General features: G+C 36.9%; 10 protein-coding genes and 1 long non-coding RNA gene across 15 annotated transcripts; 8 read left to right on the plus strand and 3 right to left on the minus strand.

Annotated features, from left to right (window-relative positions):
* Positions 1-1,785: 1,785 nt before the first annotated feature.
* Positions 1,786-5,857, minus strand: LOC133865415 (glutathione S-transferase TCHQD). 2 transcript variants are annotated; one of them, XM_062301820.1, is made up of 3 exons: positions 5,657-5,857; positions 3,642-3,970; positions 1,786-2,435 (listed from the first exon to the last, which is right to left on the minus strand). In XM_062301820.1, the coding sequence occupies exons 2-3, from the start codon at positions 3,848-3,850 to the stop codon at positions 1,841-1,843; spliced, it is 804 nt and encodes a 267-aa protein (XP_062157804.1). In that variant the 5' UTR covers positions 3,851-3,970; positions 5,657-5,857; the 3' UTR covers positions 1,786-1,840. The 2 variants fall into 2 exon arrangements, with proteins under 2 accessions (XP_062157804.1, XP_062157805.1); XM_062301821.1 differs by lacking the exon at positions 5,657-5,857 and having other exon boundaries at positions 3,642-3,716; positions 3,809-3,885.
* Positions 5,858-18,716: 12,859 nt separating this feature from the next.
* On the plus strand, positions 18,717-23,059 carry LOC133866036 (protein kinase STUNTED). The gene is made up of 10 exons (XM_062302600.1): positions 18,717-19,081; positions 19,221-19,318; positions 19,634-19,883; positions 19,970-20,707; positions 20,827-21,075; positions 21,173-21,336; positions 21,432-21,511; positions 21,671-21,818; positions 21,902-22,051; positions 22,584-23,059. Exons 1-10 carry the CDS (start codon positions 18,907-18,909, stop codon positions 22,821-22,823), a joined length of 2,292 nt encoding a protein of 763 aa, XP_062158584.1. The 5' UTR covers positions 18,717-18,906; the 3' UTR covers positions 22,824-23,059.
* A 6,037-nt stretch (positions 23,060-29,096) lies between these two features.
* LOC133865317 (uncharacterized) lies at positions 29,097-38,848 on the plus strand. The gene is made up of 10 exons (XM_062301704.1): positions 29,097-34,334; positions 35,426-35,627; positions 35,785-35,935; positions 36,065-36,164; positions 36,367-36,441; positions 36,622-36,712; positions 36,870-37,140; positions 37,237-37,279; positions 37,354-37,457; positions 38,211-38,848. Exons 1-10 carry the CDS (start codon positions 29,306-29,308, stop codon positions 38,622-38,624), a joined length of 6,480 nt encoding a protein of 2,159 aa, XP_062157688.1. The 5' UTR covers positions 29,097-29,305; the 3' UTR covers positions 38,625-38,848.
* An 827-nt stretch (positions 38,849-39,675) lies between these two features.
* Positions 39,676-40,836, plus strand: LOC133866923 (NAD(P)H-quinone oxidoreductase subunit M, chloroplastic). Its single transcript, XM_062303586.1, has 2 exons — positions 39,676-40,208; positions 40,472-40,836. The coding sequence occupies exons 1-2, from the start codon at positions 39,753-39,755 to the stop codon at positions 40,646-40,648; spliced, it is 633 nt and encodes a 210-aa protein (XP_062159570.1). The 5' UTR covers positions 39,676-39,752; the 3' UTR covers positions 40,649-40,836.
* A 9,109-nt stretch (positions 40,837-49,945) lies between these two features.
* Positions 49,946-66,004, plus strand: LOC133866773 (UDP-sugar pyrophosphorylase). The gene is made up of 17 exons (XM_062303403.1): positions 49,946-50,276; positions 50,370-50,474; positions 51,288-51,404; positions 51,552-51,692; positions 52,322-52,421; positions 54,484-54,611; positions 54,710-54,781; positions 54,926-54,990; positions 55,841-55,901; positions 56,009-56,126; positions 59,131-59,255; positions 60,373-60,449; positions 61,579-61,684; positions 61,912-61,971; positions 63,593-63,673; positions 64,933-65,172; positions 65,690-66,004. The coding sequence occupies exons 1-17, from the start codon at positions 50,157-50,159 to the stop codon at positions 65,855-65,857; spliced, it is 1,884 nt and encodes a 627-aa protein (XP_062159387.1). The 5' UTR covers positions 49,946-50,156; the 3' UTR covers positions 65,858-66,004.
* Positions 66,005-79,211: 13,207 nt separating this feature from the next.
* Positions 79,212-79,926, plus strand: LOC133866546 (probable calcium-binding protein CML44). The gene has a single exon (XM_062303105.1). The coding sequence runs from the start codon at positions 79,327-79,329 to the stop codon at positions 79,828-79,830; it is 504 nt and encodes a 167-aa protein (XP_062159089.1). The 5' UTR covers positions 79,212-79,326; the 3' UTR covers positions 79,831-79,926.
* An 8,056-nt stretch (positions 79,927-87,982) lies between these two features.
* Positions 87,983-94,069, plus strand: LOC133866573 (probable methyltransferase PMT10). 2 transcript variants are annotated; one of them, XM_062303132.1, is made up of 10 exons: positions 87,983-88,869; positions 89,769-89,903; positions 89,983-90,253; positions 90,541-90,651; positions 90,897-91,056; positions 91,792-92,049; positions 92,182-92,304; positions 92,850-92,927; positions 93,031-93,227; positions 93,746-94,069. In XM_062303132.1, exons 1-10 carry the CDS (start codon positions 88,189-88,191, stop codon positions 93,811-93,813), a joined length of 2,082 nt encoding a protein of 693 aa, XP_062159116.1. In that variant the 5' UTR covers positions 87,983-88,188; the 3' UTR covers positions 93,814-94,069. The 2 variants fall into 2 exon arrangements, with proteins under 2 accessions (XP_062159116.1, XP_062159117.1); XM_062303133.1 differs by having other exon boundaries at positions 93,749-94,069.
* A 632-nt stretch (positions 94,070-94,701) lies between these two features.
* LOC133867401 (BTB/POZ domain-containing protein At4g08455) lies at positions 94,702-96,597 on the minus strand. Its single transcript, XM_062304152.1, has 2 exons — positions 96,190-96,597; positions 94,702-95,326 (listed from the first exon to the last, which is right to left on the minus strand). Exons 1-2 carry the CDS (start codon positions 96,544-96,546, stop codon positions 94,859-94,861), a joined length of 825 nt encoding a protein of 274 aa, XP_062160136.1. The 5' UTR covers positions 96,547-96,597; the 3' UTR covers positions 94,702-94,858.
* Positions 96,598-98,795: 2,198 nt separating this feature from the next.
* On the plus strand, positions 98,796-106,877 carry LOC133866395 (PHD finger protein EHD3). 3 transcript variants are annotated; one of them, XM_062302904.1, is made up of 8 exons: positions 98,796-98,991; positions 99,436-99,736; positions 101,985-102,203; positions 102,294-102,620; positions 104,195-104,284; positions 104,447-104,491; positions 105,517-106,445; positions 106,583-106,877. In XM_062302904.1, exons 2-7 carry the CDS (start codon positions 99,494-99,496, stop codon positions 106,438-106,440), a joined length of 1,848 nt encoding a protein of 615 aa, XP_062158888.1. In that variant the 5' UTR covers positions 98,796-98,991; positions 99,436-99,493; the 3' UTR covers positions 106,441-106,445; positions 106,583-106,877. The 3 variants fall into 3 exon arrangements, 2 of the variants coding, with proteins under 2 accessions (XP_062158888.1, XP_062158887.1); XR_009899870.1 differs by having other exon boundaries at positions 98,797-98,991; positions 105,517-106,491; XM_062302903.1 differs by having other exon boundaries at positions 98,798-98,991; positions 105,517-106,877.
* Positions 106,878-108,179: 1,302 nt separating this feature from the next.
* Positions 108,180-114,182, minus strand: LOC133866551 (uncharacterized). Its single transcript, XM_062303110.1, has 5 exons — positions 113,862-114,182; positions 110,516-110,654; positions 110,122-110,153; positions 109,067-109,153; positions 108,180-108,656 (listed from the first exon to the last, which is right to left on the minus strand). The coding sequence occupies exons 1-5, from the start codon at positions 114,102-114,104 to the stop codon at positions 108,537-108,539; spliced, it is 621 nt and encodes a 206-aa protein (XP_062159094.1). The 5' UTR covers positions 114,105-114,182; the 3' UTR covers positions 108,180-108,536.
* A 15,532-nt stretch (positions 114,183-129,714) lies between these two features.
* LOC133865945 (uncharacterized) lies at positions 129,715-133,770 on the plus strand. The gene is made up of 3 exons (XR_009899844.1): positions 129,715-130,576; positions 132,844-132,935; positions 133,309-133,770. It is a non-coding gene; the product is annotated as an uncharacterized LOC133865945 (long non-coding RNA).
* The last annotated feature ends 9,528 nt before the right edge of the window (positions 133,771-143,298 follow it).

A 143,298-nucleotide genomic window follows, 5' to 3' on the forward strand; every position in this document is an offset into this window, starting at 1 on the left:
TTCCTACAAAGATTCGATTGGCCAGATTATTCCATTACAATGGTGATGAGGTGTGCATCTGCTCCTTATGTAATTTAAAGCCAAAAACTTCCCATAACCTGTTTTTGGGATGTGATGTAGCAAGGATAATTTGGAGGCATTCTGACTGGCCCATTAAACTCTGCTGCATTTGAATCCCTAGAAATATATGGCTATTCCACAGGGAGGTTTGGAGATTTCAACTTTTTGCTATTATAGTCACTGATGTGCTATGGTTTGCTAGAAATCAAGTAGTGCATAATTCCTAGAAGATTGACAATGCAAATATTTTGAAGCAGATTAGCTTTACTGTCCAAAATCATATGAATGCCTGGGACAGCATATCCCCATCGGCTGATTTATGGAATCCTCCTCCTGATGGTTCCCTAAAAGCTAATTTCGATGTGGCAGTTAGATCAAAATTCTATGTGACTTTGGTAGTGGTCAATGATAAAAAAAAAAAAAAAAAAAGAAAAAAAAAAAAAAAAGAGAAAAAAGACGAGTGATAGTTGTGTGTACATCTAAGCTTAATACAACAGAAGTGAATGAAGGGGAAGCCTATGTTGCTCTACTTGGTACCAAATTAGCCTTGTCTCTTGCTTCAAAGCCCTTATACTTGGAAAGGGATTCAATCATTATTGTGCTTGCTATTACTGCCCAGATATTATTTCAGACTGGAGAATTGAACCTAATATCAGGAATACAATCAGCCAGCTAAACTCCTTTCCTACCTGGAAAGTTTCTAAAATTAACAGAAAGGCTAATCTTGCGGCCAAATGGGCTGCCTCACATAACTCCTTTGGTTTTGTTCCTAGATCTTCTATTTTGTACTCTATTTTAAAAAATAGAGATCTAGGAATAAAATAAAATAAAATAATGCGAACTATACTCCCTGCTCCTTTTCTTCCAAAATAATGAATCTAATGAATACAAAAAATAATTTGTGGTAACTTGTAGAGGGCTTTGAGGGATACTTCTTCATAACTTTTAAGTTCTAGCCTCCAATATGGGGTTAACAACCCTGTTCCTTTCCGCACTTATCTGCTAATGACCGGCTAAAGGTTTAACTAAAAAAGTAAAAAAGAAAAAGAAATGCTAGACATCCCAACACTTTTTTCCAGAATTTGATTCCAACTCGATGTGTCAGAATCCTATGAGATTATGGCACACTTCCCAAAATGATAGATCTCATGAGATTGTGACATATCAGGTTGGAATCAAATTCTGAAAAAAAGTGTTTGGATGTCTAGCATTCCTCATAAAGAAATGGAAAGAGACAAAAGAAATAAAATTTATGAGTGTTTTCTCGTTCTTGATCTTGATGGGTGTTTTCCCCTATATACATCTGTGTACTTGAGTTGTGCCCTTTGCCCTTTTAGTAAATTTGTTTTACTTGCTCAAAATTCTGGGGATGCTAGGGGCACCCTGCTTCTTTAGTGCTTATGGTGTCCAAAATCCTCATAAACTCTAATAGGGCATGATTCCCATGCTTATAGAATCCACAATTCTCATAAACTCTTACCATACATGTTTCCTGTATGTTGATGAATTTCATCCACAGACTTCAATGAGAAATGACTGCAGATTCGTGAGGTGGAAATTATAAAGTCAATAATAGTATCTGTAAATAATTTCCAGTCCTGAGTTAGGCATTAGAACGACATTAGCAAGATTTAAAACTCAATGCATCCCTTGTTTCGTTTCCAACCAAGCCACCAGCCAATCCCCCACCCCCACAAAGAAGGAAAAAAAAAAAAAACACAAGAATTACTCAAACTCTGAATTTGTTCATTCTGTCAAACTCTGATCTGTATATAATTTATCAATATCTTTTTAGCATGCTTCTGATACGAACAAAGCACCAAGTTTTTATTAGTGTTTTGTACCTCTTCCAGCCATCGAAGTACTTACCAATAACCTTTTTATAACTAGGCCTCCGCTTCACCAAAAACCAGTACTCAGCAATGTTTGGCCTGCTGCTTATATACTCATCTTCCAAATTCAAGAGCACTAAGCGAGCCAGCACTGGAATGAGTATCACATCTGCCATGCTAAATTCTTCCCCTGCTAAATACGCTGTTTCGTTCAGCTGTGTTTCCACTTCATCAAGAAGTCTAATTAAATGCTCCTTGTTCCGTCGCAAAACATCCTGGTTTTTCAACTTGTCTTCTGTCTCATATGCTTCTCTTAGCTTCTGATGGTAAGCTGTAGCTAGATCAGGATATTCAGCCATCCGAGCAATCACCACCCGCCTTATGAATTTGGACACACAGAACCGGTACTTCTCTGGGATGTGGGAAAGTGTGAAGAACTTAGGGTTCCAGTCTTGTATCTTCTGCATCCAATCAACAACTTCTCTGCCACTAGAGGGGATGTTGTCACCACCTGACGAGACAATAGCAATTCTTTCTATATACCTGAAATTTTTTATTTCACTTTATTATCTTCCCTCGACTTCAAAAAAAATAAAATTGGACATAATTTCAGGTATACATTCTACACACTCCAAATAAGAAAAAAAAAAATGAGAGGTAAGGGAAAGGAGAGAGGGAGCCATTTAAAAGTAATAGCAGAGAGGTTGATAATCTAAATTCAAAGCTAAACCCTAACACAACAAACCTAAATTCAAAGCTAAATCCTAGCACAAGTTTGTCCTACTTTCTAGAAGGAATTTACTGAAAAAGGGAATTTTAATATGGAAAGAAATTTATCTACAAAAAATTTACTGTTTCCATTCAGACATGATTCTTCTTTCCTTTTTTTCTTTTTATTTTGGATAAGGATCTTCTCATGTTAGCCTATAACATGACAAACTCATAATTGTTTGATATCATCCAAGTAAAAGCATATATATGGTTAAAGTTTTTCCAACAAAGCTTATTACTTAAAATTATAGAAAAATGTAGTCATTTCATGTCAAGAGATTTCCCCACCAGCATTGACATCATCATAGCTGTGAAGGTGGTCAATCTGGAGGCCAACCACGATGGACAACGACTATTGGATTATTGCACATCATCAAAAACTGAAGAAGACATGCACTGAGCACAAGTAGTCGTGGAACCACCATCCTAATGGTATAGAGTCAATGAGCCAACCCAAAACCTCAAATAGAATAAAGCAAGCCACAATCCGGAGGTTGGGGTGGAGAGAAAGTATAGCAAGAAAGAGTTTGAGAGTAAAAGCAAATTCCAGGGCCTGAGAATGTACGAGAGAAGCTTTACCATATTTCAGAGAGATTGGGAATGTGATGATTTTGGTTTGCCAACAAGAGAGAGAGAGAGAGAGAGAGAGAGAGAGAGAGGAGAGATGATAAACCTGAAAACCAAATTGCTAGGTTCTAAAAGATGATGTGTTAACTACTTTTCAGCGATAATTTTCTCTTTTGGCTAGTTTTGTTGACAGATTTGCTAAATTTTAATTTTGTCTGATGAAATTAAACAAACATAATTTCATCCTGTTATAGACTTAACATGAGAGGATCCAGACCCATGTCCATTCATCTACAAGTATGTATTCTCTTGATCAAATTCAAAGGTTAGTTTTTAATGTTTCCAAACACATCCTGTATTTTCTTCCATATTAAGAGTGAAAGTAAACGATGAGTGAAGGATTATACGTACTGGATTATCTCAATAGTGCTGAAAATGATGTGAGCACCATTCTTGAAAACAGGGAGTTTTCCACTTGGATTCATCCTGAAGAATGAGGAATCCATGTTCTTGCCTGTTATAGGATTGACATGGTATGAAGTGTAATCGATAATTTTCTCTTCCAGGGCAAGTCTCACCTTTTGGCTATCCAAAGAGTATGGGTGATGATACAGCTGCATGATTTTACTAACATCAGCTCTTACTAGGTTACATGCACTGTAAATAGCTGAGCTCTTTCACATCGACCTCGGATATGTACACAGGAATTAAAGAAGAGAGAATTGTGTAAGGGTCTGCAACTGAATGATAACAGAAAGATCAATTAGCATTTTATTTTCTCCAAGCAAATGAATAGAAGATTAAATTTGAAAAACTCACAATCCCACAACTATATATACACATATACGTGTACAGATGTATGTATTTAGTCAATGAGAAGTTGATATTGGAATACAAAACGTAGTAACAAGGGGCAAATTTCCAGAGTAGCAATGGAGACAATGACAAAAAACTACACCAAGAGAAGGATTTTTATTAATGCTTTAGTAATGACATCATATCACTATCACCCCTAAGAAATTTAACAACTTACACTGTAACATTCTCAAGTAGCAGAAATTTAATAAGCAGACTACTGAGAAAGTTTCCATTATTTGAGAAAAGTAAAGAGTGCTTTTATAAATTAGTTCTACTCGTTGTATCTTTCTTTTAAAGCAGACCAAAAGAAATCATAGTGCAAAGAATTCAACAACTTAGCACCATAACATTCTCAAGTATTATAAGAATTCAACAACTAAGAAGACTACTGCTACAGTTTCCATTATTTAGACAAGAGTGCTTTTATAATAAAGTTGTGCTCATTGTATCTTTGAAGCAGACCTTCAATATTATATTCTTTTAACAAATGAATTGCTAAAAACAGAAGAAGAAAACCAAAAAAGAAAAAGAGAGAAAAGGAAAAAAGGGACGAGAGAGTGAAGGTCAGGGTATGTGGGAGGAGGAAGTAGAACAAGTACAGCAGATCATCTTCATCATAAGTATACAACTTTAATAATGTCATGAGATATGCCTCTATTAACGAACCAGACAATGGGATCATGAATGCTTAGAATATATTAAAACTTATACAAACAAACTTTTAGCGGAGTATCAGTGATGATCAAAGCAAGCAAATCAAGGACAAAAATTCCTGCAAGCTGCTTTTCTGTGCTTTAAGCGACTAGCTCAGTAGCCCTACATGGCAAGAGAAAATCCATGGTTCTGGCCACGGGGAAATAATTAATTTCGCGACTAATATCAATCCTAGAAAATTAACAATAAAAAGTGAAGTGAACATCACTATCTCTGCATTCAGCCGGTTCTTGTCAATCTTATTGAGCATAATATATCCTAGCTTAGATGTTTTTCTTCTATCTCTATGTGATATGGAAGAGGGGCAGGAATGACTAATCAGTAATTGCTTGTCTACAAAAACTTAAATCGATAGTTCAAGAATAAAGAAAAATGCATCTGCCCAATTGCAATATAAGAATCATTATTTTCTTTTTTTGGCCAAGCAAGCCATAGGAGTAACAATCAGTTTATACAGATACTTCATCAACTCCAGAGCGGTGGTGAATTTCTGACTGTTACAAGCTTCAGCTAAACCAAATTGAGAAAGACAATATTATATGGCATCAATTCAATTTGAAGAAGCAAATTCACAAAATATCAGCAGTTCAGAAATACACACTAATACCGACCATAAATCCAACAATTGCAGTTCAAACTTCTGCAAATTTCACAATTAAATCCTCAAACAAGCAGGAACTTAATCAAAAAAAGAAAAATCTACCCGGAAATAAAAACCAACAGTTACAGTCAAATTCACGACACAAGAAGAGTCAAGACAAAAAAAAACTTCTGAAACCCAGCAAGTAAAGCAACCAAATTTTTACATCAACAACTAAGAAAATCTATCACTTGAATGAGAGTAAAAGACTGACCCAGAACACTTGGAAACTCCTACAAGGAGATGAGATAAGCAGATTGGGTTAGCGACTTAGCGGTTTGGAGGACTCAAAAAGTTTAAAGGGTATTGAAGAATTGAAAAAGGTGTCAGAGAGAGAGTGACAGAGCATAAAAGTGGGAAAAGAGTGAGAAAAACCAGAAGAACCCAGCTTGGACTATGCGTGTCCAGACAGAAACTCAGAAAGTGCGCCGTGTATTTGAGAAGAAGCGTAGGACTACTCGCTTGGGTACGAGGAGTGAGAAGTACTCGCTGAGATTGAGTGGACACGTGCACGTGTTGAGCGAAATATTTTCCGTCTGCTCTGCATGCTAATTGCTACGTCACCCAGCTGTAAATTAACCAGTTTCACAGTTACGCTATTTAACAAATCTTGCCATATTAGGGAACCAAAAGATCCTGCTCAACCCCCGACACAACCCCGACTCTTTGAGAATAAGCTTGTAATTCCACGTACACAATCATCATATAATAAAATTTCATATTCCAAGGTCTGGTTGTTAAACTTAGAAGAATTAGGCTATAAACTATATTTTATCCTATCATTATTATCTTATGTTGACATGTGCTGGGAAATTGTCATTCTAGCTCAAACCGCCCGTCACAAAGTTTAGGTTTTGATAGTTTACCTGATTTGAATAAACCTGATTTTACAATGTTCGAAATTCAAAATATTCATAACAGATCACAAGTGGGCCCAAAAGTCCCACTAGGTCCTACTTGCAGTCAATAGAATCTAATTCAACTGAGGCTTAGCCTATTTCTGATCTTATATCCGAAGCTATAAGAACCCGAGATATCAGGGTGTATCTCGGGCATTCAGCCAATGTTCTATGAAGCTGCTCCCAATCCGAACATGGGTATGCACATTCTGGATTTATCGAAAGGCACACGTTCGGTAACGTGTAGTAACCCACAAACTATGATTAGAGAGACGTTCCTCCTCATTTCAAGGGATAAAGAGTCTCAATCCTACAGTATAAATACAAATCAACCTCCAGATATTTTCTAACTGAAATTATTGTTATCGAGGCATTTATATAGGTTATTCAAATAACTGATTTAAGCATCGGAGTAGAATCGGCTGGCACCCACAACAAGCACCCTCACCAGCTTTCTTATTTTGTAGGAGGAGGCTGCCTCTACTTTCTGAAGCTTGTGTCACCTAACCGAAAACTGTTTCAACAACGTGACTCTCATTTTATTGATATGACATTGTTAATTGACTTTGAACTTTTTTTTAAAAATAAAAATAAAATAAATAAATAAAACTGATTCATTAACTAATTGACACACCCATCACCCTAAAAGAAACTAATGCTAGCTATCAATTGCAAAGTGATCAGGCAAATCTGCCATTAAGCAAAAATCGAGTACCCATTTCAGCAAAATTTCAAAGGCGAGAGGTACGAACCCAATTTCTCCCAGCCTCCACCTAAAAGAAGACCTCAAGCCATGCCTAATACCTTGCTTTTCCTACCTTTCTTAACGGTCCAAATGAAAATATTCAACGGTATATTAATAAAGAGAAAGGTCTAGAAAAAGATAACATGAAGAATGAGTAGCTAGGGGGCGACTAGGCTTTTGGCATAGTGGTAAATAGGAAAAGGGCAATAACTTTTGTACAAAATGATAGATTAACGAATACGATGCTTGGCACATGTACCATCTTAGCTTAATAGCTCTATTATGACTAGTACATCCACTTTTTCTAATATGCTCGAACTAGGGATGACCCCGATATAATTGGTGATGGTTTTGTCCCATTATAATTGGAAGAGGGCAAGAGGGCTATGATTACTTACTTTTAGAGCTCAAATCACACATATCTTTGTAACCTTTGAAATTCAATCCAAAACTCGTTCGAATAGAACGCTTCTTTTTTCTTGTTTCGCCGAATTGGAATTCTTTTAAATTATTTGTTTTAATTTGAAAAAATTTAGGTAAGTAATCGCAAGAGACTATTTATCAAATTCACCTGACCGGATAACCAGTTAAACAACTTAATTTTTATTTGATCAAGTGAATCCAATAAGTGATCTCTCATAATTACTTGTCTCTCAAATCAGCTCAAATGATTTGAGATGATTATAATCCCACTTCGTTAACATTAAAAAATGAGAAAAAATATGGCAATCAATCATTCCATACTATAAAGCCCTACCTTTGTTCAACACTAGCATCTATGGGCAGGTGACACATGTATTTAATTATGACATTGGCATACCACTGTTGGGAGTGTCAATTTGTGTTCGTGTGTTGGGTTCGAGTCGTATTAAAGCATAAGTATGAGATTATATAGGTCAATCTTAGTCAAATTATTTAATTAAATGGGTCAAACCCCTCAACCTTGACCCATTAATTTCATGTCGGGTTAGAGAGTCATGTTAAAAATTGACAACCATAAATGTCACTTGTCGGGTTCGTATCTTATTGAGGCATGAGTTATAAGGCTATATATATTGGTCAATACTAACCCAACTTATTTAATTAAACATGTCAAATATCTCAACTTTAACCTGTTAATTTCATATTTAGTTCATATCAAGTTTACGAGTAATGTCAAAAATTGATAGCACTAACCGTCGATCGTTCATGTTAAAATAATCTATTTAACATGAGTTGTGCGTTGAGTTTGGGCATAGATTTCTTGATTTTGTCCACTGAATGGTGGGTGTATTGGCAACCTATTTTAGGGCCTTAACTTGGGCCTGATAGAATTTTAAAGGTCCTGTTATGAAAGAAGGGAATGGAGACGCTAGGAAATATAGAGGAGTACGTGGTAGAGAATTGCGTAGGAAGAAAAATAAAAACATTCCTCATAATTTTAAGGGCATTCTATTGATTATATTTTTTAAGAAAATATAGTTATCATTTTCAATTAAATAGTAAATATTTTTCTATATCAATATTTATCACTTTATTATTTCTTATTTCTTATGTAAATAATGAGATAAATAGTGATATATATGATAAATGATGAAGTGATAGTAATGTGATAAATTTTGATATAACAAAACCTTTACTATTTAATTTGCAAACAATAATACAGCAAAAATAAAAATAAAAAAAAATTGAAAACAATAGGTTGTGGTTTTAGGAAATCTATTAATACACAAGGAATTCTAAAGAATCTCAATTCGTGGGTAAATAAGTCATAGAATCGCTTTTTTTAAAAAAAAAAAAAAAAAAATGGGTCATATATTTTTTTTCTCTTTTTACCCCCAAAAAGAATCTTTACATGTAATTGCAAAGATAACAAAGCACTCACTCCCCCCCCCCCCCCCCCCCCCCTCTCTCTCTCTCTCTCTCCTTGTGGTCTGTGTGGGTTGGTATTGGCTGCAATCTATTGATGGAATCGGGGCGGAACTACCGTTAGGGTTGGAGGATTGAAGTCCCTCTAAAATTATTAAAAAGTCCTAAATTTATTAATAATTCTCTTAAATTTTATATATTTTTTATTAGTTTGACGCGTCAAAATTAATTTTTTACCCTTAAAGATCTTTATTTTTATTGTTTCATCTCCCCCATTTCAAATTCCAGTTCTGCCCCTGGATGGAACCGTTGCAGCCGGCCCCACTCTCGTATGAGAGAGGATTCCAATTAGGCTTGACAATTCAGGTTACCGTGTCAACTCATTTGGTTGGCGTGTCAACCCATTGGGTTAGCGTATCAACCCGTTTAATTAATTTGGTAAAAAATGTGTCATTAACGCGTCATAAATATGTCATAAACGGGTTGACGAGTCATAAACGTGTCATAAACACTAAACAGGTTGGCAGGTCATAAACGAGTCATTAACGGGTCATAAACAGGTTGATGGGTCATGAACGGGTTATAGCCTAAACCTAAACCCTATATATTCGTGTCGGATTTGTGGGTCGTGTCAAAATTGTCAAGTCTAATTCCAATAGGGTTTATCTTGAAAACTACTCGAGCACGCGAGTCCTATCGAAATCTTCTCTTAATTGCATTCCTAAATTAGCTGCAATATCCACAAACAACTGCAGAAAATTCCAATATGTGTGTCTATTTTTTCTTTCTTTTTTGAGCGTCTGTGCATTTAGATATACATGTGAATCCTAAAATTCACATGCAATGAGTAAGATAGATACCAACTGCGGCTTGCGCAATAAATTTGTGATGGATATATCTATTCTATAGTGACCCATAACTAAACAAGTCATGGTCACATTCACTAGGACCTCCCCTTATCTAATGTTTTGAAAATGAAAACACATCCTTCCAACCAATTGGGCCATATCATGTGCATTTATCTTTATGGTGAGTCTAATATCTACTTCTACAATAGACAACCATAAATGCAAATGCTTGAATTGCCGGGACATGCTGTTCAAACTCAATTTGAGGGGTACAAGGATCCACTTTGAAATGGAGATGTACTATTTCATAGTTTCATTTAGATTTTATAGTATTTAAGGGTGTATATTTTTTTTTTTTTTTTTTAAATTCTTATGTTATTTTTAATTTTTTTAAATGATGTGGTTTATGTAGACCGTTAAATATTATAAAATCTGAATCGGACTATAAAATAGATAAATGGAGAGGATCCTACAGTATTTAGATTTGATCCTCAAATAATTAAAACTCTACTTCTTCGTAATTAATAGTCTCAAGCATTTTCTTAGACTATTAATTATAAGAAATTTTTAAAAAAATAGATTAATAGATTTAATTGCCATTTGAATACTACTAGGTTTTTATTTTGTTTTTTGTTTTCCTTTTAAAAGGTATTAACATAACTGACATAATTAAATTATTAGTTAGTTTTTCTTTTCAAATGATACCCTCTCTCCTCCCCATCTTGGTCCATCCTTTATATTTTTTCTTTCATTGCCTTTCTCACATGTTATAAGTTGAGTCCGGCCTCTTTACAAAGGAAGTTAAGATAAGAACAATTAATCAAACCATGTTAAACTTTCCCTATTGCCGAAGGATTTAGAAGTTTTTCTAAGAGATAATTGCACCATTGGTCTCTAGGATTTACCTAAATTACGAATCACTCTTTGTGATACTATAATTATAAATCACTCACTGAACCATTTTCCGTCCACTAAGTAAACAAAGTTCGTTAGTAGATTATAATATAAATGATATTTAAAGGTTGTCTCACTATTTTTATAACGTGGCAAACTAATTGATTATGTTAATTTAGTAGACAAAAAACAAGTTTAGGGAGTGATTCGTAATTATAGTTTATCACAAAGACCCTCCATAAACTTTTTGTACCACAGAGAGTGATTCGTAATTTAGGCCAACCCCAAGGACCAGTGTTATTTTGAATTTATTTCACATTTGTGAAAGGTAAATAAAAAACTTAAAAAGATATCTATACAGTTTTATTTTCACATAAGTAGTACTGTAAATTTGAAAAATCCCTTGGTTTGTGAAAGTTAAAGAGAAAGAGAGTCCATTTGATAAGAGAAATGATCCCTACACTCATTTCTCACAACAGCCTCACAACAAGCTGACGTGGCTGGTAATATTTTATTATTTTTTTACAAAAAGAAAACAAAAAAAAACAATAAAATATTACCAACCACGTCAGCTTGTTGTGGGGCTGTTGTGAGAAATGAGTGTAGGGATCATTTCTCATTTGATAAAGATGGACTGTAAAATTCAACTTTTGCAGCATCCAATGAGATATTGACACATCATTTAAACACACACTAAACATTAGACATGAAAACACCAGATCTTATACCAAAAAACAAAACCAATGGATAAAATAACACTTTTTGAGTTTTCTTCATTGCAAGTTGCAAAGACCCCACCATTTCCATCGGATCTGCCGAAGAAAACTGAGGAAAAATGACGATTTACTGTCTAGAAATCGTCTTTCTTTAATTTGTTTCAAAAGATTGTGTTTTTATATTTATTGTATTTTTTTGGTTTTTAGTGATTTGTTCACTTATAATTGATTGCTGTAAAATGAGGGTTTACAGCCCATCATTATTGAAAGTATTCTCAAAGAGAAATTTGATGTAATAATAACTATAATTATTAATAAATTTGTATATAAATGAATTGTTAATTATAAGAGAGTACATTGTAGTTCAAAATTATAAACAACTTACTAACAAAAATGAAAGACATCAATTACATATCTTGCCTTTTGTCTTTTTTGTCTTTTTTCTTCTTTTTTTTTTTAAAAAAAAAATTATTATTATAATTAAAAAAAAAAAGTTATTAATCAAATTTGAATGGTGGTTGGCAAAATGGGTTATCGTGCATGATTTGGGTTGACCCGCCAACCTATTTAGGTCAACTCGAACCTGACACGATTAGCTAAATGGGTTGGCCGGCGAGTCAACCCATTTAGCTAATCGTATCATAAACGGGTCAATCTTTCAACTCGTTTAGCCTAAATCATAACTCTATAACTTTGTGTCGTGTTCATATCAAATTCGCAGATCGTGTCAAAAATTGTTAACCTTAATTAACGTACCCACGGCGTTTACACAATTATTGATTGGAATTAAAAATGTAGAGCTTATAATAAGCATATCTTATCAACCCCATATAAGCAATGTGGGACTTGCTCCAACGTGGGCTGTCCTCTTTTCACGTGAAAACTCCCGCTATTTCTTCAATCATCAGGATTTCGGGGAGGAAGGCACGAGTTTGTAGGCCATTTGACTTACAAAACTCAATAAAAATATATCTCTTATCTAAGCTGCACTCAATTAAATTACCCATTTGACTTAGCAAACTCAACAAATATTCTATACTCATTTAAATGCATTTTGAAGTATTCAATGCACCAAGCGGATGTTCCCACCATATCTTTAGGTGGGGATTATTAGGATTCTCTCTATTTCACTTAATTATTTAATGATTTAAATTAAATTTTATGAATATAATTATAAAAATTTAAAATAATGTGACCCTATATATATATGTTATTAAATCCAACAAAATAAATTATTTATAAAATGATTTTCCTATTCCTTTGAGTGGTAGGTTAAAATCTAAAGTTGGTTTATAAAAATAATAATAATAATAATAATCTATAACTTAAGGTAAGTTATAAGTTGAAAATAATATATTTTTAGTGTGGTAGTAATTTTGGTGACTTGTGATTAATGGAAAGTCAGCCCACCAACTGACAAGTTACGTTTCGTTTTCTGTCAGTTAAAAATGTTAGGTATATAGTTGAATGACTTAAGGGCGGGAAAGATGGGGGATTTGCTATTGCATTGTTTTCATTTGGTTAATGTGTCGTTTTGTTCTTCCAAATCCCTTTCTAACGCCGATTGTTGGGGGCTCATAGTTCTAAGCAAGAATTATTGTTTTCATTTGGTTAATGTGTCGTTTTGTTCTTCCAAATCCCTTTCCAACGGCGATCGTTGGGGGCTCAAAATTCTAAGCAAGAATTATGGCACGTAACCATCGAAACAAATGGTCATAGTAGGAGGAGGGTGGTATTGGGCAGAGATAAAGTGTCAGTTTTGTTGTTTGGTATGTACTCATGAGTGATGACAAGATCGAAGCTTTGAACAATATTTTATACCTCCTAACCATCGCTATTGACTACCAAATACCAATAGATTTTCGATGACAAGAGCCATTGCCACATATTGGCTTTTGGCCCTTTTGGGGACAAAATCAAATTATTTGATTTGTCCGTGGGCATTATGTTAGAGGGGCCCAATAATTCTATACATAATCAAATTCTATTAACTCATTTTAAAAATAAATAAATTCAACATCCTCAAGGTTCGTCCCCCGCCCAAAATAATTGCTTATAAGATTTGGATATCTAATAATTTGTTGCTGAGATTGTTGTCAATTTGTTGTTTGAATTACTAGTAATTCAAATAGCAAATAAGAGACATTATTTATGGAACTTACTTGCTGTTAATGATATCACTAGAAAATCAACCAGCCAAGCAGATGATGTGAACAGTGTCGTGACATGAATAGTATTTCATATCCATATTGAAACGGATCAATTGATGACGATGAGTTATACTGAGTTAATTTTGTAACCGTTGCAACTTTTTTCAGGAAAGCCAATATATGCTGAGTTAACTTTGTAACCGTTGTAATCTTTAATTTCCCATTTTGTAATTTCATATTAACTCAGCATAACTCATCGTTGTCAATTGATTGATTTTACTACAGAAATGATATGTTGTAGCACTATGCATGGCACGACACTGTCCACATCATCTACTTGACCAACTGATATTGTATAGATATCTTTAACACCCACTTATGGGAGGATAACACATCATAAGCTTGTCACGTAAAAAACCCAAACCGAGGGCGAAGACATTAGCAATTTGGTCAATTTTACTACAAATATGATATGTTGTAACACTATTCATGGCACGGCATTGTTCACATTACTATTCATAATACTGTTCAAATCATTTGCTTGGCTGGCTGATGTTGACTTGTTGTAAATATATCATTAGCACAGTAAAACTACTCATCCCAAAAAGTAGGTAGGCTGCCTAAGATTTGTTTCGAAATTTAGACCCTACGAAAACTTTCTACATTTACCGTTTGAATTAGACAACAAAATTATTCAAAATTTATGTCCCATAAATTGTTCTCCAAGGAAAGAAATGCATATATGCTAAACTTTTATACGTTGCCTCATAGGTGGTGGTGACTACTTATGTCTTATTGGTTGTGTTGCCCTTAATGTTCTCCATGCCTTATTATATATTGCAATTTTGTATTGGATAAAGTTGTTTTAAAAAAAATTTGTGGAAGGAAAATTTTCAAGCCTAGTCTATTAAAGTAATATTTGTTCTTAAAATATGTAATTTTTACGTATATTTTTAATATACTGAGTTAGAGAACATTCAACACAACCTATATATTAACTTGACACATATTTTTAAACCATGCATTTAATTTTCACATATATTTAAAATATTTATAAAAATACATGTATAATTTAATTGGCAGAAAAATAATAGGACGAGATCGAGGGACCTTCGTGGAAATCAAACACTTTTTTGATCGGAATATCCGTGACGAAAAGGGAAGTTAATCGATAGTGGGGAAGAATTCGTGGACCAAATACGGTGGTACAAGGGGCCGCCGGCAAGGGCCACCACCATAAGAAAGTAAGAACCCCACCATGCATTAACTAGTCTACTTTATAATAATCAGAACCATAGAATTAGTAATTTTTATTCGTATTGGCCCCCCAACAATATCTGAGATCAAGATTGGTACGTAACTTTGTCTCTTAGCTCTGATCGTGCTTGGACCACTCGTACATACAAAGTTCTCTAAATTTACCTCTTATTCTTTATAAAATAATTTTTCTCTTAAATTTGACAAAAAAAATGGTCAAATATTCATTATACCCGTATCATTTATATAAAAATATAATTATGCCTTTAGATTAAGAAAGAAAGAAAAAAAAAACTTCCTCCATGGACCATGGCTATCGAGACCCACGGCCTAGCTCACACTCTGGGTTTTCAGTGTTTCCAAGTTCCTCTCAATGTGAAAGCTAGTGACCGGGCGCATTTCAGCTTCAAACAAGAGTAGCTTAGAAACTAGAAAGCAAAGATCTATGAGACTAGGAGGACACCCCCCCCACCCCCCCCCCCAAAAAAAAAAAAAAAAAAAAAACAGAGAAATATAAAGAATGAAGTAAGTTTCTTTGGGCACGTGCCCACGTGAAAGAAACCATGTTAATTTGGATCCACCGACAGTGCGCATTGGCCTTCATAATTCATTGATTAAAGTAGAGGATTACAAACACAAAAAAACAAAACTAAATAGGAAAATGGGAGAAATATCAGAAGGGGCCGGACAATGGTCAGCATATAGAAGGGGTAGGTGCTGATCGATGCCCATCTTGTACACATGCAATTCACGGATCGATCGGGACCAATTAATTAATGGTCCATCCTCTGGCACCTTGTTGTTCCATCTATTTAGACTCACCCTTGCTAGGATAGTGACTGTCCATCTCAGTGTGACCATGCATGGCAAATTAATACATAAAACCAATTATGTGAAAGCTTATGCCGTTTCACTTTCAAAAAGTTTCTAGATCCTCCAATAGTAGCGCTGCGCATTGGCTCACCTCGTGCACCAAAACGAGGATCACTTCCTAATAACTGGGTTTCAATCTACTTTCCACCACTTAAATTCTTATTTAGACTTTATGTATGTAGATGAGATGTGTTATACATCATTTTTTTAGTCTTTTTTTTTTTTTTTTAATTTTTTGTTGATGTGGTATTGTCAATATATTTTTAAATCAATTTTAATTAAAAAAAAAAAAAAAAATCAACTTTAGAAAAATCCTTGCTTTCATACACTTTAATAAATTAAGTTGAATAAATTTTTTTTAATCCAATTTAAGAGAAAATTTTGTTCGTTAATAATGCCAAGAATGTATACAATGTGTCATGTTATTATATATGTATGATAGATCTGTATCTTTAAATTTGATTAAAACGTACAATCATGTCTTGAATAGTTATATTTTCTATATGAATTATCGTAATTAAAATGAGTTAAGGTGACATGTAAACTATTTTTTATAGGCAAATTGCACAAAATTGCAACGAAAACGGCACCAATTAATAACTACGCCCTATGTACGACACACAAAAATCCTTTTTGTATTTGCTTCCCCTAATTTTAAATTAAATTTTAGTTTGTGGATATTTTCCTGCGTGGCCGTCACTAATGGGGGCGGCTAACCCGTGGGGCTCACAAGTACGAAGTTTGCCACGTGTACGAGATGTGATTGAGAATCACGTGATTGCAGTTTACCAAACGACCATGGCAGGAGGAGCGTGGGCACGTTAAGGTAGCTCTAGTGTTCGGTCGTCACGGGCATATTTAATTAATTTGCTTCACCACCGACCAAACTGTTCTGGCGCCTGAGTACCCAAGGAAAAATCTACCCACTCCAGTGACTCCACCCATACCTCTTTTCCAAATTTCTTTTTTAATTGAGATTTAATTTTTGTATTACACCGTTATAAAAACTGCACAACAACCTCTCACATGAGGGTGGGCTCCAGTGTATGGGATCCACCTTCATGTGAGGGATTGTTGTGCAATTGTTGTATTGATGTTGTAAATCTAATATTTTTCATGTTTTAATAAGATTTTTCAGTTATTTTTAATGGGAAAGATTAAGTTTTATTAACTAAACAGAAGTCAGATACACATAGAGAGAGTGACGTATGGACGGAATTATGAATTTAACTTGATGGCCGAACTACATTGAACTTTTTTTAGGGGTCCAAGTAAAAAAAAAAAAAAAGTTTTTAACAAATTTGAAAGTTCAAAAAATTTTGTGGCCCTTTAAGCCCTTCCGTGTCCGTTACTGAAGTGATGAATCCTAACAAACTTTCTGTACAATTGATATAGAACTAAAGAAAAATGATCGATGTTATTGTAGTTTTTGGTACGGATTGAGATAAAGATATAGCATTTAGGCTAAATAAAAATAGTATTTAGGCTCGAGGGGCTTCCGCCGCTGAGTGGAATAGTGTAAAAGTGTAAAGTATTGGTATGAATAAAAGTTTTAATGTATCATGTTGGTTTTGGATTATAAAAGTGTGACACTAACATATTAATAATCTCACATCATATGGGTATTATGATTAGACTTGGATCTCACTCAAAAAAAAAAAAAAAAAAAGAAGATTAGACTTGGATCATCACTTAATTTATGTATCTTCCTCCTATTAATGGTTTGTTTACTCAAATTGATATCCATCCACTTTGCCTGCCCATTATTGTTAGCCACGAGTAATCACATGACCACATAGCTTTTTGGGGATGGTTGATGTTTAAATAGTGACCCAAGAGGAATGGTATGATTTGCATAATGGCCAATAAGTGCTAAAAAATAATAACTTGTATAGTCGTCTATTAAAAATACACATCAAAACTAAAAACGCATTTGAAAATTAGTATATTATGAACATGTATCAATTTTTATTTTTTTTTTTTTTTAAAAAAATAACTTTATCCTTTAATTAACTATTGAATGATTAAAGCGAGTACAATTTGCATAGCTGAATTTCATTTGTACACGTTGCTTTTTGTGTGTCCTAGTCATTAAACAAAATTTGCTAGTCATCATGTGATATCAGCATTTTTGTATTGATGATTAGGTAATAGCGTAGAGATTGCAAGATTAGATTGAAAAAGAATTAATTAGTTTATAGATTAGCATCCTAATCCATAGTTAATAGACCATAGTTAATAGATATCACGCATTAGACATTTGTTACCAAATTAATAGCAACAAATAAAATGCGTGGGAGAGCGACCGAGAGCGAAGGCCGGGAAAAACCCGGAAAAGACACTCACAATCACCAAAACTCCAAACACCGCCACTGCAAAATTATAGGCTAAACCCATCGCTTCCCGGCGGTCCCTCCCCTGGCCCACGTGAGATCTCAGTCTCCTTATTATGATCAAGTGGTTGATTTTAATAAAATAATAATAAAAACAAAATTTAGTTTTATGATCCGAACCTATCTTACTAACTCTACAACTTACCCGCAAGCCATGGCCTATGGTTGACAATTCTTTTACAAGTTTTAAGAATTCGATACGAACTTAACAAGAAATTAATGAATTAAAATTGAAGAGTCTGATCTGATTAATAAAATTAATCGAGTTATAATTAAGTTATATAATTTTATATTTATATCTCGATAGGATCAGAATTCGACACGTGAAATTTAAGCAGGACAATCTTTTATACGATTTACGAATCCGACATAAAATTAACAAGTTAAATTAAAGAGTTAACGTGTTTAATTAAATAAATCGAATTAAAATTAACTTATATAGCCTTATACAAATACTTTAACACGATTTCAAACTTACAAGCAAACACAAATTGCAACTCCAACGTCCAATGCAGGTGCAGAACACTAATCGCTTGCCCAGGAAGCTAATAAGGCAGTAATAAATAATAATAATAAAAAGCAACGGTTATAATACCGTAATCAGAAAGCGACTTATTGTGGGAATAGTACAACGGAGTGTATTATAAACATTCCTCTCCTCTCTCTGTTTCTCGTCTGGTCTGCGAGCTTGAAAAGCAAACCAAGTTGACGGTTAGTAAAAACCAAACTCAATCGCTAAAACTCGGAGGGTATATAACTATATATGTTAAAGACGACGATCACCGGCAACAAAACGACGACGTGGTTGGGATTTGACCAGGAAAACGACAGCGTTTAGAAAATGCTGCAAACGGGTGTGCCCGGGGAAGCCGAGGCCTTGGGCGACTCCGGTGGCCAGACGGTGGTCGTGGGGGTGAAGCTGGACTCGCCGAGCAGAGAGCTGCTGACGTGGGCTCTGGTCAAGGTGTCTCAGCCCGGTGACCTTGTTGTGGCTCTCCACGTTCTTGGAAATGACGGTAATTGAAAATTGAAGAACCTTCAGTTTCAATGTTTGTTTTTCGAATTCTTCTTTTTGTTTTTGTTTTGGGTTTCTGGGTTTTGATGGGTTGGAGTGTGGCACTGAGTGTTTGTGTTTGGAATGGATGATTTGTGTAGAAATTGTGGATCAAGATGGGAAGTCGTCGCTGCTTTCGCTTGTCAAGGCGTTTGACTCTGTTCTTGCTGTCTACGAAGGTTTCTGCAACCTGAAGCAGGTTGGGTTATTTTCAAAGTTTTGAGCTTTAAGTTCCATAATTTCTTATGGGTAATTTTTTTTTTATTCGTAGAAGTTTGCTATTTGATTGCTTTGTTTTTGGTTGGTGAGAGAACTGAGGTAAAACAGAGAATGAAAAGCAGAGTTGTGTGTGTTTTTCGTTTTGTTGTTCTGTTTCCAAGAGAATGTGAAAGATTAATTGAACTGTCTAATAGTTGGACTAAGAATAAAAATATTGTTGATTTTCAGCATTTTCTTAGCTACCAAAAAGATTATATTATTGATGAGTAGGGAGGGTTTGGTGGAAATGTTGCAGGTGGATCTCAAGCTTAAGGTTTGCAGAGGTACATCAGTTCGGAAAATTTTGGTTCGGGAAGCAAAAGCTTACTCAGCTTCAAAGATTATAGTCGGAACTGCTCGGAACCACCATAAAATCCGGTCTTCGACCTCGGTGGCTAAGTACTGTGCTAAAAAACTGTCCAAGGATTGCTGGGTTCTTGCTGTTAATAATGGGAAAGTTGTGTTCAAGAGAGAAGGTTCTCCAACAACTATCGGTCACTTAAAAGGTCTCTGATTTTCTATCGATTTGTTGTTTGTGAATGAAGTTTCTCATGGTTATAGTACATTTTTCTTATTTATGTTCTTAATGCAGGAACCGAAGATCATCGCCGAAATGGTTTACTTAGCATGATTCATGGGAAATTTAGTAAGAACACAAAAGTACTAAACGAGGGCAATGCCAGCCTGAGCTTAAAGGAGAGATTTGAGGAGGGGATTTGCCAAGATTTGGAGCAGGGCTTAGCTAAAGCTGTTGTGGATTGTAGAGAGAGTGCTACAAAGCAGAAGTGCTCAATTTGTGCACCCAACTGTGAGTTGCTGGATAATTCTTGTGAGCAATCTGCAGAAGAGTCCTCTGGTGATGGAGGTGAAGATAATAAGTCTTTGGCTATAGTGCCAGTACAGAAGGAAGAGGCAGCGTCTGGTTCAATTTCTCTGTTGATCAAAGAAATACCGGAATTAAAACCCGGTTGGCCACTACTCCATCGTACTGTTCTGTCGGATAGAAAAGTTTCTGAGAGGTCTTTGGTGCGGCAGATCTCTGTGGTTCAGTGGGCATTGCGGTTGCCTAGTAGGCATTATTCATGTACTACTATTTCAGATCACAAACAAATTAGATATGATCAGGGTGAAGACCAGTCATCAAACTTAGACGCTGAAAGTGGCGCAATTGTTCCGGTCGCTACTGAGACATTGGCTGCTCCACCTTCTCCTGAACACTGTCCCAGAAGGGTACCGAAAGAATTGGAGGGTCTTCATGAGAAGTACTCGTCAACTTGCAGATTATTCATGTACCAGGAACTCCTTTCAGCAACATCGAATTTCTTGCCTGGTTTGTTTTGGTCCACAATTCATATTTGAAATGACTTAGCTGGGAATTGGGATCCCTTTCATGTTAATATGGTTTACTTAAATGAGTTTTTTTTTTTTTTTTTCCCCCTTTAATTCCAGAAAATTTGATTGGGAAAGGAGGCAGCAGTCAGGTTTATAGAGGCTGCCTTCCAGACGGCAAGGAACTTGCTGTGAAGATCTTAAAGCCATCTGAAGAGGTTTTGAAAGAGTTTGTCTTGGAAATAGAGATTATTACGACCTTATCTCATAAGAACATCATTTCTCTTCTGGGGTTCTGTTTTGAGGATGGCAATCTTCTCTTGGTTTATGATTTCTTATCAAGAGGAAGCCTTGAAGAGAACCTTCATGGTATACAATAATTGCTGTAAAATATATTGATTTGTATGCTACTTAATCTCTGATCGGTTTCTAATTTACTTTATATGTTTTTGATTCCTTGTATCAGGGCATAGGAAAGACCCGCTTGCATTCAGTTGGAGTGAGAGATATAAAGTGGCAGTGGGTGTAGCTGAGGCCTTAGAATATCTGCATAGTGGCTGTGCTCGACCAGTGATCCACAGGGATGTTAAATCGTCAAATATACTATTATCTGATGATTTTGAGCCGCAGGTGATGCATATTTATATCTCATTTTTGTTGAACTTTTATTTTTCTTTATTTATTTTGAATTGTGGGTCCTCATGTTATCTATCTGGTGCCTTCAGCTCTGTGATTTTGGACTTGCAAAATGGGCACCAACCTCTTCATCACATATAACCTGCACTGATGTTGCAGGCACCTTTGGGTTTGTAACTACTACTCCAATAGTTTTAGCGTCCATGTCCTATCTGCATAGTTGTCATTCCTAAAAAGGAAAAAGAAAAAGAAAAAACAATGATAGTTGTTTCCCAAGATACATAGAAAGTTTTTACTAACTATTTTATAACAATATTTTTTGCTGCAGTTACTTGGCTCCTGAATACTTCATGTATGGCAAAGTAAATGACAAGATTGACGTCTATGCATTTGGTGTTGTACTCCTTGAGCTTCTTTCAGGAAGAAAACCTATAAGCAATGACTATCCAAAAGGCCAAGAAAGCCTAGTCATGTGGGTATGTCCTCTTTACTCATGGGGCTTACCTATCTTGATGTTTTTTCTTAGAAAAGGATTGAATTGCTCAATTTTCTTGTCCAGGCTAAGCCAATTCTAAATGGTGGGAAGGTGTCCCAATTATTAGATCCAAGCTTGGGCAATAAGTACAATCAGGACCAGATGGAGAGGATGGTTTTAGCAGCAACTCTTTGCATCAGGCGTTCCCCACGAGCACGGCCTCAAATGAGCCTTGTGAGTCATCTCTGTTTCTTCTTCATAGCTTTCTAGCGATTAGGCTTATAAATTAGACCTTGTTGCGCATCATCATTGTAGATAAAAGACGTAATTCTAGAAAACCTCCACTTACATTTTGTCGGGGATGTGGTTTTCTGGACTCTGGGTCACTTCCTATGACTTTCTTATCCCTCATCATGCATGTGCTATTCCTATTATAATGGTTCAACTCCTTTAGTATATTCTTTTGGATTATATGTGTCTAAATATTGTATTAGTTAGGACTATCAATTTTTGACACAATTTGCGAATCCGATATGAACCCAACACGAAATTAGCAAGTTATGGTTGAATGATCTAACCCGTTTCATTAAATGAATTAGGTTAGAGTTGACACATATAATCTTATACGCATATGCCTTGGCACGACTCAAACCCGACACGTTAACACGAATTGTTACTCTTAGTCCTAGTCCTTTCTATAATGATTAGTTTTCCCATGTAACAAACAAATTGCTAACAAATATATATCTTTTCTTGTTGGCCACAGGTTTCGAAGCTTCTTCATGGGGACTGTGAGATTACCAAGTGGGCAAAGCTACAAGTTAATGTTTTGGAGGAATACGACATGCTGGATGGCGAAGGTTGTCCACGTTCTAATCTGCAGTCGCATCTTAACCTGGCACTGCTCGAGGTGGATGACTCACTCTCCATAAGCAGCATTGAGCAAAGTGTGTCATTGGAGGACTACTTAAAAGGCAGGTGGAGCCGCTCATCGAGCTTTGACTGACCGCGTTTCTGTAATTCTTTTTGTATATTCTTTTGCCTTTTTCCCCTCCTTGCCATTGGCTTTTGTTTGTCTTCTCTGCTTTTCTTATGGAAGGGTTTTGGATGAGAGGTTGTTTGCGAGTGTGCCCTCCTCCTTCCCTTAGCAGTCGGCAAAGGCAAACTAGTCCCTATTTGTTGGGCTAGTTTATATATCATTGAAAAAATAAGGAAAAAAGAGTGTCGTTTTTATTCATAGATCTCAATTAGATCGAGAGTGGAATACGTTGTAATCTTGAAAGATGGATTCTTGGAAGATTGTCTCCCAAATTGTGCACAAGCAAACATTGTTCGTTTTGGCTGCTAATAAGAGCAATCCTCCTTTCATGCTTGATTTATTCATGATTAGAATACATATTTACATTTGTTGCGTGATCGTTTGATGCATGATAACTATTATGCATTTCATTTCTATTACTTAGCAAAGTGCTATTCATAAAACTATATGTTACGATTTAAGTATTTTATATGGCTCAAGTGTAATCCTAATTTTTCGGGAATTATCAATCTCCAAGTCCAAGTGGGGGCCATGGTCAAGATAAGCTCGACCGGATCTGTTGGGATGGGAGTGAGTCGACCGGTTGAGCATGGCTCGGATACGGATGATCATACTCGAAAGGTGAGCAAGTCACTTTGACAAGAACGTGCTACCGATCGTTGAGATTATTGGAGGCTCGGCACTAGCTGACGGTAGTGCCAGGAATATCATTGAGACACGCAATGTAAAGTATGCCAGGGCATGTACACCTGCCCTGGCAAGTATGGGGGGTTCACTAAGTAAGATCTCTAGCATTTATTAACCTGAATACTTAGTGGGGTCAAATCAGGTCAAAAACTAGATTAGGCGTCAGTATTGTGTATCTAATCCTAGCCATGCACACCATACCAGGTGTCTGAACATAATGCCTAATCATTATTCACATTGTACCGGATTATTGTTCACCCATACTAGATGGTCAGCAATCTTGGAGATTTGGGAACCTCCTACACACCAACTAATTCGAATAAGGGGTATAAATAGATGGTAAAAAACAGGCATCACTTAACTCTAATTACAATTACTCACTCTCATAAAGCTCCTTCTGACTTAGCCATTGGAGAAGGTTCCGCCATCCAACCCTTGGCGTGCCTTTGTTGTTTTGCAGGTCCCATATCCGGGCCTTAGAATAACCAATCAGGAGCTGACACATTACCATCTGGAAACTGTACCAACACTAATAATGTTTATATATATTTTTTTACTCCCTCTCCTTACAAGCTGGTTTTTAATGATTAAATTCTATTTAAAATTTGTATCATTTGGTACCAAAGCAGTACTATGTATGTGCAGTGTAAGTCATTGAATATTGATAGATAAGTGGACTTATCACAGAGAAAAAAAGAAAAAAGAAAAAGTTATCATCTGATCATTGTCGATAAAGTAGGCTGCATGATCATGGCAAGACTCGTTGTTTATTATTACGATAGATGTCAAGTGAAGGTACAGTGATGTATGCAGCTGAAGCATCCTAATAAACTAGTAGGCTTGCAACTTGTTCTTACATGACCTGGTCAATTCGATTAGGCATTCGTCGTTCATTTTATTGTTCAACTCTTTAACAACATGAAAAGACCAAAAACCTCTGTCATTTGGTATTCTCTTTAGTTATGAATTGGGCTTCAATGATGGTATGTTACGATTTTAAGTATTCAACATGATTTAAGTAAAATTTTAATCATATGTATATAAATTATTGGCAACCTCTTTTGCAAGCCGATATTCAGTCATAAATTTGATTGGTTTGTATTACTGTACAAGTCTTGGTCATCTCTCAACTAGCTACAATTATTGTTGAAGCACGTTCTCAGTTTGCTTTTTCCTCCAAAGCCACTTTGTTCTAGATTCCTTCCCACTTACCATCAATCTTATTGGATCCGGGTCGTAATTTTTTATTTATCCCTAGCCCACGAATCCTCCTATAATTTCCCAAAAAATATTGAAAGTTGCTAAAAAGTCATCGGTGTCTCCAACCCGACGAAGAAATTGGCTGCCACTCAATAGTGAGGTGTCCTAGTCAACAGGTCTCACTTACCCCCTGGGCCCCCATCGCCACCGACACCCCATGTTCACTAGGGACTATTTATATCTCGTAATCAATGTATCAATGTAATGTAGGCAATTATGCCAAAACTTAAAAAATAAAAAAATAATAATAATAATAATAAAAAATGGTAGTGATGGCATCGAGGGTGGAGATTTATTGCCCCCTTCTACACTCTACACACCCGTACAGAGGGCAATGAGGCCTGGCTCCACCCTCACAATCTTTTGGGGTGGGGGGGTTGGGGGGAGCCACCCACTAAATCTACCCTTGCAAAGGTGCAGGGCTGGAGCCACCCTTATCGCTGGGGCCGGCTTTACTTTTTGGTGAGTGTTGATGGCTGATTTTTTTTACTCTTAAGTCCATGCGTCACAACCTCAGAGTTTTTACCTTTGGTAATTGGTACTCTTCTCTTTTAGAGTTACTTTTTTCAAATATATTTTTGTATCCGGCCTTAATAAAAGAGTAATGTGATATATTACATTTTATCCCAAGATGCTCGTCGATGTGATAGTCTCAACTAACCTTTTAATTTTTATTTTTTTTTAACAATAGTTGATCTGATGTTTAGTTGGGTCCACTACGTGTGAAATAATTATAAAAAAAAAAAAAAAATGTAGTTTATAGCATTATTCAAACAAATATAACATTCTAATTAGCAAAAGTATGCTAGCAAGTCAAAGTATTTGCATAAATTTCCCCCATGCGCAGAATCCATTAGAAATTTTTTTGAAGGCGACAATCCTCCCAGCCAAGAGTTCTTTGAAAACCTTATAAAAAAGTCCCTTTAAGATGTTTGAACTCTAGCAGCAACTAGAGACCATGCCTATTCACAAAAACACCACATAGTGTTTCTTCACTTTCATCAAAGATATGCAATGATCAAGATTGAGTTGATGAGATTTTGATTCGATTATTAAGGTTATCCAAATTATTAAGGTTAACCAATGTACTGTTTTACATTGGTTAAGTTTGATAACAATAAGGTACAAGGATGATTTAGCATACCATCTATGTGCCTAACCAAGAAAATTTTGATGAGATGCACAGGCCATCAACTTTATGTACTCTAAAAGCGCTTCTGAACTATCCTATTTATAAGCAAATTTGGAAACACAATCCAAAATTAGTGTAGCTAAAATAGGGATGATTGTTTCTGATTTTGGGAAGATTTTCCCTTGCTAATCACGCTGGTTGTAACGAGGAAGGTTTTGCATTCCTTGACAAGCACAGCTGGTCTTGCATATCACGCACGCCAGTTGTTCGATCGTTTTCCTTAATGGGCTGGTGCAAGTCTCTTGATTGCTGTTCACTTTCCTTAACACTCACCCTTCAGTTGGAGTGGATACCCAACTTGTGAAGGAGATAAATGAAATTGTGCCAAAGCAAGTGCTTTGGTGAACAAGACCGCTGGTTGCTCACTTGTGGGCACAAGGAATTTCCCAATCATGCCACTATGCAGGGCGGAGCCGGCCTCCACAACTCCGGGGCCAAATTAAAAAAAATAATAATTTAGGGGTAAAATTTATTTATTAATAATTTTTTTTTTTGCAAGAACCCAAGCCCACTAAGCACCTTAGTGGCTCCGTCACTGCCACTATGACACTTTTCTTGAATGAGGTGACAATCAAGTAATGGGCCTTTCAAGCTTACAATCCAATCTTATTGGCCTTGTTTGGTAAAAGAAATAAAATCCTCTCCTCCTCTTCACTTTTTTCAAACACAATCAATTTCAAAACATTATAACTTTATATCACATTAATAATTTTTTATTATTATTTAAATAAAAAAAATTCACTACAATACAATTTTATTTTATTTTATTTTTTTTTTCACTTTTTCCATATAAATTCTTTTTACTTTATATCACATCTATCACTTTCAACTCCCACTCCCAACTCTCACCCCCCTTACCAAACAAGGCCATTGTTTGGAAGGAGAAAAAGGGTTTTCCAAGCTTCAAAATGAAGATAACAATCAATATAGCCACCCCAACAGCCAGAACTATAAAAATACGCAATTAGAGAGGATCCAGTTAGTTATGTGAAATTACAAAAATACTCATACTTATAACTGACCATCTCCTCTCCAATTCCTCTCATAAGAAGAAAGAAGCAGCATCTCTTGAAAGTACATTCATAGCGGAAGCAATCATAATTTTGCCTTGAACCATCCATGGCAAGTCATCATCTTGGTGTTTTGGCTGATTAACTTAATTAAACAGCAATGTGAATTAATTTCTAATTTTTAAGTGGTAATACTTCAACAGGAGGAGGAGGAATATGATGTCTTTCTTTTGACTAGCATTCTATTATTCGTTTCTTGACTGATTCCAAAACCCTTGGAATAGAAACTAATTGCCCTCTTCAAACAATGGCACAAGATGGCAAAAAATATTCGAAGAGGAACGTACCGTTGTTTGAGTTAGATGGCGGCCAACAAATGTGTTTGTGGTATCAATTATCAGATCAACCAAACATAACTTGATCTGACTCACCCTAGTTAAATAGAAAGAAGAAAATAAACCCTCAAACTCTATACAGTTTTACCAAAACTAAAACCGGTTTTATTATTATTATTTTTAATTTATTTTAAAAATATATAACATATATTATAAACGTATCGGTTATCTAGTTATTAACCGCTTTCTTCAATCTTTAAAATCGCTAACTGCAACCAACCAAGGCGGTTATGCGGTTTCAGTTATGCGCTTAGCAGTAAGTGTGTACAAGCATGTGATTATTAACTACCTAATAACTGATAACTGCTTTTGTAGGCAGTTTGAAAAACCGCTAACTATTTAGGACAATGTAGTTAGTGGTTTTAGAGGTAGGCGGATGCGGTTAATATTTATTTTCCTAAAAAAAAAAAAAAAAAAAAAATCACATCTAGATATATGATACTTTCTGCTTAGGCATCCTAAGGGTGCGTTTGTGATTGCAATTTCGTAGATAATAAGTGCGATTTTAAACCAAATCGCAGAACATAAATCGTTTTGGAAATTGCGTTTTTAAAAATTGCGATTTGAAAACGTAGAAAATCTGCTTTTTCAAATCGCAGGTAAGATGGTGCTTTTTTGAAAACGCAGAATTTTAAAGGCTAATTTGCGATTTTAAAGGTTAAACTGTGATTTTGTCAAACGCTTAACTGCGTTCTTAAAAATCATTTTTTTCAAATCGCACTTTTTAAAATCGCAAACCCAAACGGACCCTAAAGCACATATATATAGTTCAGAAGAGAGTTGATATTCATTTTCCTCCTTTAGCTTCTCAATGACAAATATGTCATGTAATCGCATAAGGTCTCATTTCTGAAAATTTATTCAAAGCAGTTTGCTATGACCTTAATGGAAGGTCATGTCGTTGGAGAGCAAAATGTTGAAGCCTTCTAATTATTTTAAAAAAAGGCCCAAAATAATTTAAATAAGCCTTAAAAGAGGCCCAAGGAGGCCCAAAAGGCTTATTACCAAAGAATAGTTATTCGGTGTGGTTATGAGTTTTAATAATCGCTAATGAAACATTATTTTTAAACTGCAAAGTGCTTTAAGCAGAGCGGTTGCGGTTATGAAAATGTGATAACTGCTTAAGGTGGTTGCAGTTATAGGAAATACCCGCTATCCGTAACTACTTGTACACCCCCTACTTAGCGATTAGCAAAAGAATAGAGCTCGAGCAATGACTTTTCACTTAAAATCGGCTCGTTTACAAAATATCATATGTTGGTAAATTAACTAACTAGTTAGTACTTAGTATTTTTATTTTTTTTATTTTTTTTTATAGAATAAAGCTCATTTTGTTAATACTTATTACTTAATAACCTATATACGTAACATAATCATTACTTACAAAATATATATCTATATATATATACACACACACAAACTCATATTTATAAAATTTATTTTTATTAATATATGTACTTGTTTACAAATATTAATCGAGTTGAGTTGAATTTTAAACAAATTTATATTGTTTAATAATTAAACATAATTAAACAAATATATATTATTTAATAAAAGAACCAAGAGCTCGAGTAAAAAATTTACAGGAGCCAAAGCGGCGCATGTTGAGTAGTAGCTTTGTTTACGGCCATAGATAGAAGTATAGGACGAGGAAATAAGTACCAAATGTACCGAGGTGTACAAGGGCGGTTCAGTTAACTGCGCGATATTTCGATCTAGGAATTCCACCACGACACGCAAGCAAACAGGAAAAGGAGGCCGAAAGGGAAGAAGAAAGAAGGGAAGAGAAGGAAGAGAAATAAAACAAAGAAAACAAAGCAAGGAAGAAACTCTCACACAACACAAGGGCAAAGGACTTTGGCACACAACAAGAAGTCAACAGTTGCAGATCCATTCTCCGCTTCCATGGACCTCCCTCGTTTCCTCCCCCACCACCACCACCACTCATCCAGGTACGCTTCTCTCCCCCCCCCTCCTCCTCCTCCTCCTCCTCCTTCCGCTCCTCGCCCTCGCTTCCCTGACAACTCAATTTTTCATAGCCCCCACAACCACCACCTTCCTCAGCCTCAGCCACAGCCACAACATATCCCAACTCTTCCACCTTCCTTCCAATCATCCCTCCCTCCCCATCCTCCTCCACCACCTCCACCACCACAACAACACCACCACCACTACAATCCAACCCAATCCCAGTTCCCTGTCTCCTACGCCCACCCACTTCAGGATTTCGCTCAATCCCACCGAATAGAAGATCGCCCTCGTCACCGATTGCCCGAACCGGACCACTCCCGCCGGGTTGACACTTGGGACCCATCAAGGGTTTTGCCCGATGCCCACCGCCCCGCCGCCAGACCTTACCACCCGCCTCTTGATTTCGATCTCGATCGAATCGATGGGCATCAGCATCAGCGCCTGTTTGATCGGCCGGTCAGTAAGTTTAGGCACGATTCACAGGGTACTTCTAGGGTTAGAGTGGAATTCAGTGGTGGGTTTGATCCAAAACAAAAAGATGACAACTTGGTTTGGGGTCACGGCGATGAGAATTATCATCGCCGTGGTAATTTTCTATCTGATTCCGATTCCGTACGTCGGGATTTTTTTGGGTTTGTGTCTACCTCTAGGGATGTTGAATCGAAGTTGGTTGGTTATGATCACCGACATGGCTCGGTGCGTGATAATGAGGCATATAGGAGTTTTAGAATTGGTGGAGGCCATGATGGACAGGCCTCGAGAGACATAGGTGATCTGTTGTATGAAATGGGAAGCAATGAGACTGGTGATTGTGATGGGGTTCGGATTGGTTCCGCCAAGCGCGAGTATTATGGTTTGGAAGTGGGGAGATATGATCATAATAGAGGGAACAGAGAGGGTAGTCATGAATATAATCGCACTCCACGGAAACAAGTACAGAAGAAGAGTGCTTTTCTGAGAATTCAGATGGCCAAACCTAATAACAGGAATAGAGAGAGTGAGCAGTTACATTATTCTGGTTATTTTGATAAAGGCAACTTTGGTTCTTTCAGGGGTAAAGATCAATCCGTATATCTGGATCATGGGATGGAAGAAGAGGAAGAGGATGAGAGAGAGGGGAGCCCGGTAGAGCTTGATGTTTCTTTTAAATCTAACTCACTGGTGGCCAAGGCGATTGTGGTACCTTCTGGTTCAGCCGTTGTTTCTGATATGAATTTGATTCCTAGGAATGAGAAAATTAGGAAAGTATCTGATGGTGATTGTTCAAATTCCCAACTGAATAAACTCAGTGAGGGTACTGTAAATTTGGATAGCTCCACTTGGGTTGCTAATAAGGCATCCAATTCTGAAAAGGACTTGAAACATCAGGAAGAGAAAGTAATGACTTCTGATTTTGGGAATGTTTGTGATGGTAGTTCTCAGTCTTGTTCCCGTAGGACCAGTGTGTCAGTAGGAAACAGTAAAGTTGAAAGGTCTCCTAAGGTTTTGGTTTCGGATAAAGATGGTACTAATGTTGGTTCTGGCAAAACAACAGCTCCTAAGTTTGTGAAGAAGAAGAAAATTGTGAAGAAAGTAGTGAAGAAAGTCATGAACCCGCAATCTCGTTTGTCAAGTACACAGCAAACAAAAAAGTGCGATGAAACTGCAAAAGCAGATTGCTCCACTCATAGTCCACCTGCTGCCCCCAACTCTGGGAAGGGTGTACCACTTTTAGAACAGATAGTCACTTCTGATGGCATGACTTCAAGGCACAATGTTGCGTTGAAGCCTTGTTTAGATAAGGTAAATGGGTTGCCTGAAAATGACATAGCAGATAGATCTCCAGTAACTGCAGTATCACATGATTGTGGAATTAATGTTGAATCTGGTAGAGTATGTGTGACTAAGATCAAGAGAAATTGGAAGAATTCAACTTCTGTTTTGGGTTCTTTAAGTTGTGAAGAAAATAGAATCAATGAGAGTCCTGTAAATGCGGATAATTCAGTCCATAGCTTGCATAGCATCTCAAATTCTGACAATGATTTTAAACCTCGAAATGAAATTACTTTTTATGAGATTGGTCATGTGAAAGATGTCAGCAAACAGTTAAATCATAATGTACTCTCGATATCACTTGAGAATGAAGCAGAAAAAGAAGCCACAGAGACCGTGCTTTCTTTAGAAGATAATGTTAATTCTCGCTTGTTAAGTTCAGAGGAAACCAAAATTCATGAGGATATTTCAAATACATATAGTTCACCCCATGATGCAAACAACAAATTGGGTTTTGAAAATTGTACAGATAAGTCACAAGAGAATATTACTGCTTCTGACATTGGCATCATGGACACCATTAAAAAACAGCCTTGTATAGATCAGTTCTCTACATCACTTGAGAATAGTATTCCGGAAGGAATTCACCCAGCACTGATAGGAAGCAGTGCAATTGTCAGTTTGTCAAGTTCAGAGAAAACCAAAATTCAGAAGGATCTTGTTTATGCCGAATGCTCCAACCATGGCAGAGATACCTGGAATTCTGACAATGGTTGTTGTTCTAGTTTGGAAGAAAAATATACTGTGTGCAACAGTGGGACCATTAATTATACTGGCAAGCATCCATCTACAGGTAGGGTCGCTATATCGCTTGAGAATTATGCAAAAGAAAGATATCCAAATGATATGGTTACAGTCGGAGCTAGTGAGGGTAACACGCATAAGATTAAGAAGAGGAGAAAAAGGAGGACTCAGTTAGATTTCTCAAATTCAACGAACATACATACAGATCCTGTAAATGATGTAGTTAGCCCTGCAAATGCTTTGGATGCAACCTTAGGCTTTTCTTTAAAGGATCTAAGTCCTGCAGAAGCCCCAGTTTCTGGGGTTGGAAGTTTGGATATTGGCTTACTACCTGGTACGGATGGTATCAGTGTGCTGCATGCAAACAGTTTGGCAGATGGGTTTTCTGAGGTTAAGCTTACAATGAACAGTGATGTTAATAGTTATCTTGATGGGAATTCGCCCAGATATAAAAAGAACAGAGAAGTTTCTGCTACTGATTCGCCATCGTCTAGGCCAACTGTATCTGAGACCAATGAGAGACCCACAGACACCTCCATTTCTTGTGCAGAAGTATCCTTAACTAAAAATGATGATCAAACGCAACCAGAAGAAGTTGCAGTGTCTAGCATACATAATTTGCCTTGTCCACATGGGATCACTGTGTTGCTTGATAATACTTTGGGGGCAAGATCTTCTGAGGCTGTGGGTGAAACCAGGGATGTCTATACAGATGATGGTTTGAAACTTCTGCAACTAGGTGTTGAATCTTTTTCAAATGCTGAGGATCCAAATGCACAGTCTCCTTGTCCATCAGGTTTGGGAAGTGAGCAGAAAGAAAATAGTACTCCGCTTATGGTTGTTGATATTAATCAAAATGACACTATGGATATAGAAACTAGTGATGGAGAAAAAATGGATGCACAAGCTGCAGAAGATCAAGTTTTAATTCATGGTGAGACTCCTCTGCACAAAATTACATCAGAGCCTCTGTTCCCAGACTTGGATCAAAGATTTTCCAGTACAGATATTGAATCAGATTATGTTCTTGTGAAGGATGATTTGCCTTCAGTCTCAAACAATCCGTCCTTCTCTGATGATGGTGCTGGGTTTTCTTCTCCTAACACCAATGATGAAGTTATGGAATCTATGTCTAGAACACTTCTGGGTGTGGGTTCTCCAGAAACCTTGTCCGAAGTCCCAAGCATAATCATGTTGAATGGCAAAGCATCACCCAGCCAAATTTCCAATGATAAGGTTTGTGGGGATGACCAAAAGCTAAATCAGAAGTTTGTTGAAGATGGTTCTGGTGTATGTGCGCATACTCCATTTCCACAGTATACCAAGCGAGATCGTGCAACTGAAAGTGACCACTCAGTCATGGGGAAGACGGTACTGTTGCCATCACAAGATTCCAAAATTACATCTTGCAGACCAAATCTCATGAGTGCAGAATTAATAGTGAAGAGGAGACAGACGGGTCCTTCCATTCCTAGGGCTTTTCCAAGTCGTTCATCTTTTGTTTTGACAAATTCAAATAAGACAGGCTCTTCTGCCCGTATTGCAAAGCCCCGAACTTGGCATCGAACTGGCCCTGCTCCTCCTCTGCCCGTTAATAAGCCTTTCACAAATAACATTCCTCCCAAAAGGCAGTTGGTGGAAAATAACATGAAGTATCAGAGTACGTCTTACATTCGTAAAGGCAACAGTCTTGTAAGAAATCCTGCTCCAGCTGCTGCTCAACAACACAGCTCTCATGGTTTGAGTTCATCTGTTTATCGGGGGCACTCTTCAGGCACAGATGAATCGAAGAAGAGCACAGGCTTTGACAGTAGGGCTGATGTTACTGATCCACAGAATCTTTTGAGATTAGGAATGCATACTCCCCTTGAGAGGCCCAGGACACCCCCATTACCCAGTGGCACCAAAATATCTACTGGAACTGATATCTCTTCAGGGGATAATACATCTTCCCCATTGGCAGAGAGTCCCTTTAGTGGTTGCTGTGAAACTACATCAGATCCTATGAAATTTACAGAATTTAACAATGTGCCAGAGAGTGCTGAAGATCCTCTGAAGATTTCTGAAAATCTAAGTGGTACATCAAACAATTTGGAAAGCAAAGCTGAACTAAGTGATGGGAATGCGGCATCAATTAACATGAAGAGGATAATATACATAAAGCGCAAATCAAATCAGCTGGTTGCAACTTCAAACCCTTGTGATCTGTCTGTACACAATGGCAATAACATTCAAGCAACCTCTGACGGCTACTATAAGAGAAGAAAAAATCAGCTTATCAGGGCTTCATTGGAAAATCAGATAAAAAAGTCAGTTTCCATGCCTGATGATCTTTTAAACTCGGGGGGCCAACGGGTTCCTAAGGTTGTTTCCAGCAGAAAATTTAGTAAGAGAAGATTACATAAGGGTATGTTTGAAGAACTTATTCATCAGATGTTGTCTATTTTATCCTTATAAACAGCAATGTTCTAAACCAACCACTTAGTCTGTTTACACCCACACACGGGCACATATATCCGAAGTTAATTTTTGGCTGTAGAGGATCATTCACGTAGAGTTAATGTTTTTAATTGCTGGATGAAATTGTAGATAAAATTCTGAAATATATTTTGTGAGTGAAGAACAGAGTTGTTTTGTTCAATCATATATTCTAACTCGTGTTAATCTGTTAAGCACTGAAGTGTATGTTTTCCTCCCTCCATATTGCCCTATTCCTCTCATATGTGAAGCGAGCAGTTGGAGTTTTGTTTGGTATTAGCCATCTCTTCTAATTAACTTGTTAATTCAGCTAAACAAATCTATGTCGTGCTGAGCAATTCATTTTATGAAATTTATCATCCTAGATGAAGAGATAAATCTTTTTATAAAAAGTGGGAGATAAATCTTTTATACATATCATGTCTTATATATTCTTGTATTATCTATTGTATGGACTTATTTTTGTTCCGGAATGCCATTTTTATTATCTATTTAAAATGACCAGTGCCAAATGTTTGCTCTTTTTACATCATTTAGTTCACTCCAAATATCTTATTTTTGTTTGAAGGTTTTATTTTTTGGTAAGTAATCCAATCTAAGTGCAGAAGGGGGCAATCCAAGTATTCGAGAAGTATACAAGGGAAACACCCAATTAAGAAAAAGCATACTATTTTTGTTTTTGTTTAAATGTTTGCCAAATGTTTATCATCTTATTTTTATATCGACCATTTATTATCCATTAACTCCAGATTTTACTAATAAAAAAGTCTATTAAATCCAGATATCATTTCTTTATTGGTGTCAAATTCGGTACAATTGTTATTCGAAGCTGTAGTTTTGTATGGTGGTACTCTTTTTTGCAAGTTCCCTACATGTTACTCATGGCCACCAGTCCTAAGTGTGTTAAATTTTTAACTTGCTACCAAAGGAGGAATTTGGAAATATTGGTGCAGTAAGATTAGTTTGTCTTTTGCACGATCAGTTGTTTCAGAGAAGCTCAAGTTCGATTTTCATTTGCAGTTGTAGCAAAGACATGTAAACCTGTAAAATCCTCTCTGGTGTGGACGCTTTGTGGCATGCAGTCCTTGAAAAATGATTGTGATACTTCGGATCATCAGCAGGTCCTGCCGTACCGATTTCCATGGAAAAGAGCAACATACGGGAGAAGCTTCATGCATAATCAAATTTCCAGTTCCAATAATAGTTCTTTATCTATGATCAGGTACGTTATTCTTATCAAAAAAGAAAGAAAGATAAGGTACATTAACATGTGGTACTGTTTTTTTCTTAATATTTATATCTGGTTCCAGTTTTTTCTGTTCTTTTTTTTTTTTCAAGCCTGTTTATGTTTTCCTAAGCAAATATATGACTTCTTTCAGTCGGAAATTGCTTCTGTTGAGACAAAGGGACACTGTCTATACAAGATCAATCAATGGATTTTCACTCCGAAAATTCAAGGTTTTAAGTGTTGGGGGGTCTAGTCTTAAATGGTCAAAATCCATTGAAAAGAACTCAAAGAAAGCTAATGAGGTTAGTTTGGCTGCAGTCCATGCAGACAGAATTAAGTTTCCCTATGAAGTTCTCGTAAGTAATGGTTGATTTCCATGCAAAAGAGCTTTCTGCTGTTTTCTTAATTATCTTTTTATGTCTTTTCTATAGGAAGCTACACTAGCAGTTGCTGCAGTTGAGAAAAAGAAAAGAGAACAGAATGGTGCTGCATGCGGTAGTTCTCAGACAAAGAATAGAAATCATTCTTCGCGTAAGTCTCTTCATAGTATAGACTTGGCCTACATAGGCCATTTATTAATCCTGGTGTGCAGATGCATTTACGGTTTTTGAAATGTATGATGTATTTGTTGTATTGGATATGATCATTATGTTATTTTAGGATGGAAAATTTAAATGATTATTCATCATTATGTGTAATTAATTGGCATTTGGTGTATCCAATGATTTTGTAGGAGATCGTATATTCCGCGTTGGCTCAGTTCGCTACAAGATGGATTCTACAAAGCGGACACTTCAGAGGATTTCAGGTGGCCTATTCTTGATTTCTTTGGTGATGATAACCTTTGGTTTAAGTTTTCTATTTTGTATTTTTTTTTTTTTAAATCTTTTTTTCTCTTACAAATTCACTGTGTTATTTCTTCTATTGCAAGCTGTCATGTTTTAGTCACTAAATTACTCTTTCCAATTTTTACTTGTGTTTTTTGTAGATGATGAATCAACATGCTCTACTTCGCCTCAACCGGAAAAGGATGCCAAGAAATCTTACATTCCAAGGAGATTAGTGATTGGCAATGATGAGTATGTTGCCGCCTTTTTTTTTTGCCTTAGATATATAGATTACTGCAAGTAAATGTGAATGTCCACAACTAATGTTGTAGGCACAAAAAAATGTCAATTGTAGTGTCTTATCTTGAATTCATTTGTGATTGGGACAAATATGTTTCAACGTTGGCAGATATGTTCGGATTGGCAACGGAAACCAGCTTATTAGAGATCCAAAGAAACGAACTCGCATTTTGGCAAGTGAGAAAGTTAGATGGAGTTTGCATACTGCCAGACTTAGGTTGGCTAAAAAACGGACATACTGTCAGTTTTTTACGAGATTTGGGAAATGCAATAAAGATGATGGGAAATGTCCCTACATCCATGATCCTTCCAAGATTGCTGTCTGCACAAAGTTTCTGAATGGTTTATGTTTCAATCCCAACTGCAAATTGACTCATAAGGTTAATCACATATTCAGTTAATGAACTTGATGTGGTCTAACACAATAGTTCTATACTTGTTTGTTGACAGTATATCTTGATGTATTTCTCATGCAGGTCATTCCAGAAAGAATGCCGGATTGTTCTTACTTTTTGCAAGGTGCTTTTTGGCTCAAGTGAGCTTTTGTCCAAAGTATTTGAAGGCGTGCTGAATTCTGACTGATTTCCTTGCAGGTTTATGCACCAACAGAAATTGTCCTTATAGACATGTAAACGTGAATCCAAAGGCCTCTACTTGTGAAGGATTTCTAAGGGGCTATTGCGCCAATGGCAACGAGGTATCACCTTATCGCGTAACTCTTTATTCTTTTTGGTTATCTAGAGTGATTTTATTTTTCCCCTTTTTTTTTTGATAAGTAAGAGATTTTTTATTAAAAAAGAGTAAGGCGCCCCTAGGTATACAGGAAGTATACAAATGAACAACCCCGTCAGCTCACGAAACAGAACCCAATAAGACCTACAAGGAACTAAACACCCAACAACACCCAAAACCCTCATGAAACCCAAATCCCAAATACAGTAAAATCCCCCAACAGAACCCATATGAATGTTGAACTTTCATGCTTACTTAAAATGGTTTCACTTAAAGGATCAAGAACATTCATTTAGACATACCATATGATAAAACCTTCTTAAACCAGATCTTTTATTGCTGCCAAGGTCAGGTTATAAATCTAAAATTTCAATGATTTGGTAGAATCATGCTGTATCTGGTCCAAGCTGACTCCAGCCAATTGAGCTCTTAGGGATGAGCCATATACTTTTCTTTATGACCTTGCTCATAGTTTTTATTTTGGCATGACCTAATCTACAGCACCACCTTCCCTTAGATGTTTATTCTGGGATGCTGTATAATGCTTCATTTACCCTCTTATTAGTCTTGTCACCACAGTGAATTCTTAGATTTCTGTTTAGTGCTTGATAACCCCCCCCCCCCCCCTCTCTCTCTCTCTCTCTCTCTCTCTCTACATGCACACAACCCCACACTAACTTTCAAATAAGTAAAATGGAATATATCGCTGCTCTCACAGTGTCGGAAGAAGCACAGTTATGTCTGCCCCATTTTTAAAGCAACAGGAACCTGTCCTCAAGGGTCCAAGTGCAAGCTTCATCACCCAAAAAGCCGAAGTAAGGGAAAGAAAAGGAAACGATCGGGAGAACAGAAGAATGCTCGAGGCCGTTATTTCGGTTCTATTCATATCAATGTTTCTGAGCCTCGAACAGCAGTACAAGAAAAACACACTACACAAAACAATGATGAGATTTTCTTGGAAGGAAAATCTGCTGATTACATCAACCTTGATGTTAGTGATGAAGAAGTTGGTGAAAGTAATGACCGAACAAGGGAGCAAACATTTTGTGACAGTGATCCGTTGGATGAACAATTGGATGATCTTGATGAGCTAATAAAACCAGTTCGTATAATGATCAATTTGACGACTTAATTATCTTCAGAGTTGATAGCCAAAGTGAAAGCTTACAACGTATACTGTGGGGGAATGCAATGTATTGGTAAACGAGGTATAGCAGGTTTTTTTTTTTTTTTTTCTTTGTATTTGTTCGTTTTTTTCTGCCATTGCAGAATCATTTTGTATGCCTCTAGTGTATGTGTATTCTTTGTACGTTTACAAAGCATTATAATAGTAAAATGAATTGAGAATTATACCTATGGTGTCTCGTTTCATTGTTGGTTTGTTATGATTTTGACGCCAATGTTCTTTTTAGCCTCAATTGCTTCACGGCCACGCTGATGATATATATATATATATCAGAGAGAGAGAGAGAGAGAGAGAGAGAGAGAGTCCCAAGCTAATGGGGTCTCATCGAGCCGAACGGGGAAAAAAGAAAGAAAGAAAAGAACTAACAAAGAAAATTGTTCTCTCTTTGGTTGTGCTTATGGGCCCTCAGACTCAAGGTATTACTCAGGAAAGTTGCCGTGAAAGTATTCATTGGATCGGGATGAAAATTCTCAAATTACGGAATTTAGGTCATTTTTAGGCATCAAAACGTTTGTAAAATGATACATATTAAAAATGTGGCATATTAATCAAGTATATTTTCATCAGGTTCTTGCTCTATATGTCATAAAAAAGTTTTAAGTCAAAAATTATCTTTTAATTTTATGAAGAAAAAGCGTAACATGCCTCCATTTTGAAATGTGACATTTTTCAAGCATTTCGATGCTTAAAAATGACTTTAAATTCTGTAATTTGAGAATCTACAATTTTTTAAAATTGTAGGGCATCCTAATTTGTATTGCAATCAAAGTGCATATAATCAACGGCAGAGATGCTTGACGCAAACTCATTGAATGCACATGCCAACACCGGAGCAGTCCATTTGATGGCAGCCAAATTTTTTTTCTTTGTACCTACCTTGGCCACAAACTCACTCCCACTCCAATAAAAAACAAGGTATCTTACTATCTTATCCACAAAATAAATGGACCTAAACCTATTGGCACAAAGACAATTTCTCAAAAGTGTGGCTACTGGAAAGCAAATAACAAGGAAAACTAGAAAGAAAACGACTAAGAAATTTGTACACCAGAAGCGATAATACAACATTCAGTCATGGCAGCAATTTCCTCTTACATGGCTTGTACAAAATTCTCCATGTTGGGTTGGATTGGAGCGAGAAGAGAAGTGAGAAACAGGAGGGCATTCTCCATCTCAGCTCAGCAGCAAGCTGAAGTCAAAGATCAACCAGAAGAAGTGAAGGTACAGCAAGAAAAAGAACAACAGCAGGAGAAAACGAAGCCACAAGGAACACAACCTAGGCCTGTGGAACCACAAGTGAACGTAAAGAGCAAGAATATGAGCAGAGAATATGGCGGGCAGTGGCTGTGCAGTGTCACAAGGCACGTTAGGATTCACGCAGCCTACATTGATCCTGAAACCTGGGAGTTCGATCAAACTCAGATGGACAAGCTTACTCTTCTTCTTGATCCCTCAAATGAGTTTCTCTGGACTCCCGAGACTTGCAATAAGGTTTACTCTTACTTCCAAGAGCTTGTGGATCACTACGAGGTACGTAATTAAATGTCAATCTCTCGAACCCTGCTGATCGCAGCCATCAATTATATATCATGCCCTTCTAGTCCACACAGTTGCAACTGACGATCATTGCTTAGCCAGAGTTTTACATTTGCCTGTGCCTTCTTATAAACTGCTGTTTTAATTTACCAAAACACAAGTTTTGAAACCGCAGATTCAAACGGGCCTAAAATCCTGATTAGGGTTGCAAATGTTAAAACATTGAGTAAATGATTAAATTTATTTATTTCTATCAGGGTGCCCCTCTGACCGAGTACACGCTTCGCCTAATTGGTTCGGACATAGAGCACTACATAAGGAAGCTGCTCTATGATGGGGAAATCAAATACAACATGAACGCAAACGTCCTCAACTTCAGCATGGGGAAGCCACGCATTCTGTTTAACGAAGGCCAACCTTCAGATGCACAATGATTACATTTTAATTAGCAAAATGGCTGGGGAAAACTTGAGCCATGCAGTCTCTTACGTTTGTGACAAGATATCATTAAAAAACTAGCATTCCTCACAACATCCATTTTGAAAATTATACAAAGCCCATGATAATCTCAGTGTACAACATAAATATATTGGAAATCTTTGTTTCATGTGCCGTCAACAAATAGTGAGTAATGTTATTCTTCATACCCATTTTACTCCGGCTGAACGTGTTCTAAGCGGCTTCTTATATCAGCTATGGTTAACAAAAAAAAAAAAAAAAAACACTTAAAATACGCTACGTCAGTCCGTGTGATAAATAGATGTGAAGAATAACATTACTCAAAAATATATAATAGCCTATTTGATAATGTCTTTTTCGATATAAAAAATAGGTAATTCTATCTGTTGATGATATTTTTGAACCGGTGACGTGGCATGATCAGAGGCGTCCTTTCTTCCCTGTGCCGGCCTGCAAAACAGGAAAGATCCGCCAGGGGTTGGCCCGCGGAGCCTCCTCCGACGATCAAGTCAGTCCAGTATTTATGTGAAGAGGGAAGACAGAGAGAGAGCTCTCAGAATGATGAAAATTACCCTTTTTATACCCCTATGTGCTATATGTCTCTTTTACCCCTGTCAAGCGCAGGGCTCCATGTAGACGTTTTATATCTTCTCTGACTTGATTTGACTGGCCGACTGGCCTAATAAATATTAAAGGCTGCTCATGACCGAAGCTCAAGATCCAAAGACCAAACCGAAGTCCGAAGTCCGGGATTCCAATATAAAGGCAAATCTGGCCCCACATTGATAGGGGACGAATATTCCCTAACAATTACCCCTCAATTCTCCTATCTTTTCTCCTATCTTTGGTGTAAAGGTACGGAGAATTTACCTAATGAAATCTCTGTTATTTGACTGGCTCATTGACCACTCCTCATCCAACTTGCATAATGCCCTCCTTTAATCCCATGAAAACTTGAGCGTTTCTTTGACTGCCGTTCCACGCGGCTCCAAGCCATTTATGGCAAGTAATCAGGAATTTATTTTCATCATAAATTCACCATTAGTTAGGCTCACCTAACACCCCGTAAATCATGTGTGCATTGATTGTCATTATCTTCCTATTTACTCGTCACTTCCTTTGCAAGAAGGTCATTGGTCTCCAGATTGCTCATTTGAGTAGATCCTCCTTTCTTTTTATCCCTTTTCCGGAGATTGGACTTTCCAGATCTTCTTGCAATGCCCTTCATTCCTGGCGCGGTCCTCATGACCGAACATATTTACAAATTCATCATGGATGGCCCTAGAGTATTTACTCTTCGCGGCGGTTCTTCTGAATGTGCGATCTCCGGCTTTAGACACACAAGGGTGTGTGATCCCCGGCTTTACGCCAACCTGTTCCTGTCCAGCCTATAGGAACTGTGCAGCACCCAAATTTTGCCCCAACGGGTCGTGGGAGCCCAGCTGTTCAAGCCACGCTTGGAATTTGCGCAGATGATCCTTTCAAGATTTTTCAGGCAATTCCTCTTTGCTGTGTTAGGATTACTTGTAATCAAATGACTACCCTGTATAGCATCCTTTCCGGGTCGTCTACTTTCTTCGTTTTCATGTACGTGTGTACTTTAAGTAAATCTAATAAAATATTCTTTTTGTCGAAAGTTACGCCCTTATGACGTGAATTCCAAATTAATCTCTAATAATTTCCTCGGATTACCACCGAAATGGATGTCTCATAAATCGTAAAATTACGCCCGCACAACATCATGCCAAGCATTAGCATTATGCTTCCCCGGACAATGATTCCGATGGCATTTTAACATATCCACCGTTCCCAATAGTCGGAAACCTTTCGTCGGACCATTAATTTCTTTTGGTGGATGGATGCCCGTTAACCGGCACGCCTGAAGTTCGGGGACTGCTAGAGGCGCAGTTGCCCTTTCCATTTCTTCAAAGAAGAGGTAATCACCCCAATTTCCCTATTCGACTTCTGGGTCGTTAGACTGGAAATTTCTCGTCCTTGATATAACCCCAAGCATAGATAGCTCCCGATGACGGACGAGCTGCCATAATTAATTCTGTCTTTAATATCGGCAAATTAACTAGTGTCATCTCTTGCTGTCATCACCCCCCCTGTCCAAGATACCGGACATTTCTCATCACCCCCTTGGTCCTCTACCAGGAGGGGAGATCCTTTGTCCAAAATTGGACTTTTCTCATCACCCCCTCTGGTCCTCTACCAGGAGGGGAGATCCTTTGTCCGAGATCGGACTTTCCTCCTCACCCCCCTGGTCCTCTACGAAGAGGGGTGGTCCATTGTCCGAGATCGGACTTTTTTTTTTTTTTTTTTGTCACCCCCCTGTCCTCTACCGAGAGGGGTGGTCCATTGTCCAAGATCGGACTTTTTACGAGGTTATTACTCCTCTCCCGATTTTTTAACGAGGTTATTACTCCTCTCCCTTTAATCTAGTCCGGAAGTTATCGAAAATGTCATCAGAAATGTTAACGGGATTTTATGTATTAAACATTCGATAACCAATCCTCCAAGCTCTTACCCCCCCAAAGCACTCCGGTCTGAGGATAGTCAGCCGGAGTGATTTGTCCTGGGAGCACAGAGTCTATGAAAATGAATCAAGGCCGAAAAGCCAAATGTCGAATTTCTTGTTCGGTGTCCTGATTTTCTCAAGGCCTTATCCTCGTCTTCTTCTCTGTTTTTAACGAGGTCACCTCCTCGGGTTCGTTGTTTTTTCCCGAGGCCCTTATTCCTCTCTTGATTTTTTACCGAGGTTATGCTCCTCAATGTGATTTTTTACCGAGGTTATGCTCCTCATTGTCTTCATTGTGATTTTTTACCGAGGTTATGCTCCTCATTGTCTTCAATCCCTCTGCCCGGAGGCAGGGGTCCACCCGTTGCTCCCCTCGAGGGGGCGGGCTCCCTTTAATCCCTCTGCCCGGAGGCAGGGGTCCACCTGTTACTCCCCTCGAGGGGGCGGGATCCCTTCAATCCCTCTGCCCGGAGGCAGGGGTCCACCCGTTACTCCCCTCGAGGGGGCGGGCTCCCTTCAATCCGTTTGCATAATAAGAACAAAAGCTCCTGCAAAAGTGCTGTAGAAAGAGATCAATAAATCCAACGGGAGACTATCAAGATGGGATCAATTCCCGTCTCTGTATCATGAGTTCCAATATTTGTCAAGAGTCAGCAAATACAAACGTGTATATCTAGCATTTACTCTTAAAATCATGAGATTATCAAAGGCCTCATAAATTATGCCTCCTAGGGGCACAATAGCTAATTAATTATTAGTCTTCGTTTTCCACCGGAGAGACCTTCCCAGGTCTGACACTCCGAAATTTATATATATATATATATATATATATATATATATATATATATATATATATATATATATATATATATATATATTCATATATTCCTGCCATCAATATTTAATATCCAGAATTTGATAAAATAGAATAAAAAGAGAAAAGGGAACTTATCTCAGCCCCTCCGGTCTTTGAAGAGCGTGCAAAGTCTCCCCTGCATTTGGATCTTTAAGACTGAACTTTGATAGGCCGCCCTCTTACCACAAAAGGTGTCCGGGGTGATGTGCGACCTCATAACTAATTTTTTTTATTTTTTTTATTTTTTTTATTTTTTTTATTTTTTTTTTTAGGCTATCCTGTGGATCCCGTACCTATCGAGAGTTCGGGTTCTCGCCAACCCTTCATCATCTCAAAGATGACCCTGAAATTGTCCTTGGACACGACCACGGAACTAGCCTCGGATAAGTTCTTTCAAGAATCCCTCATCACCCTCTACCACAAATCCCATTGTCCTGGGTCCACTCACCTGCACATTGTACGACCATTCCATTTGAGAACATACTAGGAAAGCAACGGTTACCCTTGCGTGTGCTGAAAATCCGGGGACCACAGTGTGGGAGATTGTTGGGCCATGCGAGTGTAGGAATGCAATCGCCCGGACAACTTTAAAAGCAACGCTAGACCAGGTTTCCCAATTAAATGGAGTCCTCCCAGACCCTCTGTTTCCATGCAAAAGAGTATACAAGTCTCCCATGGGCAAACAATCATAAACAAGAAGTCCCTCCTCCCTGTCGTAATGATGGGCCAGATTTGCATGAATCATTCTCTCAACCTCGTCGACCCTTTCCCTGAATTCCTTATCCGAAACAATCACGTCCTTCGATCTCTTCACCATCACAGTCATCCCTGATTCCAAAGTGGCCTTATACGAGGTCCCGAAAACCCCCTTCCCGAGTATCTCCAGAAAAATTATTGTTAGCGAGAATCAAATGTCCCAGGTTCTGCAAATTCAGGTTCCGGAGGAGAGCGAGGTTAGCGAAGTCGGGGGGTATGGGTCCGGGGAGGTGCAGCTCGGTGACCCATCTCCACCGATTGAACCCTCGGAAGGACCCGGCAGATGTCCGGGCACATTCAGCTCCCACATGGGGAGGTCGACGATCATAATGGGCAATCTGAGTTCCGCACGCATCGCATTGCAGTTCCTCGGACCTCCGACTGCCTCTCAACAGCTTTTGTCACAGTTGTTGACGTCGTCGACTTTAGGGGAGGTGTATTATGATTAAACGAATATTTGTCCCCTATCAATGTGGGGCCAGATTTGCCTTCCAAGTAGGATTTCGGACACTGGAAAGAATTAGTCCCCGGACAATGATTTTGGTCGCAGGAAGCCTTCAACATTTATGAAACCAGTCAAATCAAGTCAGGAAAGATATGAGACGTCTACATGGAGCCCTGTGCTTGACAGGGGTATAAAAATGGAGTATAGAAATTATAAGGGGGGATTTATTCTCTGAACTCTCTCTCTCTCTCTCTCTCTCTCTCTCTCTCCTCTCCTTACAAACACTGGACTGACTTGATCGTGGGAGGAGGCTCCGCCGGCACCCCCGGCGGGTCTTTGTTGTTTGCAGGTCAAGGCATGGAGGAAGGGGCGTCTCTGATGATGCCACGTCACCGGCTCAAAAATATCATCAACTGCCACGTCACCGGCTCAAAAATATCATCAACACTATCAATAAGTGAGTATATTGTGGAGAGATCACACTTGGTCAATTGGTTGCTTGCAATTCGATCAGTTTGTTGTTCGCATTTCTTTGGCTACGCTAGGTTTTAGGTTGAGGGGTTCTTGGTATATTAATTATAGAATCTCAAAATGGCTTTCTTAGATTTCAATATAGGGTTTTCAAAAATCATGATTTTGGAACAGTTTTTAGGTGTTTGATCGATTAGACCCTTTGAAAAGGGTATTTTTAGCCTTTAATCTCTACAGCAGAAATAAATTAAACAAATAAACTTGCCCGGAGCATGCCGGCGGAGGATAAGTCCAATGTCTAAGTCAATAGTGTTTGAGAATAAAGGACTTAAGGGAATGCAAAAGTTTAAGTGTTGAAAAAAAATCAAAGGATTTGTTACCAATCTCCTCCTCACATATATATATGATTGCTTGAATGTCTAGATGGCCATGTCATGCTATCTCATTCTTGAATTAGGTGATTCAATTGTCAAATCCGTCATACATGGCAATATAATCATAACTAAGTACAATAGGTTTATGTACCTATTGTCGGTTGGCTTTCGTCTAATTGGAATTCTTGTCGAAAGAGAACTCGAGCCCGTATGTAATCGCCCGATTCCGTAACAATCTTCTCCTTTTTTTTTTTCTTTTTTCTTTTTTTTCTTTTTTTCCTTTTTTTGGTTCGTTTATCTCATATAAAGTTGTAATTTGTAAGAATATAATATGCTTGCTGATAAGGTGGTTCCAAGCATATGCTTCTACGTGGCCAAGCATATGCTTAACTAAACTTGTACAACACTCACTTTTTTTCTTTTTACTTTTTGGGATTATTAGGTGGTTCAACAGTCACAACTCACGAGTCACGACCAAAGAAAAAGAAAAATAAAAACAAAAACAAAAAAGGGGGTTAAAAGGTGATGTGTCAGATAATTATCACTAAGAGAATCAGGGCCTTGTTTGAAATCCCCATTCCCCTTCCCTCCCCTTCCCTTCACTTCTCCCAAAAAATATCAATTTCAAAATATTCTTACTTTTTTCACTTTTTATATCACATCAACATTTTTTTTATTACTTTTTAAATAAAAAACTCACTATAATACAAATTTTTCTCACTTTTTCATACAAATTATTTCAACTTTATATCACATCAATCATATTTTTTAATCATTAAAAAAAAATTCCAAAGGAAAGGGAAAGGGAAAGGGGATTTCAAACGGGGCCCAGAACTTTACCACCCATCAGATCGCCGTTTTAACGTCACTGTCACTGTCACTGTCACTGTCACAGTAGTGTCACCTGAAGGTCTTTGCAAAATCATAGCTTATACGAAAATTCGTTTGCCAACAAATTTTAAAAGGGTATTTTTTTTAAAAAAAAAAATTTATACAAAGGAGGAGTGGTTTTTGAGTTTTTTATATTTTGAATTATTTATTAATATTTTATTTTAATATAAAAAAGTAAAATTTACCCTAAAAAGCATTTAACTTAATATTTTGAGTTCTTTCGGTGCTGCGAAATGGTTCAGAGTGACCCATTTCTCTTAATGAAATGTTCCACCTTATGAATTTTGCCTGGATAGAAAACATGCTAAGGAAGCTACTTCTGGAAATTTGAGGATTGAGAAGTCATTTCTTCTGGGAAAAGTGGCTATCCCTTTTTTGGAAAACATTCTTATAGAAAGATGGAATGGAATGAGAATGTTTCCAGCTTAGATTCCAATCTTTCTTCCTTGCTTTTTGATTCATTTCTTCAATGTACTGCACTAAATCAAGCACTCATAGAATGACGCAGTTATAAGGTAGGACCCTGCAAAAATTGCTAATCATTTTGGAGGAAAGCCAAGTTATTTAAATTAAGCAGAAAACGTTTGGAAAAAGTGATGAAGATGATCCTCGTTAGACCAACTATCCTGCCAAAAAAAAAACTCATTTAAGTCACTTGAACCTATCAAACATCTTATGCCTCATGCAGCCAACTAAAGGCTTGTATGATTCTCTTCCATATGCGACATCCGCAAGGGTTATTATCTGAGTTATGACCAGCTTAGGAGGACCCATATTTCCCAATTATTGTGTCTCAAGTTTCCCCTTCTTTCCTAGATTCCCTCGTACCTTTCTTATTAGGGTTACGTAACATGAACTAGCCTCCTCTTTCTCTCTAGTGCTTTTCATGCAAACCTCACAACAATAGTAAACATCAAAGTTTATCCCACCTTTTTCCTTGCTGAGACCTAACTTCCTCTTGTTTGATTAGGTAGCAAAAGCAAGCGTGTTATTAGATTCAGCACCCAACTCATGTAAGTTTGATCCCAAAAAAGTTATGGTAGGTTGCAGGAATCCTTTGTCAAGTAATTAGGGTAGGCTGCATGAATTCTTTATCAACAAATTGTAATCAGCTATCTTTTTCCACCATTCTACCCTATTTAAAGTATAATTTTTGTCAGTTCTTTGTTTATTATATCTTTCTTCATTAGTTCCATGTTGATCTTAGTTTTCTCCGGAGCATGCCGGCGGAGGATAAGTCCAATGTCTAAGTCAATAGTGTTTGAGAATAAAGGACTTAAGGGAATGCAAAAGTTTAAGTGTTAGAAAAAAAATCAAAGGATTTGTTACCAATCTCCTCCTCACATATATATGATTGCTTGAATGTCTAGATGGCCATGTCATGCTATCTCATTCTTGAATTAGGTGATTCAATTGTCAAATCCGTCATACATGGCAATCTAATCATAACTAAGTACAATAGGTTTCTGTACCTATTGTGTGTGGGCTTTCGTCTAATTGGGATTCTTGTTGAAAGAGAACTCAAGCCCGTATGTAATGGCCCGATTCCGTAACAGTCTTCTCCTTTTTTTTTTCTTTTTTTTTTTTTTTTTCCTTTTTTTGGTTCGTTTATCTCATATAAAGTTGTAATTTGTAAGAATATAATATGCTTGCTGATAAGGTGGTTCCAAGCATATGCTTCTACGTGGCCAAGCATATGCTTAACTAAACTTGTACAACACTCACTTTTTTTCTTTTTACTTTTTGGGATCATTAGGTGGTTCAACAGTCACGACTCACGACCAAAGAAAAAGAAAAATAAAAACAAAAACAAAAAGGTGGGTTAAAAGGTAATGTGTCAGATAATTATCACTAAGAGAATCAGAACTTTACCACCCATCAGATCGCCGTTTCAACGTCACTGTCACTGTCACCGTCACTGTCACAGTAGTGTCACCTGAAGGTCTTTGCAAAATCATAGCTTATACGAAAATTCGTTTGCCAACAAATTTTAAAAGGGTATTTTTTTAAAAAAAAAAAATTTATACAAAGGAGGAGTGGTTTTTGAGTTTTTTATATTTTGAATTATTTATTAATATTTTATTTTAATATAAAAAAGTAAAATTTACCCTAAAAAGCATTTAACTTAATATTTTGAGTTCTTTCGGTGCTGCGAGGTGTTTGTTATATGTTTAATTTATATGTTGCGGTTTAGTTGCTTGTATTTTTTTTTCTTTTTTTTTCCTTTTTATTGTTGTTTGTAGCTATGTTTGGCAGCCACTTTTTCCTCTCCTCTCCTTATTTTACTTCAAAATTTTTTTACTTTTTTCACTTTTTATATCACATTAAAGGTTTTTTATTATTATTTAAATAAAAAGTATCTTTATATGTATATGAGTGAGCTTGTATATGTAAATATTTGTGTGTATATTAATTTATATATATACTATAAGATATACATATGAAATTGAGATTAAATTATTTAAGAATTGAGTTAATTTATTTAATTATTCAAATCTTAAATCTTAACCATAATTAAATAAATAATAATTAGTATTAATTTTATTAAAAAAATTATTAAACAATCATTACATTTACTTTATATATAGAATGACTAAATTAATTGAATAGCTCGTAAACAAGTTCGAGTTAGTTCAAAAAATAAATGAATAGAGCTTTAATAGATTCTCTAGTTCGGTGATAAGATCGAGCTCGACTCGTGTTCCAAAAAAATTAAACGTACTGAGCTTAAACATTCAATATTCGGTTCAGCTTGACTCGATTCGACTCGATTACAGCCATCTCGTAGTTCTTTTTTGTATACTTATATTAGTTATATAAATAAAAAAATTAAAAAGAAAATAATTGAACTGTTGTTAATATTATGAAATAATTATAAAATAAAAATATGATATACAATGTTATTATTCAGTACATAAATAAATAAAAGAGCCAAACCAGAGGCCATGTCAGGCATTCCAATCGGTTACCGACTATTTAAAAACTCTCTCTATCTTGGCTCAGATCCGCACAACCATAACGAGGCTCCGTCTATGTCTACGTAAACTACATCTATTTACTCTCCTTTTTCTATTACTACCGCCACCACCATTTCTTTCTTATAAGCTTCACGCTCTCAACGGTCGCACTGCAAGATCTCTGCAACTTCTCGGCTTTTCCCGAATCGACGATGGCTTCCACGGCCCTCGAGTCCACCACCGACATCCTCTCCAAACTCGGCATCCATGCCGATTTCGCCGCCTCCGCGCCTAATTTGCAGAAGAACCTCCGCCTTCTCTCCGCGGAACAGGTGCGTATACGTGTGTGTATGAATTGTGTACGTTGTTGAGTGTGATTCTGGTGATTTGGTTGGTTTTGATTGAGAATGGTGGCGACGTGGCAGATTGAGCTGGCGAGGTTGCTGTTGGAGATGGGGCAGAGTCACTTGTTCGAGCATTGGGCTGAGCCTGGCGTCGATGACGAGGAAAAGAAAGGTTTTTTTGAGCAGGTGCGGGGTTTTTTCTGGGTTGCTTATGGTATTAGAATTTTGGATTGGATGGAGATTTCGTTTTTTATTTATTTATTTATTTGGAATTCGTTTTGAATTTTTTGTTTTTGTTTTTGTTTTTGTTTTGTTCTGTTTCTGTTTGGTGGATCTGATTTTATAAATGTGCGATTGTTTTTGGAATTGATGCTGAATATTTTCGAGGGGAATTGGAGGAGGTCGTGGTTTGGTTTCTTTTATGTCCTAATGGATTTGAAGTGAATTTCATTTATTCCATGAATCCACGACACGTGAAACAATGTTATTTAAGAGGAAGTTTGCAAATTTATCTAGCTTTGAAGAACGAGAATTGGCTTGGATTGAACAATAAAATGAATAAAGGAAATGTTGCGTTTGACTGTAACCGAGAGTAAAAACTAGAAACAGTTAGGTAAAGTGGAAGGCTGAAAAGATGGGTATATTAAGTAATGTTACATCAACACAGCCGTTCTTAGTGCACGTGCTTAGTAGATTTCTCATAATGGGATTGTGCGCATACATCAATTTTTTGCTGCAAATCCATAGATTTTATAGTGCGATTCACCTATTAGGTCCAAGGCACTCCATTTGTTTTTTTAGGATTAACCGCTTGTTGGACATAAGTCACATTAGTTGAAATGGCATAGGTGAGCATGTTTTGCTTTAAACTTAAAAAGCTAGTAATTGAAGAGCCATAGGTTTTTGTTATGGTCTTAACAATAGCTCTTTAGATGCTTAATTATTTTAAACTATCCATTTGTTTTTCCATTTCTTCTTCTGATTGCAATTTTAATCCAGGTGGCTCGGCTTAATTCAAGCTATCCTGGGGGCTTGACATCTTATATTAAAACTGCCAGGGAACTTTTAGCAGATTCAAAAGCAGGAAGGAACCCATTTGATGGCTTCACACCTTCTGTAAGTTAATGCATATCTCATGCTTACAAACTTATGACCTGAATTTATCTTACATTTCATGAGGCCTTCAATGTAAAAAGCCTACCAGTCTCTGTTTTTCAACAGAATATTAGAACTTGATCGATACATGAGCAAATAATTTTTCAGGTTCCAAAAGGAGAGGTTTTGACTTTTGGTGACAACAACTTTATCAATTTCGAGGAGACAGGCGTAAGGGAAGCCCAAAAAGCAGCATTTGTTCTTGTTGCAGGAGGGCTTGGGGAACGCCTGGGATACAACGGAATAAAGGTCAATAATTCTTGATTATATGTGATTTTGATTCTTTGGTGGATCATAATGTTATTAAATTTCGTCAATCTAGACAACCAACATAATTTTGTTACAATTTGGCCTAGCCATCTAATTTTGTTTTTTTGTTTTTTGTTTTTTGTTTTTGTTATTCTTTTTCTAGCCTTGATTTGTCCTCTTTTTTTTTTTTTTCAATCTATTTCTTTTTTCTTCTAATATCTTCAATTAGAATCTCTCACCAGTTTATCCCTTTGTGTAAATTGTAGTAGGTCTATGATGTTACATGATTTTCTCTCTTTTTGTCCCCAATTTCAAGCAATTTAAAGCTTCCTACAAATGCTTTTGTATCTTATTGAATCCTCATTGGAGTGGACATGTTTCTTGACACAATACTCCCTTGAAATCAGTCATGGTTGGCATAGCTTTCTTTTTATTTATTTTCAAATTTTGTTGCTAATGTGTAATTGATCCCAACCTGGATTAGCAGATGCATGTGACCTTAAATGAAACTTAGGTTTTGTAGTTAATAATTTAATGTGACAGACATGTAAGTGGGGCTGATGACTTATTTGCCCTTTTTTTTTTCTCAAAATTGGTTTCAATAACCCAATTGTCTTCACAACTTACAGGTGGCTCTTCCAGCTGAGACCACTTCAGGGACATGTTTCTTACAGTATTACATCGAGTCTATTCTGGCTCTTCAAGAAGCTAGCTGTAGACTCACACAAGGTTTGTTATCACCCAATGCTCTTATTGTCATGTAGTATCTAGAGACAGCTTAGGATGTTATCTTGGTAATTTACTGACAGTTTTTCGTGATATGTCATGGACCATGTTTTATCATTCATTAAAAAAAATATTCATTAATCTTCACTGCAAAAAGATTTATTCTGAATTCTTATGTTGGTGTATTCTAAAACCCTATTTGATAAAAAGTTAAGGTGCCACTAGGAAGAGAACAGGATCTTGTACCATCTTCTTGCATGCCTTGATATTGTAAAAAGATTTTCCTTTCCCTCCTAGTTCACTTCCTCTTCTAGAGAATTCTGTTGACTGCAAGGACTTAATAGCTGCGTTATGTGAGACCAAAGAACTTGAGACTTTGAAAAACAGATGCAAATGGAAGAAGCAGATGAACAATCACTTGGCAGCTGAAAATTTGAGGTTGATTTTTACACCACGAAATGGTTCAGAGTGACCCATTTCTCTTAATGAAATGTTCCACCTTATGAATTTTGCCTGGATAGAAAACATGCTAAGGAAGCTACTTCTGGAAATTTGAGGATTGAGAAGTCATTTCTTCTGGGAAAAGTGGCTATCCCTTTTTTGGAAAACATTCTTATAGAAAGATGGAATGGAATGAGAATGTTTCCAGCTTAGATTCCAATCTTTCTTCCTTGCTTTTTGATTCATTTCTTCAATGTACTGCACTAAATCAAGCACTCATAGAATGACGCAGTTATAAGGTAGGACCCTGCAAAAATTGCTAATCATTTTGGAGGAAAGCCAAGTTATTTAAATTAAGCAGAAAACGTTTGGAAAAAGTGATGAAGATGATCCTCGTTAGACCAACTATCCTGCCAAAAAAAAAACTCATTTAAGTCACTTGAACCTATCAAACATCTTATGCCTCATGCAGCCAACTAAAGGCTTGTATGATTCTCTTCCATATGCGACATCCGCAAGGGTTATTATCTGAGTTATGACCAGCTTAGGAGGACCCATATTTCCCAATTATTGTGTCTCAAGTTTCCCCTTCTTTCCTAGATTCCCTCGTACCTTTCTTATTAGGGTTACGTAACATGAACTAGCCTCCTCTTTCTCTCTAGTGCTTTTCATGCAAACCTCACAACAATAGTAAACATCAAAGTTTATCCCACCTTTTTCCTTGCTGAGACCTAACTTCCTCTTGTTTGATTAGGTAGCAAAAGCAAGCGTGTTATTAGATTCAGCACCCAACTCATGTAAGTTTGATCCCAAAAAAGTTATGGTAGGTTGCAGGAATCCTTTGTCAAGTAATTAGGGTAGGCTGCATGAATTCTTTATCAACAAATTGTAATCAGCTATCTTTTTCCACCATTCTACCCTATTTAAAGTATAATTTTTGTCAGTTCTTTGTTTATTATATCTTTCTTCATTAGTTCCATGTTGATCTTAGTTTTCTCCGTAGTTTTCTCCGTCATCCCTTTCTCTCAATTTGAATCAAATCACTTTTTCTTTTTCTTTTTTTTTTCTCATTGGTGCATTCATTAACCTCCTTTGCACTTAGCAAACCTCCTTGGGCAACTCATTGGCCCCGTTTAGTAATCCCCTTCCCCTCCCCTCCCCTTCCCTTATGTGAGAATTTTTTTGTTAAGTGAAAGTAAAAAGTGATTGATGTGATGTTTAGTATAAAGAATTTATATGGAAAAGTGGAAAAAATTAATATTGTAGTGAGTTTTTTTATTTAAATAATAATAAAAAATTGTTGATGTGATATAAAAAATAAAAAAAGTTAAGAATATTTTGAGTTGATGTTTTTTGAAAGATGTGAAAATAAGGAGAAGGGGGAGGAGAGGGAGTTATTAAACGGGGCCATTCTAACTTTATCCTTAATAGGTGCTTTCTTCAACTCTGAATAGATATCTTCAATCCTGATTTTCTTTCCTGGTATTCCCTCTCATCTATCTTAATGTTTCAAGTCATTGAGCCTCAATTAATGAAAACTATAAACGGGCACAATAATTTTACCAAACTACTTTGTTAGTTTTCCTTTTTGTTTAAAGAAATAGGGTTGCTTTTATTTTTGTAGGTGATTGTCAAGCACAAATTCCTTTCGTTATAATGACATCAGATGACACGCATGCACGTACTATACAGCTGTTAGAATCAAATTCTTATTTTGGGATGGAACCTACGCAAGTAAAACTTCTAAAGCAGGTATTTGACTACTCAGAAGTTGTGAAATGGCTTATTGGAGAAAGCTCAAAAGTTGTGAAATGGCTTCAGAGAAATGCTAACTTTAACATTTATTACAGGAAAAAGTTGCATGTTTGGCTGATAATGATGCCAGGCTTGCAATTGACCCCCATAACAAATACATAATTCAGGTAGCCATTGCATCGAGTGTACTTGATAATTTAGTTGTTGACATCAAATCAAAATCTGTTCATATTTTCAAGGTCTTTGTAATCTCTTTCACCGTGGAACTTCATTGCATATCTGTTCACTTGACCCTTTTCTTTTTGTGATAGACAAAACCTCATGGCCATGGTGACGTGCATGCACTTCTTTTTTCTAGTGGCCTTCTGAAAGATTGGTAATTCTCAAAATCTGACTTAATTCCTGGAATTTCTCTTGTGCTAATGAGTTCATCATTATGTTTCATTATGTTTCAAGGGGATTGAGAAGGGTTTTCTGGATTTCTTGACTTTAGTTGATGAGGGGCAGCACTCTGTCTCTGCTCCTAAAAAAGAAAGGGAAAAGAGAAGTCAAGAATCTAGAATGCTCGATCAATTTCGATGCTAGGGGTGTGGGTTCTAGCCGAGTTAGAGGCAAGAGGTTGGGGGTTTAATGTAGCATTTCTTCTGTCTTTTGGGTTTTTTCGAGTGTTCTTTCTTTATTTTTCTGTTTTTCTTTTGTTTTGGTGTCCTTCTTGTATACTCCATGTATGCTTAGGGGCGCATTTACACTTTTTTAATGCTATTTCCTTTATTACCTATAAAAAAAAATGTTTCACTTTATAATTGCTATTGCTGATCTCAGTCTGCTTGTTTGTTTACAACTATGAGCTCTTAATGTGTGTGAGTCCTTTCACACACATCTCATACTGGTTGAAGCACTTGAAAACCTTTGGCCTTCTAGCAGATAGAAAGCCACTGCATAATACTAATACTAAAGCTAATGGCTGTTCTCTTGGTGAGGTAAAAGATAATAACAATTCACTCCATATAGTTCTGTTTATTTAGTAAGCCCCTATCTGAAGTATAATCGATTGTTTATAATCTTTTGATCAAAAAATTGATTGTAGCTTTTCCCCTTTTTAAAGCTACCTTTGGAAATTTGTAGTAGTGGATACAGTTATAATGTCAAATGAAATGCTTTTATTTCAAATTTAACTTGGCAAAATGGACTTCTGTGATTTTGATAGTGCATCATGATTATTCCAGGCATGCTGCTGGTATGAGATGGGTTCTGTTCTTCCAAGATACAAATGGACTTCTATTCAATGTTAGTTGCTTCAATGTTTCATTGTTTTATCTATGTCTTATTATTTGTAGAGCTGTGCTCGGTTGCAAAATCAACATGCTCATCATTGTTTACTTGTTTGGGTGAAGGCAATTCCATCAGCTCTGGGTGTAAGTGCTACCAGACAATACCATGTTAACTCTCTTGCTGTTCCACGTAAAGCAAAAGAAGCAATTGGAGGAATTACCAAACTTACTCATACTGATGGTATTTCTCTATTTAATGCACACTTATTTTCATTGCTTGGGGTTCGCAATTGTCAACTTGCTTCATGGCTGTTGTTACCTGGAAGTTATTTGCCTGGAGCTTTGACTGAAACTTTTGTCCATTCTGCTGTTCATTTACTACAGTGACTGAGTTTTGAATGTTGTTGCACTCAATAATTCAGATGAATAACTTTGGACTTATATTGAAAAATCATTACTATTGACTTACTTCTGAAGGTTGATTGGCTTAATGCTTGCTGTTACATTGGTAACAATCGTTAAATAATATGCAGGATTTTCAACTCAGACAGAGAATTAATATAACTTGCCTAAAAGTACTTATCAAAAAAAAAATATATAACTTGCCTAAAAGTACATCATATGAATCAATAAGAAGCTTCTATTTATGTTCTTGGAAAAATATATACCAGTAAAATTCTATCATTTGCTGGTATGACGTTTGTACTGTTTTCATAGTACGTAAATGAGAGGGTGTGTAAGCCTGGATTAGTGATTTCTACTGTTTCACATGTACCATTCAAACCCTAACATAGCCAAATTGAATCATTAGTAGAGCCTGTTTTTATCTGAATATATATTTATAATTTTCTTAGCATTCTTCAAATGCAACTAAAATTTATGATCATAAAAAGTGGTATTTTCCAGAATCATGGTAACTTCCCTGTCCAACTTGCATTCCCTTTTGGCCTAAACACTCCCAATTTTGTCATTTGAGCCATCAATTCAGATACTTGTGATAGTTCCTAGTAAGATGTTGCAATAAACATACAAAAAGAAAGAACATGCCTGTCAATACCCCTTTTTTATCATCTCATTGATTATCATGACACCAAGAAACTATCACTTGATGTGAATTAAATTTCATTTCTCTGATGCACATTATAGCTGCTGACACAGTAATCAACATTTTATCTGATTCACAAGACTTCAAAATCATATGTCCCAGTTAGGAGATTTAAGCTGACTTGAGTCACCGATATGTTGGCGACAGATCCTTGATGAATATGTTAAAATCATTCAATCTGCCTACATTTTAGATTTTTTATTATGATCCATCACATGGCAATAAGAAATTTAATGGGGATTTCAAGACCAAATGTTTGAGATGCATATTATTCTATTATGACAGCTAAACACCATTTTAGAATCTCCCCCTCGTGCTACTGAGAACCAAGTGCTATGAGTTGAAGAATTATGCATGAGGCATCTTTGCACTTGTCAAATTAACATTTATATCATCAATTTGTTTCTCATTGTTAGGGCCTTATTCAGTGATCAAAACTTGGGCTGTAAAACTTTTCAACACCTAAGTCTTTTGGTGTAAAAAAGTTAAGTCTTTCTATGTAAATTGCAAATCCGTTACATGAACCGTCACGAGACCGTCCTTAAAGAATTTGTGAATAAAGACTTCAAGGTTCAACCCCAGAGCTCCGTTACTAGGTGTGTCACTTGGTCGTGCTTACACTGGTTGTTCCAGTGGGTTCTAGAGAGCTCCATTATTAGAGCCGTCACCTAGACCGTCCTTTCGCTGCTGGGTTTTTCAGAAGAGTTAGCGATGAAACCCTAGCATCCGTCCTTAAGCTTATTGGGCCGTCCTTACGCCGCGAGGATTTCCACACTTCGCTAAAGACATTTTTGTGTGTTTTCTCTCTATCCAATCGAGGTTAAGGATGCCCACTTTCTAGGGTTAAGCAAGCATATCAAGAAAACATTTTAGACTCCTTTGGGAGGTTGCTTTGCTTCACCATTGTTGAGCCAAGAGAGGTTGTTTGTGGAAATCCATTGTAGCTTTCCCTCTCTTGAAGTGTTGTAAATCAAACTACATCCATTACACATCATTCAACCATTTAAAGTCTATCGGTGGGTCAGTTAGGAGATCACAAGTAAAAGATTGGCCAATGAGGAGCTGGAGCCTATTGGGGAGATAGGGAGGCAATCGGGGAGCTTGACTACGTACGGATTGTCTTAGTAATTTTACAAGGGTTTTAAGTTTTACTATGTTTGTACTTTGTATCTTTTCTAGTGAGTAATTACCGGAGTGGTTTTAACTTTGATGTGTTCAAAAGGTTTCCACTTCGTCAAAATCTCAATGTTGATTGTGTGATGATTGTTTGTGTGGTTTGATATGTTTATTTGCTGCATAATTCTAGTTTGAATTGTTGCATTATTGTGCATTTGTCAAAGGGGTTGGGTTCCTGTCCTTTTACTCATCAAGTGCAATGTTTATCATGCTAAAGAGAAACAGACAGTTTAATCCCATCAGTCAGAAATAAGACTAACTGAGAGTTAGCCACTTATTATGGCACTGCCAAAGCATGTGTCTGTGATGTTAATGAGGTTCCAGCATTCATATAGTGAAACTTTTGAATTTTGTAAATCAATGGAAATTTGGTTTATGGGTTGCCAAAAGTTCACTATGAACACCACGATATTGAATGGGGATAATGGTCTCTTGGTGTCAACAATAATTTGTTGTCTATCTATAAGTTAAGAAACTATTGTCATTAGGAGGAATGAAACTTCAAAAGTTGTCTTAAATGTATGTTCGCAAAAACATTACCAGTAAGACAAAATTGCTGTCTGGACACTTACTGCATATTTTTTCAATTAAAGGATATGCAGATTTGCAAGTCAGGATAGGTAAAAAGCCATATTTGCTTAGTTCAAAAGGGGGGAAAAAAGCTACTGTATCACTGAAGGATAGAAAAAGCTGAAGAGGTGTTTAAAGTCCTAAAAACCTGTAATTCTTTTGTTCAATTTTTCTTCCCTCTGTTCCAAAGGTTATGTTGCACGTGAAAACATATTTTTCTATCACATTCATGTTTCTTACAGTTATTGATATCTGTAACTTTGTTATCTTAGTTTCTTCCCTTAATTATTTGTGTAAAACATGGTAGATTCATATTTGTTCTGGTGTCCACATGGACAATATTGTTTCTGTTGTAATCTTTAATATCATTCATCTACAAATTAACTTGCTTCAGGGAGGGCGATGGTGATCAATGTGGAATACAATCAGCTTGATCCTCTGCTTAGAGCAACTGGACATGATGAGGGAGATGCTAATGATGAGACTGGCTATTCTCCTTTCCCAGGGAATATAAACCAAGTAAGCTTCTGGAACAAACTCATCAACTCCAATCAAATAGGATGTTGTCCCTTATATTAGCCTCATCAAATTTATGCTTTAGTTTTCTCAAGTGCGTCATTCATACATTTAAATTGAGTGCTGCTAGGTGTAACGGAAAATTTGCTGAATTTTCAGCTACTGATGAAAATCTCTTAATTAATTTTCAAACTTCCCCACTGTGTCAGAAGACAAGGGAAAGGGGGTGGATTTCCAGTAAACTACTTCGATATAAAATTACTACCATTTTTCATATTTAGAAATTTAGGTACATGAACATAAAAATTGAGAAATAGTGTGGAATTTGGTAAAGAGGAGTGGTGTCTCATGTATTCCTCTCTCTCTCTCTCTCTCTCTCTCTCTCTCTCTCTATATATATATATATATATATATATATATATATATATATATTGGGATGTCTAAAGACATTCAGGGTTGCATTACTACACATGCTGGGCTCTATGTAGAATATCCACGAAAAAATATCATTACAATAACATTGTTAAGGAATCCCTCATCTGTTGGTGTATGCTTGTTTGTGAGTATTTGTACTTATTCTCTCAACTTATGAACTTAAGCTTTTGGATTGGATCCTTTAACATTGTATTAGAGCTCAATTTATTTGTTGGTTCTTGGACTTTACATGTCAAGCCTGTTTGTCTTTGTTTTGGTTGGGTCATTGGACCCGTTTGGCCTTGGTCTCGGTTTTGAATGTGAGATGGGATTGTAAGGAATCCTCATTGGCTGGGTGTATGCTTGATTATGTGCAAATGTACTTTTTTGCATTTGCACATACTAACTTAAACTTTTGAGTTGGATGCTCTACTGAAAATTATAAGAAAAGTTTAGAAAAGGAGGTTGAGTATTCTTTTACTTTGATTTATAGATGAATTACCAATCCTAGCAACATTTATTCTTTCATTTTCAATGGAAATTACCAAAAAAATTCTGATACATTTGGGGTATCATCAAATTGACTTTAGATTATAATATTGTACGTCTTGGATTTTGCATTTCAGTGAGATTTTGATATATTGCACATTCTATTTAACAAAGTTGTTATATGGTTAGGCTTGACTTATATTTTTCTTTTTTTCAGTTGATTTTGGAACTTGATCCCTACATTGAGGAGCTCACAAAAACAAGAGGTGCTATTAAGGAGTTTGTTAACCCAAAGTAAGCCTCCTCTATTTTTCCTAACCTTGATGCTACTATGTGCTTACTTTCGGTAATCAAGTTTTCAAAAGAAAGTTCCCTTTTATCTTTTGAGTTGTTTTTTATTTGTGAAAATTTTCCCCGCCAAATACATTATAGACTACCAGTAGGACATGTGGCCTTCAGAACTTTTACTGATTTAACCCCAAGGAGTTGACTTGAGTGGTAAGTCACTTAGCTCTGGTGTCTCATGAAGCATTAGGTCTAAGGTTCAACCTTCATTGAGTGCAAATAGTTTCTTGGGGTTACGCACGCGAGCGAAAGCCCAAGTTTTACCCAACCCATGTGGAGGAGGAGGCACTTTGCACGGTGACCTAAGAATCTAGTCAGGGTGAAGCCCCAGATGCCCCTGTTATCAAAAAAGAAAAAAGAACTTTTACTGATTTGATATGTTGAAAATACTTCATCTGACTAATTGGTTGAATTGGTGAGTCACATCCACACACACACACACACATATATATATATATTAAATTATACAATTTCTATTTGGTTGTTTTGACCCACTAGCATTGTAGAAATGTCATCAATTCTTGAATTATTTTTCTCACAGAAGGGAATGAAGCAATTATAGCTTAGAAGAACATTAAATACAAAGCTGCTTTCATTTTGGTTTCCCTTGCAAGCTATAGAAAGATTCAGTGTGATTGTCTATTCACGTTGGAAATACTGTTAAAGAATCCAAAACATGGATCAGATTTTATCTTACTAAAATTAGCTTAGTTTTACACAATCTCTTCAAACTTTTTCTAGGATATATATTTTTGCAAACATATGGTAAATCATACTTTGTATTCTCTAAGTATGCCAAATATCAAATCAATACATTTCCAATAGCTATTCCATCCATAAACTCCAAATTGTTTATATACATAATTGTCAATTTTCAGCACTATATGGATGCACTACCTTTTGATTTATGATCGACTTGATGTTTAGCAAGCATGTTGGCATGGAGAGAACATGAAATACAATAAGATCTGATTTGTTGTCAACGGACTCCTATATGTGTGTGTGTGTAATACTGCAACACGTGCTAGTTCTGCCTTTTGCTGTACAATATCATCCATTCTATTCAATCTTACTGCAGATACAAAGATGCTAGCAAAAGTTCATTTAAATCCTCAACTCGACTTGAGTGTATGATGCAAGACTATCCAAAAACTTTGCCTGCATCAGCAAGGGTTGGATTTACGGTAATTTATGCTTTCCTGAGTGAGGAAATGGATTTTCAGCAAGTTAAAGCCACTCAAAATCTGAATTTTTTTTCCTCAAGTCTTAGATGTTGGTAGGGCTTGGTCTTTTTAATGCTTTCTAATAATAGTTCTTCAAAAAAATTTAGTTTGGGATAGCATATGCTATTAAGACATTGCTATTATTGTTGCTCTCATTGTTAACTCAGTAGTTGTACTGTGATGATCAGGTGATGGATCCATGGCTTGCTTATGCACCTGTAAAGAACAACCCTGAGGATGCTGCTAAGGTAAGAAAATCATGAAAATCCTTTGGCTGTTCCTTGGAGTCAGTTCTAGAGTGCTAATCTGGAGGCTTTTTAGAAAATAATGAAGTTTCTTTCCAAGTCAGACAAGTTAATCTTGCGATGGTGTAGTATTTCAAAAATTCATGTTGTAAGGGCATTTCCTTGATTGATAGCATGATGATTTTATGATGTTTGAACTAATAAATCCATGCCTTAGAATAAAACAGACTACCCCTTTTTTCCATGGCTGAAAATACATTTTTTTCATATATTTTACTATACGGTCAATTTATTGCCTTCATGGAAGAGCTCCTCAAAGATGAAGTGAAAAACAATGTGATGTTTTAGTAGGATAACCCTGTGATTTTCTTCGGAAAAAAAAATGGAAGTTTTGCCCATCATATGGAAATTCATGGTCAGGAGTACACTTCCATTGTCTAAATCATGGTCTAAACTGTCTTGAAAATTATTTTATCTATAACAGACATTTGCCCTTATACATAAATTGTGGACAGGGTAGTTATAGTTACTTCAATTGGTCTTGCCAAATTTTCCACTGCTTGTGATCTTCAATCATGTTAGATCGTGCCATCAAAGATGATCTATTTCTTTTCAGATTTCAGACTTGAGAGCCATGCTTTGACATCATATCTGATCCATTTATTTTTACAAAATAAGTTTGTATCCATCCTCCTTCTTAAACTTCTATAACAAATATGAAGGGCTAGAAATGGAACCATGTATTAGAAGTTCTAGACGCAAATTTTAAGAAAAAAGTAATATATTGAGTCTACACTTATGGCCACTTTGCAGTGTTGTTTTATCTTGGCAAACCAAAACAAAGTCGTCGAACAGAGAAGTCATAGCTGGTCTAGCTCCTCTCAAAGCATCTTCATTAGCGGATACTTGGATTTAGTTGTTGAGTCTAGAGGGCTGCAAGAATTGCTATAGCAACACGTTTAACAAGGAAGCCCGGTAGCTCAAGCCTATTAGGAAAAGACGTATTTTATGATGAAATATTTCTTGTTTCTCCTAAAGATAATGTACACCTGCCTTTTATCTTCTAGGTTATGTATCTTTGTGGTTATAAATCTGATATCCATTGAACTTAAATCAGTAAACCACTAATTTTTCTTATATATCGGGTTCCCATTTAGATTATTACTTATTGATAATTATGCATCTATCTCCATTTTTGTCTTTATAAGTCCACCCAGAAACCTTGGGCTGTAAATATCAATGATATTTATTTTCCTTTATTTTATTTCATATGATATTTCATTCTAAGACTATTAATTAAAGAGTAATGGTAGAAACCATATTTTTATTCTACAACTATCACACAATGTTGATGTGGCAGTTCCAACCAACCCTTTGATTTTTTTTTTTTTTTTTAACAATATAATAACTTATCCAAGAGTTAGTTGAGATTACCACGTTAGCATTGTGGAATAGTTGCGGGAAAAAAATGTAGTTTCTAGCATTTTAGCATTGTAGTTAAATGGTTTAACCATCTAGCGATTTTTAATCCTTGATCTCTTTTCCTAGTTGGGGTTAAATATAAATTTGGGTTTCAGTATGGTTTGATTTTAATTTCTGGTCATTTGCTTGATTTTAATTAAAGGTACCAAAAGGAAATCCATATCATAGCGCAACTTCTGGAGAAATGGCCATCTATCGTGCGAACAGCCTTACTCTTAGGAAGGTAAAGAATATTTTAATCCCATACAAACTTTTGAGCATTATAAATCATGATGCTGCTGAGATTGTTGCATTAAGCTGGAAAGTTCGAAGGAATATGTGCATTTAAGCTCTTTGAAAAGTAACTTCTTCCCCCGTGAAACCCACGGGAAGCTATGTTGCCAATTGGCATACATGCTTAGTCTATACTAGATATTCTCATCCTACCTTTACACTTCTATCGGCTCATCAATACATGCATCTTTTTTAGGGGCATGTTTAGTGCTCCCCATTATAAACCACTGGTTATGATCAAAGATTATATCCTTACTGACTGGGTAAGAGGACATCCAACTTGTACTCAGAAAAGCCAAAGAACAAGAGAGCTTCACCAATTGGATCGGTGACCTTGGGTACTCAGTAGAGTCTATTTGCTGATTATATATAGAAAGAGTATAAATCATACAGAACGAGAAATAAATGAAGTTGTGAGGGATGATAAAAATCTCTAGTCTTAAATCTTATTGGTATAGAAACTGTAAAATGGGGTTGTTTTGGTCTTGGTATTGAGTATATATAAGCGTCTATATGCATGTGACTTATATAATTTATATATGAATTCTTCAATATGAAAATTTCTTTTTTTTATTTTTTTAATTTATTTATTATTATTATTATTATTATTTTGTTCTTCTAACCCCATATGATGAGATTTGTCTCCATGCACTTATCGGGTAAGCCTTCCAACTCATAGTTGGTCTTTTAAATAAGCGCATATTCACATTCTGCAATGATCCAATTTCCTTGTGTACTATTTTACTGAATAATCTTCGGTTACCTTTTCAAATGGCCAAAACCGAAACTATTTCCTACTTCATTATCCCTTAAATTCATATCTATGTATTCTTTATGAGAGGCACAATACCTTTTCTTTTATTTGAACTGCACTTCTCTGAGTGTTGTGAACAAACATAAACCATTCCAGACAGTTTACTATATCTTCGTACCATAACCAAGTGCAACTAATACTTCCAGTTCCACATTAGAAATCTATGTGCTTGTGGAGGGAAAACATGCATGTACAAGGTGTAGATAGTTTTTATGATTGTATTACGCTCTGGTGGATTTTACATGTGTGTAGTTCAGTTGTTGGTAATTTAGAACTACCTCAATAATAGTGCAACATAATCTACACAAATTTGAAGTGCTTGTGGATTTTGAGTGGTTCTCTCTCTCTCACTGCTAATTGAATTATTGGGTTTCCCCTTTTTGTCTGTCTGCCAGGCTGGTGCCCAAGTTAGCGATCCAGTACTACAGGTGTTCAATGGGCAAGAGGTAGAAGTATGGCCTCGTATCGCATGGAAACCCAAATGGGGTCTGACTTTTGCAGAAATCAAAAGAAAAGTTTGTGGAAGTTGCGCTATTTCTCAGAGGTCGACTATGGCCATTAAGGGCCGTAACATCTTTCTTGAGGATCTCTCCTTGGATGGAGCTCTTCTCATCGATGCTATTGAAGATGCTGAAGTAAGCCAAGACAAGCTGATAGATGCAAATTGTGATGTGGCAACATTTAGTGTTTTCTTTCTTTTCTTTTTCCTTGACAGTTTAAAATTATATGCTCTACTTCTTTTACCTTGTGAACATAAATCAATTTCCATGTGTCTAGTTAAAGTTTTAAAAAAATTGTCTTTTTAAATCATGAATGTAGCAAATATTCCCTATTTTGTGCTAAATTCCTGAATTCCACATACATTTAACGTTTCCCATGCATGCTCTTTCAAAGCCTAACGTCTTTTTTCCTACTCCAATTTGTTCTTAAATTTTTCCTCCGGAACTTCATATGAGACACTATTTGCATATCTTCTCATTACCATTTTAGTTCCTGTTCATCTCATCTGTTTTCCAATGTCGGGGTCATATTTTTTGTTTATTTAGATTAGTTTAATTTTTTTAATAATGTCAATCTTTGGGTTTGTTTGAAAATGAATACCTTTTAACCATATGATTATGTGTGTTTCAATAACATGAGCTTTTTAAATAGGTAAAAGTACGAGGTTCAGTGCAGAATAAAGGTTGGATCCTCGAAAATGTTGATCACAAAGATGCTTCGGTGCCTGAGGAACTTAGGATCAGGGGTTTCAAAATCAACAAAATAGAGCAGCTTGAAAAGAATTACTCCGAGCCTGGCAAGTTTTGCTTGAACCCTTGAATGCGAACTCCGGAGAATTTTTTCATATTATTTTTCAACCTAGAAATAATTTTTTCTTTATTTTGTAACTTATTTATTTAGCTTAACTTGGGTCTGAAAATGTTTTGTGAAATAATGATATCTGAGCCGTCAGGTAAATTTTTTGCATGGTTTTTTGTTTTCAAATTTTTTACAAAGATTTCTAATTTTTTCTTTTTCAAGATAGAGTGAGAAATGATTGAATTTAGTGCATAAACTAGTTTGCCTTTGGTGTATTAATAAGAGGTTTATGCCGATTTTGTAAACCCATTTGCATTTAATAATAATGTGATTGGAAGATGCTAGGTCAAAATCTTTTCCCATCTCTCTCGCACTGTGTGCGTGCGTGTGTGCCTTGTGATGAACAAGGAATGAGAAATGTACTACAAGTTTATAGATTATTTTTTTCGTATTTGCTAAGTGAATAAAAGTTGTGTTTTTCTCTTTTTTTTTTCTTTTTTTTTCGGAGCACACAAAAGTTTGTATTTACTTCTCAGGAAGTTGTTCTATGACTTATAATTTGGCATTTGTAAGGAAGATTTATGTTGCATTTGTCAAGAAGCAGAAAGCATTCCAGTGACTATTTATTCAGGTTGTTTCCAGCAATCTGAACGATGTATATATATAAAGTAAATTCTAATTTTTTATGTTTTTTTGAAACATTTTTCCATGTGATTTTAAGGAAAGTGCACTGCTTTTTCTTTTTTTCTTTTTTCGTGGGGGGGGGGGGTGGGGGATAATATGTTAGGATAAATTCAAAATCAGTTAATATGGTTGACCTAAATTATAATTCGATCAAAATGAATTAAGAGGTCTTTGGGGTATGCCAAAAAAAGAATTCAGTCCCTGGAATCAAATTCTGTTAAAACATTTTACGGAATCCGTAAGGTGCCACTTCAACGCGAATAAAATGATTCTATGGACTAAATTCTTTTTTTGACAAATCCCCAAATACTTCTAAATTTACTTTGATACGACATAAAGCGATTTGTAATTTAGGTTATCACAATAACAAATTTTGCATTTATCCCTTCATGTTATTTAGAGCATAAAATTGAGTTGCTATTTTGTGGATGATATATGTTCGGTTACAGGAGGGTAGGTAGGGGTGGGCAAAAACCCACCCACCCGCACCGACCCGCATTCCCCACCCCGCAAATACCGGCTTTTAAGTGTTTTTTTGCGGATCCGGGTTGGACAAAGTCCAACCCGTGCAGGGCGGGGTGGGTTGCGGATTGGGGTTTTAAAAAATCCTGAGGCCCCGCCCCACAAGTTAAAAAAAAAAAAAACCTAATTCTAGACCCTTCGTTTTCTACTTTTATAACCTAGCGCCTCCAGCCTCCAAGCCTTTCATTTCTCTTATTCTTCTCTTTGTTTTCTAACCTAGCGCCGCACGAAAATCTAGCCTCCAAGACTCTTCGTTTTCCCCTTGTTCTTCACTGGTTCACCCCGCCGCCGCTCTTCTTCTTCGTTTTCCCCTTGTTAGTGATCTTTGAAGCCATGGTTGTGTTGTGCATCTGATTGTGAGCGTCGAGCGGCTCCGTCTAGTACCAAAATTTTATTCCATTGTTTTGTTTCTCATTTCAATGGATATGTAGGTTTTGTTGATTGCCAGAATTTGGTTTTGTTTCTTGTTTTTGTCTCTTCATCTTCTTTGCCCAAACCCGCCCCGTACCGCCCGACCCGCACCCCCCCCGCCCCGCATCAACCTCCCCCGCACCGCATGGATCTAACTCATCTTTTGCAGTTCACGGGTGGCATTTTCCAAAACCATAGGGTTGCGGGGCAGGGGCAAAAATGGCCGAAATCCGCCCCGTACCGCCCGACCCGCACCCCCCCCCCCCCGGCACCGCATGGATCTAACTCATCTTTTGCGGTTCACGGGTGGCATTTTCCAAAACCGCAGGGTTGCGGGGCGGGGGCAAAAATGGCCGAAATCCGCCCCGTCCCGTGTACACCCCTAAGGGTAGGGAATGAAAAGGACGGGAGAAGGTGGGGAAGGAGAAAAGAAGGGATGATGATGTTCCTGGTGCTATGTTGCTTTGACGGAAATGAAGAGAGAGGAAAATAGCTTGAGCCCAACAACAATTTCATTCGTTTTTTCTTTCATTTTCTTTTTCTCTTGGCAAATATAACACAAAAAGGCAAAACACAAATAAACTAATTCAAAAAAGTAAAATGATACAAATCCATATCCTATTCATCTTATTTTCAATTTTACTATTGGATTTGTGGAATCTACGTTGAGGACGTTAATCTTAGTTAGAACGCATAAACGGTGTATTGCAAATCCCCCTAAAAAATGATTTTATTGAAGCCTTCCATCACTACATGTTTTATAGCAAGTAACGGATGTTAATGTCTTTTTCAAGAAGCTTCTCACAAATTTCTTCCTAAGTTCCGAGTGCACGAGACCATCCTATCACCTTAATATTTTATATGAGAAATATAATTTTTTATTCTTTTATCCTTCTCATATTCTCTCATTTTAAAAACTAACCATTGAATTTTGTAGAATTTACATGGGACTCATATATGAATCTTACAAATTTAATGGTTGAATTCAAAAAAAAAAAAAAAAAAAACCAAAATGTACCAAGTAGCATGTATCTTATCATTTAGTTTACTTATGTACCACTGTGTACGTAAGCGGTAAGCCATACCATTAAATGATCAGTTTTAAGTCGAAAAAAAAAAAAAAACTTTAAAGCCAACCGTTGAAATTTGGCATTCATGAATTTTGTGTGCCCGCGGACAGCCGCGTGGCCGGTTGAAATGTGGCATTCAGGAGTTTTGTGGGGCAAAAGCGACAGCCCGTGAGGCCGTGACAGCCGCGTGGCGTAATCCACCGTCCGTTGAATTTTGCAGCAATCTGAATAGTAAGGCAGCTGGTTCCTAGGCAGTGTTGCTGCATCTAATCGGGTTTCAACGTCTTTGGCTGAATTTGGTACGAATTGACGAAGGAATTTGGCTTGCATTCACTAAAAATAATAATTTTTTTTTTTTCAAAAATAAATGATAAAAATTATAAGATTTGTTAGGCCTCGTTTGGTTTGTAGAATAGACCCTGAAATAAAATGATTATTTCCTTACGAAGAATAATACATATTCTTTAGAATATTCATTCTTTTATTTAGTAAGGGTCTATTCTTTGAAATAATTATCTACATTGTAATAAATATTCTCTTACGAAGAGGAATAGCTATTCTTAAAGGAATAGCCTATTTTTTCTTTTTTTAAAAAAAACCATTCATATTATTTTTTATTTTCTCTCAAACTTTAAAAATAAATAAAAAATAGAAACCTACGTAATTATGGAGCAAGGGATGGTCGCACCACCCCCGGTGCATTTGGGGGTAGCCTGGCCACCCATCAAGTCGTTTCACATTCAAATTCTTTTTCTTTTCTTTTTTAATAATGTGGGTTTTTCAGTAATTTTGATTCGATTTCAATTAAAGTATATGTATTGTCACCAAACTAAGGAATATAAATAACTATTTCATTCCATTCTCTTTCATTCTCAATAATAACTATTTCATTTCCCAACGGAATTCTTATCCTATATTACAAATATTTTTTGATTGTCTCCATTTGCAGATATAAACATTGTATTCTTATTGGAATAAGTTGCTCATATTCTCTTAGGCATTGAGAGTAATGCAAGATGCTAGTATAAAGGCCAAGTTGTCAGAGCAGAGGTAGTGAAGTGAATAAAGTAGAGTTTTTGTTATAAATATGTTATATACGTTGTAACTCTAAATCATATATTGAAATATAACCGCACTTTTATAGATTTAAGTACATTTCTGAATCACGTAAATCTGTGTCTTAATTTTCTCTTATTCTGTCTATTTTTTATTCTATATTATTCTCATTATTAATTATATATGCACGGCAACAACAATCCTAATTAATACACATTTTTTATGTTACCCAGAATCTTTCATTTATCTTTCACGCTCTTTATGGTACGTTTCACATTATGTCTCCTGAACACCAACGATTTGCACCAGATTTTTGAGAATCTTGACAAGAACAGAATGGAGATGGCCTCGTGAGCGTCGAGGAGCTTAGCAATTGGATTCTTGAGAAAACAGGCGTCAAATTCAGCCTAGGCGAGCTCGAATGAGTAGCGGGAAAATCAAGTTTCGACTCGATCTAATGAGTTCTTGTTCTTCTATGATTCCATATATATTGTTGGTACAGTTTCCGGTATGGTGTGAATCTGCACGTTCCTTTGATGTTCTTCACGCTTCTCAATAACTCTGCAAAACAACAAAACCTAGGGACCCTTCCGGGGGTCCCGCTCCGATGCCTAAGTTAGCTTCTGTGAGAGAAATAATGCTCTATGCATAAAAATTGAGACTTAGTTTATACCTGGGGTATGGGCCTATTTATAAGCATAGAGGTGGAGTCAAACCTGGATTAGGACTCCTGCTCCTTGTTGATCTAGAACTGCTGTCCGAGTTCTAATTGGACTTCAATCCTTTACTAGACTTCTAATTGGATATCTTCTTAGACTTCCAATCTGATATCTTCTTAGACTTCTGATCTGACATCTTCTTAGACTTCTGATATGATCATTATTCTTATCTTATCATTATTCTTATCTGTTTGGACCTATTTGACTTTTGAATCTTCTCTTTGGATCGGGTTGAGTGGGATTTATCCCCAACAGTTACCCCCCAATTCCCTTATCCGAAGCTTGCTTGAATAATGGGAATTCCATGTCTAAGGAAACCCGATCTTTGTCTCCTTCTGAAAACCTGCTAACCTGCAAAACCCGAGGGTTAAATCTTACCCCCCAATTACCTTCTTGTTTTTCCTTAGGGTTTTCTCCCTGTATCTTGAAAAACCTGCAAAACCCGAGGGTTAAATCCGACCCCCCGAGAAGTTTCTTCTTGCTCTCGGCTAGGATTGATCCGAGAGGCTCCTTCTCGGCAAGGACTGATCCGAGAAGTTGTTCTTGCTCTCGGCTAGGACTGATCCGAGAGGCTCCTTCTCGGCAAGGACTGATCCGAGAAGTTGTTCTTGCTCTCGGCTAGGACTGATCCGAGAGGCTCCTTCTCGGCAAGGACTGATCCGAGAAGTTGTTCTTGCTCTCGGCTAGGACTGATCCGAGAGGCTCCTTCTCGGCAAGGACTGATCCGAGAAGTTGTTCTTGCTCTCGGCTAGGACTGATCCGAGAGGCTCCTTCTCGGCAAGGACTGATCCGAGAAGTTGTTCTTGCTCTCGGCTAGGACTGATCCGAGAGGCTCCTTCTCGGCAAGGACTGATCCGAGAAGTTGTTCTTGCTCTCGGCTAGGACTGATCCGAGAGGCTCCTTCTCGGCAAGGACTGATCCGAGAAGTTTTTCTTGCTCTCGGCTAGGACTGATCCGAGAGGCTCCTTCTCGGCAAGGACTGATCCGAGAAGTTGTTCTTGCTCTCGGCTAGGACTGATCCGAGAGGCTCCTTCTCGGCAAGGACTGATCCGAGAAGTTGTTCTTGCTCTCGGCTAGGACTGATCCGAGAGGCTCCTTCTCGGCAATGACTGATCCGAGAAGTTTTTCTTGCTCTCGGCTAGGACTGATCCGAGAGGCTCCTTCTCGGCTAGGACTGATCCGAGAAGTTGTTCTTGCTCTCGGCTAGGACTGATCCGAGAGACTCCTTCTCGGCTAGGACTGATCCGAGAAGTTTTGGTCTCAGCTAGGACTGATCCGAGACGACCCCCCTTTCTTCTTGATCTCGGCTAGGACTGATCCGAGACTCTCGGCTGGGACTGATCCGAGACGACCCCCCTTTCTTCTTGATCTCGGCTAGGACTGATCCGAGACTCTCGGCTGGGACTGATCCGAGACGACCCCCCTTTCTTCTTGATCTCGGCTAGGACTGATCCGAGACTCTCGGCTAGGACTGATCCGAGAGTTTTTGCCTGCAAAAGAAACAACATCAACGGGTTCCTGGTCCCTAGACCGGGAACACTCCGATGCTTAAGTCAGCTTTATTCATTTATTCTGAAAATACTTATTCCCAAAATTTGGGGAATTTTCTGTCTAGTCTGAATTAAAAATAAAAGTCTAGTTCTTTGCAAATATAAATACTAAAAAATAAAAGCAAGCCTGAAATTCCCGAGAGTCCTTTTTATGGGATCACGGGCAGATACTGCTGTTGCCTCGGCTCTCTATGCTGTGGGCTTCTGCTTCTTCGGTCTTCTCTTCTTTCTATGTCATCTCGGGGAGCATTCTCTTGATGCCTTTCGTCTAGCTGAGGACGGTCTCGGGGATAATAATCCCGTGGCTGTTGATCTCGGGGCTGATAGTCCTGATGATTCCGAGGCCTGTTATTTCCTTGATGGTTCCGTCGCTCTCCCAAGAACCGAACTAGCTTGCCATTCTTTATGAATTCTTCTATTAACAACCTTAGGGTTACGCACCCCTCGGTGTAATGACCTGCTTGTTTATGGAAATCACAATACTTCCCTGCATTCTTATAAGGAGGATCACCTGGTATCTTTTGTGGTTCCCGAAACGCCGGATCTCTCTTGATCTCCATGAGGACTTCTGATATCTCGGCATTGAGAGGTGTAAAGTTGTAATCTTTGAACTTCTTTACCTGTCTCTGCTCTTCCCAATCAGCTTTCTTGAGTTCTTTCCTTTTCTTTTCTGGGGCTGTCTCTCGGGGTAGTCTAGAACTGGCCATAGACTTCAGCGTCTCTTCCTGATTGATGAATTCTTCTACCTTATCCATGAGGCCCTGCAAGGTACTCGGTTGCTTCCGGATCAACTTCTTCATCAAAGGCTCCTCGGGTGAAATTCCCTGATAAATGGCAGCAAAAATCATATCCTCGGTCGGATCTTCGACCGTAGCCTTCTCTCGGTTGAACCGAGCCATGAACTCCTTAAGACTCTCATTGCCTTGCTGGTGCAATGATAGCAAATATCCCGAAGGCTTCTTCCTTGTCCGGAAAGCCAAGAACTCCGTTAGGAATATCTTGGACAATTCCTTGAACTGATCAACGGAATTCGGGGGCAGCTTCCTGAACCAGTCTCGGGCATTCCCCGAAAGAGTAAGAGGGAAGGCCCGACATGCTACTTCATCGGGTGTCCCGTGAAGGTCTAGATGAGCTTTGAAATTCTCTAGGTGATCCAAGGGATCTCTGTCTCCTGCATAACTTAGAATTTGGGGTACCTTAAACTTATCGGGAAGCTGATAGTCTGCCACCCGTCTGGTGAAGGGTGAGTCTGTACCCATTAGGAGCTTGTCCACCATTACGGATCTGCCTTTGTCATTTCTTTCCATCTCCATGTCCGTGCACCTTCTCTCCAGCTCGGCAATAATTCTGCTCAGATCTCCTTGGCGGTCATCCTCCCTCCGAGGATTAATGTTGCTATTGTGATCTTCTTCCTCACGCTCATCCCTGTTCATCTCGGGATTGGGCTGTCTCGTCCTCATGCGTAACAATTCTGCATTTAAGTCTTCAATCTGGGCTTCCAACGCTGCTATGCGATCTTGATCTCCACCCCCCGGGGGAGGGTTCGGTGGAGGCTGCAAATTATTCTGAATAGCCGGTTCCTGTGGGGCCACGGGCTGTCGATTGGTCTGGCTTCCGGAACGTGTGTTCATCACCATGCTGGATCTTTTTTTTTTTATGAGGAACGAATAATCGTTTCCCACAGACGGCGCCAAACTGTTGGTACAGTTTCCGGTATGGTGTGAATCTGCACGTTCCTTTGATGTTCTTCACGCTTCTCAATAACTCTGCAAAACAACAAAACCTAGGGACCCTTCCGGGGGTCCCGCTCCGATGCCTAAGTTAGCTTCTGTGAGAGAAATAATGCTCTATGCATAAAAATTGAGACTTAGTTTATACCTGGGGTATGGGCCTATTTATAAGCATAGAGGTGGAGTCAAACCTGGATTAGGACTCCTGCTCCTTGTTGATCTAAAACTGCTGTCCGAGTTCTAATTGGACTTCAATCCTTTACTAGACTTCTAATTGGATATCTTCTTAGACTTCCAATCTGATATCTTCTTAGACTTCTGATCTGACATCTTCTTAGACTTCTGATATGATCATTATTCTTATCTTATCATTATTCTTATCTGTTTGGACCTATTTGACTTTTGAATCTTCTCTTTGGATCGGGTTGAGTGGGATTTATCCCCAACATATATCAAAGAAAAACAATGGAAGCAATGAAGATGTAGAAGAGGGGGACGAGAATGAAGAGAGCGACATTTTCAATGCTTTCAACAGTGTTCCTTTTGAATGGCGATGCCGATGGCTTCATTTCTGTTGAAGACCTTCAGAATGTTCTGTCATGAAGGCTGGAGCTCTCATGATCACTTTACCAACCCTTCACAAACTTAGATTCCACGCCCTCTAATTTTCCGCCCATCGCATTAGATTTATCTATGGGAACATTTTCTTTCTTTTTTTTTTTAAAAAAAAAAAGTTTCTTCTGAGCCACTTGTCCTGGCTCTATTGGTTGAATTAAATATTAAAGCAACAGAAAAAGTCGGCTGGGGTACGTGGCAATGACAGGTACAAGTTATTAAAAAAAATTTAATGGCTTGGATTTTGTTTAGAACTTTCTTCTGGGTTGGAAGCCTTACACGCGATAGAGTTTTGCAGAAATTTAAGTCTCGGAGAAATTGTGTCGAAGGGTTGAAAGGTGATATGTTCCAAAGAGTTAATTAATATTATAAAGTCAAGTGGACGATGCTGGAGTAGTTATGAATATCTAGAGGGTGAAAATAGAGATATGCTTAAAAAGATGCGGGTTTGAAAAATAGTTCATATTAAAAGAGCGAAAAATTCTGCTGCTTATGATTTATTTAAAGCGACAATTAAATATGTCTTAGACCAAGTTTAGATGGAAGTGCTCAATTTATATGAGATGAATAAAAAATAAATAAATAAAAAAGAGAGGAAAGAAGATGGTCCAAAATCATGTGTTGCTGCGAAATTTCCATTGCAAATAATGGCAATCAGTGTCATCTCGTGCATGGTGCAAAGTCAAGTCGTAATTAATTGATTTGCTTTATGATGATAAAAAATATTATATAATAATGTTTTGAGAATTTGTAGGATGGATTGGATTGGAATTTGCTTTATGATAATTAGTTTTGACTTTGTACCAATGCATATCCCGTTACTGGTTCCACCCCTGCTCGTCGGGCGACCTCAATAGTTGGGGCGGAGCCACCACTCCACCTATCTCTTCTTTTTTTTTCTTTTTCTCAGTTTTTTATTATTATTATTATTATTTTATTTAAGAGTATACATATATAGCATGACTACATGTTTTTAAATACATGTGTCACAATTTTATTAGTCATATCAAAAAAAAAAAAAAAAATCAGCCGATTCTATTACTGTTAAAGATTAAAAGAAAAAAAATTGATAGAATAAACTTTTTTGTCATAGGGTCAAAACTCAAATCTTTAACTGTAATAATTAAAAATTCAAGTCCTTATATATATGCCACAATCCACATGGCCAAAACTAAGAAGGTTAATTATGGAACAATTTTCCTCTCAACCATCCCATCTTCGACCAGCTGGTCAACTAGTCATATCAACCGAAGTGCAAACTTCTGTGCCCATCATGTGGCATCCTGGGCCGTAACTAGATTCTCGTCTAGCTGCATTCCCTCTCCATCCTGTTTACCGATTTCTTTTCCGCCATGTTTAAGAAAGAAATCTTCTGCTTTTTTTTTTGTACCTTGATTTTGTTTTTGTTGTTTCTGATTGTACTTACAAATAATAATAATAATAATAATAATAATAATAACTTAAAATATATTTGGGTTTTTTTTTTCTATTAAATATTAATATATTTGGGTTTTAGGTATAGTGAAGATGAACTTGACCCGATTAGATAAACCTAGTTACTAAAATAGTCAAAAACTTTAAAAAAGATGAACCTGACCCGTTATGTAACTTTTAGGGTTAAATACCTATTTGCCCCCTATGCTTTACAATCTTTGTTTTTGCCCCCTCAGTTTCACTTTTTATCAAATTTGGTACCGGTGATATATGAAAAGACGAAAATGGTACCTCCGTCTAATTTTCCGTCCAAAACTAACGTTCAACCACGTCATCCTACAGGTGTCGGCGTGCATGCGCGACACCTGTCCCCATGATACAGGCATACCAAATATACCAAATATTGTTTATGTACAAAGTACCATTTATGATATAATTATAAAAACAAAGTATTATTATCGGTACTTAATAAAATAACATGGGGCACATTGTGAAATTTATAAAACTACAGGGGTATCTATTGTAAAAAAAAAATTATGATTCTTAATTTTAAGGAAAAAAAATCAGCCACCTCCATTTGGCTTGGAGGTGGGTCAGCCACCCCCATTAGGCCTAGGGGTGGCCGATCGGCCAGTCTAGGGGTGGCCAAACCACCCCCGTGGCCGGTCACCCCCATAATTTTTTTTTTCTTAAAATTAAGAACCATAATTAATACTATAAAACATAAAATAAATGAATTTATACAAGTTTATTGAATTCGGCTCCTAAGCCCGATTAGTTTAATAAACAAACCAAACTCAAGTCAAATTTATTAAAGTCGAGGTGGACCACTTTATGAACCAGTCGGTTCATTTATAACCCTTGTACCAATTGATGGTCGAAAATCAAATTGCACTTCTCTGACTACCGATGCATGTGTTACAGTTTGATTGGTTAACTAGACAAGATTTTTGGATCTCAAATCACTCATATTTGGACCCATCATACTAGTGGCATGTTTGGCTCATATAGGAGGTTTTATGGAATTTGGTTCTACCAGTATGTGGCCCACAATAATTATTACACATGCTCTGTGGTCGATCAGCTCCAAAAATGTCAGTCTTGTCACTAGTTGCCCCCATTTGGCCATCAATTCCCACAATTAATTCAACGTCCTCCTATGGCGCTCGATCATGACCCATAGACTCACAAATCACCTTTCATTTTTATTCAACAATAATGCCTAACCGGCATTGATTACTCCCTCCTCCGAACACCCATTATATATGGGCACAAGCCCTCAAAAATTATGATTGGACAACATCCAAAACATTAAGACTAGCAACAAACAAAGTTGATCAACCTTCCTCAGTGGCTTGCTTAATTGTAGTTTTTTTTTTTTTTTTTTTCCCAGCACTTTATGCTTACAAAAAAAAAAAAAAAAAATCCGTTGGGACACACTTAGACTTGGGTCCTTCAATTCCCTGCTTCCACATCTCCTCAGTCATCACCTTCCGGCCTAATTTTGGACTTTTTGCGTTGTAGATTGGAGTTCCTAACCCCTTGCCATCCACCGGCCAACAACACGTATAAAAATAAAAAAATAAAATAAAAAGGTTCAGTCTATTTTAAAAAGGCAAACTTATTATGCTTAGAAAAAAAATAGAAAAATTACCTAGTTATTATTCTAAATTATATCCATATGACAAATCATTATTTCACTTTATCCCAAAAACTTTGATTGATGATATGAATTTCTTTTAAAATAGTCATGCTAAAAAAATCATTTTTAGGATTTCTAGTTAGTTTACTCCCTTTGATCGTAAAAGTCATCAACAAAACCTTCCTCAAAATTAAAGCCTCAACCCCTCCATCTGCTTGTATTTTATCAATAGTTGGGTTTCTAAATAGGGAACCTAGTGTGAGCTAGAGTGTAAAATAAAAAGAGAGCTAGAAATAAATTGTGATTGAGGGAAATTTTGTTATCATGCTTTTAATTAATGATAAAAGCTGTCTATTAGAATGTTGCAAATGATTATATTCTCTATATTGTTGATTCAGATATGAAATTTTTAAGAGAAATAATATAAATGCATTTCCAACCCATCTCATTTTTTAAATTTACTATTGAATTTATGAGACTCGGCTACTTGGTTGTATATATGTGTATCACTTCTTATTTTTTAAACTATATTAGCATTTGGGTAATAAATAACTAAAGTGTTCGGAAAGTTTTTCTTTATAATTAAAAAAAAGTAGAAATTCTTTGTTAAGTAATAACATATAATTAAGTACCCTTCATTAACGACATATAGTTAAAGTGAAAATATTAAGATAAAGAATAAAAATAAAAAATAAAAATAAAAAAAGAGCTGTGATTTAGGGAAAATTAAATTATGATTATATATATTAATATATATGAGCTCACTCCTCCTTTGCTTTTTTTATCTCCATAATTATGATTATTTTCATACAATAACACTGCAATATTAAAATCAATTTTATTTTTATATATTATTTTGTTATAGTTACTTGCCAATTTCTCAAAAGTTATTACATTAATGGCCCCTATAATTTAGACTTTCTTTAAATAAATTCCTGTAGATCATAATTTATCTGGAAAGTCATTGCGCATGCACTAATTAGCGCGTTGTTATTAAATAAATCATTTTGTGCACGCGTTCCATTAGATAATTTCATAGAGTTTTAGTGCCATTCTTGCATATATTTCCTCTGCTTCCCCCTCCCACCGTTTTTTTAATTATATTTTTTAGTAATATTGTTAAGAAATTAACAAATTAAAATCTATTTGAAATATATTCAGACAAATCACCTAGTTATTGTAAAAATTAGAATGTTAAAAAAAAAAAAAAAAACCGATTTGATAATGACGTTCGTCCTAAAACGACTTGGGATAATAACTTCATGAATATTTTCCCATATGGAAAACTATATATAAGTAATATCCAACATTGATCAATAAAGTATGTATTTAATTCTCTGGAATATAAACATGCATGCAGTATATATAGTCTTAACATTGATTTGATTAATATATATAAAGCTAGGTCTCCGGTCTCCCTCACGCCTCTTCTTGGGAGGTTAACTACTACAACTACAAGCAAATTCTTGATGCACTATATATAAAATCTTCATATATAGCCTAAAAGACTTGGCACGGCCGGTCTGGTACGCATGCAAATTGTCTGATTGTGCCGACTCCAGACAATGATTTGCCCACAAGAATCCGATTGAGAGAGACGAAAGAGAAAATAAGTACTGGACATGCAATATAAATGGGATCGAGTGGAAGATATCATCAGATCAACACAAGAAAATTCCCTTCTACAAAATTAACATATACGGAAAAACGCGTTTTCGACTAGACTAGAAAGTTCTATTTCTAAAGTTGACCGGAAACACGCGAATATGATCAATAATGCATGTTTCTTTCAAAACAGTTTCCACGAAAGTGCATGTCTCGTAACTTCCTTGACCATCCATGACGGCAATATATATTAATTACTTTAATTTTTTTTCCGTACTTTATTGTTGTTTAAGCCGTACCCTCAAAGGACGTATAGTAATATATGTTTTAAGTTCGCCTATAAATATATGCCTTGACATATAGATAAATTCATCACCATTCGCAACTAAAACAATCAAGGAGGCTAGCTACACTCTACAGCGCGCATATTTCTCATTCATATATATATATATATGTATGCTCTGTATGGTAACTTTGAAATCATGTCTCTCCTCAACCCCAACGATTTGCACCAGATTTTTGAGAATCTTGACAAGAATGGAGATGGCCTCGTTAGCCTGGAGGAGCTCAACTGGCTTCTTGAGAAAACAAGCGTTAAATTCAGCTTAGGCGAGCTCGAATCACTAACGGGAAAAACAAGGCTCGACTTTAATGACTTCTCGTTATTCTACGATTCCATATCGAAGCAAAACAAAAGCAGCAACGAAGATGTGGAAGACCAGGGGGACGAGAATCATGAAGAAAGCGACCTTTTAAATGCTTTCAAAGTGTTCGATTTGAATGGCGATGGCTTCATTTCCTGCGAAGAGCTTCAGAATGTTCTGTCAAGACTGGAGCTGTGGGATGCCAGCAGCGGCCGGGATTGTAGAACCATGATTCGTGTCTATGACACTAACTTGGACGGGCAACTTGATTTCGAGGAATTCAAGAACATGATGTTTCTTACTATTTCTTGATTTATTTCTCGGAATCACTCATGCATTGAACTCTTTTTCTTTCTTTCTTTCTTTTTTTTTTTTTCTTTTTCCTTGAAAACTCATATTTCTTTCTTTTTTCTCTTTCCTCGAAAACTCATATTTTGTTACTATTACATAAATTACGAGCCAGAGTACATAGGATTAGGATCTTCTACAATTATTTGTTCGAATTTAAGGGAATTCGATCAATAAGTAATTGCGAGAGATCACTTATAGAATTTACCCGACTAAATAAAAATTGGGTTGCCCAACCACTTAACCGGTCAGGTAAATTTTATAAATAGTCTTTTACAATCACTTTTCTGAATTTTTTTAAATTTGAACAAATAATTATAAAGAATAATGATCCAACTGCGTACTACTATCTCTCTATTGTACAAATGCCACTAGTCTTAGTGCATGAAGTCTCTCTGGCAGACAAATCCGACTTGTCGTAATGGGTGATCAAGAGTCAATGATGCAAAAAATTGGAGGAATCTTCTTGTGTTCAACTTGGATTTCCGACTAGCTAATTAATATCCCCAGTTTTTATATATTCAATTTTGTTTAATTCTGAAATATATTGGGCTGAATATATATAGCACGTTCGATAATCTTGACTGTTTGAGAAATGATTTTGCATATTGATTTTTTGTTATAAAAAACTAAGAAAGAGCTATATAATTCCCCCCTTTCTTGGAGCAATACATCATGAGGTCTTTAGACGCCGTTCTGTTTAGTAAGGCAGCAGGTTTTTTCAAGGTAATTTTGGAAGGAAATGCAAAACAAGTAGTACTTGATGATGTAAATTCTGTAACCCCAAATCTAAATGCTGCTGGCCATTTGTTGAAGGGATAAAAGCAGAGCTACAAGGTCTAAGATATGCTTCCGTGGTCCATGTGGATAGAGAGACTAAAAATGTTGCTTATTGTTTAGCTAAGAGGCGTCTAGTAATCACTACTATGGCCTTCAGGTTATGCTGTTCTTCGCCAATGGGCGCTTGTAATTTATGTATTTGGTGCTTTGCTATCTGTATTTGATTTACAATTTGTATTCCCCTTTTGGAGTGATTTCTCAATAATGAAAACGGCACTGTGTTTCAAAAAAAAAAAAAAGAGGCGTCTACTAATTAATGAGATAGATTATGTATGGCTTGAAGAGATACCTAGTTTCATTTTGCATGTTGTACTTACGGAAAGTTCATCTCCCTAGATCCTTTTCTGGGATCAGTATCATTTTCAATGAAGAGATTCTACTTTGTTCAAAAAAATAAAAAAACTAAATCAATAGGTCTATCTTTGATTAAAAAACTATATAGCCACGTGTAATAATGACACATGGTCATTTATGGATACGTGTCAATATTACACGTGTCCATGCAGCCACGTGTAGTAACTACTTGTGTCCGATTGGACACGTGTGTCCGACTAGACACGTGTATTAATACACGTGGCCGTATGGCCGCGTGGATTTAATACACGTGGCTATATGTACACGTGTAATCACTCCACGCGGCCACTTGTTTTGCTTTTACAAATAGCCACGTTGTCATCAAGACACGTGGCTATTTTGACGCGTGTCTACAGTAACCGGTACTGTAGACACGCGGTGAACTGCGGTATTTTTTATAGTGACTCAGCACCTTATTTGTCAGACAATAATAGCCAAATCACATACAAATCACTACAAAATTCATCATTTCCAAGAGACAATATCAATTAATTCCTAATAAGTTTTTGTTAAAAAAAATAAAAATAAAGGCTAATTAAGTGAAATAGTTGTAAGATAAAATTTAATTTAAATTTTTAGCATCACTCTTATGAAAAATATCTTTAAAGCAAGAGTATTGCTAGAAAATATATTTTTATCCCACAATTATTCCATGTTGATTATGCGACAATTTCAACAAACCCTTAGACCAGTTACTGTTAAAAATAATAATAATAATAATAATCAAAAAGTTAGTTGGGACTAAAATATTAACATTGTAAGATAAAATTGTGATTTTTAGCGTCCTCTTAAAAGCAATGGCCAATATCTATTGATAAAGAACCAATTTCTACTGAATATTTAAAAAAAAAAAAAAAAAAAAAAAAAATTATTGATAAAGAAATCCATATGTAATATCATGACTACCGTATGTATGCTATCCGAACAATTTTTTTTTTTAAGAAATGCTACACACTCCAATCCCCAATGTGACATTAAAAATTACTATATGATTTAAATTTAATAATAATTCATCTAAAATTAATCTAATGGCGATTTATATACACTGCCATGTTAGGGAGTGTACACCTAAAGTGTGAGTGAGAGAGTGCGCGTGAAGCAATTTTTTTTTTTCCTTACATCTCACTGCCATCCAAGGGCAGACCTATAGGGGCCCCCGCCCCAAAATTTTCTCAAAAAAAAAAATTAAAATTAAAATTTTACTTCATAATTTTTTAATTTTTTTAACTTTGCCACTTCAAAACTTTTATTCTTATTTTTATTTTTGTTACTGATCGATCTTTCGAGAAGTCGTTAATTATTATGTAAATATTTTGGCTTCAAATAGACCCCCGGCCCCTAGAAAGGCAATTTGAAAATATTGATAATGCATGCTTCCAGGAAACCTCTCAAGATTTATTCACCAATTTACGAAGTCTTCACAAAGTCTGATTGTACGTCCTCTAATTAATTTTCCGCCCCTCATATTTGATTATCTGTAAGTGGACAGAAAAAGTCAGCTGGGTGGCAACGACGGTTCATTTCATGTACGTGTTTGATTTATATACAATGAAATGCCAATCTCTATCATCTCGTCCCATGGTCCAAAATCATGATAATTGTGTTTTAAGTCTTTGCCTTGGCCCTTGTGGATCTACTTGATCAAACAAATCCAAAATATATACAATATAATAATGTTTTGGCGGCTGCAGTTCAATATATATATAACGTGTCATTATATTCAAATCATGTTCTTGAATAATTCGTTCCACGCATGCCCTTTTTTTTTAAGAAAATTAATTAAAATCGGTTGACTTTATTAATTTTTAATTAAATCCTACAATATTTTAACTTCTTTTATTATATAGCAGTTATATATTGATGTAGATTTGTAAATCATCGTAAATTATTGAGCAATAAGTATTTCTGATTCCATATATATCCCTTTAAAATGTAACAAAGTCTCATCAAACCCAGCTCCTGGCTCCTGGTCTAAAGGCCAAAATTCCCAACAACCATTCACGTGCAAAGCATGCATTGGTTTGAAAATCCTATAAATTAAATTTCCCCACATTGTCAGCTTCATCGATCCCCGATTAAAGGCCCTACTTCTTCCCCTCATCGCACACAATAGGCTGGTCAGAAAAGTATAGCTTTAGAAAAAGTAAATTTTTCACTTTCCCATTTTATCCCTAGTAAGAAAAAAATGAAAAGCTATGAAGTGAGGAAATATACATCTTGACAGGGGTAAAAAATGGAAAGAGAGAAAAAAGTTCATTCTAGAGCACGTAATGTATATGCACATTTCTAACAATGAATTTTTTACTTTTCCGTTTTACCCCTAATAAGAAAAAAATGAAAAGCGTTAAAAGTGAGAAAATATACGTATTTCCGGTGGTAAAAAAAATGGGAAAAAAAAATTCAGCTCTCAGAAAAAATAGATTTTTTACTTTCCCATTTTACCCCTGACAAGAAAAAAATGAAAAACATTGAAGTGAGGAAATACGCATCTTGACAGGGGGTAAAAAATGAAGAAAAAAAAAATGAAGAGGAGGAGAGTAGTTCATTCTGAGGCGCATCATGTTGTCACGTATACGCACATTTTTAACAATGGATTTTTCACTTTAATTTCCTGTTTTACCCCTAGCAAGAAAAAAATGAAAAGCATTGAAGTGAGAAAATATGCGTCTTGCTAGGGGTAAAAAAAAAAAAAAAATTAAAAAAAAAAAAAAGAATTTTACATTTCTAACCTGTACAATACACAGGAAATGTGAGAAGTAGGTGGGGAGATTTCTAAACAAGGCCAAAGTTGAAGTTAATTCACAGCTAGCTCGATCAGTTGCCAAACAGAAACTAAGACATAAATGGACCAATCCCAGAATGCGAGTTTCCAAGCTGGCCAGACCAAGGGCCAAGCTCACGAGGTGAGTTATATATATGTACTACATGTAACATGTTCCATGCATGAATATCTGTTAACATGCATGCGCGCATGGATGATGGAACAACATATATGACGTACGTTGATGCATGTTTTGAATTCCAGTAAATTAAAAGGCATGCGGTATGATGGAGATCGAAGGCAACCAATGCTGCCCAAAGTGCCAAGGAATCATGCCAATTATATTAACATAATTAAACTCATTTTGTTGCTAATTGCTTACATATGGAGTTTTGTTGCAGAGTGGTGAGCAGATGAAGTCCAAGGTCCAAGGAGTAAGGGGCTGCTAATGCTGTTAAGAGCACTGTTTTTTTTTTTTTTTTTTTTTTTTTTTTTGAAACAAAGTAGCATGTGCTACCCAATATATTGCTGAAAATGCTCAAAGGCTTACATCATGAGCATGAGGTACAGGACCCCTACAACTCTAAGTCAGAAGGATCTGACTTAAAAAACAGCTGCCTTAGCGAAAACTCAAACCTTACAAGAATTACATTGGGGCCTCTCTTTACAATAACGCACACTCTCAAAATAAAAGAGGGTCTATCTAGCATTTAGCCACTAAAATTTCAGTAAAATTTAAGCAATACAAAGACAGTCTGTACTGGAGAAACAAAAGAATGCACAACACAACAGCAGAAACACCCAAAGCAGGACGCCGGCAGTGGAGAAATGGCCAACACTCCGCCGGAGCGGCGGCGGGTGTAAAGAAATGAAACAAAAATTTTATCGTTAATCGAATCACTGTTCGAGACCCAAGATTCTCCTGGCGTCAATCCCCAAATAAAATTTGTGCTTTTGACTTTTAATTTATGAATTTTTGTTTTTCTTAATTGTACTTTGCACTCGATCGATCTCTTTAATTAACATATAATTAATTCTTGCTTTTATTGATGTGATTATTAATTTTTCATTTCAACCAAGCTAGCTAGGGAGCTCTTTTACAGATTTTTTACCTATGCATTCGAAGAAGATAGATCTCATGCACAATAATGTTTCTTAAATATCGATCTGTATTAACCAATATTCCGATAGGCCTGTCCATTGTAATATTTGAACATAATTAAACATGTTAAAATTGCAATCCACAACAATAATTGAAAAAGTTATAAATTGTTAGGCTAGCTGCTTCTTAAGTGCAATTAATTGCATTAATGCTTCAAAATTTTCTATTATTTTGGATCAAAATCATAAGGGGTTCAATTAAATAGAAAACTCAAATTTGAGTTCTGATCACCATATTTTCTGATCCTTCTACCATTCCTTGATCATTTTAATCTTTAGAAGATTTTGAACACGTACTCTATATATGCATAGTTTAGCTTTGTCGTACGTAATAACATTTATACAGACAAATTGTGTTTTAACGATGATAACTATGATGAAATCTAAACATTATCTTTAGAAATAACTGTATATATAAAAAATAAAAAAAAATAAAAAGAAAAAGAAGAAGAAGAAGAAGAAGAGGGTAGTAGTTAAAGATGTACGTTTAAGTATATTTACAATTTAATCACATTTCCAATACATACATCTAAATAGGGTTAGATATGGACAAATTTCCCCCATCTCAAACGTGGCCCATTAGTATTTCTAATTTTCAAGCTTTTCTATAATAGAACCTATAGTAGTTTAGTAGCCAACTTACTGTTTTTTTATAGCTAAAGACAAGTTTTATATATCATATGGCATGAATTGCCAATAAATTTCTTTGGAAGCTAGCAACAAAAAGTTGGAAAAAAAAATATTGTCTAGAAAGTACAACATTAATTACCTTATATTTCAAGGATATTTTGGGATGGATCGACCTAGAAATTGCAAAATTAATGGATAAATTAATAAAATGAAAAAGAGAACAAGGAAAGAAGGGCAGAGACGTAGAGTGGAGAAGAAATTAGAGGAATTATGGGCTCCCATTCGTTTTTTACTTCCTTTAATTAATTGCTTAATTAGCAGAAAGGGGTGGAAAAGGGCAGGAGAGTGTGAAATGGGTTGCTGTTTAGTGTCGAGTTGGTTGCTGGTGGGAGGGAAATGTGATAGGCGTTGACACGCTCTAATTTCCTTAACGCAATTTCAACTAATGTGGAGGCCCATTCTTATAATGTTTACTCTTCGTTCACAATTGGGCTGGGCCTAACTCATCATCTCAAAAGTTTTTATTAATTCTCATCTAAGACGAGAGATTACAAGAATTTCTACAACCTACTTGTTGGTAGAAAATTTATGAGAAATTATATAAATTTATTTCCTATTATTTTCTTTTTTCTTATCAACCGATTCTTTATTTTTATTTTTCTTTCGGTTTCTTCTTTTAAATTTTTTCACTCCTTGAAACAATATATATATATATATATATATATATTTTTTCTTTTTTCTTTTTTCCCTTTCATTGTTTCTTTCTTCTCACGCCTTTCATCACCACACAAACCTTCTTCTTCCTTTTTTTTTTTTAAACAAAAGAAATGCATGCAAAGCCTGTTGAACGGAAATAGGATCATCTACAGTTGAGTTTCAACGGGAGAGGAGCCAGTTGATTTTAAGTAAGGATATTTTAATAATTTCACATAATGTGAAATCATCAAAATACACTTACATATAACTAACTGGCTCCTCTCCAATTGAACTCAACTAGTTGAAAGAGGTGGTATCATTGTGAAAGAGGGTTTGTGTATGTGAAATTGAGATTCATGCTCTTGACCGATTTTTTTTTTTTTTTTTTTTTTTTTTTTTAACAAACTGAGAGAGACAAAAAGGAGCCCAAAATAGTTATGTGCTGACTTTTTTTTTTGGCCGACTTTTGTATGTTACAGTGAAATCCAACCGTCCTTTGTGGTTTACGACGAGATTCGACTGTCCCTTAGTATTTGTGGCAAGATTCGGTCGTCTCTTGGTGTTTCGCAGCAAAATTCGACTACCCCTTAATATTTTGCAAAGATATCTGACCGCACGCCTGATGTTTTGTGGCGAAATTCAATTGCCCCTAATGGTTGATGGCAAATTCAATCGTCCGCGAAAAATAAAAAATAAAACTCAAATTCAAGATTCTACAAATTGTCACATTGAGTTTGAGGGAATGTTAGAGTATATTAGGAGTTTAAGAACGCTATAGTTGAAGACTGCTACAATTGAAAACTATTACTGTTGAAGATTAAAAATCTTGACCTAACTACAGTTGAAATCTATCACCTAATTAAAGTTGAAGACTATTACCTAATTGTAATTAAAGTCTATTTGTATTATCTTATTCTCCTACAAATAGGAACATATTATATCGTAAACATTATTATAAGAAATAATAGCAAAATGTAGCCCTTTGAGTTTTATCATGTGGTTGTGGACGTCGGTCGTAGACCAAACTATTTAATTTTGTGTCTATTTTTATGTTCCGCATTATATTATCATTCACTTACAAATTCAATAATGATTTTAAAATTTGCTTATATGAAAATGAATAAGAGATGATTATGAAATAGACGTATATCCTTAATATATTTATTAGATCATGATTCTTTCAAATTATTTGTCAGAATACGGGAGAATTTGAACATATAATTATGAGAGATCACTTATGAAACTTGATTGAATAAATAGTTAAAAAAAAATCCAAACAAATAATTTGAAAATAGCGTGGGCAGAAAGATGTTTTAAATAAATGAGTTTAGCCCAGGTCAAATTAGAAAAGAATATATATATATATATATATATATATGTATATGTTCTCGAATGTAGTGCGGAGATCCATGAACGTCCCATAAGTGGTCGTAAACATCTGATCAAATTCTTTTATAATATTAGAAAGAATTCGGTACGGCCAATTCTAGTGTAAATCCCGTAACAGGTGTCAGGAGGGAGGAGATGGGGTCAGTCTCCGGCCCCATTTGGTAGGTAACCCCTATATTTGGCATTCTCCCAAACGATACCTTACCGACACCTAAAGGTTATGTGGGGTAGGGGTTCCCACGAGAGGGGTCATCTTCACTAATTCTAGACCAAAAACGTCACAACCAATCTCATCGGAATATTTTATCCTTTCCATAAATTCCCGCTCTCTCACTTCTTTCTCTCTCACTCTCGCACCGTACCGTATACGCTCTTCCTCAATTCGTTTCGCTACACGTCCCAACACCGTCTCTTGCATTTACTTCTGGTTTCGATTTCACTTTCTCACACAGCTTTCCCGAGAAACAAACGGCGGTCCAAAAGAAGCCATCATGAAGGCCGTAACGGCCACCACCTTCAACGATGTGGTCAGAACTCCGACTTTCGTGAGAATCACGGCATTTGCGCTCCTCTCCCTCTCCCTCTTCTTCCTCTTCAACCGCTTCACTGCCACCAGCCCTTCCCTCGTCTTCTCCTCGCTCCCACCGCTTCTCTCCAAAACGGTGTCGTCTCCGCCTCCTCCGCTGCCGCTCACCGCAACGAGGTCCTCATCGTCGGCCCCTCCGTCACCGCCTCCTCCAGTGACGTCTTCTCCGCCACCGCCTCCTCCAGTAACGTCTTCTCCGCCTCCGAATCCGCCGCCGCCAAGGGTGGACATGATGATTAGGATGGGGATAGTGGACGAGACGGGCGCGATGTCGCTGGAGTTCGAGGTGGGGGAGATAGACGAGAGTTGGACGGAGGAGGAGAAGTTGGGCGGTGGGAGAGAGGAGGAGGAAAAGGAGGAGAGAGGTTCGAGGGTTAAGGTTGACAAGTACAAGGTGTGCGAGCAGGGCATGAGCAACTACATACCCTGTGTTTACAATGTGGAGGAGACTAGGCGCCTGAATTTGAGTGCGAGTGGGGAGAGGTACGAGCGGCATTGCCCGCGGGAAGGGAAGGGCTTGGACTGCGTGGTGCCCAGGCCGGAAGGGTATCAGGTGAAGATACCCTGGCCCAAGAGCCGAGATGAGGTAGTTTGATTAACTCATAAAAATGTGTGCTTTTGTTGGTTTTAGTGTTAGTAAATTTTGGGGCGCGTCTTCGAATGACTGGTTATGTGATTTTCGAAGATTTTTGTTTGTGATTGTGTAGTTAGGAAATGTATGAATGGTGGGTTATGAGTTTAAACCCGAGTTAGGTGGAATTCAGATAAAAGGATTGAGGGGTTTCTCTTAGATGATGTTCTCTATTTTTCTTTTTTCTTTTTTCGTTGAATTAGGTTTAAAGGTTTGAGATTTGAGGTTGGAAATCTTAGAGATGCTTTGAAATCTCAATATTTGTATTGGGGGCTTTTGGTGGCAATGAGAGCCAATTACTGCACTTTTTACAAGAACTGATTCTTTTAAATTGAAATGTTGAAAATTGAATAAGACAAGTAACACAAAGTAATTCATGTTGTTATTCAAGTACAATGTTGGACAAGGGAATAAGGAATTGCTGATAGAGTGTTGGCAAGGTGGCAAGAAGGGCATGTCCTAGATGCTGTTGACTTGTGAAAACAATCCATGCGGCTGATCCCAAGTAGTTTTGAATATGTAGTTTCTGTTTTTTGTACTTGATATGTGAGATTCTGAGATCTCTCTAAGATTTATATGCAGAATTCTACCAATGTGCTTATGTGCTCAGAACTTGGAATATTCTTCTTAGAAAAATCTTGAGGCATATTTTGATTTTACTTTTCAATTGTCAAATTGTGCATCAGCTGAAATCTGGTTAACTAGCTGCTTTCTAATCTATGACAGTTCATTCTATGTAAATATTTTCCCATGTTTTTCAGTCTGCAGCTCATCATTGTTTAGTCTGGTTCAAAATTTTGAGTTTTTTTTTTTTCTTCTTTTTTTTCTTGGCTAACTATGAGATGTAATTGCAGGTGTGGTTGAGTAATGTACCCCATACAGGTCTGGTTGAAGATAAAGGTAGCAAAAAATGGATATTGATAAAAAAAGATAAGTTTATTTTTCCAGGAGGTGGAAGGGCTAATAAACACTTGAATCAGATTTCTAAGGTTGGTCTCCTGTAATTCTCATTACGTATTAGTTGTTTCTGCATAAAATTGATTGCCATCTCTCTAATTGAATGGACAGATGGTTCCTGACATTGCTTTTGGCCAAAGGACCCGAGTAGCCTTGGATATTGGTTGTGGAGTAGCAGATTTTGGTGCCTTTTTGATGCAACGTAATGTAACTACTCTGTCAATATCACCCAAAGATGTTCATGAGAACCAGATTCAGTTTGCTTTAGAGCGTGGTGTGCCTGCCATGGTAGCAACATTTGCTACACATCGTCTGCTGTATCCAAGCCAGGCTTTTGACTTCATACATTGTTTAGGATGTGGAGTTAATTGGACCCCTGATGGTACTCCCTTTTCCCTCTTGTATAAATAGCATCAAAGCCTTTTTTTGCTTCCAATACTTGAGAAGTAGCTCTTTTCAGATTTCCAGCATCAAGATGCTCTAGTCTATATTGTCAACATTTTTCTGCCTATTATATCTGAAGTGATTCTCGTTTACAAGAAGTTTTCCATGATTTCTTTCCGAAACGAATCAAAGAAAACAAAACAAACATGATTGTAAATGTATTTGATACGTGTTTTCTAAAGCACTTTGATACTGATATTCCATTTTCTTTGGCTTGTGATGGAGATGGAATGCTGCTGCTTGAGGCCAACAGGATGCTAAGGGCTGGAGGATACTTTATATGGGCAGCAGAGCCTGTTTATAAACATGAAAAGAACCTACGAGAACAATGGGCAGGTAGCTCATAATGACACTGTTTTTTCTAAGTATCCTTTTTTAGCAATTATTGTTTATTAGCATGTTGTTGCAGTTTCGTAATCTTTGTTTGCAATTCCTTTGCCTGGCTTGATGTTGCATATCCAAGAGCTTTAATCTTTCTATTTTGTTAGCACCATTATCATCTTCTTTGGTATCCAAGAACACATGATTTTTGTACTTTCTTTGGATTGCAAATATTTCATCTTTGGCTTATTTATGTACAGAAATGGCGGACCTGACCACTCGCATTTGTTGGGAACTAGTAAAGAAGGAGGGATATATTGCTATATGGCGAAAACCTTTGAACAACAGCTGCTATCTTAATCGTGATAGTGGGGTGCAACCTCCTGTATGTGATTCTAATGATGATCCAGACAAGGTTTGGTAAGACCTGCTTCACTCCTTTGAGCTCACTTTGGTTGAGGGACATAGCATACAGTATGTGAATTTTCATATGTCAATCCAAATAAATTATAAGACAGTACAAATATGCTCTTCGGTGCATGAGCCAATCCAATTTTAGCCTGGCTTTAGTTTATTTGAGTTGTAGAGCATGAAATATTATTTATTCTGTTCGCCATCTTTTCAATGTTTATGCATTAATTTCAGTATAGGCAAAAAGCAAAGGAAAACCCATGCAGCAGGTGACTATACAGTATGGAAAACCTTAGAAGAGGGGAAAAAAAGAAAAGAAAAAAGGAATCCAGTATTAAAATTGGCCAGTAGCATTTAAAATAAATAAAGGATAATCAAAGTACCCAAGTCTACATTATTACTGTCCAGTATGTTTTATAGAAGGCAAGAATTTTGGCTGGAAACAAGGAACTTTTTGGTATTTCAGTGACACTGTTTGTGGAGGAGTAAAGGTATGGAAAGATGTTGAGTGCAGTATCTTGATTGAACCTTTGCATTTAAATTTCTAATGATAATTTTCTGGTTGTTAATGTGGTTGCTTTATTGAACATACAATGTGCCCTTCATCTTTGACATACCACCAGAGGTTAATAAGGCTGACCTAGATACTGAAGAGAAGATTAGGTCTAAATAAATAATAACAAATATAACAATTGTGATTCATCAAAAAAAAAAAAAAATATAACAATTGTGGTACTTCTGCAGGAATGTTGGTCTGAAGGCTTGCATCACTCAATTACCGGAGAATGGATATGGAGGCAATGTAACTATATGGCCTGTACGCCTCCATTATCCACCAGACAGGCTCCAGAGCATAGAGATGGATGCCTACAAATCTAGAAAGGAAATCTTCAAGGCAGAGTCAAAGTTTTGGAATGAGATAATAGATGGTTATGTTCGTGCTTTCCGCTGGAAAGGGTTTAAACTAAGAAATGTGATGGACATGAGAGCTGGATATGGAGGGTACATCATTTAAATAACTCTTGCTATCTTTGCCATATGAATACAGAGTAACTGGATTTTTTATGAAGCCCTCTCTTATTTTTATACCCTTTTATGTTTAAAGAGAATGAAACTTCATTTTAACTGTGGCAGGTTTGCAGCAGCATTGCATGATTTACAGATTGATTGCTGGGTTATGAATGTTGTTCCTGTTAGTGGGTACAATACCTTGCCTGTTATATATGATCGTGGACTTATAGGAGTTATGCATGACTGGTATGTGTTATGTACCTTCAACTATCTGTTTTGAAAATTGTTGCTTCTTTCATTCATTTGCTAGGCACTTTGATAGCTTTTTCAAATAGGCCTTTTTGATAATAAATGTTAATACAGGGGAAAGAGTACCAACCTCTGGTATCTTGGTCCTACCTAAATTGTGAAAATAGTACATTACTTTACGTGATAGCAAATAAACTCTCTGATAGCCATGCTAGAAGAGCACTTGTCAAGATAAATCTTGATAAGAAGCACTAGAAACTTGGAACTCTCTCAATTTGGTGGTGTTGGCGTAAGAGGAAGTGAGACATCAATAGGAACATTGAAGCACAATTGAAAACTTTAGAGGCTGATAATGTAGGTCTTAAAACTGGATCTTTTCACATTGAATTTTTCATTGTTTCTCTAATATGACTGGTTGGTCATAAAGGATACATCAGTGGACAGTTTTAGAAGGCTGTGATAAAAGATGAACTTTGCACATTGCTTATTTAAGCTACAAAAAATTTGGACTCAAGTTGTGATGCTCGAAATTTTATTTCCAGGTGCGAGCCATTTGACACTTACCCTAGAACATATGACCTGTTGCATGCAAATAGTCTCTTCTCTCTTGAGAAAAAGAGGTATAAATTCTGTTCTTTCTCAATTTTTCGATTTATTTTATTTCATGCAAACTTCACAGAATTGAGGTATATACATATTTTCAACTATTGTTATTTGTTTCAGGCGCAAATGTGATCTCAAAACCATCATGCTTGAAATGGATCGGATGCTAAGACCAGATGGGCGTGTTTATATACAGGACACAGTATCTATTATCGATGAAGTAAAAGAAATTGCATCTGCCTTGGGATGGGTGGCTACACAACGTGAAACTAGCGAGGGGCCCCATTCAAGCTGGAGGATCTTATTATGTGATAAACGTATGTGACCCTCTTGATTGTGTGAAGACCGGTAGTAAGCAAAAGAGTTTTTTTGTGAATAAAAGATCGATGGGGGAGCTACAGTGCCAAAATAGGGTGGCAATGTAGCTCCAATCTAGTTTAGGGAATTTCTAAGAAAGCTGGAGGAAGGTTTTGGAAGGTTTTATCTAAATTTAAGAAAGCCAATCTAGTTTAGAAAAGCTGCTGTGAGTGTTCTTACCATCTTTTTTGCCCCTCATTCACACCGTGAAAGGAGTCTCCTTGAAGTCCCACCAAGAGCCAAAGCTGCGGCTAACCAATACCACATGTTTGCAGTGTGATCTCCGTCCATACATTAGACTGTCCATGAATAGCAGATTAACATGATTGGTTCTTTTGTTTACAAGATAGTATTTGAATAATTATGAATAGAGAAATAAAAAGAATAGTTTTGTTTTATGATGTGCTGATTACATATTACAAGAACTGGCTTTCTTGCATATGGATGATCTGAGTAACTTCTTTTTTTCTTTGGCCAGAAGAGAGGAAGAAGAAAAGAAAAAAGAAAAAGGAAAAAGCAAATAAACTAGGGGACGGTGGCATCTAAAGCCAGGTAGAAGCAGGGCTGGTTGGACAAGAAACTGTCCAATTAAGTGGGCGCCGTCTTCTGCAAGCTCTCTTGATAACCAGCCAGGCAGCCACCTTGTTGGTTGAACGCTATTAAATTTCATTTCACCTCTTTTTGATAGTCCCATTTTGTCTTGTACAAATGTGTCCACATCCCAACACTCTTACTTTGTTACATATGCGATTAAGAAATACTTGCATGTAACGGTTTCAGTAAAGACTTTTTGAATGCAAAAGCATTGAGGCACTGCAGAATTCTCCAAATATTGTTCTGCCACAAATGCTTTGTTAAAATTAGCAAAATCTCCAAACCCCATACTTTCAACTTTTCTTTTTGGGGCCAATTTATTCCAGCTGACCCAATGAATTCTCCCCCCCCCCCCCCCCCCCCCCCCCACCAACACCAAAACTTTCCAGTAACAGTTCAATTCATCAAACAGGTTATGCTAGAATTTGAATTCAGCCGTTGTATAGGATGGGAGGGCCTGAACAACTGATTTAATTAGTTAGGCCCTCTCAACCTACTTGGGAAGTAAGCAGGATTTCCGTCCCTGAATATTTTTGAATTACCATGATCTTTGTTTGACCTCCCACGAGGAGTAGAAAGGTTTCAAATAATTGCAGAAGACCCTACGTGAAAAACACAAGCTGACTTTCACACATTATGTATCATTCATAGGTGAGATGTACAAAAAGTCAATACATTTTGCCCTGGTCAGAGTCACATTTGTATCGATGATTGATCATGATTCACAAAGGACTAATGACAAGACGAGGTTTGGGGCAGAACAACTCTTTCAACAGTCACTAAGATAAAATGGCGAAAAAGAAAAAAAGCGTGAACAAAAAAAAAAAAGCAAAACAGACGCATTCAAATTTAGTTGCCATAAACACCATTTAGAAAGCTTTCCAACCGAACAAAATGATTCAAGCCTACTAGGATAAAAAAAATTAAAAAACAAAAGGTTCATCTACACAAGATTATATTAGATAAGAACAGCAACCCAAGAAAGCCCTGTATTTGTCTATGGCTTCACCGAAGAGTCCTTGTGTGCAGCAGTATTAACCTGTTTGGAGAGATAAGCTTCATAGATTTCCACTACCAGCCGAGGATCCTTCTCCACGAGCTCCACATACTCCTCCCGTTTAGTAAGCTTGTCCATGTTGTCTGTGATCGTTGACAAAGCTGCATCAAGCACATTCTTCGCATTGTGCTGGTGTGCAAAGGCATAGCTGACGATGGAATTCTCCCAGTTCAGTTTCGACACCAAGAACTTCTCACAATATGACTTGAGATGCTTCACCTGGTATTTTTCAGCCAATACTAAAAGGTCACAAGCCATCTGCTCATCAAGGCAAGCTTCAGCGGTGTACAAGTAGTTGACAAAGGCACGGAGGGCATCATATGATACATCACCAATCTTTATTGTGCCACTCCGACTTTCTTCCATCTCATTTTCAAGCATCGCTTTGAACACTGGGGAACGGCTTACCTGATCATAGAATCAAATGTATAAAAGAAGTTTAAGTATTTGAAATACAACTTTCCAATGATATTCAATATCCCACTAGGAATAGCAGAGCTCACAGTCCATATCTAATATAATGACTTTACACAGGCAACTTTATATCCAACTATACATCGTTTGGTCAGTAGTGATGCATGTTCTGTCAGGTTTCACATCCACAAAATACAAAACCATAGTATGCATAGCTACACTAGTAAATATGTTAGGCATGTTTGCTATTGTTTTAGTGAAATAAATAAAACATGAGTCAAGGGTAGATAGTAGAGCAGCCAGGTAGTATACATTGTTTAATCAGAAAATGATCAATCATCGAAGACAAAATTGAGATCTTCAAAGCTGACAGAATATATATGATCTATATGATGACCTACATGATCACATACATAGGTCCACTCAACCCACAAACCAAAAGTTGAAATAAAAACTCAAATGGGTGTTCCATGGCGCATTCATATCAATTAAATGCCAAAAAAAAAAAAAAAAAAAAAACACTACTTTCTCGAAGCCACTGAAATGGTGGAAATGGGTTACTGACCACAAAATTGAGATCTTCAAAACTGCTTCTCAACTTCATGATTAATCAAAGTTCACATTCACAGCACACCCACAACAAAACCCTGATGTAGCCCATTGAATAACTGAATTCGGTAATTAAAGCTGATTGCTTTACAGATCAACTACATGATCACATACATAGGTCCACTCAACCCACAAACCAGAAATAAAAACTCAAATGGGTGTTCCATGGCACATTCATATCAATCAAATGCCAAAAAAAAAAAAAAAATTGCCCGAAGCCACTGAAATGGTGGAAATGGGTTACTGACCAGAAGGGCCTTATGGGCCGGGACGGGGACGGGGGGCCCGGCAGATGGTTCATCGGAGAAGGCGACGAGAACGACGTCGGTGAAGCAGGGCCCACAGGTTCGGTGGTTGTGGTGGTCGAGAGGAGACCAAAACCTGAGAAAAGCGACCTTCGCCTTCAAGTCCTCGATCTCCCTCTTCAGCTCCTCCTCCGTCTCGTTCGCCTCCTCGTAGCACTCCTTGCACGTGCCCGCGTCATCTGCGTCGTACTCATCCTGGCACGACACGCACCGCATCGTCTCCGGCTCAGACTCGCTCTCAATTTCGTGTGTCGCCGCTGCGCACCGGCCCCGTTGCATAGTTGGGAATGGCCGAGCCATTTACTTGAGATGGTGAAAGCTGCCGGGGTGTCACTTTTGGAAAAAGAGCTTTCTTTTTTTAATTTATAGTGGATGGTTTGCAAGTTTGATTTTTATTTCTCTTTTGGTATTAGAGTATTTTTTTTTCTTCCTATAATTATTTGTTAATAAATTAATTAACGATGTTTTAAAAATAATAAATATTAAGATAGTCCAATAGAATCACTTAATTAAAAAATAATAATAAATTTGATCCTAAGCATAAAACCAATCAACCCTTTTTCACAACTTTTGTATTCTAATTAGGAAATCAATGACCAAAACCTTGTGAAATAATGTTGCAAACTTAAAATTAGTTTTTAAGTATAATTATTTTTCAAATCCGGGTACCATATAACTCATGTCATTACTGCTGATAAGCTAATACTTAATCATTTATTTTTATATAAATTAATTTAAATTTGCTTGTTTAAGTGGGTCAAATCAACTTGGTAATGTGATCCCTGTGCATTAAGGTGATAAAGTGAGTTAAGTTAACATAATTTTGGGGTCTCGTCATAAATTACTATTTCTTTTATTGTTAAAATTATTGATCTTTATATTTTCTTCAAGTTTTCATATTTAAAGACAGACTATTTTGATTGACATCATTAAGTGTATTTTGGTTAGTTATCCAAAAATCCGATTGCAAAAGATAAACTAATAAATGATAAATGTATTTTGATGAATCGATTCTTGTCTTAAGGAGTATATATTGTTATATATTGAAGAGGGATACCAAAAAATAAATGCTTGGAGAAATGCATTGAAATACATTAATCGGTCTCTGGATAATTAAGATAAACCGTCAATGCAATATCCAATCATTCTGTCAATATGATTAACCAAAATTTTGAAAGGAAAGAGCTTTTGGAAGGGTAAAGCCTCATGTTTATATTTTGTGCTGTTGAGGAGTGGTGATTTTTTCTACTGCAGAAGCTTGAGATGCCCTTCGTACAAAAGCTGAGGAAGTCAAATGGTGGAAGATGGTTTGGTTCTCATTTGCTATACTTAAGGCATGCCTTCATTTTGTGGCTTGTCAATCAAAATGCTCTCTAACTATTGGAGACAGGTTATTGCAGTGAGGATATGAAGGAAAAACTTCATGTTTATTTTGTAAAGGTTATGTAGAAGGTAGGGATCACATTTTTCTTCCAATGTGGGTTCAGCTAGAGAATTTGGAGGGAGATTTTAAAGAAATGTGATGTGGATAATCCTAAGGCAGTTTGGAAAGAGGTGGTGGAAAGGGAAAGTACTGGGCTTAGAGGCTGTGGTTTACCATATTTGGAAGCATAGGAATGATGTTAGGCATAGTAATAATGTGTTGAAATCGAACGAGCAGATTCTCAAGATTATTAGTTGGGAAATTAGAACTCTACTTATGAGGATTGGAAAGTTCAAGAGGTCTAAAATTAACAAGGAGCTTTGCAGGAGATAGGGCTGCAAGGATAAAATACTTCGTAAGTAGAATTACTTTGTTTTGAACAGAACTTCGATGTCTGGTTTTGCTGTTTGCAAAATTTCGTAAAGTGGTTGGTATAGTTGGTTGTGTTGCTTTTTTAGCAGCGGAGTCCAGACTAATTAGTCTTCATTACATTGTAGTTGCTTTGTTTGGTTTTATAAAGTGAAGCTTATTAAAAAAATAAATAAAAAACTTTGATTATTACCTAGTTTTGCAAGGGATTGTAGAAGGGGATATATTTGTTGCACAACCCAAATACATAATTCTTACACGACTCAAAATATATTGTAGAGACCATGTATAAAGATAAGAATTGGATGAAAGGAGAGAGAGATTAGGGCTTGGGAGAAAAGGAAAATTTGGGAGGGTATTTTTATTTTTTGTTTTTAAAGTGATTGGCATGATATGATTGGATGAATTTGACACATCAACTAATATAAAATAAATAAGTGTAAAAAATTAATATTATTTTTTAAAATATCATTGGATTAAAACAATCATTTAGTTAATATATTAACACTATTAAGCGTTTTATTGTAAAATCTAATCTTGGTGTTTACTTTGCATGAACACCTACTGTCAACTGTCAACTGTCAAGTGCCAAATGCCAACGCACATTCCTCTAGGCCCTCTCTACACTCTAGTCCCTAATCTTTTCCTATGGGGTTCTGATTTTTGACAGCCAGTGAGGAGTGTTTGACTCTCAGACATTGCTCACTGGGAAACCGCCACCTGTCGGTTGCCCCCACCGGCTCCCGCCAACACTTCCGGGTCATCCGCTCCCCCGGACCCGACCCAATGGTCAAATAAAAAAGGTTACTACAAGAAAAAAGACCCGGTGAAAAAAAATTTAAAAATCTTTGGGATTAGGCCAGTGCAAGAGCCACAGCAAAGTCCCAACTCACCCATATCTTGGATTTTAGGGTTTCGATTTATCGTCTTTGAGGCTTCAAAAATTCTCTCAGGTAACTCTATCTGCTCTCTCTAACTCTCTTTGTTAGCCTTAAATGCTCTCTCAAATTTTTAAAAAAATTTCTATAATGCTCTGTTTGGCTGCTGAGAAAATATAGCAAAAGAAAAGCAAAGAAAGTAGAAAAATGGGTAATTTTAAGTGTTGCTGACACTATAAATAAATTATGTCGCTCAAAGGAGTTGAGCCCAAGAATTAAGCTTACTTTCTCTGAATTTGTCGTTTCCGGAGAAACCAAAAGCTACAGAAAGCGTATTAGTTGGAATTGTACGTTCATTTTTTTTTTGTTCTTTTTTTCATTCGTGTTCTTGGCAACCAAACAGTGTTTGAGGTTTTCTCTCAAGCGGGTTTGGTCGTGGTCGTTTTGGCTATTGTTGTTAGTTTTGTGAAGGGGGGGTATTGTGATAACTCACGGAAAATTTTAAATCTTGGATTGTAGGTGTCACTTTGGAACCCTAATTGTTGCGAAATTAGGGTTTTTTTTTGGTACTGAAGGGATGGGTGAGGAAGAGGGAATAAGCAGTGGTGATGGTACAGAAGGTACTGAGCGTTTGAAAAGTGAAGCAGTGAATAACGGGATTGCAATTGGAATTGGCAATGATGGTGCTGAGTGGAGCTCCGGTGGGAGTGAGGGTTTTCAAACTTACAAGAGGCGGAAGTATGTGAGATTGTGTACAAAGAGCAAAGCTCAGGAAGATGGGAGAGTCTTTGTGGAAGCTGCGAGTCAATTAGTGAAACAGGTTTTTGCTCAATCTCTTTTTAATGCAAATTTCTAATATGATTGCAATATGGGTTTGCTCTATTTTCCATATGTAATCCAGTTTGAGCAATCGTAAATGGTTTGAGTTTCAAGACTTAAAGTTTGTGTTGTTGTAACCTGAAGTTGCATCTGAACATGGTAAACTGCTTTTAATTGGAGAAACATTTAGCATTGAAACTATACCTGAAGCAATGGCTGTGATTGTAGATAAAATTTTAGCCATTGACTGTTTGAATCTTAGCATATCAGTTATAGAAAACTAATTAGAAGAGAAAAAAGAGACTATAACTATAACTCTGTAGCTATGGAAGAAGTATTGCAATCAAAATTAGCAACTGTAACCATGAACAATTGGCTCATACCTCTAGCAATGACTTCTGACTAAGCACATAGGATTTTAACTGAGCACATAAAAGTCTAACTTGGGGTTAACATAGAATTTGGTGCATGGTCCCTTGCTACGATTTATGGATAAAAAGGCTGTAATTCGTCATGGCATTGGGTGCTCATTTTGCTGCTTTGGGTCTTTGGTAATTTGCAGATTGTTGAACAACTGACATGAAATAAGTTTAATTTGCTGGGACTAATACAGAAAGGCAATGGTCAATGAGAAAAATGGAGGCATTCTATGTAAAATATGCTCTTATCAATATTTTTGGTGAATTATCATTTCCTGCTATATTTTTTTTTATAAGTAAGAAGATTTCATTAAAAAATGCATAAGACGCCCCTAAGTACACAAGAAGTATACATAGGAACAACCCAGTTAGCCCACATAAAAACCCAAGAAAACCCACAAGGATCTACAAACTCACAACACTCAAAACCCACATGAAACCCAAAAAACATTAGAAGCCTCCAACAAACACCATCAAACACCCAAGATACAAAAGAAGCCCCCCATAATACATGAAAAAAAACCCTATCAAGCACCCAAACCTGCCCTGAAAACCCCCAAAGAAGACACCCAAAACCCGAGCCGAAATACAAAGCAAACCCAAATAACAAAGAAAAAATCCGAGCTACAGAAAAAAAAAAAAAAGAAAAAAAGTTGTAGGTTTGAAGGTTTTTAGCTGGCAACTTGAACATCAAACAATTTTCTCATGATCGGAAATACAAAGTTGTATTCTTGTAGTTTGCTCTCTCTCTCTCTAGTGTTATTCTATAAGTTCCTCATTTCACCTATTTCACCTATAGAACTCTCCCTCTCTAGGACAATTTCTCCACCGCCACTTTTCTCTAGAAGAAACCTTCTTTGACATGCATCTAATAAATCTTTCCTGCTGTCATAAAAGAGATTTCCAGAAAAGTTCTAGTCAGTCTACAATGGAAACCAGTAGGTTTTAATGGAAAGCCATGGGCTACATCGTGGTAAGTCTTGGTGTGGAATGATCCATTCTGATTCTGTAGAATCACTTGTACTGGTCTGTGTGATTTGGCAATGTGGTGATGTATTGGTTTTTACTGGAGCTGTTGTATTATAAATGTTATCAAGATTTGTGTGTGTTTGGTAATCAATGGGTATGAATTCTAGATTGTGTCTCATAGCCAAATCGAGACTTGGGCCAAAAATATCCTTTTTATAGGGGTGCTAAATCTCATGTTGAAGCTGTGCAGTGAGGTTAGCTATTATCTCCTTTAGGGCTGGGGTGATATTTTTGCAATATGAAACTTAAATGTCTGTGCACTATGAATATGAAAACTTTCTAAACACTAGTTTTACATGATTTTGAGGAGTTTCATATGATAGGTTGTAGCAAATGTTCATGTTCTTGCATGGTCATTTTTCTATTGGCTGCTTGATGTTTACATATTCAGAAAATCTGCGCGGTTAGAAATTTCTTTCGCACTTGACAGTACACATTTATACCTTGGTTTACACGAGAATTCTCGATGGTACAGTTGAATATTGGCTGTTATAGAAGGATGTCTGGCTGCATCTATGTGATGAAGGCTAATGGCAAACAATCAGGTCATCCGAAATTGCCTGTGTTGTTTTACTATATCTGACTTTCTCAATGATGTGAAATAAATTCTAGTACTGTTTTCTTTGATTAACATATTATAATTAGAAAAGCCAACCAAGTGATGCTTGTTTCTTTGTGCTTGAGTTTGCATAAAAGATAAATTTCTTCCTTCTCCTTCCTTTGAACTCTCAAGTTTTCTGTTTGTAATGGTGTTTATTGGTCCTTATTACTCTTTACCAAACTATATTTGAAATCTTGCAGACTCCTAAGGAACCTCATGCCACAGTTATGGGCAATAATTCTAGTGAACAAGTCCGTTTACCTACGAATGGTTCAGATGATTGTTCACAGAGGCACTGGAGAAATGTCGTACTGGAGCACATGTATCAGTCACTAAGTGATGATGAAGGTGGTATACAGGGATGCATCCGGGAGGCGCTTGCAATTAATCCCGAAATTGATTGTACGCTGACAATTAAGGTTTATGCTGCAACCAAAGTTGCATGTGTTCAACTGAAATTAGTTATCATTTCTATTTATAATCATTTCCCTTTAATTTTTGTGTTGCAGGAATCTGACCATTGTGATGAAGATAGGCAGAAATCTTCACAAACTGGGTGGATGTCTAATGGATCTCAGAAAGCAGCTAATGGACATACAGGTGTTACATCTAGTGGATTTTTAAATGAATCAGATCATCATACTATTACTGAGAAGTGTCAGCATGCTTTTCTGAATATTTTAATCTCGGACAAGTTCACCTCACTGTGCAAGCTACTGTTTGAGAATTTTGAAGGCATCAAGGCTGACATTTTTGAATTTAGTATCATAAACACAAGGATGAAAGATGGAGCTTATGAACGTTCACCTATCCTTTTCTCTTCAGATATTCAACAGGTAATCTTGAGATGCATCTTTTGGTTAATCTCTTATGTTGTACTTTTTAAAATGGTCTTGCTTAATGAATTGTTGAAAATAATAATTGAATATGTGTAAAATGTCACTGTTTAGATGTTGTAATATTGTGTGTTGTTTGCCCCAACTTTTTATTAATTTTATTATTATTATTTTTTTTTTTTGGGGGGGGGGGGGGGGGGGGGGGTGGTATTGAATTTTTTTTCTATTTTGGAATAGAACTTTCAAAAAAAATCCTTTTCACCCATGTATGAACACATGAATTACTTATTTACCATCTTAGGGGTGCCTTTACAATCCTTTATTCCACTCATATTTCTATTCATGTGAAGTATGATTCTGATCAATGTTTTATGTGCAAAACTCCTGAGTCTAATCTGCTGCCCTTGTGTACCCAAAATAGAAATTTAGAATCATACTTGTCATGATCATATGAGGTTGAAAAGAAACTGGTAATGTCTATCCTATAAAATGTTTTTCTGATCATAATTTTTTTATTTCTCATTTTTGTAATCTTTTTTTTTGTCATCCTCTTGGGTTCATTATCTGTTCTGTCAAATTGGTTTAATGTTTCTACTTTTTCACATTGCAAAATTAATGACATTAACTTATTCATGATAATCTAAATTTTGTTCATTAAAAAATAGAAAGATTAATTTTATACATATTGCATAACCTGATTTTAATCTCCCCCTCCCTACCATTGGGCACACAAAAATAGAAATTCTAGAATAATACTCTTCATGAGAATCTATGAAATTGAAAAACATCTGTTCATGGCTATTTTTAAGTTTTGGTTGTTTTCCTACCTCCCGGGTTCCTTTTGTGTTGTGGGGATTCGTTAGTGCTATACCTTTTTCAGATTGTTGGCCTTAGACCTTAAGAAATCTATTCATTGAATTATTTCTAAAAAAATTGGTTTCGCACACTATTCTTAAAAAAGTAGAGAACTATCCTTCTGGTTGTGATTTCTAGTTAGTAAAATGTCCCTCGTCATGTATAAGTATTTACCAAAAGGAGTTTCAATCAATTAAGAATGTCATTTCCTTTTACTCACAAATTTCTCTGGAGAAAGGCAAGTTGAATTAGAGGAACAAATTAGAAGTAAATTACCCCCTATCCTCTTTGCTATGCTCTTTCTGGTGTTCAATATTAAATTTTGTATCTTAGAGTTTCTTCTTTTGATTTATTTTTGTGTGTGGGTGTTTGTATACTTGTTATATATGTTGCATCCTTTCCCTTCAGTTTCATTTATTTATTTTTTGAAGTTTGAGATTTACTATCTTATCTTCATTTGTTGAAGATTTGTTGCAACATGAGTAAGCAATACACACACAACTCACGTGCTAAATGAAATAATATCTTCCTGGATGTGTTGTGTTGTATTGATTTTTCATGTGTCTCATTGCAAGGATCAATATTATATTCATGTAGAAGCTTCTGTGCTGCTTATGCAATGTTTAGTTTCTAGCCTAAGGACATATGCTTGTTCGAAAAAGGTGATTCAGTTTCTTTTTGTCTTTGGATATGCCTTAAATCTGAATAAATGTGTCTAGGTATGGAGAAAGCTTCAAGGTATTGGTACTGAAATTGTTTCTCTTGCAAAGAGCCTTTCAGACATGTCAAGGACTTCCTGTCATGAACATGTGAGACCAACTTGCAAATCTCCCTATGCCACTCCAACTGCCTTACATTTATTTATAGTAGATTATTTGTTTACTTAGTAGTATTTATTTTTTTCACTTTATGCTTTATGTTATGGATTGTTTCTACCCTTTTATCTGAAGTCAGTTTTTTTTTACTCCAAGGTGGGAGGATTGGTACACAGCACCTGTGAAGATGGAAAACATGAGGTAAGCAGGGGTTTCGTGATTATATTGTAGCACTATTACTTGCTTTACCAGCATCAGCATTATTATCAACCAGATCTATGAATTTAGATGGATGTTTAACATACTATTCTAGATAGTTTTGGCTGCATTTGGTTCTTTGAAGAAGATAAACTCAGGAAATGTTTTTGAAAATCTCCCTTCTCTGTCATGTTTGTGCCACTATTACAGTGAAGTGATGTGTTCTATAGAGCTGATTGCAAGCACATAGCATCTCTATTCTCCTAAGCAATTTCCTGCCAAAAAAAAGAAAAGAAGGAAGTTTTTTCCCTCCCTTTCCCTTTTGCTTACAAGGTGTCCCTTGCATTTGAGCTCACAACTAACTCCCAGGCACATATGGGTCCCTGTCCTGGATGCACGATACAATATAAAAGTGTTGACCAGAGGGTTAGCAGTAGGATTCGATCGAAGGCAGTACTTTCTGAGATGTTTTAACTTCCAGCCTTGAGAGTCTTTATGCCCAGAGCCTTGAGGGTTTTCTTCATCTTGGGGGGTCAAATAATTTCTTCAACTAAGGTCTCATATTTCTTCTGCTTTAAACATGTGAGCTGTGCAATGGTTTTTGTTGTTATTGTTATCTGTAAGACTGGATAGCTGATTGGCCCCAAGATTCTGCTGGTAGTTTTGATGGGGATCAGGCATGGTAGAAACCTTCTGTTCCTCTTTTCATTTTTTTTTTTCTTTCTCGTCTCCTTTTCCCTCCTATGATTTTAGCTTGTCTCTGTAAATCTCTCAATTTTGGTTATAAATCCTGTCTATTCTTCTCTTCTCTTGGAGTTATATCCAAATTTCAATATCATATAGACTGTTAAAGAAATGGTTTTCTGCATAATGTTGTAATAGGATATCGAGTTACTTGATAATAGGAGAATTCTGAAATCATATAATTCCTGTGTACCAAATTCATTTTAGATAGTAAGGTTAGGATTTTGCTTTAGAAATTAAGCTGGTTTTGAGGACTATTTTAAGTTATTTTCACTGCAAAACAGTTTTTTCCCCGGGAATCTGATTCTCACACTAAACCGGAGCAAACAGAAGATTGTGGTATGTACAAAGTTTGCACTTGCAAGCGATGTGGAGGCAAGGCAGATGGAAAGGATTGTTTAGTATGCGATTCATGTGAGGAGATGTACCACGTCTCCTGCATTGAGCCTGCTGTGAAAGAGATTCCCCCCAAAAGCTGGTACTGTGCCAGTTGCACTGCAAGTGGAATTGGATCACCCCATGAAAATTGTATAGCGTGTGAGAGGCTGAATGCCCCCAAGACTCTAAGCAATGGAGGTGATGATGATATTTCTCCTCCAAATGAAGAAACTCCTATTGAATTGGAAGAGATCTTAAATTGTAGTGCAGATGAAGGGCTTGAACAATCAAGAGGCAGCAAAAACGTTTACCTTTGTAAAATTTGTGGAAGTGAGGTAGAAGATACTGAAAAGTTCAAGATTTGTAGCCACTCTTTTTGCCCAAATAAATACTACCATGCGAGGTGCCTGACAACTAAGCAATTAAAATCATATGCTACCCGTTGGTACTGCCCTTCTTGTCTGTGCAGAGTTTGCCTCACTGATCAAGATGATCATAAGATTGTTCTATGTGATGGCTGTGATCATGCATACCACATCTATTGCATGAAACCACCACTCTCATCGATTCCAAGAGGCAAATGGTTTTGCAGAAAATGTAATGCAGGGATCCAGGCAATTCGCAGGGCAAAAAGAGCATATGAGACTTCAGAAAATAAACAGAAAAAGAAAGGCGGAGGTAGTTTAAAGGCATTTGAAAGTCTTCAAAAGAAATGGAATGATAAAGGCGACGAGGGATCTGAAAAAGGTGGAGGCATGGACATGCTTTTAACTGCAGCCAAGACATTAAACTATGAAGAGAATTTGGCTGCTATTCAAATGGGGTTATAAAATGCGTGAGAGTTTCTGGCTACAACATTTGAAACTAATGGTTTTTTTCAAGTACTGATTTCGATTTTGTACCTCTTATCTCCCTATGCCAAGAATTTTATTTTTTTTCCTGAACTGTTTTAAATGACTGATGTTTTGGTAGGTTGTAAACTGTTAACACTTGCTGACTTTTGGATACATAAGAATCTGAAGGCTGTTTGTCGCTGGTCAGCAGCACCAGAACTATGTCTTGTCCCTGCTTAAAGTGAACAGAAACTAAAGCGCCAGTTGGGAAGAAGTTATTGTTTTGAGAGCCTCTATTGAATTTGCTGCTCTGTACTTGGTACATATTATTGAGGGGATATCGGAAGCTAATATTTCTCATTTTTGTTGTAAAATGTTTTGTCCAAACAACAGTTCATGATAATTGAAGCAAAGGATACTGTTCTTTTGTTATACTTCCATCGTCTGTTTTTTCAATCTTCAGCATGCATTTTGAACTCGGATCATTAGTTTTTTTTTTCTTTTCTTGGACAACGCAAATATATTTGTACCAAAAGTGTTGTGTTCTTGAGAGACCCGTGAACAGCAATGTACATTTGAATTGTTCAAGACTGAAATGAAAGAAAATGAGGATTTTTTTTAAAAAAATAAATAAATAAATTATTTGGTGGTATGTTTCAAAAGAAATGATTACTTAAAGAGTAGTTTATCATTGTACTCCCTCATCGATCTCTGAAGTACATAAATATGCATTAAAACTTAGAAAAAATTTCTCCTTTACATGTACATCTCATTTCTCACGGACATATCGGCTCCTTACCAATAATTCAAAGGAAGGAATGCAGCATTTCCTTTGGAGAATCATTATGTTTCATTCCAAATATATAAGCAAAACGCAAGTTGATGTCTCTTTCCACACTAAAAATGAAAGCCACAGCAAATTTGATCAAAAACGTTTTTAAAATTTTATTTTAGATGAATTAATAATATAAAAAGGTGTAATGTGATATGTGAATTACCTATAAAATAACTGTATTTTTAAATTTAATTAAATATATTAAGTTTATTTTTAAGAAAATTTCATAATAATTTCATGAGTTTTCACGTGATTTCAATCTAACCGGGTTTTTAAAATCGTATTTTAACTCTTTAGGTTTTGTGTTTTCATTTTACTCATTTTGTTCAAGACTAATTAAATGGCATTAACCTCTTTAATACAACATAAGCAATTTTCCTACGTCCTATACTACATGTTAGAAAACCAAAATGGGCAATGATTCACCCCTCTGGTAAAGGGGTAGATCACCGTCCACCTCCAGTGCAAGGAGAAAGACCTTATACTTCCTCTTTTCGCTCCACTACAATCCGATGAAATGAAAACCCCTTCCCTCTCACCAGAGAGAGGGAGTAGAGGCTCCCGTAGAGGGGAGTTTAGCTGGGGAGAGGACTCCACACCCGCAACTTCCTCTCTCATCACCCTTTCACGTTAAACGTTAAACCACATATACTAAAAAAGTAATTGACTCCAAAAATTAAATGTTTAAAGCCTTGAAATCGATCTCCTCAGGCTGTCAACAGGTAGTCCCAAAGTATCTCACGATGAGCGAAGTGTGCTATGCATACCTTTTTCATATCCATAACAACATGTGCATTTCTTGGAAGATTGTTCATGAATAAGGTTTGTAGTGATTGAAACTTTGATTCATGACATTTTTCCAAATATAAATAAAAGTGAAAATAAAATCTAAGACTAGGAAGATTCTGAATTTCTCCAGAAAATGGGAAACCCTTCTAGCACATCAACCTTCATATATATAGAGAGAGTGAGTGATAGTCTGTGTTAGTTTCAACCCAAGGAACTAGTTTACAAGCTAGGTTTCTCTTTCTCCATGTCTTAACATAAGTTAGCGCATCATCCTTTACAAGAACAATGTGTCAGTTGAAGGAATGAGCTTGTCCTGGCTATCCTTAGCCTTCATCTTCCCTGGTAGATGAACAGGGCAAAGTATTTCTTCATCTCAAACACAAGGGTTTGATCACTCTCGTGAATAAATAGAAACTTGGTTCTTGTGCAACCCTGTACAGCCCAGTCAACTAAATAATCTGGTTTCCTATCATTCACCAACCACATAGCGATTTTGAGTACTACTCAAGCCTGCTGAATGAAGCTGCTTTCGCCTCTTTACAAGATGTAACGCAGTCTGCTTATCCTGTTGTGCCTCCCCATAACCAGGCTGCATGTACAGGTAAACATTAATACTGAAGCATACAAAAGAAGCATATCTTACTCTAGCAAAGCACCTCACCAGGGCTACTATGATCACACCAATAAATGTTTGGAAACGGGGACACCCTTCTTGATTCTACCCCTTTCAAAACCAAGATATTTTACTAAGCAAGTGCAGATGGACATTTTCCATCTTTTAAGGTCCTTGTCAATAACCATGACTTCCTTTTAGGCTTTTACTCCCTAGCAACATCTAAATTAATCCAAAAATTATTTCAAATATATGTAATCATGTTGATATAAAGCCAGTCACTCCTGGTTCATGTATCATACTCCAGAACCAGAGGCCAATATTTTGCGTCAATAGCTTAGACACAAAATGTGATCCCAAAAACAAAAGGAAACTTCAGAAACTACCTTGATTGCTGATGCCTTATCAAAGCTTTCAATAGCACTATCAGGCTCCCCAAAGTTCAACTGTGCTCTGCCAAGAGTGATCCATGCCTGGAAAGATCCGATTTTAGTAAGAAACAATTAATCAGTTTCTACTCTTCCATTTATGAACTGGGTTCTTAACGTTCATTAGAATTGTTCCGTAAACAGTGAGAAAATGATAAAGGCTAAATGATCATCTTATACAGCATCATATAAGCTTTACATAAATTTCAATATACCATTCAATAGATATGAGAGCTAACAATCTTTTTCAGTGGCAGAACAAATTAAATTTTTATCTAGAAATATGGTAACTTTTACTCCATTATCCAAAATATGTAGTTGAACATTTCTGGCTATCATATAAGCTTTGAATAAAATAGTTATAAGGGATGAGATATTTGCATAAATTCATTCAACTCAACAAGCCATGAATCCAACTACTTAGGGTTGGTAATAGTATACACATTGGAAGCCTGAAAGCAATCTGAAAGGAGTTTTAAGTAATCGACTTTTACGTGAAGCACTATAAAATTCTAAATCCAAAATAGAATTAGTTCCCAATGTTTTTCCTTTGATGCCTACAGGTTTGACAAATAAAGAAGTTTATTAAGTATGATTAATCAATTTGGGAACGGGAAAAAAGCAATAAACTTTGATAAGGAGTTCTATCGATAATGTGCGGAGCAAATGTACCTCGAGATAAGGATGACCTAATTTAATGTGTCTAAATGGCTTTCAATAATTCACTAGTTTCATGGAAATTTGATGGAAATATTTATTTTCCATCAATGTATTATCAATTATAAACTGTAGATTCACGCATACAAGCTTAGTTGGAAATGTATGTGAACTTAGCGTAAAAAATGCTAAAGTATTCAGAGGCTTGGCATCAGTAAGATATTTAGTAGGCAAACTAGTGAAAAGGATTTTTTTAGTTATTCTCTAAGGCGAATGAGGCACTGTAGCTTAAGATTTGCAAACAAATTCTACATGTGCAGCAACAACAACACTGGAAGCATAAAGGTTTTACATACCTCAGCCCATGATGGCTCCAATTCAGTAGCTCCTGCAAAATATAATTATTATTTTTTAATTAAGTCTACGGAGGCGCTTATTAGTTAATCAGGAAATTGCATCAAACTATAAACGTACAGGTCCAAACCCCCCCCCCCCCCCAATGAACAAAACAGTGATTGAAAAAGACTTACATAAGCATGGAAAGTAAGGACACATTCGCAACCAAATGCGTACCACAAATTGCAGAAAAGTAAAAGATATATTTCAAAATTTTAGACCCTATGAGGAAGTTTCAAACAAAAACCAGTTCCAAGATGGGATAAGGGAAAACAGTGCTCTCATGCATTATGAATGCATAGGAAAATTTATTTGGAAAATAAAAATAAAAATAGAACAAGAACTGGGCCTCACGAGTGGCAGCCTTCAAAGCATTCCATGAATCTCCAATTTCAAGTAAAACTTGTGCCTTTTGTTCATGTAATACTGCACTTTCTGGCATCAAAGTAAGAGCAGCCTCCCATTTTCCCAATGCTTCCCGGTATTTTCCGTCCTTCAAAAGAGAAAAAGGATAAGCATAACAATGAAACCATCAAATCATGTAGTAGAACACAAATAAACAACAATAGATGAACAAAACTACAACCTTCTAGTACTAATGTAAACTATAGCAAAGAAAGCAATTCATTGGAATTTTTAATATTTCACTGGGATGTCATTCCAAATAGAACAAAAGATTAGCAGCTGAGGTGCTTTGCACCTAAGAGTTAATGACTAATCCACCACACACACACACATATTTTAATGACGAGGAACCCCTCCAAAGCAGAGCCACTTTGTGTACAAAGGATTAGCAGCTGAGGTGCTTTGCACCTAAGGGGTAATGACTAATCCACCACACACACACACACACACACACATATTTTAATGACGAGGAACCCCTCCAAAGCAGAGCCACTTCGTGTACCCACCCCTCCAAAGATATACACACACACACACACACACACATATTTTAATGACGAGGAACTCCTCCAAAGCAAAGCCACTTCATGTACCTACTCCTCCAAAGATACACACACACACACACACACACACATATATTTAAATGACGATGAACCCCTCCAAAGCAAAGCCACTTCGTGTACCCACCCCTCCAAAGATACACACACACACATATATATATTTTAATGACGAGGAACCCCTCCAAAGTAGAGCCACTTCGTGTACCCACCCCTGTCGAATAAACCTTGGATCCGTACAAAGCGTCCCCTCCACATGGATCAGGTAATACTATGGCTTCTCCGGCGGATTGACCCCAAGAAATTGTTTGGGGCCAAGAAGATTCAAACCTTAGACCTGATGGGAATGCCACCAAGACCAATGCTCTTATCACTTAAGCCAACCCCTTAGGGTTTAACTTCAATATAGCAAGTCCACTCTCAAAGAAATGAACTTCAACCTAAGTCAAACTTCCCCAACTTGGCAAACTCAAATCAATCTCTCGATTGTGAACTTCTGTATAACGTGGAGTCCTAGCCAAAAGACATGCTTATCCCACCAATTTAAAGTTAGGTACATGAAATCTTATTTTACCGCATTACCCTATCGAGAGAATTTTTTTTATGTTAGATCATCACCAACCTCTCTGATTACTGCCAAACAAGGCCGAGTAAAGGGTACGGACGTGGAATGAACTTTTAGGGAAAAAAAAAAACTAATTATTTTCTTTAATCAAATCTGAGGGGCATGAAATAAGAGGATCAACTTCTAGCATCTAGCATGCCATGTAGTTACCATATGAAGATCTTATATTTAAAACTTTAAAACATGTTTTCAAACAAAGACATACAAAAACATGCTGAAAGGAAGATAAGTAGAAAATTCTACTTTGACTCCAAGGATGCAAGACAAAAGTAGAAGGTCCCTTGAAGTAAACTGGATAAACCATCTTATTCCAACTTCAGTGACAGTTTCACTTTTTTCTTTTACAAGCATGTAATTTCATTGAAAAACAAACGAGGAAGAAGTAAGTACAAAGGTTGTGTACTAATGTATCCCCTCATTGCAAGCACTAACGTAGGAAATCCAGAAAGTCCAAAGAGGATGATTGATTGGCATCCATTTGCATCCAAACAAACAATACTGTTAAAAACTCATGCTTAAACCTATAGACGGTATTAAGTTGATAGGAAATAATGAATTTAATCATTTAATTAATATTCTAACGTTATCCCTCACATGTAGGCTCAAACTCTTCCTCAACAAGTGAAGCTTAATATGTTAAATATTTAACTGAAACAAGAAGTGAATTATGATGTTAGAACTTAGGACTACTGCTAAGATATTATGTTAAATCAACACTTAACCCAAAAACTTAAACTAATAAGAAAATGATGGATTTAATAATTTAATTAATAGTCTAACAAACACAAAGTTCAACCCTTTAAGACAATGGGCAATTTAATGTTTTTATTCTCCTTTTATTTTTTGGTGCTTCCAGTGAAGATGGAACGGCTTTGCATTTTGAAGGGAAATTGGTCTAAGCTGCTCCATAAAAAGTCATCTCTCCTTTCTCGAGTTCTGGGGAAAAATTTGAAAAGTTTATTACTTGGATTAGTGGGAAACGGGTTATGACTTACAATTCAGAGGCTGGTTGAGACCAGGAGATGGAAAACTCCAGATTTAGCTTATTAGGGTCATCACTTTGAGGTTAACTGAGGATGTTCCCTTGTTCTTAATTCAATTTTTAAGGTAAGTGAATGACTTGCTGAGCATGATTCGGAGTTTGGGTCTAGACAAAATCTTTGTCAATTCAGAAGTTTTATAATGGCTGCAAAGACACTGAAATCCAAGCTACTGAAATCAGTTTGTATTATGCATCTCATCACTCTTATACACAACGGAAATATATTTTATGAGATTATTTCATTCATTTTTCAATCCATATAAACCAAAGATTAGTTGAACTATGTCTAGAAATCACCGACAATCAGTCCTTATCAGGTGAAAACTTTCTATCATCAAGCAAAGGGTGCCTCTCTGTGTCACCCATCTTGATCCCTTCAAATAGGGTTAACAAAGTCAACTGCATTAGGTAAGTTTCAAAAAACCAGACATGAGTATTTTGTAGGGAGAACATGAGCAATAAGTATTGCTGGTTTCTATAAAAAGAATTTGCAAAGACAAGAGCATTGGGAAATTTCAAAAGAGTTAAGAGCACTTGAAGTTCTACTGAAAGTTCAAGCAACTAGCACTTCACATTTTGTGGAATTCTAACATAAATATATCTCGTTAAGAGTTTATCCATAGATGATCGAATAACCAATATAAGTTACTGATAACCAAAAAAAAATCAACTATTTATAATGGGTACCACTAAAATGTATTATTCTCTGAATTTGAGAGTGTAATAATCTGCTTACTTTTTTATTCCGGACGTGTTATATTGCTGCATTTGTGATATGATATTGAAAGGCCAAATCTACTTCTCTCCTAGTTGGGTTCACTATCAGTTTCCCAGCAGCAATTTGTATTCATAGGATATATGCCAGTGACGTACCTAAATCATTCCGTCACCGAAAACCCATTTTTATTTTAACTAAATTTTAACCCAGAATGGGGTTTCTCTTTTCTTCTTTTGTTTGTTTAATTTGGGTAACTGGGTTCGCCAAATTGAGAAATAACTACATGTCTAATACTAAGAACTAGAGAAGAAAAAGGACATGCCAATAGAGGAGGGGACCAGAAATCTAGGGGATACCTCAGCGAGCTTATTTCCCTGTGCCTGAAAGGAGTGGGCAAGTTGCTTAGCATCCGATGAGTCAGAGGACTCGAGAGAAGCTGATCCCTCATCGCCGTTCTCCTTCTTGTTGAGCTGCGTGTTGCTGCTACGATTAGCTTCGTCTTCGTGTTGGTCCTGTTGGTTCTCGAAGGGGAGGTTTGGGAACTTTGATATAGCCGAAAGAGAGCGCTTCTTGCTGTTGTTCTTCCATGCCAGTTTCATCTTCGTCTATGTAGCGTGCAATCCTTTGCGTGCTTTCTTTTCTTTGTTCTTTCCCCGACCTTCTATTTCTTCAAGGAAATTCTGGAGGGCATCGTAAATACGTTATTGCAAGGAAAAATCAATTTTTTTTTTTTTTTTTTTTATTATTATTTTTTTTTTTATATAGGTACGTTAAGAAGAAATTACATTAAACTAGGGCTGGGCAACCCATAACGTTAAGGAAAAAACATTAAAACCTATGAATGAAAGTACGCGGAGGCAATGCTTCCGAAGATGTGGGCCTATTGAGCCTTGACACGGATGCCAAGAACCTGGGCCACCAGTAAAGGTGGTAAAGGGTGGTTGCAGAATCCAGAGGATCCAAACACCACTTGGGTAATCATTACAGAGATCACAATAGAATATACAACAGAAAATCCTAAGTAACAAAGAAATACAACAAAAAGCCCAGAAAAAACAAGAAAAAACAATTAACATAATAGTGCAACGGCGGCATGGCCCTTTGACGACGGCGCGTGAACACCACGCGCCGTTGAAAGGTGCCTTAAATTCCACAGGAGGTCGATGGCAGCTGGAGGAGCGCGGAAGAAGCCGAAACACGCCGGTCAGCAGCAGCCACACGTTGGTGCGTGGAGCACACGCGCCCGCGAGTAAGATCTACTCGCAGGTGCGTGATTGGCACGCGCCGGCGCGTGGAGGTCTGCTTGACAGATGGCGGCCGGCAGATCGAAGCGGAGGAAACTCGGAGCACGGTGGTGTGGAACGTGAGATGGTGGAGCTTCCAAAAGTGGATAGATCTGACTTTGAAGAAATCAAATATAAGAACTTGTGGAAGTGATCGGATCCGAGGATGGAGACGATGGATGGGAGCTGCAATCAGACCAGAGGTGGAGGAGAAGCCGGTAGACCCATTGAACCAAGATAAGTCGCCTAGGGCGAAGGATAAAGCCTCCGAAGAGGGGATTAGGGCCTCAGAAGAGGCAAGAAAGGGAGGGGGAAGGAGGAAGAGGGAAAAAAGGGGGAAAGGGGAGGAGGAGGCAGTGAAAATCACTACCTCCCCCTCATCAGCCGGACGTTTTAGGGAGGGAGATTTCAGGAGAGAGAATAGAGAGTTTTCGCAAACAGCAGCCCAGAAAAAATAAGTTAGGAAAAATCAAATTTAATACTGAGTTTACAATTCTAGCAATTAGGTCTAATTTTGAGTAGGTCTCTTTATTCAAAAAATATTGTCCACTTAACTAATAATATGGGTTTCTCTTCAAATCTTGGTCAAGGGGAGGGGACGTTCCCCAATCCCTTACTCTTTGCTTTTTTCGTCTTATTTACTTGTTTTTTGTTTATGATTTTGTTTTCGGCTTGGCATTGAGCCGTGGACTATTGGATTTCTAATTTCTTCCTTCTAGGTGGCTCTCTGCAAATCCAAGAGGTGAAGGTGTTTTCCTTTAATCCTTTTGAGGATTTGGAGTTGGTGGCTTTCGTTCTACGATTGGGATGTTCAAAGTTAGGAGCAAATATCGGTTTTCAGTTTCTAGTGAGGCTCGGACTGGTGCGGGGAGCGTGGAGGATGTAGAGGGGTTTTCTTTCTCGAATCTGCACTTTCTGTGCTGTTTCAGGGGTCGTCGACAACGTTTGAAGATGAATGAATGATGATGGGTTGCACAACTTGGTGTATTTTTTTTCCAAGGTGTCGGCAGTGAAGAAGAAAACTGATGTTTGGGTGCACAATTGGGTTACTTCTATTCCAGCACATGAATAGGCTTATTCTTGAGCAAGTTTTTGTGGGGTTTTATTCCAATATACGGATAAGCTTATTCCAAAACAGGTTTTTTATTTTTTTTTTCATTAGAAGAAGCCTTATACAGATCAAATCTTGCTTTTTTATCTTCTCATAGCGAAACTTATTTGTAAAAGATATGTGCTTTCTGTGTCCTTCTGCTAAGGCAGCTGCCCTCCAAGTCAGGAACTAGTCCTGTACTTTGTTTTTAGAAATCTTTGTACCCCTAATTATAACTTTTGGTCATTTGAGTCTCAGATTATAATGAAGTTATTTCCTTGTTCAAAAAAAAAAAAAACACTAATAATATGTCATGTTCGATCAATCAATTAATATCATGTAGTTTTTGAAATTTGGTTGTACGCAGATATGTAAAAAGTTGTTAATATTTCTCATTCCGTTAATTTCATTAAGGAAAATGATACCAATTCATCTTCTACCTATCTTATTTTCAAATCTTGGGTCTCAAATCTAATGTGGTAAATTTAACACTTAGTTGTATGAATATGGATAAAAGATGATTAAGGAATGAATGTCTAACATGTCCCATTACTTTAAGAAAATGGTAAATTACACCATTGGTCCCTGTGGTTGGCTATAATTGCAAATAACTCCTTGTGGTAACAAAATTAAATGGGGGATCCCTATAGTAAACCATAATAACAAAAAGGTTCCTGAACGCGTTTTCCGTCAGCCATTTTAATAGTTGTCTTTACCTCGCCACGTCAGAACCAATCAGAGGCTGACACGTGTAATTTTTTTAAAAAAAAATATTAACACAAATTTTTGATTTAACACGTCGGTTTTGGGTTGTACACATAAGACACACGTGTCATTTTTTCCACGTCATCTATAGTAACTTTCTACGGTTTTCTCCCCCCCAAACTTAACCCCCCCTCCCCTTATTCCGCCTCCCATCCGCTCTCCCCACTGCTCGACTCGCATCGCCCGACAGTCCCTCTTCCTTCCTCACTAGTCACGCCGGCCACCCACCCACGAGTCACACTGGTCGGTCACCACCCATCTCTTCCTCAAGAGTCATGCCGGTAACTACGTATTTCACCATCTGCTGAGCACAACCGAAATCAAAGGTAAGCAACCCGCCGGTCAACACCCATCTCCTTGACAATCCTTTCAATCGTGTTCGAGCACCGCCGAACTTAGAGGTAAGCGACCTAGGGTTGGCACTTCGGGTAAACGAGTCGGGTTCGGGTCAACCCGGCTGACCCGATTACATAAACAGGTATAACCCGAACCCAAACCGATTATTAATCGGGTTGAACACTGTGACCCGAACACGACCCGATTGTAAATCGGGTTACCCGACACGAACCTGATTGACACGTTTATTTCCTCTGAAGAATAAGCTTTGTCCGAATAAGAAGAAGGATCGGCTTCGTCTGAAGAAGAAGATGAAGCTGAAGCAGAATTTGGGTTCACCTTTGTCTTCATCTTGATGACCCAACAGAAACCCATGTCAAAATGACCACAAAACCCAGATCCAAGCCTATCTCGTCTTAGTCGTCCATTTCTGACTTCCCTTGCCTATGAAGAAGAGTTTAGAGAGACAAAGAAATATGACTTTCCCTTGCCTGGGAAGAAGTGTTTAGAGAGACAGAGAAATAGAAACTAGAAAGAGAACAAAGCAAAGGATAAAGAAGAAAACAAACTGAGTTAGAAATAGAGCAAGCTCTCGGTTCTAATTCTTTCCCTCCCTCTCTATGTGCACTTTTTGTTCTTTCTCAAATCTTGTTCCATAGCTAAAGGATTTAGCCCTGAGAAATTTGGCCCACTAAAGGATCTCACTAATCACAGGCAAGGGAAGTTGAAGACTCACTAATTCGTCCATTTCCGAGACCGATAGCAAGGATAGCAAGGATTTGTCGCCGATTTTTGAGACCGATAGGCGATAGCAAGGATTCGTCCAAGGGGCGTCGGAGCCAAGCAGTGTGTACTGCGTGCGGGCGGTGCGGCTAAGGGACGCTAGGTTTTCTAATTTTCTTTGGAAGTTTCGGTATTAAAACAAAACAAAACAAAAATAAAAAAATCAAAAAATAAAAAAATAAAAAATCAAATAAAATAAAATAAAAAATCAAACGGGTCATAATCGTGTCTGGCAGGTCACCCGCGGGTTGACCCGCCAGACACAATTATAAACGGGTCATAATAGGGTCAACCCGATTATCCCAAACTCAAACCCTGTATTTTCGTGTCGTGTTCGTGTCGGGGTCGCGGGTCGTGTCAAAAATTGCCAACCCTAAAGCGACCTTCCTTCCTTCGCGTTTTCTTTCAATCTTCTATTAACATCAGACAACAAAATTTATGTTAAAAATATATGAAGTACTTGTGTTCTTGAACCAGTGGGCATAAACAGTGCAAAGTAACTTCCATTGATGTTTTGAATCTAAGTTCTTACACACTGAACATTCTTAATGTTTGTAAGTTCAATTTATAAGAATTTTGAAAGTGTCTTCATTTACCAAATTGGAGTTATAGTCTAGAAAAATCACGATTGTTTTGATGGGTTGGAGATAAGTGAGTTTAGATCTGCAATATAAACATATATGACCAAACTCATAATTTTTTTATTTTTTTTTGGTTAGTTTTGAAAGATATAAGTTTAGTTTAGAATGAGAAACATAATGGAAATGGAATTGGAACTCCTTTGTTAATTGAAATCATTTGTTTGTTGATTTAGATGTCATCAAATTGATCATCATCGGAAAATGGCAATGAAAAGTCGTTGCGGCAATGCTATTGTGGTATGAAAACGTACCTAAGGACTTCATGGACGGATAAAAATCCGGAGAGACGATTCTTTGGATGCACTCAATTCGGCAAAGGCAAACATTGCAAGTATTTTGAATGATTTGAATCACGCCTTTGTAAACATGGCGGCAAGTTTGTATTTGAAATGAGGGTGAGGATTAAGGCCATGGAAGATGAACGTCGGAAACAAGTGAAAAAAGAGAAACGATTAAATGTCCTTTTGCTTATGTCGTGGGGATTAATTGTTGCACTTTTGTTAGGTTTTATGTGTTAGTTTTAGATTACATTTGTTCATGTAGTGAATGCTTTTGTTGTATGTCATTAGTTGTAATTTTATTTCATGAACGTTGATGATGTAAAATGTGACTACTTGAAATTGGTATGTTTCATGAATCTTAAAGATGTAAAATATCACTACTTGAAATTGGTATATTTCATGAACCTTAAGAATGTAAAATGTCACTACTTAAAATTGGTATTATCAAAGGTTGTATGTGATGAGAATATTGTTAACCACTAAAGGAAAGACCTATTTGACATACTCATATTAAAAGGCCGACAATCACTTATGGAAAATGCTTGAGAAAGTTGATTTTGGGTGAAGTTTTGATAGAGTTGGATACATTGTGCAATCTTCAACTTTCAAATTCATACATACAGACCAATTAACATCTATATTCTCTAAATTCTAAGAATAACATCCAAAGAACAAATATCAGAATAATCCTTTTGGCCATTCCAGAGTTGAGTTAAACATATCACCTTAATGTCAATAGAATCCTTAATACATCATACATCAACAAAATCCCATTATACACCAATAAAACAGCATCGTGTGGTTACTGACAAAATACTCATATACATCAACAAAACACCACACCATCAGTATAGTTTTTTACAAAATACCACAATATATCATCAAAACACCATCATATTGTTCATGACAAAATACCACCAAACATCAATAAAACACCATCATATCATATTGTTCTTGACAAAATACCACCAAACATCAACAAAACAATAACATAAGCATTCCATCATTATACTCAATCAGAAAATATGTTACTTCATTCCTATACCCCATCATGGTGCGAACCCCTAGCAGTTGTGACAGTACCCTGCAGGAAAAACAACACATGAATATTATACTCAATCGCAAACAACAAAACATATCAAAAAAAGTTTTCCCCTTCCCTCTAAACACTGAAACCCTTGAATAGCAACTATAATGAGATCCAACTCAAAGAAAATAAAGGAACGATCCAACATAGCATTGAACTGAAAATCAACATGGTCAAATAGATCCAACCAATACCCCATAGCCGAAATTGGTGAAATCAGTTCTTACCACTTCGCTGTGCTGACTAGGCTGCCATGTTACGTTGGATGTTCCAGTCGCATTTGGTTCGGAGATTGAATCATTACTCACATTCCTCTATATGAGAAAAAAAAAATATACATTTCAAATCAATTAGTATTATCCAATATAGTAAAAAGATCAGAAAAAGTTGTCCTTACAGTTCCTACCACTTCACTGTGCTGACTAGGCTGCCCCGTTATGTTGGTTGTTCCAGTCACATTTGGTTCCGAGATCGGATCATTACTCACATTTCCCTAAATGAAAAAACAACATACATCAACAAAGGATTGAGACAAATAGCTGAGCATAATATATATAAATGATTCAGCAAAACAATAATCCTTACAGTTCTTTTCTTTTTGATAGGTTTCTTCTTATATGTCCGACGGATAGGCCTCAGTGGCTCGTGGCATGACCTGACATTATGGCCAAGTAACCCACAGTTCCCATACCTAACATCATACCCTTACCTTGTAACTTTATACGGATGTTGAGGCTCATCCGCATCTCTTCTCCTTACTTTTTTAGGGCGTCTGGGCTAAGGTCTCACCAATGGTGGTAGAATGGTAACTTTTGGTCATTCCTCAGGCCCAGGCATTGGATGGATTGAAGGAGCGTATGCTTTCTTGTACGTATCATACCGGTAGCACGCATGCACAAAGTCTTCTGGATTACGCCGATCGGTGTAAATGGCAACATATGCATGAGGACACGAAATCCTATTAAGTTGCTATCTCCCACAGCTACATGTCATTGTCTCAATATTAACCACCATCCTTGAACTGTAGCAGTTCTCTACCTCAAACGCTGCCCCATCTCGCCATTCACAAATATAGTTTCTTTGTAGATCTTTAGACCTCTCTAGCTTTTTTCAGATCTTTGGACAAATCTCATTAGTGGCTTGTCTGGCTCTTTCTCTTTTAGTATGGTACCTATTCATCAACTGTCTCCTAATTATCTCCAACATGGTTATGAGTGGCTTGTCTCTAGCATCCTTAATCCATGAATTAAAGGACTCAGCAATGTTATTGGAGATCATATCAGTTTTGGCATTGGTTCCAAATGCATGCCTTGACCAATTTTCAGGATCAATTTTTTCCAAATAATCGAAAGCTTCTTGACTCATACCCTTAATCACATTGAGGTGCCGTTTGAAATCCAATTCATTTGTGGCTCTAGCGGCTCCAAACAATTCATCCTTAAATCCTCTTCCTTTCCATCCTTTCTTCTTGCAATTAGCATGAAGATGTCGGATACAAAACCTATGTTCAACCCCAGGGTACACAATATCAAATGTATCCATGAGACCCTGCAAAAGAGACAAATATATCACATTAGCATAGTAACTTTTTTCAAAAAACATGCACTTGAAAAAAAATGGTTCAAATATATTTCCTTTTGATGATCAGACATAAATACCCATCCATGCTCTTCGATAGGGCCAAGGAAATCAAGGAGAGTAGCCATAAACCATGTCCATGAGTCTCTACACTCGGATTCTACAACGGCATAAGCAATTGGGTACATGTCATAATTTCCATCCCTGCCTACCGCACACAGTAACTGTCCCCCATATGGACCCTTCAAATGGCAACCATCCAATGCAATCATCGACCTACATCCAGCAATCATGCCTTTCTTACATTCATCCAAGCATACAAACATCCTATGGAAATGATTGCCGTTTTTTAACAAACCACACATACTGCCCGGATTCCATTTGTGCACAGCTGCAGCATAGTCCCGACTGTTTTGGTAGTGCTCAACCTCACTCCCATACACCTTCTTCATGGCAATCGTCTTGGCTCGGTAGGCAACCCATTTTGAAATTTTAATATTGTAGTCCCTCTTAACTCGCTCTCTCAAAGCGTGTGCAGTCCATGTGGGATCGTCTCTAAAACTCTCAAGATATTGCTCGGCGATCCAATGCATGTTGGCTTTTTTGTTCTCATGATGGGTGCCACAGTTGTGCGTAGGGACGAATGCTTTAATTTCAAATGCATCTCATTTGTTTGATTGCGACAAATGAATCCGCCAACCACACTTCAGTTTGTACACTGCTGTCACCCGTATTTTATCATTGTGTTGGTACACAAAATCAAACCCATTCTGAATGGCGTAATTCTTAATGGCAGCCTTAAACATTGTTGTAGTTGGAAATCGGAGCCCTTTTTTCAGGACTATTTTGCCTTTCAAATCATGCTCAGTGAAGTCCTGATATCTAATCTTCTTCTTACGCCTCCCTCGAGTTTGAAAAGCTTTCACATTGTCAGAATATGATGATAAACTCTCCATCTCCCGCTCACTATCAGCGGAATCAGATAAGATGGCATCCTTGTCATGTGCATTGGAGAATGCACCAACCCCAAACCAATCAAATTTTTCATGAGTATCCTCTTTACTTTTACCTCTCGTAACTGATGTATAAAGATCTTCATCGTCAGCATCAGTTGTCTCATATCCAGATAAATTTTCATCCGATTCATCAACTTTATAATCAGGATCGTCAGATTCATCATATGTGTCCTCACGAACCCCTTTTTCAACATAAGCATCTCCTACATCTCCATCATCCCCAACCCTTAAAATCTCAACATCAGCTAATTGTTCGGTTGGGTCGATTATATTAGGCATGTCGGTTTCGTGATCGACGTATAAGTGCAAGACGCTTCTATTCTCCGTTAGTATCCGATCAATCAAAGTTATAATATCACTATCATTATGGATGTGACTAAGGCCATTAACTGACCACTCGTCATCAAGCTTATACCAATAATCACCACGATTCCTGTACCCCAATTCATGTAGCTTACTTTCCCAAACCGTAATCGATAATACATCTTCTTCAATCTCTCCATTTTCATATATCTCACCTCCGACATAGCACATGCGTAGATATTCAGGGTGACCACCGTGGTAAATGAGAACTCTTACCATTTTTGTGACAATATAAAAAATTAACATTAGATAATTAGGATTCGTCATACATAAACCAGAATGAAACTTAACTCTCACAATGAAAAAGATATCTAACCAGAATGAAAACAAGCTACTCTTTTGGCAATGCTAAAAAATTTTAATTTATTTCCAAATGATCAATTATTCAATTTATTTAAGAGTTTAATTTATTCAATTTATCATTAAGATTTCAAATTGTAATAGACTTAAGAGTGTTGGGGATAAAATTAACTCCGGAGACACGTGGGTTCTGTGACATTTGGAGGTTCGAATCACAGAACCGACCCGCTGGACACCTCGGATATTGTCACCTTGGATATTCGTCAAATACCTTGTATAAAAAGTTCGTCTCGGTGGGATAACACCTCGGACCTATTAGATTTGGCACGGTGCGAAATAGTTCGAGATCTCCCAGTTTGATCGGAGCGAACATGTCCCGGATATTCCCATAGCAAAAATTTGGTCGGTGTATGGAAGTATCGCCTCTAGGTTATTGTTTCAGGTTTAACAAGTGTTTGAGAATCCTTAAAACTCTACGTTCGAGATTCATGGACACAGACTCCTATTTGCGATTGAATCAAGATTGCGGTAAAACTCCATTCCCAGAAACTCCAGGATTGACTCTTATCCCATCACCAATGGGATGGGATTGTTGATAAGATAGAATTAAGATCGAGAAAGGAGAGTATTCCTCAATCTGAACTCTACTGCCTTATTCAAATTCCCTGAAGATAAGGCTGAGACTCAAACAAATCAGGACTCAGACTCCTAGTCCAATTGTACTTTGAGAACTTCAGTAGGTCTGTGACTATAAACCTATAAATAAGACTACAACGCCAGATATTTTTTCACACGCATCTTTTAAACTCTGAGATTGCAGATATTGATACTCCCCAAAAAAATAGTTTGAACTGATTTAGGTATCGGAGTGGGCGTAGTCGGCACCCCCGACTAGTTGTTTGTTATTTTGCAGATTTCAAGGTGAATCAATTTCAAGGAAGGCAACGAATCACAAGGTGGCACGTCACCATACCGGAAACTGTACCAACAAGACTTAAGAGTTGTATAGATAACTTAAGAGTTCAATTTATTTATAAGCCTAAAAATGAACATGGTTTTTACTTAAGAATTCCTTTTGGGGTATTACAACTTTTATTATGATTATAACAAATTGGGTTGGGCTGGGTTGTTGTAATAAATTATGGTCTAGTTGGGTTGTTGTAACATATCGGGCTAGTAGTTGTAACTGAATCTAGTGGGTTGTTCATTAGGTTGTCTATAAATAACCCAACTCTATCTTGGAATATTCAATCAGAACTTTTGAGTTGTAATAGTTAGCTTAGTATTGTAGCTTGTTAATGGGCTACTGATCATCTCGAATTGATCTTATCCATTGTAATCTGTTTCATTCCAATACAACAATTCATTCTATTCCATAATCATTTCATCATTTACTTAGCAAAAAATAATGCCAAGGAACAATCACCCAACCACTGTATTCAATAGGTAATGGACCACACACTATCATATTTTATGGACCATACAATATATTTTATGGACCACATAGTATATAGCCGAGCGTGAAGACAAAGAAATGGTTAAAACAAACCCCACCATCCTATGCATGTAGGCAAACAAATGCGTAAAACAGGCCCCACAAATGGCACCAAGAGATATAAGAAGAACCAACAACCCTAACTTTTTTGGAACCCACTGTCTCCAACATCTATTTAATCTCAATAGTGGCCAATCTATCTCCAACCCATCTAAACAAGCTAATCAGAAATTTCAAAGATGATCGGAAAAAGTTGCTTTCCTCAGATGATGAAATACGTGGTTACCGGCGTGACTCTTGAGGAAGGGATCAATGGTGATTCGTGAGGAAGAAATGGGTGGGTGGCCGGTGTGACTCGTGAGTGGGTGGCTGGTGTGACTCGTGAGGAAGGAAGAGGGAGTGTCGTCAGGTGATGAGAGTCAGACAGTGGGGAGAGCGGATGGGAGGCGGAAGAAGAGGGGGGGGAAAGAAAACCCTAGAAAGTTACTGTAGCTGACGTGGAAAAAATGACACGTGTGTCCTATGTGTACAACCCAAAACCGACGTGTTAAATTAAAAATTTGTGTTACTAATTTTTTTTTTTTAAAAAAATTACACGTGTCGGCCTCTGATTGGTTCTGACGTGGCGGGGTAACGGCAACTGTGAAAATGGCTGACGGAAAATACGTTCAGGAACCTATTTGTTGTTATGGTTTACCATAGGGATCCCCCATTTAATTTTGTTACCACAAGGAGTTATTTGAAATTATAGCCAACCATAGGGACCAATGGTGCAATTTACCCTTAAGAAAAATGATACAAATTAAATTCATCTCCTATCTATCTCATTTTCAGATCCGCTATTAGATTTGTAGGACTCATATTGGGCTTCACAAATCTAATGGTAAATTTGAAACTTGGTTGTATAAAAATGGGTAAAAAATGGTTAATGGATGAATATCTAACATATCCCCTATTTAAATTACAAATATATTTTTTTAAAAAAAATTATTTAGCTATATTTGTAATTTAAAATATTTGTATTACATGACATGTACAATTGACACATGATATATCAAATGTGAATCTTATGACATTGACCTAGTGACCCATCTAAAACTAGGAGAAAAACTTAATGAGTTAATTGTTAAAATTAAAAATTTAAAGACTAAATTGAAATGGCATAAAAACTTAAAAGATTAAATTACATTTCCCCCTTTATTGTAATTGACTAAAATAAACAATATTGTGAAGATATTATTTTCCATACTATTTTTTTTTTTTTGAAAGGTCCATACTATTACTTGATGCGTGTAAAAAAAAAAAAAAAAAAAAATCTAGATTTTGATTCTAGACTCAAAAAATACAATACTAATTAAGTGGTAAAGAAAAACAAAAAAAGAAAAGAAAAAGAAACTGTTAATTATTGGCTCCACGTGTTTTATGGTTTAAAAATGTGCAATGACGTGACATAAAGATATAAATAACTTTACCCTTCGAAAAAGAAAAAAGAAAAAAAAGAGAGATTTAAATAACTTTAAGTATTTTAATTTTTTTTTATAATATTTTAATTTTGAGAACGGACATAAAACATAAGAAAGAAGGAAATTTTACCAAACAAAACCGGCCAATATCTTAAAATTTGATTGTTTTTGAGGAAATTGAATCCGTAAACAGGTTCATCACCTACTTGAATTCAATTTAATAAATCAATCAGTCAATAATTCGAATAACCAAAGAATCAAATGAAGCGGACATAAGTTAGTTGAGTTGGTTTACTGTTGTGTTGCATATTATTCCACACATAACGCGTGCCATAAATCTATTTAAATTATGCTTTGGACAAATTTCAGTCGGAGGAACAGTCTGGACAGAGAACACAATGTCCCATGTGGGGCAGTATGTTGGCTTAGGTGCTGTAAATTTTTTTACGGCATTTAAGCTGTAGTAAATTTAAAGGTTTGGATTTGATTTCAAATCCTTTGGATTTGATTTCAAGGGTTTGAAATCAAATCTAAACCATTAGATTTACAACAGCATAAATGCTGTAAAAAAATTTACAGCACCTAAGCCATATCGGCTCCTAGTATTTTTCAAACTGCCCCGAATCACAAGCAACGGCCATCCCATCATCTTCGTCAATGTCATGCCTTTTCCTTGTTTGGCAGATATCGCAAGTAAATTATCAATACACTATTGCAGTCCATTAAATTTCTATGGTTTCTCTCGATCACTATAATAATATTTTAAGAGAGAAGGTTATAAAAGTTACCTATTCCAAGTGGGTGAACTGTCTCTCTTTATAAGGCCATAATCCTTCTCGACTTTTTTCCTTTTAAGCAACTTTAGTTGCACACGTAAATGGCATTAATCTGGACTTGCGCGTCCTAGTTAAGAAAACAACTTGCGAAACGGCCGTTGCAGCTGCCGGGAGTTCGGGACCACCGAGTCACCCAACCACGCCACGTGGTCTGCAGTCCTGCTTATCGTCATTGACGAATAAAAACACTATTTGTATAAATTTAATCATCCACTTGCTTTCGAGAGCTACTACAGACACCAAAAAAAGCTTACCAACAAATTTACAAAATGATGTGGAACTTTATCGGAGGCTTCACGTCAGTTTAATGCAAAAATAGCCAAAAAAGAAATTAAATACATAAGATACAAATACCCTTCTCATTCCAGTTGAATTCAGACACCGCCGAAAATCTAACACACCGGCCAACCACGACCCCGACCCTGACCAGCCTAGTGGAAGCCCGACCAGTAGATCCGGCTAGCGAGGACGAAGTAAGGGAATGGCGGCAACAGGGGTAAGTTTTCGACCTGATCTGGGTTCGGGAAGGACGGTAGGCCGGATCTGGGTTCGAGAAGGCCGGATCTCTGGTTGCTGGCGAGCGTGGGTATCCCGGCAGGAGACCTGGCCGGATCTCAAATCTAGCCGAGCGTGGGTTCGACCGTATCTCAGATTCGGCCGGATTTCTCAAACCCACGCCTACTAAGCGTGGGTTTCCGGCCAGATCCAATCAGAGATCCAGCCGGCCAGTGAGAGGGGAGAGAGAGAGCGTGTCGGATAGAGGGAGAACGGCCGGCTAGAGGGGAGAGTGCCGGAGAGATTTTTGGACTGGTGAAGGGAATGGTATTTTTGTCTTTGTAGAAAATGCCCTGTCGGTATGTAAACCTCTCTTTGTTAAAGTGTAAGTACCTCTAGCATTTTCCCTTGCTTTCTCGCTTTACTTGAAGATTAAGAGAGAGAGAGAGAAAAAGAGGGAGATTAGCAAATGTATAGCAATATATATTGAACCATTTTGAGACTCCATTATAAACCATGGCAATTCATGAATAAACCTTATAAGATAATTTTCTGCGCGATTGATTTATATATATATAAAAAAAATTCATGTTGAATCCTATGGATCATCAGCTTCAAAGTGCTACTTTCGCTTCAACTTTGGGCATTTTATTAACATCCATTTCCAATTTTTGGGAGCTACAAATTTCACTCCATTTGATTTGAGCATGTAAATTTTTTTATTTTTTTATTTTTTTATTTTTTTATTTTTTTATTTTTTTTTAAGAATTAGTAGCTTTCATTGCTTAATCAAGAAAATAGAGCCGATTGCTCTAACAAAGTAGTGTCACATATACAAATAAGAATTTCTTCCATTCAAACTTGATCTATGACTTGTTTAACAGCAGTCTTTGCTAAACCATGTGATGTTGTATTTGTGACTCTTTTAATATGTCTAACATGCCAATTCGAAAAAGATTTTAGAGTCATTCGAATATCATCCAAAAGTTGTCTAAACGACTCTAATTAAGGCATGTAGAGTTCATCGTTTTTACTACTTGAAGTACGTTATCTTCCAAAATAATATTGTGAAGTCCCAATTCTTTGCTAAAAATAGTGACTTGATATGTTGTTAGAGCACTCACACCGGATGATGTATTTCTCACTTTAGGCTAGTTTAGATAAGCAAAACAGAAAAAACACACTCCATTGGCTTCTCTAAACCAACGCTAAAATGGAGTTGTTGTCCATTTGTGAACAGTGCAACGCCACATGTGGCGTTGCACTGTTCACGAATCTAAAGCTTTCTTTCTCCGCGTCTCTCTCTCTCTCTCTCTCTCATTTGGCGTTGCTTTCACCGGAGACCTATATCTGGGCAAGGTGGAGGATGGGTTTGGGGTTGGGGTTTTGATTTTCTCGGCCCAGTACCGGTGGAGCGACTTGTTCGGTGGTTCTGGTTCGGTTGATCTCGGTGCTATTCAGTGGTCCTGGGCTGTCGGCATACTCTGGGTTTTGTTTTGGTGGGTCCGGTTCGGCGGCTCTGTGGGGTGGTTCTGGTTTCGGTTGGTGTGATTCTGGTTCAGCAGCTCGGATTGGTGGCGGCTCAAATGTTGTTCCGGTTGGTGTAGTTTTGGTTCAGCAGCTCGAATGTTCTGGGTCCTGGTTCTATTCTGCGAATTTTGTGGCTTTGAACGGATTCTTCAAGTAGAAGTTTCTAGGTGCGGCGTGTAGTTTTTGGCAGGGTGATCGGTTTTATTTGGTGTTTTTGGTGAAGATTTGATTAAGATTAAAATGAATAAAAATTAAAATTGATTATTTTAATAAAATAGAGGAAAAGTTTAGATAAATCGATGGAAGAAGGTATTGAAAACTGGTTAGCTAAACTAATAAAAGGGAGTTTTCATTAGCTATTTTGGATAAAATTTTAAACAAGCCGATGGGAATGCTCTTAGTGCTTCTGCTGCTATATGTTGGTTCAAGGATGTCCATTTGAGTCAAACTCCTGGTGGCCCACATCCGAATTAACTTTGTACAATTTATCAAAAAAAAAAATAAAAAAACTTAACTTTGTACATACCCAGAGGAGTAACTGTCCAAAATATTTAGAGTCTACAAATCAACCTCTTTCCCATTCGCCTTATTCTATTCCTCAAAAGGATACATCCATATATTTTGGGCATGTTAAATGCTAGCTTCCGAAACGGAAATGTGGGGTCTGGATGACGCAAGCTACAGTGACACGGAAAGCGAGAGACAAAAGTAGCTCAATCGAACGAATCTAGCTAATAACGAAAAGTATTTTCGTCGTACTTCCATCCCACTTGTATCCAATCTCAGTGTTTCTTGATTGTTACCTCATACGCGATGCATGCACCCATCATCAATCTTCTTATTTATAAGTTTCTTCCCTCTTTCAACTAACCGAACAAAAGAACCATAATATTAATATTCCTCTTAAAACCCACCCCATTGATAGAGCTACAGAGAAGATGGAGGTGAGCATGGGTGAGAAAATGGCGGGAGCTGAAGTTGCGCCGCGGTTCAAATCCAAGAAAGGGGGTGTAATTCCTCCAAAAAGAAGATTAGTGAAGAGGATGATGTTTGACTCCATACTTAAATTTATTGCTACTCTTCTTTGCGCCAATCGCCATCCTTCTCCCTCTGACATCGGAATCATTTCGCCCCCCAACAAATCAACAGAGAATGTGAAGATGAAGAATATGAAGATTTTCCCGCACGGAGGCCATCAAGTATCTGCTGCAATCTCCAAATGACCATCAGCGAAAGCTTAGCCGATATTTGTAGTTTTTTTTTTTTTTTAAAACCTTTAGCTTTTTTATGGTGTGGGTCAAGATTGTACATATTTACTTCATTTGGTGAGTTCTTCTGTTAACAGGGGATCGCGTTGTTGTACATTCTCCAGGGTCAATCCCTGTGATTGCTATTGGGGTACGGTGTGTTAGGTCTATTTAATATGTGCTTTCTGTATAAAGAAATAAATATTTGACGTGCACATCAATTTTTACTTCTTATTTCTTAATTAAGGTTTCGATGTGAAACCTTTTTTTTACGTAGAATGTTTTTTTTTTTAACCTTTTTGGGTGTTTCCCTGCTTCTAAAACTTCCCCTTCTCTGCACATCCAACGGCACCATTTTCGCTTCTCTCTCTCTTCCTCTCTGCAGTCCTCAAAAGTCAAAACTCCTCTCTCTTTCCCCCGCGAAGCTCTATTTCTCCATTTTCTCCAGTGCAGGACAACCGAGCCGCCATCGATCTATAGAGGTAAGCTTCTCTCTCTCTCTCTCTCTCTCTCTTTTTGATTTCCTCGAAACTCCATCGATCCACCGTCGACCGTGTGACCCACGGATCTGGTTTTTCCTTGTTGCGGGTTTTAATTTTTTTGTTAATCTTTGATCCACTTCTTATTTTTGTGGTTTTTGAGCTTCAACTTGTTTCCGAAGAGACCCGCTTCTAGATTTTTTGCCAGACCTATTTCTGTTTTACTTTTTTTGTGTTTTCTCTTTGGAGTTTGGTTTTTGGCGTCGATTCGTTGTTTTTATGCATTGATCTGTTGGTTTTTCTTGGTCTCTGTTTGGTTGGCGGGAAAATAAAAGCTGAGGTGGAAGAAAAAGGAAGAGAAAAAGAACACTGCAGAGGAAAAAATGTTCCTCAACTTATTGTTTATATTAAATTTATTTGGGTTAAATTTGTTGTCCTCTTCTGCTCTAAATTTTTTGCAGTGCCTTCCACTTGCTTCACCATCCTCTGAATTGTTTCTAGTGTTCATGGTTACTAAGGTCCTCCCACTGCGTGCTGATTGGATTTTTTGAAATACTCCATTTCCTTCTTTATTTCTCTAGTAGTTGCATTGACCATGTATTGTTCGATAAAATTACTATGTGAATGCTGAGATTCTTTTGTTCTACATCTTGTTGAGCTATAGTTTTCAATTTGACAAGACCTGTCACTTTGTTAATAATACTTCTTTTATCCTGATTTTTAGGAGTAATGCTATAAGGAGGACTGTACTCCTTGAGTCATCTCAAGATTGATGTATCTTTTAAAATTATCGGTGGATCAAAATGCAATAATGATCTATCAAACATCTAATGGTGATTTTAAAAGCCATATGAATCTTGAGAGGACTCATGTCCTCCTTATAGCATTATTTGATTTTTAGAGTCTTTAGTTGTTTATTACTCATATATGTATATTTAGTTCTCTTTCTTCTTTTTAATGTAACTGCGAATAAGGTTATTTGAGGTTTAAATGGAAAGAAACTGGTATACTGGCGTAGCAGGATAATCTGAGGTCAACCGATGTACATTGTTTGGCCATGCTTTTTTATGTTTCATGTTGTGCACTGGCCACTGGGGGGGCCTTTGTGAAAAGAATTGAATATGAGGGAAATTTGCTTGATATTCATTCAATGAATTACACAGTATTCTATACTGTTTTTACATGATAAAACATAAGGAAAACATCTTTACACTTAAATACAGAATTGCTAAGGAATAATGCTGAGGTTTGTACTTAAGGAAAGTCTCTTCCAATCTTTCCTTACGTGTGCTGTAATTCAAATGTGTGCGGGTCACGTCTATAGTCCAGGCAGCTTGGAGAGTAAGGCAAGTGCAGACTTGCTGTTTTTAGTCTTGGAGAGTTGCCTTTGGTGTCGAGTATGATTGAGTGATGTGTGTGAGAGGTTGCTGCATGAGGATTTCCGAGAGGCTGGCTTTCCTTGTTTCCTTTGATAGCATTTGTGATTGAGTGATTAACATGATACGTGGCTGTGAGATGCTTAGCATGATTTGCGGCTGTTAGGGGCTTAGCATGATTTGCAGCTGCAAGCTGCTGTGTGCTAGCATTAGAATCTGCAACGGATACAGCTGCTGTGGCAGCTGGCAGCTGTATCAGTATGTTTAACACTTTGGATTTATTTGCTTTGGCTAATGTGGTAAGTGTTAAAGAAATAATTAAATGATTCATTCTTCCTATCAGCTTAAGCTTTTGGAAGAAGTGGTGCTTTAACAGTAAGTGGGGAACGACTACGCAATATCTTTTCTTGGATGGATGTGAATCTTAGCAATTTTCTGCCCGAATTGCTTGCTGGAGATCCGAATACAGCCTGAATAAAGATCCCCCGAAACTTGTTGGCCTCTTAGAGGCTCTCTCATATTTATTGAGAGGTACTTTTGGTCTTTTTTTTTGTGCCCAGGAGACAGCTTCACTCCTATGGCTGACTAATGACTATATCCCACTCACTCTTCAAGTCTCTGTTTTTTAAATTTCTCTCTGAAACTCTTTATCTCCCTAAATTCAGTTGTTGATTTGGTTCATGAATTGTCAATTTATAATTGTTTTGTTTAGATTTTGAGGGAAAAAAAAGTCATTGATTGCATTTTCTGTCAAATCTTGCTTGTGTATAGGATTTGTTCAGCTATTAGGTTTTATTCTACTGTTATAAGCCTGACTTGATGGAGCCTACTTCACCATGTTCTGTACACGAATAATATATGTTAACTTACTCATATGTCTGTTTGATTTTTCAGGTGTCATTAGAATTTTTTTGACTTGGCTATTGGTACGGGAATCAAATATGGATTGCTTGATTGCATCTGCATTGCCAGAAATATATGTACAGGTCTTTTGACTAATTGTCTCTAATGGTTTGTTTATCTTGCCTTCCATCACGATTGAATGAATGAAAGTTGAAGGATACTTTTCCGTGCTGGTTTTTAATTCCAAATGTTAAAATTGTTGCATATTTGTTTCTTTACAGCTCTGGTAATGGCCCCTAAAGTGGCTAAGAGTAATCAGTCTGAAAAACATTTTCAAGGTGAATATCAAATATCAAAAAATCATGAGTTTTATTAAGAAACATGTTCAATTAAAAGCGTTTTACATAAGAAGACATTCCATGAAAAAATAAACGGAGCTTAACATCTTTATTTGTCTGTGCATTTCTTTCTTAATTTTTCTAATTTATCTCCTTATGTGTTACCTTTCTGTTTTAGGTGGTGACACGTACAAAGGAGTGGTCTGTTTTCTCCCTTTTCAATTCCCCGTTGAAAATTGAAACTTGAAGTGTAGAAGTGGGTCCTACTACCCTTCTTTGGTGGATGCTTCCAGGAAGTGTCCAAGCAGCTTCCTCTGTCCAGGCAAAAAAAGAATACCGAAGCAAAAAGATTAAAATTAAATTTGACTTTCTACATTTGTTTCTTTCTTTTTTGCAAAAGAATGAGATGGTTTGTATCATCATGTTGAAGCGACTGTTACTTGCCGGTTGCCACACGAAGATAAGGTGAAAGTTCTTTGAAGAACAGAAATCCCAATGATTTCAATTGTGCCTTGTTCAAACTTCCAACACTTAACATAGGATTGCTGCTGGACCCTTCTAACTAGATTATATATGTAAACGAAGATAATCAAATAATTTTAGCGATTAAAAAATTTGATCTTGTTCTCCTTTTTGAGTACTAGGCCGCTTCTTCTTCTTCTTCGGTTTCTTTTTATCGAATATTAATTTTATATATATATATATATATATATATATAGGCATTCTTTTTAAGTTGGCCAGCTAGAAACCATTGGCTTTGAAGTTAAAAACAATTTCCTACTTTTGGAAGAGACCCTCAAACATTGTTAAAGAACAGCAGCCAATATGTCTCAATCAACCACCACCAAAATAACTCCCAAGTTGTTGGGCCTATGTGATTGTATATTTAGTCGTTGGAGATGGGTCCAAAATTAATTTTCGTTCTATTTCAAATTGTCACAGTCAATCGTTATTGACTGTTCCCATTATGGTATGAATATTTATTACGAACACTAAATATTATAACTCTTTTCACGTACCATATAATTATAAGGCATTACACACAGGTTTATGGTGGGCCAGAACTCACAATCTTTTTTTTTTTTTTTTTTTTTTTTTTTTTTTTAAGTACTAAACAGAAAGAGCGAACAAACTAAAGAACTAAAAAGGAAGAAGATGATGCCTTTCCAAAATAGGTAGAAGAGGATCCTGAAAGAGCAGAAGAAATGGGAATGCAGCCAGAGTGAAGCCTGGTTGTGGCCCAGGTTGCCACATGATGGGCACAAGTTTACACTTTGGTTAATATGACTAGTTGACCAGCTAGATGTAGGAGGGATGATGGAGTGAATGTGTGAGATGATAGAAGCAATACGCCAGTCTTGAGTTGTAGCTGGATTTTGAAGCGCCAGGGTAACTGTGAGAGAATCCCCTTCTAAGATAACAGAAGAGATCTTAAGAGAGAGAGCCAATTGAACAGCTAATAAAGCCGCTCTGGCTTTACCAAAAAGAGCAGTGCATGGAGATCTGATAAGAGAACTGCATTTGATAATTGCTCCAGATGAATTTTTGATGACCGCTACTTGAGCTAAGAAAGAGGGACGAATAGCTGTATCATAACTGATCTTGTAGAAAGAGGAACTAGGTTTCTTCCAAACCTCAGGGTTCCTGATCAAAGTTGTAGACCAATCTCAATGATGTTCCAAAACAATTTTGTTGATAGTAGCTGAAATAACAAGGGCATTTGGCACATGAGTATCATGATGAGCTTTATTCCTTGAAAATCACAGTTGATCACAAGCCACCGCAGCAAAAATTTGAAACATATGAGAATCTGCCTGAGGAATACCAATAGTAGTTGGATTGACGATAATAAAAAGTCAATCTGTAATATTATGAACAGGCAAAGCAAGACTATCCATGGGCCAAAAAGATTGACGCCAAACCACACGAGCTATAGGGTAAGAAAAAAAGAGATGAAGAATGGAGTCTATTGGAGAAGAACAAAGAGAACAAGAGGTATCTTGGTTTGTGGAATTTATAGTTTGAGAAATACGAAATTTAGTGGGAATAATATTCCAAACCATTTTCCATAAAAATAATTTTAAACGATGATTGAGATTTAATTTCCATAAAGCTTTCCAATGTGACTTGGGGAGAAGAGAGGGGGTGAAGGAGATGGTGTGTAGATTTTGTGGAAAAGGCTCCAGTGGTTGAAAGGGTCCAAAGATCAGAATCTTCATGGGGACGAATGATAATTTTCAAAAATTTTGAGACAGTGAGGGGGTGAAAAAGAAAAAACAGGAGACTGGAATTCCAAGTGGAGGTGGAGGGGTGGATAAGATCAGAAATTGCCAAAGGATATGAAGAAATAAAATAAGGTAAACGGGGATCATGAATGAAATTTAGTAACGTTGGAATCCAGGGAGAAGTCCAAATGGGTAAACTATAATATTTACAGGGCAAAAAACAAGCACCTTTAGAAATGAGAGGAACAGTAGCTTTGATACCATTCCAAATCCAAGATCCAAAAGTAGGAGTGGAAGATAAGAGATTACCATATTTGATGTATTTTTGCTGGAAAAGGAAGACCCAAGTGCTATCCTGATTGGTGAGAAGTTTCCATCCAAGCTTGGAGATAAGGGAGAAGTTAACATCTTTCATGAACCGAAAATCCAAACCACTTTGATCCTTTGGCAAACACAAAGAACGCCAAGATTTAAGAGAAAGATTACGAGACTTATCTTTAGGAAAACCCCACCAAAAGTTTTTAAAAGCTTTATCCAACTTGTGACAAAAACCATTAGGGAGTAGGAAAGAAATCATAGCATAAGATGGAATGGCAGAAGCAACAACTTTAACCAAGATTGTTTTACTCGCTTGAGATAAAGTTTTGGAGCGCCATCCTTCAATTTTCCCTTGAACTTTTTCCAAAATGTCAAAGAAAGCCGTTGTTTTGGATTTACCAATGAGAAGAGGGAGTCCCAGATGTTTTGCTGTAGCAGGAATATGATTATAGGGGAGAATATACTGGATGGCGGAGATGGTAGCAGGAGCTGTATTTTTGCTGAACAAAATATTAGATTTATGGATATTGACCGTCTGTCTCGACCAACAACTATATTTATCCAAACAGTTCTTAATTATAGTTGTTTCACTAGATGTAGTCTTAGAGAAGATAACCAGCTCATCAGTAAAAAGAAGATGGTTCAAAAGGGTACAAGACCTAGCAATTTTGTAGCCCCGTAGACTGTTGTAAAGGAGTCTAGAAATAGCCTCTGATCCAATAATAAAGAGAGAAGGGGAGAGTGGATCACCTTGTCTGAGACCTCGAATAGGAGAAAATAAACCAAAAGGGCTACCATTCAGTAAAACAGAAAATGAAGTGGTAGAGATAGAGATGGGAATCCAGTTGATCCAAGTGGGATGGAAACCAAGCTTCTGAAGAATAGCCAGCAAAAAATTTCATTCCATTTTATCAAAGGCCTTTTCTATATCAATATTAACTGCCATAAGTCCACCTTTTCCTCTCTTAGATTTGAGGGTATGCAGCATCTCATGAGCCAAGTTGAAGTTATCTTGAAGATGGTGATTTGGAACAAAAGCTGTCTGAAAATGAGATATAATGTTAGAGAGAAGAGGCTTGAGCTTGTTGGCAAGCAGCTTGGCGATAATCTTGTAGATGATATTGCAGAGATTGATAGGACGAAAATGTTGAGCAGAGGAAGCACCCAGCTTTTTTGGGATCAAAGCTATGAACGTGTGGTTCTGTTCTTTGAGAAGGTGATTGTGCTTGAAAAAAATTCCAGATTGCATGTAGAGCTGTATGCTTGATAGTATCCCAATACTTCATATAAAATAAAACAGTGAATCCATTCGGGCCAGGGGCCTTTAATCTTTCTAGACTAGCTAGAGCTGTATAAATTTCAAGTTCTGTAGGGATAGCGCAGAGAAGAATATTATCATCATCTGAATTAGAACAATGAAAAAGATGCAGCAGCTCAGAAGGAGACATATTAGTAGATGTGAAGAGATCTTTGAAATGAGTAACAAAACATCTACCAATAGCATTTTCAATCAGAAATCCAACCAGCTGTTGGAGAAAAAAGCCGATCAATAGCATTCCGCTTACGACGGATTAGAGTACTAGTGTGAAAGAATCTAGTGTGAAAGTCCTTGCAAGTTAACCAAAGTTCTCTAGATTTATTCTTCCACATAGATTCCTCCTATTGTATATACTCATTAATCACAGATTCGAGATGCAATTAAAGGCTAAATTGGAATCAGAAAGAGAAGCCTGTTAAGTAACATCAAGCAAGTAGAGCTTGGAATCAAGCTTGGTACGGATATCTCCAAAGAAATATTTATTCCAATGTTTGAGGGCCTTCTTGGTATGCTTAAGCTTTTTAGATAAGCAAAAAAAAGGGGAACCAAAAACTACAGTAGACCAAGCTTCATTAATAACCATACCACAAGTGGGATCCCTAGGCCAAAATTCTTCAAATCGGAAGGGGCGGGGGAGAGAAGGGAGAGATATGGTAGTGTCCAGTAAAAGGGGGTTATGATCAGAGGTGTGAGCAGGTAAATGGGTAACAGAGAAATTGAGGAAAGTGTGAATCCAGTCAAGAGAGGCAATACCCCTATCTAGACATTCTTTAATTAAGCCAAGACCTTGTCTATGATTGGACCAAGTACAGGGATTGCCAGAGAAGCCTAAATCAATCATGCTCATGGTATTGAGAAAATGGCTAAAACGGTTATTAAAGCTGCTGTGAATCGGGCAACCACCAAATTTATCAATATAAGAAGTAATAGCATTAAAATCACTAATGCAAAGCCAATGAACACCAATATCAATCCCACAATCAGCAAGTTTATACCAAAAATCAGAAGTAGTTTTCTGAAAAGGAGGGCCATACACAAAAGAGATTGTCCATTTCACATCAGGCATATTAGAGTGGCACCAAACATGGGATACAAAAAAACTAGTGACGTTAACATCAGATTTCCAGGCAAGCAAAATACCACCTCTAGACTGAGAGGGAGGGGCCTGGACTAATAAAGTAAACCCAAGTTGATGCAGTATTGAGCTAGCTATATTAGGAGCAGTTTTCATTTCAGACAAAAAAATAATATCAGGGTGATTTTGCCTGATGATAGCCCTGAGACTACGAATTGTAAAGGTATTGGCCAAGCCTCTACAATTCCAGGATAATATCTTCATGGAACTGGATGGGGAATGGTCGAGCCAGCCGCCTCAAAGGTGGGATGATCAAAGTCAGAAACAACAGCAGCAGGGAGTCGGTCATCCACCAAAATCAGCTGTGTGACACTATGGGGCTTACGAGTTGCTTTGTAAACCTTATTTGCTTATGCCAGTGAAGAAGTGATTTGAATCCCGACTGAAATATCCATCTCGCTGTGTGGAGAGGGGATTGAAACAGAAATATGCGGCTCATTGATTAGGACAGGACCCAGAACTGTGGTAATCGATGGTGAGTGCTTCAGGGCAGTCAGAGAAAAGGCAGCCATGTCCATTCGAACTTGGACACTGCGCAAAGAATGAGCAGGGGGGAAGACCAGCGCTTCGTAGGTGGGGAGAGGATCTCCCCTTCGTCAGTAAATTTGGATCTTTTTTTCCCCGAGGCTGAGCATGACCGAGCTAGAGAAGAAGGCGGCGATTGAGCAGGGGACTGGCCACCCACGGATGAGGCTGGTTGGAGTCTTAGGGGGCTAAGGGTGGAAGTAGGCTAGGTGATTGCCGGAAACAGAGAACTTTCGGAAAGGGGGGACATTTGGGTTGTAGATAGGTGGGGCGTTGGGATTGGGTCGAGGGAGAGGTGTTGTGTCGTAGGGAGGGAAGTCAGCAGCAAGTTGGAAAGGTGGGGGAGGGAGAAAAACGGGTTTGTTTGGCAAAGACATGTACAGAACGGAATAGAGTAGTGGGTTGTTAGTTTTGAAATTAGTAAAAAGTGATGATGTGATATAAAATAAAAAGAATTTGTATTAAAAAGTGAAAAAGTTTTGTATTGTAGTGAATTTTTTTATTTGAATAGTAATAAAAAAATATTGATGTGATATAAAAAGTGAAAAAAGTAAGAATGTTTTGATGTTGATCGGTGGTGGAAAGTATAAAAAAATAAAAAAATAAAAAAAATGCGTAAACAGTAACAGCACTATGCTGTTCTGTTCTGTATTCTATCAAACAAGCCCAACAATGGGCTGCTGGAGGGAAAAAGGCTGGCTCAGAGGGTAGGGGGTTAAAGGTTAGTCCAATGGGCTGATGTGTGGCTGTGGTGTGAGAGGGGGTGGGGATGATGGGCCGGGCGAAGAGAGGGCCGGGTTAGGGGTTAGTCCATGTAGAATACGGTTTAGTGATCCCTGATCCAAATTATGAGAAGTAAAGTCCTAAGCATTAAAGATGGCCTTACCGCGGTCAACAGGAGGCCCAGCGTTGACTGTTGGAGGCTGGTGAGACAGGGGCGATATTGCAAGTTCCCGGCCAGAGAAATGAATGTAAGGATTAAAAGCTACCACGCAGGGGAGGTGCACTGCGCGAGGAAGCGTGTGTTTGGGAGAAACTTGCTCAACAAGATCCATGGGTCGGTGGAGAACTAGGGGGGACAAATCACCGGCGAGCCTGAGAGTAGGAGAGGCCGCCGGAGAAGATGAAGCACAAATGAGAGCAGATGAAATTTCTGGTGTTGCTGGCGCCGTGTTTGGTTGTATGGATGGAATAGTGATAGCCGGCTAGCTTTGCGAAATTGTGGAATGGGAGCCGGAAAGAATAAAGGCCCGAAGTGAAATCCCATATTTATCCTGAGGTCCCTGAGGGGGTGGAGCAGGACAATAATTTTTCCGGTGTTCAATTAAACCACAGAGGGTGCAATAATCTGCCAATCTTTCATATAAGAAACAAATTCAAATAGCAGATTTTTTGGGACGGGGAAGAGAAAACCCATGGACAAGAGGTTTTGTGGTGTCAATTTCAACACGAAAACGAAGGTGATGGGTGCATATAATAATTGAAATTTTACCAAGTTCCACATGCATGAGAGAGCCAAAAGATTTGGCAAACTGATGGCGTTGCGAGCAGTCATATTCTGTAGAGGTAACCCATGCACCTGGACCCAGAAAGGGCAATTTTTGGGGATCAACTCGTCAAAAGTGAGCTCCGAAGTCCATGGTTTCAGAACAAGGAGGGAACCCTTAATGTTCCATGGTCCGAGCTCCATGATTTTGTTAACGTGGGCTTGTTGGGACACTTTGAATAGATATTTTGAATCAGGGAGATCAGCAATTTCAAAGGGAAGTGCAAAGGTCCAAGAGTGCAGAAGTGATTCACGAAGCCAGTAAGCAGACGGTGGCCTAGAGGATAAAAGTTTACCTACCATACGATAAGATTTGTGTTGTGGGATAGCAAGAGGGATGGTTTCCAACGTTGACGGGTCCTCACAGTTGAGGGCTTTGGTTTCATCAATCTTAAGTCTGCCGAAATTTCAGAGAAGTTAAAAGGAATGGAGGGGAAAAAACCATGACCAGTGACCCACAACATAAGTTCCACTGATGTCTTTTTCAACTGCTCAAATCACGGTCGCTATCATATTCGTCAATATATATATATATATATATATATATATATATACACATTACAGTCCATTTATTTAGCTGGGTACAATGGTACACCGTACACATATTAATGTGCTGCTTATTAATTAGGGCTTTTCCAAGTCATATTTAATCTTTGATGAAAATCACATAACTTCATTGTTTCTTTCTTTTCTTTTTTTTTTTCTTTTTTTTTTTTTCTTTTTTTTTTAACCGTAAGAATATGCTGGAATTATTCTTTTTAACCTACTTTAATTGCTCATGTAAATAATGTATTGTTTATAAAATGGTGGAAGGTTGTGTACTAATGTATTCCCTCATTGCAATCACTTACGTAGGAAATCCAGAAAGTCCAAAGGGGATGATTGATTGGCATCCATTTACATCCAAACAAACAATACTGTTAAAAACTCATGCTTAAACCTGTAGACGAAATTAAGTTGATAGGAAAGAGTTAATTTAATCATTTAATTAATATTCTAATGATATCCCTCACATATAGGTTCAAACTTCTCCTTAACAAGTGAAGCCTAACACGTAAAATATTTAACTGAAATAAGAAGTAAATTACGATGTTAGAACTTAGGACTACTGCTAAGATATTATGTTAAATCATTACTTAATCCAAAAACTTAAATTGATAAAAAAATGATGAATTTCATAATTTAATTAATAGTCTAACAAACACAAAGTTCAACCCTTTAAGACAATGGGCAATTTAACGTTTTTATTCTCTTTTTATTTTTTGGTGCTTCCAGTGAAGATGGAACGGCTTTGCATTTTGAAGGGAAATTGGTCTAAGCTGCTCCATAAAAAGTCATCTCTCCTTTCTCAAGTTCTGCGAAAAAAATTGAAAAGTATATCACTTGGATTAGTGGGAAACGGGTTATGACTTACAATTCAGAGGCTGGTTGAGACCAGGAGATGAAAAACTCCAGATTTAGCTTATTAGGGCCATCACTTTGAGATTAACTGAGGATGTTCCCTTGTTCTTAATTCAATTTTTAAGGTAAGTGAATGACTTGCTGAGCATGATTCGGAGTTTGGCTCTAGACAAAATCTTTGTCAATTCAGAAGTTTTATACTGGGTGCAAAGGCACTGAAATCAAAGCTACTGAAACCAGTTGTGTATTTTGCATCTCATCACTCTTATACACAACGGAAATATATTTTATGAGATTATTTCATTCATTTTTCAATCCATATAAATCCAAAGATTAGTCGAACTAAGTCTAGAAATCACCGACAATCAGTACTTACCAGGTGAAAACCTTCTATCATCAAGCAAAGGGTGCCTCTCTGTGTCACCCATCTTGGTCCCTTCAAATAGGGTTAACAAAGTCAACTGCATTAGGCAAGTTTCAAAAAACCAGACATGAGTATTTTGTAGGGAGAACATGAGCAATAAGTATTGCTGGTTTCTATAGAAAGAATTTGCAAAGATAAGAGCATTGGGAAGTTCAAAAGAGTTAAGAGCACTTGAAGTTCTACTGAAACTTCAAGCAACTAGCACTTCACATTTTATGGAATCCTAATATAAATGTATCTCTTTAAGAGCTTATCCATAGATGATCGAATTACCAATGTAAGTTACTGATAACCCCAAAAAAAAAAAACCAACTATTTATAATGGGTACCACTAAAATGTATTATTCTCCTAATTTGAGAGTTTAAAATTTGAAATTAAATTATAATGAAGAATTCCGTGCACAGCGTGGGTTATGAGCTAGTTAATATAAAAAAAAAAAAAAAGAAATATTGTAGATCCTTCTAGTGTTATTTTAGGGTCCTTCTATGCCGATATGACACCCTGTTTTTAATTAAAAAAAAAAAAAAACTACAGCATGATTTTTCTGTGTTATGTTATCATAGAAAGACTCCGGAAGGATACTAGAATGAGCTTTAACATTTCTCATAAAGAAATGTTACGGGTAACAATAAGTTCCACATCATTTTAGTAATTATCTCTTAGTAAAAAATTTATGAAAAATTGCACCATTAATCGTGGAGTTAGTTTAAATTACAAATAACTTTATGCATTAAAAAAATTTATAAAAAGCCGTATGATAAACTATATTTACAAATCTCAAAATTTGACGTAGAGATTTGGACATCTTGAACCAACTAGGCTCTGAACCTACCCTAAACTGAAAAACAAATAAAATATAAATATTAAAGGACCATGAACGGTTTGGGTTGGTAGATGGGGTGATGTAAGCAAGACAACTACCCCTGTGTCTCTTCCCAAAACATAAATTCCTGGCTATCTGCTATTCTGCTGTCTGTCCGTTCTTTTTGTGAAATATTTTATTCAAATTTACCAATTTTTTATTATTATAAATAAGGCTTTTGATTCTTCGAATGTGCATGAAGGGTGGCGAATGCCGCGAATCTAATGGCATGTTTGGATAATTTAATTTTCAAATATTTTTTAAATTGAATTTAAATTTTATTTCAAGTTTTCAAATCATTCAAACATAATTTTAAAAATAAATTTTCTAGTATTCGTAATTTTTTTAAAAAATCACACACTCAAACATTCCATAAGTTGGTTGAGTTGGTTTAGGAATTTCTAATCACATAC

Source organism: Alnus glutinosa, chromosome 4, assembly GCF_958979055.1.
Source record: "Alnus glutinosa chromosome 4, dhAlnGlut1.1, whole genome shotgun sequence".
NCBI lineage: Eukaryota > Viridiplantae > Streptophyta > Magnoliopsida > Fagales > Betulaceae > Alnus > Alnus glutinosa.

Excerpts from the sequence above, each read along its gene's own strand:
- LOC133865317 (XM_062301704.1), top strand. The coding sequence starts at position 29,306 with ATGGACCTCCCTCGTTTCCTCCCCCACCACCACCACCACTCATCCAGG. Across the intron at positions 36,165-36,366 it reads GAATAGAAATCATTCTTCGC|GAGATCGTATATTCCGCGTT; the intron begins GTAAGTCTCTTC and ends ATGATTTTGTAG. Across the intron at positions 36,442-36,621 it reads GACACTTCAGAGGATTTCAG|ATGATGAATCAACATGCTCT; the intron begins GTGGCCTATTCT and ends TGTTTTTTGTAG.
- LOC133866395 (XM_062302904.1), top strand. The coding sequence starts at position 99,494 with ATGGGTGAGGAAGAGGGAATAAGCAGTGGTGATGGTACAGAAGGTACT. Across the intron at positions 99,737-101,984 it reads CGAGTCAATTAGTGAAACAG|ACTCCTAAGGAACCTCATGC; the intron begins GTTTTTGCTCAA and ends GAAATCTTGCAG. Across the intron at positions 104,492-105,516 it reads GTGAAGATGGAAAACATGAG|TTTTTTCCCCGGGAATCTGA; the intron begins GTAAGCAGGGGT and ends ACTGCAAAACAG.
- LOC133866551 (XM_062303110.1), bottom strand. The coding sequence starts at position 114,104 with ATGAAACTGGCATGGAAGAACAACAGCAAGAAGCGCTCTCTTTCGGCT. Across the intron at positions 109,154-110,121 it reads TGGAGCCATCATGGGCTGAG|GCATGGATCACTCTTGGCAG; the intron begins GTATGTAAAACC and ends GGATCTTTCCAG. Across the intron at positions 108,657-109,066 it reads ATAAGGCATCAGCAATCAAG|CCTGGTTATGGGGAGGCACA; the intron begins GTAGTTTCTGAA and ends CTGTACATGCAG.
- LOC133866546 (XM_062303105.1), top strand. The coding sequence starts at position 79,327 with ATGTATGCTCTGTATGGTAACTTTGAAATCATGTCTCTCCTCAACCCC.
- LOC133866036 (XM_062302600.1), top strand. The coding sequence starts at position 18,907 with ATGCTGCAAACGGGTGTGCCCGGGGAAGCCGAGGCCTTGGGCGACTCC. Across the intron at positions 21,076-21,172 it reads CCTTGAAGAGAACCTTCATG|GGCATAGGAAAGACCCGCTT; the intron begins GTATACAATAAT and ends TCCTTGTATCAG. Across the intron at positions 21,337-21,431 it reads CTGATGATTTTGAGCCGCAG|CTCTGTGATTTTGGACTTGC; the intron begins GTGATGCATATT and ends TGGTGCCTTCAG.
- LOC133866573 (XM_062303132.1), top strand. The coding sequence starts at position 88,189 with ATGAAGGCCGTAACGGCCACCACCTTCAACGATGTGGTCAGAACTCCG. Across the intron at positions 92,050-92,181 it reads ATGAGAGCTGGATATGGAGG|GTTTGCAGCAGCATTGCATG; the intron begins GTACATCATTTA and ends TAACTGTGGCAG. Across the intron at positions 92,305-92,849 it reads ATAGGAGTTATGCATGACTG|GTGCGAGCCATTTGACACTT; the intron begins GTATGTGTTATG and ends TTTTATTTCCAG.
- LOC133865415 (XM_062301820.1), bottom strand. The coding sequence starts at position 3,850 with ATGCAGCTGTATCATCACCCATACTCTTTGGATAGCCAAAAGGTGAGA. Across the intron at positions 2,436-3,641 it reads AGCACTATTGAGATAATCCA|GTATATAGAAAGAATTGCTA; the intron begins GTACGTATAATC and ends AAAAAATTTCAG.
- LOC133867401 (XM_062304152.1), bottom strand. The coding sequence starts at position 96,546 with ATGGCTCGGCCATTCCCAACTATGCAACGGGGCCGGTGCGCAGCGGCG. Across the intron at positions 95,327-96,189 it reads CGGCCCATAAGGCCCTTCTG|GTAAGCCGTTCCCCAGTGTT; the intron begins GTCAGTAACCCA and ends TTCTATGATCAG.
- LOC133866923 (XM_062303586.1), top strand. The coding sequence starts at position 39,753 with ATGGCAGCAATTTCCTCTTACATGGCTTGTACAAAATTCTCCATGTTG. Across the intron at positions 40,209-40,471 it reads AGCTTGTGGATCACTACGAG|GGTGCCCCTCTGACCGAGTA; the intron begins GTACGTAATTAA and ends TATTTCTATCAG.
- LOC133866773 (XM_062303403.1), top strand. The coding sequence starts at position 50,157 with ATGGCTTCCACGGCCCTCGAGTCCACCACCGACATCCTCTCCAAACTC. Across the intron at positions 61,685-61,911 it reads CAGCAAGGGTTGGATTTACG|GTGATGGATCCATGGCTTGC; the intron begins GTAATTTATGCT and ends TGTGATGATCAG. Across the intron at positions 63,674-64,932 it reads ACAGCCTTACTCTTAGGAAG|GCTGGTGCCCAAGTTAGCGA; the intron begins GTAAAGAATATT and ends TCTGTCTGCCAG.